This window comes from Oncorhynchus gorbuscha, linkage group LG26 (genome assembly GCF_021184085.1).
Source record: "Oncorhynchus gorbuscha isolate QuinsamMale2020 ecotype Even-year linkage group LG26, OgorEven_v1.0, whole genome shotgun sequence".
NCBI classification, from domain to species: domain Eukaryota; kingdom Metazoa; phylum Chordata; class Actinopteri; order Salmoniformes; family Salmonidae; genus Oncorhynchus; species Oncorhynchus gorbuscha.
Window position 1 is genome coordinate 26,883,552 of NC_060198.1, and position 144,179 is coordinate 27,027,730.

The 144,179-nt window shown below is 44.8% G+C and overlaps 5 protein-coding genes, 1 long non-coding RNA gene and 1 pseudogene across 8 annotated transcripts in view; 2 read left to right on the forward strand and 5 right to left on the reverse strand.

The window, feature by feature from the left end:
• Window positions 1-12,249: 12,249 nt before the first annotated feature.
• Window positions 12,250-53,198, reverse strand: LOC124016094 (C-type mannose receptor 2-like). Of its 2 annotated transcripts, XM_046331619.1 has the most exons (30): window positions 52,968-53,198; window positions 45,341-45,775; window positions 40,757-40,930; window positions 40,465-40,629; window positions 40,040-40,153; window positions 38,380-38,523; window positions 37,678-37,869; window positions 36,692-36,846; window positions 36,293-36,397; window positions 35,351-35,353; window positions 34,165-34,280; window positions 33,888-34,036; window positions 33,330-33,550; window positions 31,867-32,012; window positions 29,738-29,834; window positions 29,355-29,484; window positions 23,067-23,099; window positions 22,785-22,951; window positions 22,258-22,426; window positions 22,014-22,156; window positions 21,653-21,767; window positions 21,069-21,235; window positions 20,744-20,852; window positions 20,307-20,545; window positions 19,921-20,086; window positions 19,628-19,777; window positions 14,160-14,279; window positions 13,680-13,859; window positions 13,488-13,511; window positions 12,250-13,313 (listed from the first exon to the last, which is right to left on the reverse strand). In XM_046331619.1, the coding sequence occupies exons 1-30, from the start codon at window positions 53,083-53,085 to the stop codon at window positions 13,093-13,095; spliced, it is 4,467 nt and encodes a 1,488-aa protein (XP_046187575.1). In that variant the 5' UTR covers window positions 53,086-53,198; the 3' UTR covers window positions 12,250-13,092. The 2 variants fall into 2 exon arrangements, with proteins under 2 accessions (XP_046187575.1, XP_046187576.1); XM_046331620.1 differs by lacking the exon at window positions 35,351-35,353.
• Window positions 53,199-56,473: 3,275 nt separating this feature from the next.
• Window positions 56,474-71,531, reverse strand: LOC124015494 (serine/threonine-protein kinase tousled-like 2). The gene is made up of 21 exons (XM_046330722.1): window positions 70,912-71,531; window positions 69,710-69,792; window positions 67,729-67,800; window positions 67,548-67,617; window positions 67,381-67,424; window positions 67,189-67,290; window positions 66,916-67,017; window positions 66,632-66,724; window positions 66,314-66,424; window positions 66,045-66,181; window positions 65,757-65,909; window positions 65,597-65,663; window positions 65,390-65,487; window positions 65,225-65,306; window positions 64,870-64,961; window positions 64,663-64,752; window positions 64,200-64,369; window positions 58,244-58,382; window positions 58,030-58,141; window positions 57,791-57,898; window positions 56,474-57,598 (listed from the first exon to the last, which is right to left on the reverse strand). Exons 2-21 carry the CDS (start codon window positions 69,788-69,790, stop codon window positions 57,425-57,427), a joined length of 2,097 nt encoding a protein of 698 aa, XP_046186678.1. The 5' UTR covers window positions 69,791-69,792; window positions 70,912-71,531; the 3' UTR covers window positions 56,474-57,424.
• Window positions 71,532-71,679: 148 nt separating this feature from the next.
• Window positions 71,680-79,611, reverse strand: LOC124015495 (tRNA N(3)-methylcytidine methyltransferase METTL2-like). Of its 2 annotated transcripts, none has more exons than XM_046330725.1 (9): window positions 79,418-79,611; window positions 78,814-78,902; window positions 75,441-75,715; window positions 73,543-73,592; window positions 73,282-73,342; window positions 73,060-73,199; window positions 72,838-72,944; window positions 72,576-72,641; window positions 71,680-72,224 (listed from the first exon to the last, which is right to left on the reverse strand). In XM_046330725.1, exons 1-9 carry the CDS (start codon window positions 79,570-79,572, stop codon window positions 72,061-72,063), a joined length of 1,107 nt encoding a protein of 368 aa, XP_046186681.1. In that variant the 5' UTR covers window positions 79,573-79,611; the 3' UTR covers window positions 71,680-72,060. The 2 variants fall into 2 exon arrangements, with proteins under 2 accessions (XP_046186681.1, XP_046186679.1); XM_046330723.1 differs by having other exon boundaries at window positions 73,282-73,399.
• A 1,880-nt stretch (window positions 79,612-81,491) lies between these two features.
• On the reverse strand, window positions 81,492-101,568 carry LOC124016009 (annotated as a pseudogene).
• A 118-nt stretch (window positions 101,569-101,686) lies between these two features.
• Window positions 101,687-131,895, reverse strand: LOC124016129. Its single transcript, XR_006835313.1, has 3 exons — window positions 131,174-131,895; window positions 124,366-124,512; window positions 101,687-103,138 (listed from the first exon to the last, which is right to left on the reverse strand). It is a non-coding gene; the product is annotated as an uncharacterized LOC124016129 (long non-coding RNA).
• LOC124016128 (reprimo-like protein) lies at window positions 107,898-109,322 on the forward strand. Its single transcript, XM_046331658.1, has one exon. It carries the CDS (start codon window positions 108,286-108,288, stop codon window positions 108,616-108,618), a length of 333 nt encoding a protein of 110 aa, XP_046187614.1. The 5' UTR covers window positions 107,898-108,285; the 3' UTR covers window positions 108,619-109,322.
• An 11,605-nt stretch (window positions 131,896-143,500) lies between the features above and the next one.
• LOC124016126 (proline-rich protein 29-like) overlaps window positions 143,501-144,179 on the forward strand; it is a 4,105-nt gene continuing 3,426 nt past the window's right edge. The window contains exon 1 of the mRNA XM_046331655.1: window positions 143,501-143,750. Coding sequence (XP_046187611.1) covers window positions 143,670-143,750 — 81 coding nt within the window. The 5' untranslated portion in view covers window positions 143,501-143,669. The remainder of the gene's footprint in view (window positions 143,751-144,179) is intronic.

Sequence of the window (144,179 nt, forward strand, 5' to 3'; positions counted from 1 at the left end):
GGCTTATTTATTTTGCTTAATTAAAGATACCTACTGCTGCATTGGCCTATAGGCTATGTATCTCTGATAAGCTATGTGCTTATTTCTTTAGCCGCCAATGGACCACAGTGTATAAATGTGTCCATATGACAGAGGCTGTTGCTCTTGCTTGAGTTGAACTTCAACTTAAAGATTTTTATAATTGTATGATTAACCATGTGACAATGATTTTGAGAAACGAAACGTTTTTTTACTCAAATGTAACTGTTCCACAAAAATGCACATATAATAATCTGTCACTCAGATCGGTAGAAATGGTAGGCTAAATTACAAGCTTAGCCAAACTTGAAACTCACGAGCAACAATGGTCTACTATAAGATCCATGACAAAAAAAATGTGTGAACACGCAAGCACATGCACACATAGAAGGTCCCGTGAAATAACGTCTGTCATGTATTGTATTGTCATGTCTTGTCCCTGTGCTTTCTCTTCTCTTCGTTTCCCCCTGCTGGTCTTATTAGGTTTATTTCTCTCTCTGTTTCTGCTTCTGTCCTTGTCGGATTCTTGTTTGCCGTTGGCTGTACCCTTGTTCCGTTCTGTTGTATTCTGCCTCGTCTTCAGATACTGCGTGTGAGCAGGTGTCTCTATCCTCTACGGGCCGCGCCTACCCGAAGGGACCTGCAGTCTGTTGCCGCAAGCCCTGCAACTCTCCCCAACTAAGAGGATTTATGTTTTCCCTGTTTGGACATTTCCTGTTAAGGATGGAGGATTATGTTTTCTCTGTTTGGACTTTAATAAACTCAGTTTCTGTTAAGTCGCTTTTGGGTCCTCACTCACCAGCATAACAGAAGAATCCGACCAAGAATGGACCCAGCGACTACGGATCCTCTCTACTCTGCCGTCGAGTTCCAGGGAGCGATGCTAGGCAGACACAAACAGGAATTGTCTGCTGCTCGACATGCCGTTGAGACCCTGGCCACCCAAGTCTCCGGCCTCTCGGAGGAGATTCACAATCTCCGCCTCGGTCCACCGGTTACCTCCTGGGCTTCCGGGTCTCTGGAGCCCAGAATTAATAACCCACCGTGTTACTCTGGGGAGCCCACTGAATGTCGCTCGTTCCTTACCCAGTGTGATATTGTGTTCTCTCTCCAGCCCCACACGTACTCCAGGGGTATTGCTCGTATCGCCTACGTCATATCTCTCCTTACTGGACGGGCTCGAGAGTGGGGCACGGCAATCTGGGAGGCAAGGGCTGAGTGTACTAACCAGTATCAGAACTTTAAGGAGGAGATGATACGGGTTTTTGACGTAAGGCTCTCGAAGATTATTTGCCTGTAGCTCTCGACACCGGTACCGTGGTCCCTTCCTCCTCTCCCGCCGAAGCGGGGTTCTTTTTTTGTTAAGGAAGAGGACGGGACCCTGCGCCCCTGCGTGGATTATCGAGGGCTGAATGACATAACGGTTAAGAATCGTTATCCGCTTCCCCTTATGTCTTCAGTTTTCGAGATTCTGCAGGGAGCCAGGTTCTTTACTAAGTTGGACGTTCGTAACGCTTACCATCTCGTGCGCATCTGGAAGGGGGACGAGTGGAAAACGGCGTTTAACACTCCGTTAGGGCATTTTGAATACCGGGTTCTGCCGTTCGGTCTCGCTAATGCTCCAGCTGTCTTTCAGGCATTAGTGAATGATTTACTGAGTGACATGCTGAACATCTTTGTTTTTGTTTACCTTGACGAGATCCTGATTCTTTCACCGTCACTCCAGATTCATGTTCAGCACGTTCGACGTGTCCTCCAGCGCCTTTTAGAGAATTGTCTTTATGCGAAGGCTGAGAAGTGCGCTTTTCATGTCTCCTCCGTCACATTTCTCGGTTCTGTTATTTCCGCTGAAGGCATTCAGATGGATCCCGCTAGGGTCCATGCTGTCAGCGATTGGCCCGTCCCTAAGTCACGTGTCGAACTGCAGCGCTTTCACGGTTTCGCGAATTTCTATCGGCGTTTCATTCGTAATTTCGGTCAAGTGGCAGCCCCTCTCACAGCCCTTACTTCTGTCAAGACGTGCTTTAAGTGGTCCGTTTCCGCCCAGGGAGCTTTTGATCTTCTCAAGAAGCGTTTTACATCCGCTCCTATCCTTGTTACTCCTGACGTCACTAAACAATTCATTGTCGAGGTTGACGCGTCAGAGGTGGGCGTGGGAGCCATTCTGTCCCAGCGCTCCCATTCTGACGATAAGGTCCATCCTTGCGCGTATTTTTCTCATCCCCTGTCGCCGTCGGAACGTAACTATGATGTGGGAAACCGCGAACTGCTCGCCATCCGCTTAGCCCTAGGCGAATGGCGACAGTGGTTGGAGGGGGCGACCGTTCCTTTTGTCGTTTGGACTGACCATAAGAACCTTGAGTACATCCGTTCTGCCAAACGACTCAATGCGCGTCAGGCTCGTTGGGCGTTGTTTTTTGCTCGTTTCGAGTTCGTTATTTCTTATCGTCCGGGCACTAAGAACACCAAGCCTGATGCTTTATCCCGTCTCTTCAGTTCTTCTGTAGCCTCTACCGACCCCGAGGGGATTCTCCCTGAGGGGCGTGTTGTCGGGTTGACTGTCTGGGGAATTGAGAGACAGGTAAAGCAAGCACTCACTCACACTCCGTCACCGCGCGCTTGTCCTAGGAACCTTCTTTTCGTTCCCGTTTCTACTCGTCTGGCCGTTCTTCAGTGGGCTTACTCTGCCAAGTTAGCTGGCCACCCCGGCGTTCGGGGTACGCTTGCTTCTATTCGCCAGCGTTTTTGGTGGCCTACTCAGGAGCGTGACACGCGCCGTTTCGTGGCTGCTTGTTCAGACTGCGCGCAGACTAAGTCCGGTAACTCTCTTCCTGCTTCTGCTCCTGGCCTTGCTGGGTCTCAGTCTGTCCCCTGCCACCGCATCTTTCCTGCCCTTGCTGTGTCTCAGTCTGTCCCCAGCCACCGCATCTCTCCTGGTCCTGCTCCTGCACTTGCTGTGTCTCAGTCTGTCCACAGCCACCGCCTCTCTCCTGTTCCTGGTCTTAGCCTTGCTGTGTCTCAGTCTGTCCATAGTTGTTACTCTCCTGGCCTGTTTGGTCCTGATTGCTCAAACTCTTACAGTTCTCTACCCGTGTCTCATTTTTATAATAGTAATTGCACTAGATTCCCTCTTCATCGTTTCCCGTTACGGTCCTGAGAAGAGGAGTTGGGTTCCATCTCGGGACGTGCTGGACCGTTCGCTGATCGATGATTTCCTCCGTTGCCGCCAGGTTTCCTCCTCGAGTGCGCCAGGAGGCGCTCGGTGAGTGGGGGGGTACTGTCATGTATTGTATTGTCATGTCTTGTCCCTGTGCTTTCTCTTCTCTTCGTTTCCCCCTGCTGGTCTTATTAGGTTTATTTCTCTCTCTGTTTCTGCTTCTGTCCTTGTCGGATTCTTGTTTGCCGTTGGCTGTACCCTTGTTCCGTTCTGTTGTATTCTGCCTCGTCTTCAGATACTGCGTGTGAGCAGGTGTCTCTATCCTCTACGGGCCGCGCCTACCCGAAGGGACCTGCAGTCTGTTGCCGCAAGCCCTGCAACTCTCCCCAACTAAGAGGATTTATGTTTTCCCTGTTTGAACATTTCCTGTTAAGGATTGAGGATTATGTTTTCTCTGTTTGGACTTTAATAAACTCAGTTTCTGTTAAGTCGCTTTTGGGTCCTCACTCACCAGCATAACAACGTCCCCACCTCTGTATATTAAAGGCCCGTCCAACTGATTCGTTCTGTCGCCGGCCCTGCCTCAGACTCTAACCGAGCCTCATCTGTCCTGAATGGACGAGGCATCAGGACCACTCTCTCCACAAACTGCGGTGGGGCCGGCTTCTCAAAACATTCAACCACGGTCTATGTAAAAAGCAGTGAGTCTGAGGCTTCTCAAAACATTCAACCACGGTCTATGTAAAAAGCAGTGAGTCTGAGGCTTCTCAAAACATTCAACCACGGTCTATGTAAAAAGCAGTGAGTCGGAGGCAAATAAAAACATTCAACCACGGTCTATGTAAAAAGCAGTGAATCTGAGGCTTCTCAAAACATTCAACCACGGTCTATGTAAAAAGCAGTGAGTCTGAGGCTTCTCAAAACATTCAACCACGGTCTATGTAAAAAGCAGTGAGTCTGAGGCTTCTCAAAACATTCAACCACGGTCTATGTAAAAAGCAGTGAGTCTGAGGCAAATAAAAACATTCAAAAGGTTTCTCCGTTTGACCTGTCAGGGATATGACGTCATAAGGATTCATATGGAGTCTATGACTAGGGTGGTTGGAGTCTTTGACCATTTTTAGGGTCTTCCGCTGACACTGCCTGGTATAAAGGTCCTGGTTGGCAGGAAGCTTGGCCCCAGTAATGTACTGGGCCGTATGCACTACCCTCTGGGCCGAGCAGTTGCCATACCGGGCAATGATGCAACCAGTCAGGATGCTTTCGATGGTTCAGCTGTAAAACCTTTTGAGGATCTGAGTACCCATGCCAAATCTTTTCAGTCTCCTGAGGGGGAATAGGTTTTGTTGTGCCCTCTTAATGACTGTCTTGGTGTGCTTGGAGCATGTTAGTTTGTTGGTGATGTGGACACCAAGGATCTTGAAGCTCTCAACCTGCTCCACTATAGCTCTGTTGATGAGAATGGCGGAGTGCTCCTTCCTCTTTTTCCTGTAGTCCACAATCATCTCCTTTGTCTTGATCAAGTTTAGGGAGAGCTTGTTGTCCTGGCACCACATGGTCAGGTCTCTGACCTCCTCCCTATAGGTTGTCTCGTCGTTGTCGGTGATCAGGCCTACCACTGTTATGTAATTGGCAAACTTAATGATGGTGTTGGAGTCGTGCCTGGCCATGCAGTCATGAGTGAACAGGGAGTACAGGAGGGGACCGAGCACGCACCCCTGAGGGGCCCCCGTGTTGAGGATCAGTGTGGCGGATGTGTTACCTACCCTTACCACCTGGGGGCGGCCCATCAGGAACTCAAGGATCCAGTTGCAGAGGGAGGTGTTTAGTCCCAGGGTCCTTAGCATAGTGATGAGCTTTGAGGGCACGATGGTGTTGAACACTGAGCTGTAGTCAATGAATAGCATTCTCACATAGGTGTTACTTTTGTCCAAGTGGGAAAGGGCAGTGTTGAGTGCAATAGAGAATGCATCATCTGTGGATCTGTTGGTGCGGTATGTATATTGGAGTGGGTCTAGGGTTTCTGGGATGATGGTGTTGATGTGAGCCATGATCAGCTTTTCAAAGCATTTCATGGCTACAGACGTGAGTGCTACGGGTCGGTATGTCATTTAGGCAGGTTGCCTTAGAGTTCTTGGGCACAGGCACTGTGTTGGTCTGCTTGAAACATGTTGGTATTACAGACTCAGACAGGGAGGGTTGAAAAGGTCAGTGAAGACACTTGCCAGTTGATCAGCGCATGCTCGGAGTACACGTCCTGGTAATCTGTCTGGCCCTGTGAATGTTGACCTGTTTAAAGGTCTTACTCACATCGGCTGCGGAGAGCGTGATCACACAGTCGTCCGGTCAGCTGATGCACTCATGCATGTTCCAGTGCTACTTGCCTCGAAGCAAGCATAGAAGTAATTTAGCCCGTCTGGTAGGCTTGTGTCACTGGGCAGCTCTCGGCTGTGCTTCCCTTTGTAGTCTGCAATGGTTTGCAAGCCCTACCACATCCGACGAGTGTCGGAGCCAATGTAGTACGATTCCATCTTAGTCCTGTATTGGCGCTTTCCCTGTTTGATGGTTCATTGGAGGGCATAGCAGGATTTCTTATAAGCTTCCGGTCTTTGAAAGCTCTACCCTTTAACTGCGAATGTTGCCTGTAAATCCATGGCTTCTGGTTGGGGTATGTACGTACAGTCACTGTGGGAACGACGTCATCGATGCACTTATTGATAACGCCAGTGACTGATGTGGTGTACTCCTCAATGCCATCGGAAGAATCCCGGAACATATTAGTCTGTGTATAGGCTTTGTATAGGCTAGTCTGTGCTAGCCTATACAAAGGGGGATTCATATACAAATATATATAAATATACTAAATATGAACAAATGTACAAATAAATAATACGGTAATATATAAAAATGCTATTTTCTACATCATGTCTCTTACATCAACACCACTAACAGCGTAAAATATTTAGGCAGGTGAGTTTTGACAGGCAGTCTAAGTGAGATAATGACAAAGACATTTAGTTCTCTCCCTGCAAGAGAAACAATCTCCTCTGTTTGATTTGGGATGAGCGATTCCCTCCGTACTCAGACAGAGAGGTCTCTCGCTTGATTAGGGCACAAACAATCTGCCTAAATACCAATATTAATCCAAGTGTTCTGCCTAATCACTACACCCCTGGTCCATTGGTCCATGGAACAAACCCTGGAGAGACACCTAGGTTAAATCATTTGCCAAACAGTGTACCCCTGGCCAGTGGATAGAGCCGTCGGGCCTCATGTCCACTTGGCTGGCACACCTGGTCTGACAGACTGATTGTCTGTCTTAAAAAGCTCCAGTTGAACTCGTTACAATGGCTTACAGCACATTAGTTATCAAGTATCAAGGTAAGACCCAAGTGTATGAAGTAACAATGTTTATTGTAACAGAGAAAGGCGAACGACAGGTCAAGGCAGGTAGGGGTCAATAATCCAGAGTAGGAGCAAAGGTACAGGACGGCAGACAGGCTCAGGCTCAGGGTCAGGGTCAGGGACAGCCAAAGTGTCAGTCGAGTGGGTACAGTGTCGGGACTGGCAAGGGTTAAAAACCAGGAGGACGAGAAAAGAGAGCCTGGGAAAAGACAGGTGCCGACAGGACAAACACTGGTAAGCTTGGCAAACAAGACAAACTGGCACAACTAGACAGGAAACACAGGTATAAATACCCAGAGGATAAGTGGGCAAGATGGGCGACACCTGGAGGGAGGTGGAGACAAGCACAAGGACAGGCGAAACAGATCAGGGCTAGACATTAGTGCTCCAGCTACAGCTAGGGGGGCAGCCACAATGCCTCGCTGCCAGATCAGCCGCAACAGGCAGGCCACACATAGACAAGCTATTGGTGCCTGCCAAGCCAGGCAAAAGGAGTCCCTAACAGAGCAAAGGTAGAGGTCATTGGTCCATTCTCCTCCAATGAGGTGTGGCAGATCAGGATCACAGCCTGAACTGAGAGTCTGAACAGACTGGATGGAGACACATCCGCAGACATTCAAGCACACAGAAACATGCGCATACAGTAGATATGTATGGGGTGGAGAGAGAGAGAGAGAGAGAGAGAGAGAGAGAGAGAGAGAGAGAGAGAGAGAGAGAGAGAGAGAGAGAGAGAGAGAGAGAGAGAGAGAGAGAGAGAGAGAGAGAGAGAGAGAGAGAGAAAGAAAGACAAAGACAGAGAGAGGGGGAAAGACAAAGACAAAGACAAAGACAAAGACAAAGAGAGAATATGAAGCATCAGACCAGGAAAGTGAGGAACTCATTTGGAAACAGTCAAGCTGTTACGGTGAGCAAGTCCTGCCCTCTGGTGGGGGTTCTTCAACATCACCACTATTTATCTTACCATTTCAATCATGATATGTCAACCGTAAACATCTTGTCCCCCCACAATAATGTGCAAATAATGGTGTAACTAAAGTACCAACAACTTATGAAATAATTCTATCGACAGTCATTTAGCCAACATATATTTTATTCATTTCATATAAAAACAAATATTTAAAAAATCAAAACAGGTGCTTACTTGAACCTTTCTTCACAGGGACTCAAATTTTAAAAGCCCACCACAGTCACAGTCAGTCCCAGACAAGGCAGAACATCAGGGCCAGACTCATACATCGTCACATTGTAGGCAACTCCAACTTGTAGGCAGCTCAAATGTAGGGGTGCTACAGCAACCCTCCACTAGGAGGCAGCGTGAACCGATGACATTTCACTTCCCTCATCTCCATTCCTCTCTCCCTGACCCTTTCTTTCCTCATACGTGCCTGTGCCTGCCTGTCAGTCTCTTTCTCTCCCTCCATTCTCCCCCCCCCCCATTTCTCCCTTTCTCTCACCCTTCTCTTTCGGCCCTGAGCCCTTTTGCTCTGATTGGTTCCAGACCTGCCACTGAGTTCTTCTTGTCGACTCAACATTCCACAGTTGGAGATGACAACACACACACACGATCCCCCCCCTCCTCCTTCCATCTTCCCTCCCCCCTCCTCCGTCTCCTTCCATCTCCCCCCCTCCGTCTCCTTCCATCTTCCCTCCCCCTCCTCCTCCTCCTCCGTCTCCCTTCCATCTTCCCTCCCCCTCCTCCGTCTCCTTCCATCCCCCCCCTCCTCCTCCGTCTCCTTCCATCTTCCCTCCCCCCTCCTCCTCCGTCTCCTTCCATCTTCCCTCCCCCTCCTCCTCCGTCTCCTTCCATCTCCCCCCCCTCCTCCTCCTCCTCCGTCTCCTTCCATCTTCCCCCTCCTCCTCCGTCTCCTTCCATCTCCCCCCCCTCCTCCACCGTCTCCTTCCATCTCCTCCGTCCCCCCCTCCTCCTCCGTCTCCTTCCATCTCCTTCCATCCTCCTCCTCCTCCTCCTTCCATCTTCCCTCCCCCCATCTCTCCTCAGCCCCATTTGTCTGGTTTACAGAGCAGAAAAGAGCTGGATTCGAAGCGTGGCTCACTGGCCCACCGAGAGTTTCTATCTCAAACGTCTCCAAAGAATTCCACGGATCAGGAGGACAGAAATCCGGTCATGAGAAGGAGGGAACTGTAGGAAGAGGAATGTTATGTGGGGGGAGAAAACATCTGTTTTTGCCTCCTATTCAAATGGGAACCCAGAAGTTGGGGTTTGGGTTGATTCCCTGCATTGAATCTAGTTGTGCTTTGTTAGAAACCTTACTTTCCTCCCCCCAATAATGTACTACACAAGGTTAAGACACGACAAGGGGAAATAAGATGGATGAGTTGATCTTTCTATTTCTAAATATTTTAAGTATGAGGTGGATCCTTTCCCTTTTCAAACTAGTTCTTTGGTTTTCCTAGCTGTATTTTGCATTGATATAGAGGGTACCCCTTAAGTAAGGTTCTCTAGTACCTTGTGGAACATACCACATACAAATGACAACAAGTTTGTCACAACATCCAGAACTGTAATACTGCATATACAGTACCAATCAAAAGTTTGGACACACCTACTCATTCAAGGGTATTGTTTTTTTGTTTTTTTAAACTATTTTCTACATTGTAGAATAATAGTCAAGACATCAAAACGGTGAAATTACACATATAGAATCATGTAGTAACCAAAACGTGTCCTGTTGGTCAACACACCTCCGTGCTGTGTAAGGTCTATTTGACCAAGGAGAGTGATGGGGTGCTGCATAAAATGATCTGGCCTCCACAATCACCCGACCTCAACCCAATTGAGATGGGATGAGTTGGACCGCAGAGTGAAGGAAAAACAGCCAACAGGTGATCAGCATATGTGGGTACTCCTTCAAGACTGTTGGAAATGCATTCCACGTGAAGCTGGTTGAGAGAATGCCAAGAGTGTGCACATATTATTATTTATTTTTTAAACATTTTTTTGGTTACTACATGATTCCATGTATGTTATTTCATAGTTTTGATGTCTTCACTATTATTCTACAATGTAGAAAAAAGTAAAAAATAAAGAAAAACCCTGGAATGAGTAGGTGTGTACAAACTTTTGACTGGTATCGTACATGTTGGCTCATGTCAGATGTGTCACTTTCAAGTGAATGACCTACAGGTGACCTAAGTTCCATGACATGACCAAAAGTTTGTGGACACCTGTTCATCAAACATCTTGTTCCAAAATCGTGGGCATCAATATGGAGTTGGTCCACCCTTTGCTGTTATAACAGCCTCCACTCTTCTGGGAAGGCTGTACACTATATGTTGGGACTTCCATTCAGCCACAAGAGCATTATTGAGGTCGAGCACTGATGTTGGGCGATTAAGCCTGGCTAGCAGTCGGCGTTCCAAATCTTCCCAAAGTTGTTCGATGGGGTTGAGGTGAGGACCTCGCTTTGTGCACAATGGCATTGTCATGCTGAAACAGGAAAGGGCCTTCCCCAAGCTGTTGTCACAAAGTTGGAAGCACAGAATCATCTAGAATGTAATTTAATACATTAAGCATTTAAGAATTAAGATTCCCCTTCACTGGAACCAAGGGGCCTAGCCAGAACCATGAAAAACTGCCACAGACCATTAGTCCTTCTCCACCAAACTTTACTGTTGGCACTATGCATCCGGGTAGGTAGCATTTTGCTGGTGTCCACCAAAGCCCAGATTTGTCCATCGGACTGTCAGATGGTGAATCGTGATTCAGAGAATGCATTTCCACTGCTCCAGAGTCCAATGCCGGAGAGCTTTACACCACTAAAGCCTATGCTTGGCATTGTGCATGGTGACCTTAGGCTTGTGTGTGGCTGCCTGGCCATGGAAACCCATTTCATGGAGCTCCTGACAAACAGTTATTGTGCTGATGTTGCTTACAGTTACAGTTTGGTACTCAGTAGTGAGTGTTGCAACAGACCATTTCTACACCCTACGCGCTTCAGTACTCTGCGGTCCCATTCTGTGAGCTTGTGTGGCCTACCACTTCGCGGCTGAGCCGTTGTTGCTCCTAAACGTTTCCACTTCCCAATAACAGCACTTACAGTTGACCGGGGCAGCTCTGGCAGGGCAGAAATTTGACGAACGGTGGCATCAAAGTCACTGAGATCTTCAGAAACGCCATTCTACTGCTAATGTTTGACTATGGAGATGGCATGGCTGTGTGCTTGATTTCATACACCGGTCAGCAACGGGTGTGGCTGAAATAGCCAAATCCAATCATTTGAATGGGTGTCCACATACTTTGTATATATAGGGTATGTTTTCCATGGCTGCAGGTCAGTGTGTAATCGTACCACCAACAAAACACAGACATTAACATGGGAAATCTAACCCTCCGTACCAGTCATGAGACTAACACAGACGTTCACATACTTTACACCATGTTACCCATCCAAAAGTCAAAGGAAGGAAATAACACAAAAACAACTGAAAAGTACCTTAGTAATAATGCATAAACAAAGGAGTGAATGTACTGTCCTTTGCTTAAAGTAACTGTCTAGAGGCCTCCTGAGTGGCACAGTGGTCTAAGGCACTGCATTGCAGTGCTTGAGGTGCCACGACAGGCCCAGGTCCAACACCAGCCTGTGTCGCAACTGTCCATGTCCGGGAGTTCCATAAGGCGGCGCACAATTGGCCCAACGTTGTCCGGGGAGGGTTTGGCCGGGGGGCTTTATTTGAGTCATTGTGCTCTTGTGGCAGGCTGGGTGCCTGCATACTGTAATTAGTTAGAGAGTGCAGCTGGCGGGGGGGGGGTTGAGAAGTGTGGTTTGGCAGGTCATCTTTTGGAGGATGCATGACTTGACCGTCGCTCCTCCTGAGACCGTTGGGGAGTTGCAGCGATGAGACAAGATCAACAAAAACAAAAGTAACTGTCTAGTGAAAATCTCACTTTTTTTCCTCTGTTAACCCATAACCAAGTAATGTTGTTGACTTATCCTATACTCGTATTTGTGGTCAAAGCAGGAATTGGAGAAAAAAAATACTTCAAAAGCCCCACCTCAAACCTGTATCTCAAACAGACTGTTTAAAAAACGCTTGCTACTTCCTCATAGAAGATGATTTCATCCTCCTAAGGAGGATGTGCTGGCGGTCAGCGGTCTACTCGCATTAATATTTTTAATGACCGATATACTCCCACACCATTCTGTTGTTGGGGTACGCCCACACCATTCTGTTGTTGGGGTACGCCCACACCATTCTGTTGTTGGGGTACGCCCACACCATTCTGTTGTTGGGGTACGCCCACACCATTCTGTTGTTGGGGTACGCCCACACCATTCTGTTGTTGGGGTACGCCCACACCATTCTGTTGTTGGGGTACGCCCACACCATTCTGTTGTTGGGGTACGCCAACACCATTCTGTTGTTGGGGTACGACCACACCATTCTGTTGTTGGGGTACGCCCACACCATTCTGTTGTTGGGGTACGCCCACACCATTCTGTTGTTGGGGTACGCCCACACCATTGCAACACAGAAAAGCTGCTTTTTAACATTTTTAAGGAAAACTATTTCACTCATATTGTAATTAATTAATTATAGGTCCTATTTCATAGAAATCTGGAAACACTGGACAGTTACTTTAAGTAATAAATGTTGGCTCTTCTCGTGATGGTGGTAGAAAGTGCTAAAACAAACCCTCTAAAACCCTCTAGAATGTTACATACTGAAATATAATGACCCCATCACACTGTACCAAGACAACGAAAGACGGTATCAGTCTGTATCAACGTCAAATTTCTCTCTCTCTCCTACTGTATGTGCAGTTGTGGTGAACAGGCCAGGGACTCGTTAAAATCACTCTAAAATCACCACTCTAAAAATCACTGTCCTCTTCTCTTCCACACTGAAGTAAGTATTGCTTTCCAACCAGCCTTTGCTGACGTGTCAGTCAGAACAGAAGGAGGGGGGGGGGGGTCGGGCAACAACAAAAGCTTCACGAAAACAACCAGAATTAGAGGGAGGATTCGCTACAGATTCACTACAGCTGCACTGGACAAAAAAAACCCACACACAAACAAACCAAAAGGAAATATACAAAACAAACCTGAAGTTAACCTCAGGTAAATACTGTCATGGTCTCGATGGAAATTGTGTTGATATTTGGATGATAAGGGAAGAACTGGTGCAAAGCCTTAGTCTTTGGCTTTTGGCATCTGCCTTTTTGACTTAGGGACCAAAAACAGGAAGTGTTTGAAATGAAATGTGAAACTGACATCAGAAACATTATTGCTATACTACTAAGAAAAGCAGTTCATATTGTAATTTGCATATTATTAACCCCTTTGGAGAATGACTGTTTAAATGGAATTTGATTGGCATCTGCTGCGCTCGACACAGCACAGACCGTCAGCATCTTCAGCATCTTTTCAAACAGAACAGGGACATAAAATGTAGAAGCAGAATGCGTATCAGTCAGACAGTGGGTCAGTCAGTATTAGGTACTCCCAGGTGTCTCTTGTCCTGGGGGGAGGGGCCAGGCCTGGTTGGCTGTGCTACTCCGGCTGCTCGTTGAGCTCCATGTCAGACACCAGGATGTTCTTCTCGGCCTGTTCGGAGGGGTTGGAGTTGGTGCGGCTGTAGCGCGCCCCCTCGTAGGATCCACGGGAGCCTGCCTGGCGCCGGCGGTACAGGTAGATCACGCCTGCGATGAGGATCACCAACGCCAGGCCCGTCACCATGATCACAATCAGAGTGGGCAGGTGGTCCTCTTCAGCTGAGACAGACAGGGAGGGAGGGGGAGAAGGAGAGAAGGAGAGAAAGAGAGAGCGGGAGAGAAAGAGGGACTGTTTTTTTGTGTGTTTTTTTTACAGATTAGCATTACAGATTTAAACAAATCTAACATTTGATGACTTGAACAATCAACATGGGATATTCTATCCCTACTTACAGACTACCGCCAAAGCCTCAGCACCTGCAACGGAAAAGGTAACATTTGAGTTGTGTTGTCAGCTCAGAGATTGCTGTTTGCAGATATAAATGAAGCACAGTAGGTGGTCATACATCTTTGCTATCACTGTGTACACGTATGGCGTTGTCCATAGTGTTATTTGTCTGCGCTACAGGGTGAGGCCTTCCTTACTGCGTGGCCGTTTGCAGATGACTCCGTGTGTGTGGTTCTTGCAGGAGCCTGGTTTCCAAAGGCCTGTGTTGCTCTGGATCCAGAAGCAGGCGTTGGGAAACAGCGTGCTCAAGTTGGTGCCCTGCACCTCCCAGTTAGTGAACTTCACCTCCGCACTCTCAGACCACATCAGACTGCCCCCTGCAGGACAACACCAGGAACAACACACACACACACACAAACACACACGCTTGTCTGAAGAATATCTTGAAATATCCCTGGAGAACCCTATCACTGCTAATTTAGACTTATTGACGTGTACAAATCATGTATGTAATATATGAATGAGTATATGGATAGCATATGTCACTCTGATAAATGACTCTTCTTACAGTACACATTCGATTATATGACCTTGCAGTATATGATATTTACATGTTTTTAACAGTTGGAACCATCTGTGCATACTTTTCACTGTGTACATGCTGAGGAGCTCCTTACCTTTGGAGTTAAAGGTCATACCCAGCCAGGCTCCGTGGGCCTGCTCCTGGTAGCCCTGGATGTGCTCCCACACAAAGCCATTCTCTGTTTCATCCAGGACCGACAGCAGCTGGCCACCCACTGGAGGGGAGAGAGGGGGGTAGAGAGAGAGAGAGAGAGAGAGAGAGAGAGAGAGAGAGAGAGAGAGAGAGATAGAGCGAGAAGATCAGATAACCATATTGAGATAATTAAATGCGGTCAGGGAGGAGTTGACAGACAGAGGGAGGTGTGAAACAAGGAAAGAGAGGGATGATAAGGAAAATGAAAGTGGGAAATCATGAGATAATAAATCGAGTGCATTTCAATAATAGCTCAATGAATCACTGCTAATTTAGACGTATTGACGTGTTTGGTCATTGACGTCAGTGCTGAGCGCTGAAAGCTCTCTCCATGACTACAGCGATTGAGTGGAAAGAGCTGTAATGTACTCTGTGATCTTTTAGTGTCACAATGTGCATGTAAAGTGTCACATATAGAGACTGTTTGTAGTTATTATGGATCCCCATCAGCTATATATAGAGATGGTATTTGTATTTATTATGGATCCCCATTAGCTATATATAGAGACGGTATTTGTATTTATTATGGATCCCCGTTAGCGGCTGCCAAGGAAACAGCTACTCTTCCTGGGGTCCGGAAAAATTAAGGCAGTTATACAATTTAAAAAACATTACAATACATTCATAACAGATTTCACAACACACTAAGTGTGTGCCCTCAGGCCCCTACAACACTACCACATATCTACAACACAAAATCCATGTGTATGTGTGTGTATAGTGCGCATGTTATCATCTGAGTGTATGCATGTGTCTGTGCCTATGTTTGTGTTGCTTCACAGTCCCCACTGTTTCATAAGGTGTATTTTGTATCTGTTTTTAAAATCTGATTCTACTGCTTGCATCAGTTACCTGATGTGGAATAGAGTTCCATGTAGTCATGGCTCTATGAAGTACTGTGCACCTCCCATAGTCTGTTCTGTGAAGAGTGTGAAGAGACCTCTGGTGGTATGTCTTATGGGGTGTGCATGTGTGTCTCAGGGCTCCCGCCGAGTGACGCAGCGGTCCAAGGCACTGCATCTCATTGCGAGAGGCGTCACTACAGACCTTGGTTCGATTCCAGGCTCTATCACAACCGGCCGTGATTGGGAGTCCCATAGGGCGGCACACAATTGGCCCAGCGTCATCCAGGTTAGGGTTTGGCCTGGGTAGGCTGTCATTGTAAATAAGAATTTGTCTAGTTGCCTAGTTAAATAAAGATGAAATCAAATAAAAGGTCTGAGCTGTGTGCTAGTCGTTTAAACAGTCAACTCTGGACTCTAGGTCACCAGGCTGCTCGTTAGGGCGCACACCTGTCACCAGCGTTACGCGCATAATGACACTCACCTGGACTCCATCACCTCCTTGATCACCTGCCCTTTATATGTCCCTCCCTTTGGTTTCTTCCCCAGTCGTCATTGTTGATGTTTCATGTCGGTGCGCTGTTTGTGTTTCTTGTTTTGTTAATTAAATGTATCCACTCCCTGAACTTGCTTCCTGACTCTCAGAATACATTGTTACAGAATGACGACTCAACAAAGGAGTGTTTTGTTTTTGTGTTGGAGGTGATGTCGGTTCCGGGTATTGGAGCCGGAGCTACCTGCCTCAGCCGGTTCGATAGCCTCCCCTGCCTAAGCTGGGTGAACAGGTTCCTGTACCTCAACCGAGGCAACCGGGAGGTCTCAACCGGTTTGTCAGGTTTCTGCGCTGAGCCGGAGGCTACCGGTCCGATCCGGATCCCCGGGATCATCCCTTCCGTTGGCATCCTGCGGTCGGAGCCGAACGCGCCGGGGCGGGGGTACTGTTACGTATGCTCTCTCTCCAACGCTCTAGGTCGTCATGCTCCCGTGCCTCAGCCAGATCGTCAGGTTCCCGCGCCTTAGCAGAGGTGACCGTTCCGCTCCTGATCCCCGGGATTGTCATCTTGGTCGGCGTCCTGCGGCTGGCGCCGCGCATCGGGGAGTGGGTCCTGTCACGTGTGCTCCCCCTCTGGCCTCTAGGTCACCAGGCTGCTCGTTAGGGTGCACACCTGTCACCAGCATTACGAGCAAAATGACACTCACCTGGACTCCATCACCTCCTTGATCACCTGCCCTTTATATGTCACTCCCTTTGGTTTCTTCCCCAGTCGTCATTGTTGCTGTTTCATGTCGGTGCGCTGTTTGTGTTTCTTGTTTTGTTAATTAAATGTATTCACTCCCTGAACTTGCTTCCTGACTCTCCGCACATATCGTTACGTTTCAACATGTCAATACCTCTCTCAAATGCAAGTAGTGATGAAGTCAATCTCTCCTCCACTTTGCGCCAGGAGAGATTGACATGCATATCCAAGGACCAGTTGTGCTGCCCTGTTCTGAGCCAATTGCAATTTTCCTAAGTCCCTCTTTGCGGCACCTGACCACATGACTGAACAGTAGTCAACGTGCGACAAAACTAGAGTCTGTAGGACCTGCCTTGTTGATAGTGCTGTTAAGGTAGAGCAACGGTTTATTATTGACAGACTTCTCCAAATCTTTGCTACTGTTGTAAAAAATGTGTTTTGACCATGACAGTTTACAACGCAGGGTTACTCCAAGCAGCTTAGTTACCTCAACTTGCAATTTCCACATTATTTATTACAAGTTTTAGTTGAGGTTTAGGGTTTAGTGAATGATCTGTCCCAAATACAGTGCTTATAGTTAAATATTTAGGACTAACTTATTAATTCCCACCCATTCTGAAACTAATTGCAGCTCTTAAGTATTGCAGTCATTTCAGCCGCTGTAGTAGCTGACGTGTATAGTGTTGAGTCATCCGTATACAAACACACACACTGGCTTTACTTAAAACCAGTGGCATGTTATTAGTAAAGATTGAAAAAAGGGGCCTAGACAGCTGCCCTGGGGAATTCCTGATTCTACTTGGATTATGTGGGAGAGGCTTCCATTAAATAACACCCCTGTGTTCTGTTAAACAGGTAACTCTTTATCCACATTATAGCAGGGGATGTAAAGCCATAACACATACATTTTTCCAGCAGCAGACTATGATCTATCATGTCAAAAGTCGCACTGTGTTAGCGCTGTGCTTGTTGAATGTCCTTCCCTATAAGTGTGCTGAAAGTCTGTTGTCAGTTTGTTTACTGTAAAGTAGCATTGTATCTTGTCAAACACAATTTTTCCATGAGTTTACTAAGGGTTGGTAACAGGCTGATTGGTCGGCTATTTGAGCCAGTAAAGGGGGCTTTGCTATTCTTAGGTAGCGGAATGACTTTTGCTTCCCTCCAGGCCTGAGGGAACACACTTTCTAGTAGGCTTAAATTGAAGATATGGCAAATGGGAGTGGCAATATCATCCGCTATTATCCTCAGTAATTTTCCATCCAAGTTGTCAGACCCTGGCGGTGTGTCATTGTTGATAGACAACAATCATTTTTTCACCTCTTCCCCACACTCACTTTACAGAATTCAAAATTACCATTCTTGTCTTTCATAATTTGGTCAGATATACTTGGATGTGTAGTGTCAGCATTTGTTGCTGGCATGTCATGCCTAAGTTTGCTAATCTTGCCAATTTAAAAAATCATTAAAGTAGTTGGCAATATCAGTCCGTTTTGTGAGGAATGAGCCATCTGATTCAATAAATGATGGAGCTGAGTTTGCCCTTTTCCCAAAATTTCATTGAAGGTGCTCCAAAGCAATTTACTATAATTCGTTATGTAATTTATCTTTGTTTCATAGTGTAGTTTCTTCTTTTTATTCAGTTTAGTCACATGATTTCTCAATTTGCAGTACGTTTGCCAATCGGTTGTGCAGCCAGACTTATTTGCCATTCATTTAGCCTCATCCCTCTTCAACCATACATTTTTTCAAATCCTCATCGATCCACGGGGATTTAACAGTTTTTACAGTCGTTTTCTTAATGGGTGCATGCTTATTAGTAACTGGGATAAGCAATTTCATAAATGTATCAAGTGCAACGTCTGTTTGCTCCTCATTACACACCATGGACCAACAAATATTCTTTACATCAACAACACAAGAATCACTACAAAAGTTATTGTATGACCTCTTATACACTACATTAGGCCCGGCCTTTGGAACTTTGGTTTTCCTAGATATGGCTACTATATTGTGATCACTACATCCAATGGATTTGAATACTACTTTCAAACACATTTCTCCAGCATTAGTAAAGATGTGATCAATAAATGTTGATGATTTCATTCTACCCTGGTAGGTTGACTGATAACCTGAACCTGGTTACAGTTTGAAGCTTTTTCTTGAGTGGGTAGTCAAGAAGCCAGTCAATATTTAAATCACCCAGAAAATATACCTCTGTTGATATCACATACATTATCAAGCATTTCAGCCGTTATCCAGATACTGACTGTTGGCACTTAGTGGTGTATAGCAGCTTCCCACAAGAATGGTCTTTAGGTGAGGCAGATGAACCTGTACCTATATTACTTCAACAGTATTCAACATTATGTCCTCTCTAATCTTTACAGGAATGTGGCTCTGAAAATAAGCAGCAACCCAGAGCAGAGACAGAAGGTTGCAGGGGTCAACTTCAAAATCGTAGGGGAAGGAGTAGGAGTAGACACAGCGGCTGCAGACAAAAGTACCCCCAGTAACCAAGGTGCAGGAAGTTCAGAATCCAGGGCAGATAAACTACTTGTTGTTTTTAATACGCTCCGGGCCTCTCGTTGGGAGTGTAGACTGTTTTACGGGAGGCCGCTGTCTTTGGTTCCACGGCTCGAGACATGCGACCATCGTTGAATGCCATGCTCCTCTTGCTGTGCTCCTTCGACTCCGCTATCAGAAGGGGGAGGGGAGGCAGGAGATTGCTCCCCTGGTGAAGAACTCCTGGCAACACCGGCCAGTCGGATAACGACAAACGACAAGGCGGAGATGCATCCAACAAGGCCGAACGCCGTCCAGCCACCGGCAAGGTAAACATTCCGTTTTCTCTAGTTTTTTACGTAGGCTGGCGACCTGGATAATCAAGGAAGCCATCTCAAGCCTATAATCCTCAGCAGCTCCTACAGGGCTGGCACCGTTCATTCACTTCTCCGGACAAAAGGGCCCCATTGGAAAACTCATCTGGGACTAACTCTGTTAGCTTGATGGCTAGCAGCTTTCAAGCAGACTTTAACCTGTCAGTTAAGCGGGATTTCAAGACAAGAAATAGTGGTCCTTGCTGCTAAAGTCGAAACCACGGAATCCACTGTTGTGCGTCCAAAATGGCATCCTATTCTCTATAGGGCTCTGATCAAAAGTAGTGTACTACATACGGAAAAGGGTGCCATTTGGGACACACTCAATCTGCATGTATAGAGACTAAGGAGTGTCTGGCTGACTAAGGGCGTATCTGGACTGTGTGATTGACAGTTGACAGAGTGTCTCCTTACCCTTCCTGCAGGAGGAGTGGGCGTCGGTCTGCAGCCGGAGGCTCTGCAGGTTGAAGGAGTAGCAGTGGTTCCTGAAAGGCACCCAGGCCCAGTCACCCAGAGAGTGAGGGCACTGTCCTGGGAAACTCCACTTGTGCACCAAAGCCTCTTCTGCTGTGTGTGTGGAGGGAGGGAGAGGAGAGAGAGAGAGAGAGAGAGAGAGAGGAGGAGGACAGGGCTTACACACTATATACACACATGTTCATATATTGTATTAGGGCACACAACACAAACATGCACACACACACACACACCTGTATTAATCTGACAGATGACAGCATCCAGTTTAGCGTCACAGGGGGTCATAGTCCACTGCCCCACCGTGGTCATGTGACCACATCCAGACAGTGTATTAGGCTCCCCATCCCGCCAGGCAGTGTAAATCAGGTCCTCCTCACCCAACCAGCTGAAGTGCCGTCCCTGAGTGTGGAACAGAGGAGGAGTTAATCCTAAATCTTACCTCATTGGTCAATCTAGTTAAATCAATTTTTAAAGATCTGATTATATCAATGTAATATTGATTTGTAGTGATACAATTATATCACCCTACATGTTACCATGTTGTTGTATCAAAACAAACCAATTAAGGATCTCGTAGATGTGCATTACTCCTTCCAGCTTGTCATGACCAGGGCCTCACCCCATAGTTGTAAAGGCCTATCCATGCTGGGAGGTGTAGGCTGTTCATCAGCAGGGTGAGGTAAGCCTGTTGGTAGGGGTCTCTCACTGAAGCCAACGTCCCGTTCAGAGACTCGCACACATGCAGCGCTCCCATCCAGTCCAGACGCTTCTTCACTATGCGGTACGACACCCCACCCAGGTCCAGGGCTCCGGACAGGGAGGAGGGCAGGAGGGCAGCGCCAGGGGGCAGAGCTGGGTCTAAGGAGACAAAGTTAAATCAGTATATAAAGGAAACACAACTGTTTAATATATCAGGTATGTTTTTCAGTAGGTACAGTACTATGTAATAGATTCACACAGGAATGCTTGTCTGTTACACAATTCACTGGTTAGTTATGTTATGCACTGTTGAATTGCGAGTGGCTGTGCCGTTTGGAGTTGTGACATGTCCTGTACCTTGTTTCTTCTGGCAGATGTAGCCATGTTTCTCCATCTCACAGGCCCGGGATGCCCACATGCCCGTATTTTTAGCTGGGTTCCCATGGATCATCACCACACAGTTCCCCTGTCAGGTGACAATGGCGAACATTGGACATGACAAAGACTGAACCCACGGACCAAATATGCGTCCCAAATGGCACCATATTACATATATAGTGAACTACTTTTGACTAGTACCCTGGTTCTGAAGTAGTGCACTATGTGGGGAATAGGGTGCCATTTGGGATGCCACCAAAGACTGGATTAATACAGAAAAAGATTAGACCAGGGTGGTATGTACCGGACTCTTGTTGTGGAGTGGTCCACTGTTGTCCAGGGGTTCTCCAGAGGCCCAGTTGGTGTAGCTGAGGAGTCCAGGACGAGCCCACTGGAAGTGGCCTTTAGAGTCAGACGTGAGCCCCACCCACAGGTCAAAACTCACGTTGGACAGCAGAGTGGTGACAAAGGCTGTGGGAGACAGCATGCATGATGTTATTCAGTGCTTCCCAAACTTTTTCAATCATGCCCCTCTTTCATCATTGGGGACCTGGGACAAGTTACAAAAAGCTCTCTAAGGTCTGCAATGACTGACATGACAAGAGCAAAACTGCTGATGCACTCCCCAATTTCGAAACTTTCAAGAGTAAGTTGAAAGCCCGACTGAGTTCCTCAAAAAGTATGTTTTCGTGTATGTTCATCTCCCCCTACCTCTCCGCCCCCCCTCTGCCGACAGCCCGACAGTTTGGGAACCACTGATGTTAATGGATGGTGTATTTGTGTGTTTGCCCTTGTGTGGGTATGTGAAACCGTGCGTGTGTTTGTTTGCTCGTGTGTGCGTGCGTGTGTGAGTGCGTGAGTGCGTGTGTCAGTTGAGTATAAAACTACCTTGCTCCACGTGATTGGGCACCACAGCCAAGGCTCCTCCCTGTGACTCACACATGAGCCTGGCTCCTGACCATGTGGCCCTCCGGCTCTCCTCATGACCAAACACCTTATAACACTACACACACACACAGGAAGGTCAGGGGTCAGGTCAGGAAGGACCATCATGCTCTCACACGTAACATAACCCAGGAGAAACCAGTACCTCGGGTGAGAGGTCTGTTTGAGATCTAGCGTGAGATCTGATAACAACTGAGAGGCTAAAACGGAAGAGCAAATCAACACATAACACCGTGATGTCACATTCATATAACTGTCACATCTTTATCAGCACAGTAGAAACTACATAACCCAGGAGCCCTACCTTGTGTAGGAAGGGGCCCCAGCCATCAGGGCAGCCCGCGGGGGGCAGGGGGGTGGAGGGTGTGGGTGGGATAGTGCCTGTGACATTCACTCTCTTACAGATGTAGGGCAAGTCTGAGTGGCATTTCTGATCTGCCCACTCCGCTGTAGAACGTTTTAGAATTAAATATTAAATATTGTTGCAAAAAAAACACACAAAATATGCTATTTACGGGACGAACATTACAGCATCCCACAACCCTCACCTTTGCTGACTGACATGTGGACACACTTGCGGTCGCGGCTGAGTGGGTGTGGCCTACTGAGAGCCCAGGACACATAGTTGAGCACAGAGTGGTCTGACCAGTGGAAACGGCCATCGTTCTCATACGTATGAAGCCCCACCCACCAGTGGTCCCCCTCTACCTTGGTCATCTGCAGGTGAGAAAACACACGTGACCTCTAGCCACACACACTTGACCTCCAGTGACATGCAACGATGTACAGTACAGCAAAGGCTATTGGCTTGGATAAAACAACACGTGGTGGCTGGTACCTTTTGTAGAGTTATGAAAGTGCCCACGTGGATGTTTAATTTCTGTCACGTTCTTCATGAACATGAAGTAGCTATAAAAGGGTTATAACTTTTTTATTTACAAAGGTTTATAAAGGTTATGTAGCGCACCTTCTGCACTATGTCAACCAGGAAGGCCTCCTTTCTCAGCAGTGGATGTGTTACTTTATGAAGGGTGATAAAGTTGTAGTAATGTTCATAAAAGCTTGTGTGTGGTACCTTGTGCAGTGTGTTGGCAAGGAAAACCTCCTCTGCAGAAGAGTGGATGGAAGCCAGAGAAGCACCGAACCAGGAGCAGATCCTCTGGGCTTGGTCCCACGTAGACCGGTGGTCAAAGAACTTATACTCTGCCTCCTGGAAGCCCACCCACTCACTGGCAGTGGGGGCTGGGGTGATGAAGAGAAATAGGAGAAAGAAAAGAGAAGTTGGTGCTAGTGGGTTATGACGGAAGACTATAAAAAATAACAGAGACAATGAGAGGAGTGTGGTTTTTAAACTGACCTTCAGTGGGGTTTGGATCCTTATCAACTTTTCCTGAAAACACAAAACAAAAAGTGGTCTGAATTCATCATTCAGAACAAATGCATAACACTAGTGCTGAGTGATTCATGTTTTTTGAGGTCGTTTCGGTTTCGGGTAGATTATTAATAAATAATTACTGTTTTCGATTTCAGTTTCGGTCATTTTTTAACAGATTAAATGCATTATGAAATAATGAATGACATGTCAAATATTTTTGAGTGTTTTAATGGAAATTCCAAAACTATAAATTGTGGAACATTCAATTGCCAAAACGTTGAAAATATTCCATTGTCTTGTCAGGTCCACATTGGGTAGACATCAATAGAAAAGTAGGAAATGACTATGAAATAATATAATATTTCAGGTGTGTACGGTGCATTCAGAAAGTATTCAGACCCCTTCACTTTATCCACATTTTGTTACGTTACAGCCTTATTCTAAAATAGATCAAATACATGTGTTTCCTCATCAATCTACACACAATAGCCCATAATGACGAAACGAAACAGGTTTTAAGAAATACAGAAATACCTTATTTACACAAGTATTCAGACTCTTTGCTATGAGACTCGAAATTGAGCTCAGGTGCATCCTGTTTCCATTGATCATCCTTGAGATGTTTCTACAACTTGATTGGAGTCCACCTGTGGTAAATTCAATTGATTGGACATGATTTGTAAAGGCACACACCTGTCTATATAAGGTCCCACAGTTGACAGTGCATGTCAGAGCAAAAACCAAGCCATGAGGTCGAAGGAATTGTCCATATTTTGGCCTTATTTTGGACCGAGGGTGAAACCTCTCGCTTTGCCTCTTCTTCTCTGATCCTGTCTTTGTCCGAGTCAGAAAAAACTGGCGCAGTGGATTATGTTCATTGTAGTTAATTACCACGTTTTTTTTGTGTTGAACTAGGTTGAATATGTGACTCTGTGATGGAAATGTTATACTTGTGCTATTGTCTCTACCAATTCCTATGTTGCATGTTTGCGCTTTTCTGTAAACTAATGCCTGTGTTCATGCGAGTGACTGACTGAACGAATCCTCACTATCAATCGCTGCAATTAGGCTGTACGACCAGACCTTTGTTTTGAGAATGAAAGATATCTTAGTTTCAAGGTCTCAGCTTAGCGAGAAGAAGCGTTGTGAGGTGTTGGTATGTCACATGTTATGAACCAGTATTGGTCGGTCGAATGAATGAAACAAAACGGTAATGAGGAATGAATTATGCTAAATCATGCAAATATAACTTGTCTGTGTAAAGCCATTATATAAGACAACTGCTGGGACTGCCCCAGCAGAGCTTCTGACAGACATTCACTATGGTGCATTAGGTTTGTTGGAACCTCTCCAGCACAGTGTCAATAAACAACGAATCTTTTCAAATTGACTTTGAGTGTCCCTGTGTAAGAATTTCCACAACATCTCATTTCAGGAAACGAGGCGAATGATGCGCGTCAGACATTTGAACGTAAACATACATTTCCATATCAAAAGGCGTTTCTTTTAGCAGAAATGCCTTCTGGAACATGTGAACCTTTATGTGCCTTAATAAGAAACTTGTTTCCTATCTGTAAATACGAATACAATTGTTAATTTACGAGCCTATTTGTTTTAGACACGGAAAAGACAGGAATCTTCCGGCTAGCCACAATTGACTGAGATAATGGATGGGCTGGACATGCCGAGATTTCGGATTGGTCTGCCATGTAGCAGGCTTTTGTCTATAGTCGTGGCCAAAAGTTCTAAGAATGACACAAGTATTAATTTCCACAAAGTCTGCTGCTTCAGTGTCTTTAGATATTTTTGTCAGATGTTACTATGGAATACTGAAGTATAATTACAAGCATTTTATATGTGTCAAAAGCTTTTATTGACAATTAAATGAAGTTGATGCAAAGAGTCAATATTTGCAGTATTGACCCTTCTTTTTCAAGACCTCTGCAATCCGCCCTGGCATGCTGTCAATTAACTTCTGGGTCACATCCTGACTGATGGCAGCCCATTGTTGCATAATCAATGCTTGGAGTTTGTCAGAATTTGTGGGTTTTTGTTTGTCCACCAGCCTCTTGAGGATTGATCACAAGTTCTCAATGCGATTAAGGTTTAGGGAGTTTCCTCGCCATTGACCCAAAATATTGATGTTTTGTTCCCCGAGACACTTAGTTATCACTTTTGCCTTATGGCAAGGTGCTCCATCATGCTGGAAAAGGCATTGTTCGTCACCAAACTGTTCCTGGGTGGTTGGGAGAAGTTGCTCTCGGAGGATGTGTTGGTACCATTCTTTATTCATGGCTGTGTTCTTAGGAAAAAATTGTGAGTGAGCCCACTCTCTTGGCTGAGAAGCAACCACACACATGAATGGTCTCAGGATGCTTTACTGTTGGCATGACACAGGACTGATGGTAGCGCTCACCTTGTCTTCTCCGGACAAGCTTTTTTTCCGGATGCCCCAAACAATCGGAAAGGGGATTCATCAGAGAAAATGACTTTACCCCAGTCCTCAGCAGTCCAATCCCTGTACCTTTTTGCAGAATATCAGTGTGTCCCTGATGTTTTTCCTGGAGAGAAGTGGCTTCTTTGCTGCCCTACTTGACACCAGGACATCCTCCAAAAGTCTTCGCCTCATTGTGCATGCAGATGCACTCACACCTGCCTGCTGTCATTCCTGAGCAAGCTCTGTACTGGTGGTGCCCCGATCCTGCAGCTGAATAAACTTTAGGAGACTGTCCTGGCGCTTGCTGGACTTTCTTGGACACCCTGAAGCCTTCTTCACAATAATTGAACTGCTCTCCTTGAAGTTCTTGATGATCCGATAAATGGTTGATTTAGGTGAAATCTTACTGGCAGCAATATCCTTGCCTGTGAAGCCCTTTTTGTGCAAAGCAATGATGATGGCACGTGTTTGCTTGCACGTAACCATGGTTGACAGAGGAAGAACAATGATTCCAAGCACTACCCTCCATTTGAAGCTTCCAGTCTGTTATTTGAACTCAATCAGCATGACAGAGGGATCTACAGCCTTGTCCTCGTCAACTCTCACACCTGTGTTAATGAGAGAATCACTGGCATGATGTCAGCTGGTCCTTTTGTGGCAGGGCTGAAATGCAGTGGAAATGTTTTTGGGGGATTCAGTTCAGTTGCATGGCAAATAGGGACTTTGCAATTAATTGCAATTCATCCAATCACTCTTCATAACATTCTGGAGTATATGCAAATTGCCATCATACAAACTGAGGCAGCAGACTTTGTGAAAATGTATATTTGTGTCATTCTCAACTTTTGGCCATGGCTGTATATTATGAGCTGCTCAGTATATGTAGATAATCCTTTTTAACGCAGCTTTTTTGAAAGATATCACGAAAAACTGCAAAAGTGTTGCCAATGCTCGCCACTTTCAAGATGAAGCGAGTTTTGAAATCAGTGGAATGTCCGGTGGAAGCAGAGTATGATAGCTAAGGAGATGGAGAAAATTCTGCCTTTCAAATATGCGGAGGGAGTCAAAAAGGGATACAGAAGGCTGTTGTATAAAACACCTGTCTCTGGATTACTTCTTCAAACTAAGGACAACCATGGCATCTGTAACAGGGAGGGAGAAGCGTTCATCCATGTATACAGATAAGAGAGTCTAGCTTGCTACATTTTCAGATATTATATGTTTCTCTAATTTTGTCATAAAGTTGTTTTCATTGCAAGTTGAAGCGCACTGTTAGCTAGCTAACTAACATTAGCTGGATGGCTCACTAGCTAACACTACGTGTATGATCTGTGTAGTAATATTATTTGTATCTCAGAGCCATTTGCATGGCTAGTTATACAGCCTAATGTGAACTAGCTAGCTATCTTTAAACCTAGTTGTTTAGCGTTCGCTACCTGCAGATTCATGCATGGTAGTAACATTATGAGTTGGGATTATGGTTCTTTATTTAGCTAGCTAGCTACATGTCTACTCAACTATACAAGTAACCATTTCACTGTACTGTTTACACTTTCTGTATCCTGTGCATGTAACAAATAAACTTTTATACAGTGTGTGTTTACCAGAGACGGTACTGTGAGAACAACATGACCTGCACCAATGTCAAATTAGTATATAATCTTAGGCCAACAAGACAGTGTCAAAGTTCTAAAATTCTCAGGTAGAATGTCCTGCTTTTATTTGTGACCATAAGCTATTTTCTGTCATTAGCTCACCATTAACTTGTAAATAATGATCTTGTTTTTAGTTATTTTCCTGTAATAATGAATACAAATTAACTAACGTTGTCAGCTATATGATATGGTCATTATTTGAACTGGTTAGCTAGCTAACTTAACATTATCTAGCTAGCTAACAACCTAGAAACAAACCAACACATTGTTTAGAAAGTTGCTTTTAGTTGCCTGGTTTGCTAGATTGACATATACTAAATTCCTTTTTAAGCAGATGGGTTTAATGGTGTTAAAATAGACAATCTATGCTATTTTAGACCAGCAGGCTGCTCATTTTTGTGTTCAATAGAATATTAATGATGACACTGCAACAACTGTCTACAGACATGTCGATAGAAGTAGTATAAACCAGCCGTTAGTCTTGAAATCTTTGGTTGTTTAGTGCACTACCGTACTCACTCTGTTTAGCACATGGCCTCACATGTGAATCCTGAAAGAGATGGATGGGGCTAAGGCTTAAGAGGGTGTGAACAATGCTGAATGTGTGTAGATAAAGAAGAGCTCTCCAGTAGGTGTACCAAAACATTCAAGGAACATTTTCTCAAAAGTGGTGTTACAAGGATATCAACTTCCAAAGCAGAATTACTTTTCTATTGTTCCTCAACTGTAGCCAGTGCTTAATTTGAGCCGGATTCTTCTGGAACAGGATCCGGGACCTCGCTTTTTGGACTATTTTGATCCCGAACCAATTTGTCCTTATACGGTAAAAAATTGCAATGTAAAAATTTGAAAAAAAAGCAATCAAAGTTAATTCTCCTGCCCCCACAAAAGAACGTGGTGCAACATTGTAACCTACTCTATGTGTGAGACGAACGGGTGGTGGCTGTGTGAGAAGCATGCCTGTATCTCTTACTCTCTTACTCTCTTACTTTCTTATTTGTCAGTGAACAAGCAGCATGCAGATAAAACAGACAAATATGAGGGAAAACAGAGGTTGGAAAGCAAATGGCTCCTGCTGAAAAGAGAAGACTTATGTTGCAGGCTACCAACATATTTGATGAACTTCCAAATATTGTCTTACAAAGTAAAACAAGCGAGAGAGAGGCTTTTGACCTAGGTTGTTTTTATTGATCTCAGATTCACATTTGTGCTTTATTAAAAATATTCTGCCAACATCTCCAGTCACTTAGAATTGCATGAAATGTGTTTATAAAAGGCCACATTCTTCCCGGACCCTAGGATACAAAAATGTTCCCCAATGTGTGCATCTTGTGTAAGTGCCTCTACTCTACTGCTCTATGTCACCACGCAAATGCAATGATATGCATGCGATGCTTTACTATAAAGGTACCGCAGAACCTCAGAACGTCTCAACCCCTCTCTCGTGCTCCCTTTTTCTTCCAGAACCTCAGAACGTCTCAACCCCCCTCTCGTGCTCCCTTTTTCTTCCAGAACCTCAGAACGTCTCAACCTCCCTCTCGTGCTCCCTTTTTCTTCCAGAACCTCAGAACGTCTCAACCCCCCTCTCGTGCTCCCTTTTTCTTCCAGAACCTCAGAACGTCTCAACCCCCCTCTCGTGCTCCCTTTTTCTTCCAGAACCTCCCGAGTTACAAATTAAGCACTGACTGTAGTGTTAGACATCAAATGTTCTAGCTCCGAGTCTCTTACTTTTATCCAATGTATTAAAAAAAACACCATTGCAAATGTTGCGACATAAGACCGAATCGAGCCGGTCGGTCACATATTTGCTTAATGAAAACTACAACTCCCTTCAACATCCCACATAGTAAATGACTGGATTTCTCTCCTGAAGTATTTGATTTCTCTCCAGAGAAACGGCGCATTAGGCTCACCCCCCCCCCCCCCAAAACAAACAAAATGGTATTCAAGTAATTGAACCGACGTCGGACAATTAGTTGTTTAATAACCGATATAAACATTTTGGGGGGTTATTCGCTCAGCACTACATAACACAGACTTGAATGTTCAAAATGAAAGCTTTCAGGCAACAACAAGGGCCCCTTGTGTCAGCGTGTCTCTATAGTGTCTGTCTACAGCAGTAGCACTCCTTTGTGACTGTATCAGTGTCTATGTGTGGTTCCGTTGTCTTGCTGTTACCTTTGGGGATCTTGCAGATCCAGTCCAGTTCAGCGTCACAGCGCATGGCCAGCCAGGTCATGGTGCCCAGATCTGCTGCTGCACACTGACGGACGTTGTAGTAGTAACGCCCAAAGTTCTGGTACGTATACTGACATGCAGAGGAAGATGGGTTAGAGGACGTTACAAAATTAGATTGAAAAGTAGGTAGCTATATCTCTAAGCTTTGAGGTACACGTATATGGTGCAAGAGGCTGTATGATGTTGCAGCTGGGCTGTAGCTATCGGTAAATCAAGGTCGCTGGGTCAATAATAGATAGTGCTGTGGTTTGGCTGCTCGAATTAGGTCCATGCTGTGATGTAATGCTGTGGCTGGATGACGGGACGGTGATGCTGTGACTCACGGCCAGTCCATCGCTCCACTTCCAGCTACCGTTGTCCATGGGGTTCCTGCGGTTCAGGCCGATCCAGAACCAGCGCTGCTCATGGTCCTCTGACTCCCTGTGGACCATCATCATCATCAACATCATCAGCAGCAGCAGCAGCAGAGTCGTCGGCATCATCATTATTGTCATTGGGATCATCAGGAGCAGCAGCATCATCATTACTATCATCATCACCATCATCAGCATCATAGTCTTCACCATTATATATATATACAGTGGGGCAAAAAAGTATTAAGCCAGCCACCAATTGTGCAAGTTCTCCCACTTAAAAAGATTAGAGAGGCCTGTAATTTTCATCATAGGTACACTTCAACTATGACAGACAAAATGAGGGAAAAAATCCAGAAAATCACATTGTAGGATTTTTAATGAATTTATTTGCAAATTATGGTGGAAAATAAGTATTTGGTCTATAACAAAAGTTTATCTCAATACTTTGTGATATACCCTTTGTTGGCAATGACAGAGGTCAAATGTTTTCTGTAAGTCTTCACAAGGTTTTCACACACTGTTGCTGGTATTTTGGCCCATTCCTCCATGCAGATCTCCTCTAGAGCAGTGATGTTTTGGGGCTGTTGCTGGGCAACACAGACTGTCAACTCCCTCCAAAGATTTTCTATGGGGTTGAGATCTGGAGACTGGCTAGGCCACTCCAGGACCTTGAAATGCTTCTTACGAAGCCACTCCTTCGTTGCCCGGGCGGTGTGTTTGGGATCATTGTCATGCTGAAAGACCCAGCCATGTTTAATCTTCAATGCCCTTGCTGATGGAAGGAGGTTTTCACTCAAACTCTCACGATACATGGCCCCATTTATTCTTTCCTTTACACGGATCAGTCGTCCTGGTCCCTTTGCAGAAAAACAGCCCCAAAGCATGATGTTTCCACCCCCATGCTTCACAGTAGGCATTCTTTGTCCTCCAAACACGACGAGTTGAGTTTTTACCAAAAAGTTAGATTTTGGTTTCATCTGACCATATGACATTCTCCCAATCTTCTTCTGGATCATCCAAATGCTCTCTAGCAAACTTCAGACGGGCCTGGACATGTACTGGCTTAAGCAGGGGGACATGTCTGGGACTGCAGGATTTTAGTTCCTGGCGGCGTAGTGTGTTACTGATGGTAGGCTTTGTTACTTTGATCCCAGCTCTCTGCAGGTCATTCACTAGATCCCCTCGTGTGGTTCTGGGATTTTTGCTGACCATTTTTGTGATCATTTTGACCCCACGGGGTGAGATCTTGCGTGGAGCCCCAGATCAAGGGAGATTATCAGTGGTCTTGTATGTTTTCCATTTCCTAATAATTGCTACCACAGTTGATTTCTTCAAACCAAGCTGCTTACCTATTGCAGATTCAGTCTTCCCAGCCTGGTGCAGGTCTACAGTTTTGTTTCTGGTGTCCTTTGACAGCTCTTTGGTCTTGGCCATAATGGAGTTTGGAGTGTGACTGTTTGAGGTTGTGGACAGGTGTCTTTTATACTGATAACAAGTTCAAACAGGTGCCATTAATACAGGTAATGAGTGGAGGACAGAGGAGCCTCTTAAAGAAGAAGTTACATGTCTGTGAGAGCCAGAAAATTCATAAAAAATCCTATAATGTGATTTTCTGGATTTTCTTTTCTCATTTTGTCTGTCATAGATGAAGTGTACCTGTGATGAAAATTACAGGCCTCTCTCATCTTTTTAAGTGGGAGAACTTGCACAATTGGTGGCTGACTAAATACTTTTTTGCCCCACTGTATAATCTGTCACTGTGCCCTTGAGCCAGGTACTTATTGCTCCAGGGGTGCTGTACAATGGTGACCCTGCCCGTGACCCACTCCCTGCGGGTATCTCAGGGGAGTTGGGATATGCAAAAAACACATTTCCATTACACACTGTGTGTAACAGGACAAATATAAGCACTCCCCAAAAAATCGTATTATATTTATTATTATCATCCTCATCATTACATCCACATTCCCTCTTTAAATTACAAACCCATCCCCTTTTCAAATAAGAACAACATTCTCCCTCCATCAAGTCTAGGCCCTGTAATAGAGAACCTTTCATTACAACCCATGCATGATCAAGGTGGAGTGTCCACCCACCCAAAGGCTTCGTGTAGTATCTGCAGTATGAAGTGCTCCTCCTCTGGGCCACTGACACTCAGCAGGTTGGCTCCATGGTGTCTCTGACAGGCTAGGTGGGCCTGCAGCCAGCTCAGCTTCTGGTCCATCTGGGCTGAGTCAAACACCTGGGATACACACACATGCAGGCAGGCACGCGCATACACACACACACACACGCAGGCAGGCAGGCAGGCAGGCAGGCAGGCAGGCAGGCAGGCAGGCAGGCAGGCAGGCAGGCAGGCAGGCAGGCAGGCAGGCAGGCAGGCAGGCAGGCAGGCAGGCACGCGCACGCGCAGGCAGGCAGGCAGGCAGGCAGGCAGGCAGGCAGGCAGGCAGGCAGGCAGGCAGGCAGGCAGGCAGGCAGGCAGGCAGGCAGGCAGGCACGCACACGCACAGGCAGGCACACACACACACACACACACACACACACACACACACACACACACACACACACAGAGGCGTTAGAGGCAAATAAATGGTATCTATATTGACTAAACTAATACATATCCTTAAAATATACACTACCGTTCAAAAGTTTGGGGTCACTTAGAAATGTCCTTGTTTTTGAAAGAAAACCACGTTTTTTTGTCCATTAAAATAACATCAAATTGATCAGAAATACAGTGTAGACATGGTTAATGTTGTAAAGGACTTTTAGCTGGAAACGGCTGATACTTTATGGAATATCTACATAAGCATAAAGAGGCCCATTATCAGTAACCATCACTCCTGTGTTCCAATGGCACGTTGTGTTAGCTAATCCAAGTTTAGCATTTTAAAAGGCTAATTGATAATGAGAAAACCCTTTTGCAATCATGTTAGCACAGTTGAAAAGTGTTGTTCTAATTAAAGAAGCAATAAAACTGGCCTTCTTTAGACTAGTTCCGTATCTGGAGGATCAGCATTTGTGGGTTCGATTACAGGCTCAAAATGGCCAGAAACAAATAACTTTCTTCTGAAACTCGTCAGTCTATTATTGTTCTAAGAAATGAAGGCTATTCCATGCGAGAAATTGCCAAGAAACTGAAGATCTCGTACAATGCTGTGCACTAATCCCTTCACAGAACAGCACAAACTGGCCCTAACCAGAATAGAAAGAGTGGGAGGCCCCGGTGCACAACAGAGCAAAAGGACAAATACCTTAAAGTGTCTAGTTTGAGGAACAAATGCCTCACAAGTCCTCAAATGGCAGCTTCATTAAATAGTACCCGCAGAACACCAGTCTCAACGTCAACAGTGAAGAGGCAACTCCGGGATGCTGGCCTTCTAGGCAGAGTTGTAAAGAAAAAAACCTTATCTTAGACTGACCAATAAAAAGAAAAGATTAAGATGGGCAAAAGAACACAGACACTGGACAAAGGAACTCTGCCTAGAAGGCCAGCATCCTGGAGTCGCCTCTTCACTGTGTAGTAATATCAAGCAGTGGTAAAGGTGTAGGATACCTTGTAGCAGTGGTGCAGCTTGCCGTTTGTCTTCCACCCGTTGGGGCAGGATCCAGTGAGGCTGGGGGTGGGGAGCGGGGTGGGGGGCTCAGGGCTGAGGGACGTGTCCTGGTTCAGTCTACAGATGAACTTGGCCCGGGCCGACGCACAGTCCTTCACCTCCCATAGGCCTGTGGCGTAGCCCGTCTCCATGGTTACACAGCCCCCTTTGATGTTTCCTCCTGACAGAGGAGAGGGGGGAGAGAGTGGTCCATGTTACGTAGTTGCATGAGTCTGGGTCTGGGAGTAACTGACTGACTGGCACACCAGTGGGGATGGTAGAGATCGTGGCAAAAAGATGGTCTTGAAAACGGCAAACAAATCACCTGATTAAGTCATTGGCAATTTATCCACAATGAATACTCAAGAGATAAGTGTTTATACCGTATCTAGTTTTGACTTTGCTCTGGGCATATGGCATACAGCACAAGACAGGTGCCCTGAAGACTAGTACAAGACCAACATGTCCGTCATGATGGCTCTGTGGACAGATAGAGAGACAGAGGTCCATGTCCCCACCTGGCTGGTCTCTGTTCCAGTTGGTATAGGCCACTTCATCCCCGCTGAGCCAGCGGAATTTCCCGGGGCTTTTCTGGTCAAGCAGGGCTATCCAGAATGAATCCCCAGAACGGCCAAACACCAGACTGTTGACAAATGCCTGCTCAAACCTACAACAACGCACATGGAAAAGGATCGGGGGTCAGGGGTTACCCTAGGTGTGTGTGTTTGTGTCTGTGCGTGCTTGCTTGCATACGTGCATGAGTGTATGTACAGGTACGCATGTGTGTGTGCGTACCTATTGGTGATGGTGATGAGGGTTGCTCCGCTGCCAGCGCAGGCCTTCCTGCCCTCCTCGAAGGTCACCTGCTCCTCTCCCACCCAGTAGCAGGCCGGACTGTGCCATCTCCAGCCCTGGCGAGAGAGAGAGAGAGAGAGAGAGAGAGAGAGAGAGAGAGAGAGAGAGAGAGAGAGAGAGAGAGAGAGAGAGAGAGAGGTGAAAGGTTGAGGAGGTGTAGAAATTACAACTATCCAAAGAGATATATATACGTCCAGAGACTTGCATGAAAACACAACCAGATGAGATGGTAACGTATAAGCATAAAGTACTATAAACCACACACGGCTAACAAGGAGAGGGCAATTATTTTTCCCCTACTTATAAAACCGGGACAGGACAGAACAAGTCCAGGCTCAGAGCTACGCTCTCTCTCCACCGCTCTCTCTCTCTCGCTCTCTCTCCAACACACAAAAAGGTCACAAGGGTTTGAGTGTGTAGTCGTGTAAATGTGTGTGTTGAAGTGAGTGTGTATGTGAGAGAGGGAGAGAGGGAAGTGGAGAGAGTCACTTTGTGTGATTCAGTCCAACTTCAGGCTTTTGCACAACTGCACTTGGCAGGGAGGGAGAAACCTCAGACTTCCAGCTGGTGAGCAGCCCTCCTCTATACGAGAATCATACTGGAGAGGCAGATGCGCATGTTATCTATTTCTCTCTCTCTCCTGTCACATGACCCACAATGCAACACTCTCTGGGGCTCTGGAGTGTTACAGTTCCCTGAGCCAACGAGCTATGGATCATATAGACCCTATTGTTCCGACAGAACCGCAGAACCATTAAGTCAGTATCTTGGTTTTCTCACACTTTCTCTTCAGATGTTGAGTTAACTCAACAACAAAAAAGCAAGCATTAAATCATACAAAATCACACAATGCAGTCAACTCCACCGAGAAGTTGGCCAAGCAGGAGCCAAGCTAACAGCAGTAACTCATTTGCCATGAGGCATTAGCTGGGCTATCCATCATGTCTGGTGAGGGAGGGAGAGAGTACATAAACACTAAATTACTGAAGCATCAGGATCAAACAGCAATACCTCTGCCCGAGTAAACGTTTTTAACCCTTTAAACGGGAGGAGAGGGTTGAAATATAGCAGGAGAGGAGAGCACACAACCACGGGGGAAACTAGTCAAAGATAAGAAGAGAATTACAGTCTGTGAAATTGCAGAGAGAGACAGAGAGACACAGAGACAGAGACAGAGACAGAGACAGAGACAGAGACAGAGAGAGAGAGAGAGAGAGAGAGAGAGAGAGAGAGAGAGAGAGAGAGAGAGAGAGAGAGAGATGGGTTTACCAGATGTGAGACCTGTGGATATAGTTCATTTGTGTGTGGGTATTTTTTGTGAATGTGAACACATTTGTGGGGTTGTCTGGGGGTTGTCTGGCTGATCTCCCTGGCCCCCGAGGGAGTGATTCAGAGCAAATACAGACTGGGGCGGGAGGGGAGGTGGCGTGTGGTCAGAGGGCAGAGGGGCGGAAGGTGGAGGGGGCGGAGGGGTGCACAGGGAAGGGGAGAAGAGTGTGAGGGGGTGCACTCAAATATGTACCATCTGCATTCAGAGTGCCAGTGCTGACTGTCTGCATCTGGAGATAGAACAGTGTGACGCTGCTAGAACTGTGAATAGAGCGTTTCTAGGCAGACAGAGAGAGAGAGATAAAGATAAAGGGAAGCAGAGTAAGGATGGCGGGGAGCGACAGATCAGACAGAATAAGAAAGATACAATAGATACAGGAGGGGAATAACAGATGGAATTGTTTGCCTTCAGCAAGCACACTAATGAGTGGGGGAGTAAGAGGAAGGAGTGAGAGAAAGAGAGAGAGAGAGAGAGAGAGAGAGAGAGAGAGAGAGAGAGAGAGAGAGAGAGAGAGAGAGAGAGAGAGAGAGAGAGAGAGAGAGAGAGAGAGAGAGAGAGAGAGAGAGAGAGAGAGAGAGAGAGAGAGAGAGAGAAAAGAGAGTGAGAGAGAGAGAAGGTGTGAGAGAGAAAGAAAGTAGAGAGAGAGGGGGGAAGGAAAAACAGAGGAGAGGGAAAGGGAGAGGGAAAAACAGAACGTAGAGAGAGGGAAATAAAAAAAGGGACTACAGTAAATCTTACTGGTTTGCACCCGTGGTCCTGTGCCTGTCCGTCAGTCTTCTGGGCTGCTTTCTTACAGATGGACGGCAGGGTCTGGTTACAGGGACTGTCATTCCAGCGGCCTTCCTGCACACACACACACACACACACACACACACACACACACACACACACACACACACACACACACACACACACACACACACACACACACACACACACACACACACACACACACACACACACACACACACACACACACACACACACACACACACACACACACACAGAGAAAGAGAGAGGGCACAGCTGCAGAGTATAAACAATAGTTTTCTGTCGGCCTTGTTGGCAGTGAGAACACAATGCTGTGAGATGACGAAGGATCCAGGCTTTAGGCGTCAAAGGCCAAGGGTCACTCACGGGTCCCCAGATGGTGACACAGTCCTCGGGGGTGTTTTGGAAGTTGTTGGGCTCAAAGGGATGCCAGTAAGTGAAGATGACGGGCGTGTGGTCTGTCCACTGGAAGTCCATCTGCATAGCCGTGTCATGGAGACCAATCCACAGCTCCTCCACATCTGACACACAGAGATATGATGATAACTATCACAGAGCAGGGAGGAGGAGACACTATGGCAAGCACATTAGGACAGAAACAAGATGGGAGAAGCAGTGAGTGGATTGGAGTATTAGACAGTCTGCAACAAATATGCTCCTAAGGGGTTCTTCGGCTGTCCCCATAGGAGAATCCTTTTTGGTTCTAGGTACAACCCTTATGGGTTCCATGTAGAGCCCTCCGTGGAAAGGGTTCTACTTTGAACCCAAAAGGGTTCTACTTGGAAATAAAAAGGTTCTTTCTACCTGGAACCAAAAAGGGTTCCTCAAAGGGTTTTTCCAATGAGTGCAGCAGATAGCACCTTTTTTTCTAAGAGTGTAGGCAGGGTGGAACTACAGTATGCCAACCCCTGTCCTCATAGTGTGGTAGTGAAAAAGTTGTAAATAACTTATTATATACAGTACCAGTCAAACACTTGAACACACCTACTCATTCAAGGGTTTTTCTTTATTTCTACTTTGTAGAATAATAATGAAGATATCAAAACTATGAAATAACACATATGGAATCATGAATCATGTAGTGACCAAACACTTTCCAAACTTTTGACTGGTACTCTATATTTTTATTTCATTTAATTGTTGTTGTTTCAGGTAAACAACGTAAACAAATTGTACATGGGTGCTATATATAAACACGAACAAGAACCAAGATCAACTGTCTCCCGTGAGAGAAACTGTCGACACCGAAGTTGAAGCTCCCTTTCGAGACATGTACATTGTTGTGCTGTCTGTGTAGCTGCCTGTCTTCGGGTTGAGGCACCTTTCCGTGACATGCTGCACTATCTGTGTACCTCGCTTGATGTTGTTGATGATGAACTCTAGTTCAGGCAGGGTGTGGAGGCTGACCAGGTTGGCCTCCATTTTCTGACAGGTTTTCTGAGCAGCGTCCCAGTCCATCTTCTCTGACGTCAGTCTGTAGCAGCCTGCCTGGAACGCCTGCCAGCCCACATCACACTCGTACTTCTCATCATCCGCCCACGAGTCTGCAGCCCACAGAGCAGAGATAGAGATCAAACAGAAGGGAAATATACCCTATATTAACTATTTGTTAATACAGTAGCGAGCATATAACCCGATGGTAACACAAATCTATGATTTTTTTCTATGACTCACATACAGGGGATGTAACTATCCATGAAACAACAAGCTACAGCTCTTTATCTTAATTTGAGCCGGTTTGCCACAGCGGGAAAATAAGCCTGCAGCAACAGGAAATGTGAATTCTTATGTGGATTGTAACAAATTCACATTTTGTAGGGGTTGATATATTTTACATAAAGGAAAATCAGGTCTGAATTTTGAAAGTGGAAATGACAAACATTCGAAAACTTTCTAAAAACTCAAATATACGAAAAATGTGCCATTCCTGTTTTGCAGGAGAATTCTCAGCAACAGAAGAGTGATCAAATGAAGCTCCTACAGCTGTCAAAGCTTTAGCGGGGAGGATTTGATAAGGAGGTCTAGAGCCTCGACCGGTGACTAGGCAGACGTACCGGTGGTGAAGGGGTCCAGGGTGGCATTGGGTCTCTTCTTACAGACGTAGGGAAGGGCTACAGAGCAGTCTCTGTTCTGCCAGCGGCCGGACGACTCTGTCCTGATCGCCGCACAGTTCTCCTCATCCACATGGCTCGGCTGGTCTGGGATTGAAATACAACACATATTGTGAGATAGAAAGAAGGGAACGTTAGATGTTATCTGTGTAGTCTGTGGTGTTGGTGTTGTAAACAGATGGCAGAGGTTGGGTTGGGTTAAACGGATGGTTGAGGATGGGTTAAACAGATGGTTGAGGATGGTTGAAGTTGGATTAAACAGGATGGTTGAGGTAGGGTTGGGTTAAACAGATGGTTGAGGATGGTTGGGGTTGGGTTAAACAGATGGTTGAGGATGGTTGAGGTTGGGTTAAACAGATGGTTGAGGATGGTTGAGGTTGGGTTAAAAAGATGGTTGAGGATGGTTTAGGTTGGGTTAAACAGATGGTTGAGGTTGGGTTAAACAGATGGTTGAGGATGGTTGAGGTTGGGTTAAACAGATGGTTGAGGATGGTTGAGGTTGGGTTGGGTTAAAAAGATGGTTGAGGATGGGTTAAACAGATGGTTGAGGATGGTTGAAGTTGGTTAAACGGGATGGTTGAGGTAGGGTTGGGTTAAACAGATGGTTGAGGATGGTTGAGGTTGGGTTGGGTTAAAAAGATGGTTGAGGATGGTTGAGGTTGGGTTAAACAGATGGTTGAGGATGGTTGAGGTTGGCTTGGGTTAAAAAGATGGTTGAGGATGGGTTAAACAGATGGTTGAGGATAGTTGAAGTTGGGTTAAACAGGATGGTTGAGGTAGGGTTGGGTTAAACAGATGGTTGAGGATGGTTGAGGTTGGGTTAAACAGATGGTTGAGGATGGTTGAGGTTGGGTTAAAAAGATGGTTGAGGATGGTTTAGGTTGGGTTAAACAGATGGTTGAGGATGGTTGAGGTTGAGTTGAGTTAAAAAGATGGTTGAGGTTGGGTTGGATTAAACAGATGGTTGAGGATGGTTGAGGTTGGGTTGGGTTAAACAGATGGTTGAGGATGGTTGGCTTAAAAAGATGGTTGAGGATGGTTGAGGTTGGGTTAAACAGATGGTTGAGGTTGGTTGAGGTTGGGTTAAACAGATGGTTGAGGATGGTTGAGGTTGAGTTGAGATAAACAGATGGTTGAGGTTGGGTTGGGTTAAACAGATGGTTGAGGATGGTTGAGGTTGGGTTAAACAGATGGTTGAGGATGGTTGAGGTTGGGTTAAAAAGATGGTTGAGGATGGTTTAGGTTGGGTTAAACAGATGGTTGAGGATGGTTGAGGTTGAGTTGAGTTAAAAAGATGGTTGAGGTTGGGTTGGATTAAACAGATGGTTGAGGATGGTTGAGGTTGGGTTGGGTTAAACAGATGGTTGAGGATGGTTGGCTTAAAAAGATGGTTGAGGATGGTTGAGGTTGGGTTAAACAGATGGTTGAGGTTGGTTGAGGTTGGGTTAAACAGATGGTTGAGGATGGTTGAGGTTGAGTTGAGATAAACAGATGGTTGAGGTTGGGTTGGGTTAAACAGATGGTTGAGGATGGTTGAGGTTGGGTTAAACAGATGGTTGAGGATGGTTGAGGTTGGGTTGGGTTAAAGGCAGTGTTCTCTCACCATTCTCCCAGTTGAGGTATTTGAGCGGGGAGGAGTCAGCCCACTGCCAGCCTCCGCTGATGTCCAGGTCATTCAGACCGATCCACAGAGCAGCACTGTAACCAGTCAGCAAACCTACAGCAGCAGGGAGAGACTTCTCTTAAAAACCTAAGATGTCCTCATATAAACCCGAGACAAGAACACACTCTACCTCTTTAAAACTATTGGAGAAGAGGTAAGTTGGGGAGAGATGGTAACACTTGATTTTAAGGTATCCTTTTAAATGTCTTATAAATGCTTAATACATAGTTGTTTACCAATAATGTTTATTACCAGTTCATAACACACCTATAAACACATTTCCATCAAACCGAGAATACGGGGGAAAAGCACTCCCGTGTTGTAGCACAGAGGACTGCATTTTAGACTCTCCTCTGGCCTCCTACCGTTGATGTAGGTCTGCTCATGCAGCTTGGTGATACTGAGCAGGTCAGCCCTCTGCTGTTGGCAGCTGATGCGAGCCTCGCTCCATGACAGGGTGGCCTGGAAGTTGAACTGGTAGCAGCTGTCTGTCAGGGGGTCTGTGTCCCAGAACGTCTCACAGTCATTGCCTGGCAGGGGGGAGAGAGAGAGAGAGAGAGAGGGGGGGGAGGGGGGAGAAACAGAGATCATTGCAAGGGGAAAAAGTCATAAAGAAACAGCGTCTGTGGTGTGTGTGTGGGGGGGGGGGGGACTCACTCTTAACAGGACAGAAGCCCCAGCGTTCGTCCTTAGCATAGTCGAATGTGGTGGCACACCACAGGTGACCGTCCTCTCTGCCAATACTGGTGCAGTTGTGGAACCACTGGCCATCGTACATGAAGGGCAGGTAGCAGGGGCGACCGTGAGAGTTCCCCTGGATAGTATAGATCTCTGCAAAGGCACAGAATGGAAAGACTTCACATCCCAGGAAGCACTGAAGCTCCACTCTCTGTCCCATATTGATTTGTGTGGACCGTTTTACTGAGTAAACAAATATGTGTACTCAAAGACGTGCAATAAAACATGAGAAATAAATACTAGATATATTACAGGAAATGAAAACACACGCCAAAGTGCGATTTTGGTCCAAAAGTTATGGGAAAGCTCATCAGATGTAAACAATAAACCAAAATAGACCAGATAAATGGAAAAACAATCAAACAATTTTCAACTGAAAAATAGATAACTGAGGACAAAGCTTTTGAAAACTCAATACACTGTCTCAAACTAAAAAAAGTATGCCAGAAAAAGTAATTTTCACTAGCAATTGACAAGGGTAGAATGGATACTCCTTCCAAAAAACCTTCTCTAAAATAATAAAATAATTAGTTTAATTTATAAGCAGCTGTTTTAGTTATTTTTCCAGTCTATTATGAGACTGCCATGTATAAACTAAACTTGTATTTTGAGAGGTGAATGAACATTACTTTGAATGAAACCTGATCTCCACAGTTTGACAAAAAGCCCAGGGGTTGCCACGGTAGCCTCTGCATTCCACTGGATGGCGGGGTATGAAGGAAAGGGCAGCAGGGGGAAAACGCAAATCAACTCTCCAAGACACGGTGGAGAAAGAGAGAGAGAGGGAAGAGAGAGAGCGAGAGAGAGAGAGAGAGAAGAGCGAGGAAAGAGAGAGAGAGAGCGAGAGAGAGGGAGAGAAGAGCGAGGAAAGAGAGAGAGAGAGAGAGAGAGAGAGAGAGAGAGAGAGAGAGAGAGAGAGAGAGAGAGAGAGAGAGAGAGAGAGAGAGAGAATGAGGAAAGAGAGAGCGAGAGAGAGAAGAGTGAGGAAAGAGAGAGAGAGAGAGAGAAGAGTGAGGAAGAGAGAGAGAGAGAGAGAGAGAGAGAGAGAGAGAGAGAGAGAGAGAGAGAGAGAGAGAGAGAGAGAGAGAGAGAGAGAGAGAGAGAAGAGCGAGGAAAGAGAGAGAAAGGGTGAGGGAGAAAGGGAGAAAGAGAGCGGTAGAGAGGGGTAGAGAGAGAGCTGTAACAGAGAAAGACTAGAAGGGTGTTTGCGATGTTACCAAAACACACAGAGAACTAGCCAGGCCCATGGAAAGTAGGGCATATGTGTTAAAAAAAGTGGGAAAGGCCTAGAAAGTTTCCTCCCTCCTTCATTCCCAACTCTCCTCCACCAGAGGCTGGTTTGTGTCAAGCTGCTAGCCTGCTAGCTACACAGCGGGGTGACTAATGTCCGTGGCATTCATTATTCAGCAGCCTGTTGACTTCACAAAAGCAAGTTGTGAGGAATGGCAGTTCAAAGTTACACATGCCCATTTTCCTCGCCACAAAAAAAGGCAAGAAAAGAAGGAGAGGAATGATAGAGAAGAAAAGTAAAGAAGGAGAGGAAAGATAGAGGAGGAAAGTAAAGAAGGAGAGGAAAGATAGAGGAGGAAAGTAAAGAAGGAGAGGAAAGATAGAGGAGGAAAGTAAAGAAGGAGAGGAAAGATAGAGGAGGAAAGTAAAGAAGGAGAGGAAAGATAGAGGAGGAAAGTAAAGAAGGAGAGGAAAGATAGAGGAGGAAAGTAAAGAAGGAGAGGAAAGATAGAGGAGGAAAGTAAAGAAGGAGAGGAAAGATAGAGGAGGAAAGTAAAGAAGGAGAGGAAAGATAGAGGAGGAAAGTAAAGAAGTCGTTTTCTGGACTTAGGTTTTCGGAAATATGGTTTTAATTGCAGTCAGACAGGCTAGAGACAGTATTTCACAGACTAAGGCCAGCAGAAAGGCTGTCAATGCAACTTAAATTATGACATTTGATGTATGAATAATAATAATAATAATAGTAGAAACAATGCTTTGCTTCAAAACCACACTGCTAACCCTTAAGAGGGGGCTTCAACTCCTGAGTCCTACATAAGCACTAACATACCGTAGGCTAAAGCTGGGCGATATGGACAAAAATCCATATTGTGATAAATTGCCTGAATTGATGCGAAGATGATAAATAGAAGGATAGTTTATACTATTAATGTGCAACACGTTTTTTTAACGTTTCCTTTAAACTACTAACTTACTACGAGTCTGACGGTTGTAGCCATCAACTGTCCCATTAACAATCACCCACAGTAACACACTTACTTCATATCAAACTTCACATTCCTCTAGTACAGGCTACGTATCGTAATGAACGATATCAGGAATATGCCCGCGGTAAATGATTGTTATGGTCGGTGTCGATCATTTCCGGTTTAATGTCCCAGCTCTACCGTGGTCTATGCGAGGGCAAGGGCATTCCACTGTTTACGTCTTGAGTTTACGAACACAGGGAGAGAGGGCTTTCCTTAGCTGTCTAGCTGGCGGGCTGCCAGTCAGTCATACAGTCAACAGAGAGGCCCAGGGCAAAAAAAATTGCAGCATGCGTCTGAACAGACACAGCTGTACCCTCCTCAACAGTGCAACACAGCTGACTAACCCTGCCTCAGCATTTCATTTACAACCACTGTTGGGAGAAATAGAGACAAACCATATTCTGACTTGTATTTTCTATTGCAAAATGGCTGACTCCCCTGTTCTACCAGATTCAAACTAATGTCTTGTTGCACCATACCAAAACAAAATCAAGACTGTTATTTTACTTGTCAACCAACAAGTAACCAACACCATCACTTTATATAATTACAGTTGAAGACGGAAGTTTACATACACTTAGGTTGGAGTCATTAAAACTCGTTTTTCCAACCACTTTCAACCACCAAAAAAATGTTTACAGACAGATTATTTCACTTATAATTCACCGAATCACAATTCCAGTGGGTCAGAAGTTAACATACACTAAGTTGACTGTGTCTTTAAACAGCTTGGAAAATTTCAGAAAATGTTGGCATGGCTTTAGAAGCTTCTGATAGGCTAATTGACATCATTTGAGTCAATTTGAGGTCTACCTGTGGATGTATTTCAAGGCCTAACTTCAAACTCTGTGACTCTTTGCTTGACATCATGGGAAAATCAATAGAAATCAGCCAAGACCTCAGAAAGCAATTGCAGACCTCCACAAGTGTGGTTCATCCTTGGGAGCAATTTCCTGATACCTGGTACCTGAAGGTACCACGTTCATCTGTACAAATAATAGTAAGCAAGTATAAACACCATGGGACCACGCAGCCATCATATCGCTCAGGAAGGAGACGCGTTCTGTCTCCTAGAGATGAACGTACTTTGGTGCAAAAAGTGCATATCAATTCCAGAACAACAGCAAAGGACCTTGTGAAGATGCTGGAGGAAACAGGTACAAACGTATCTATATCCACAGTAGAAAGAGTCCTATATCGAAATAACCTAAAAGGACGCTCAGCAAGGAAGAAGCAACTGCTCCAAAACTGCTATAAAAAAAGTCAGACTACAGTTTGCAACTGCAAATGGGGACAAAAATCGTATTTTTTGGAGAAATGTCCTCTGGTCTGATGAAACAAAAATAGAACCATAATGACCATCGTTATGTTTGGAGGAAAAGGGGGAGGCTTGCAAGCCGAAGAACACCATCCCAACCGTGAAGCACGGGAGTGGCAACATCATGTTGTGGGGTTGCTTTGCTGCAGGAAGGACTGGTGCACTTCATAAAATAGATGGCTTTATGAGGGAGGAAAATTATGTGGTTATATTGAAGAAACATCTCAAAACATCAGACAGGAAGTTAAAGCTTGGTCGCAAATGGGTCTTCCAAATGGACAATGAACCCAAGCATACTTCCAAAGTTGTGGAGATATGTCTTAAGGACAACAAAGTCAAGGTATTGGAGTGGCCATCACAAAGCCCTGACCTCAATCCTATAGAAAATGTGTTGGCAGAACTGAAAAAGTGTGTGCGAGCAAGAAGGCCTACAAACCTGACTCAGTTACACCAGCTCTGTCAGGAGGAATGAGCCAAAATTCACCCAACTTATTGTGAGAAGCTTGTGGAAGGCTACCCGAAACATTTGACCCAAGTTAAACCATTTAAAGGAAATGCTACCAAATACTAATTGAGTGTATGTAAACTTCTGACCAACTGGGAATGTGATGAAAGAAATAAAAGCTGAAATAAATAATTATCTCTACTATTATTCTGACATTTCACATTCTTAAAATAAAGTGGTGATCCTAACTGACCTAAGACAGGGAAGTTTTACTAGGATTAAATGTCAGGAATTGTGAAAAACTGAGTTTAAAAGTATTTATTTGGCTAAGGTGTATGTAAACTTCCGACTTCAACTGTACATGTCAGTCATTTCCTTACACTTGAATTTATCAGACAAAGATTACCAAAATAGCCTCATCAAACCCTTTGTAATCCACTGGAATGACTTTGTAAACCAGAAGCAGAAGCTCTTCTACTTACCACGATAGGCCCTAGAACAAAGGTCCTGATCGTCCCCAAAGAGCCTCCACTTGAGCCCCTCCCGTGGGGGCTTGACATCCGAGGCCACCACTGAGGAGTTAGCGGAGGGGTTGACAGGGTGCGAGGGTGACGGCATGTACAGGTTGAGGTTCTCCAACACATGGACACAGTACCAGGTCCATCGGACCCCTGGAGGCTCTCTGTCACAGGGGTAGACGCCCAGTGGTGAGGCGTCCTCCCTGGAGCTGTAGTTGCCTGTTGTCAGGCCCAGGCACAGAGAGGAGCCTAGGTTGAAGAGCCGGCCCCTGGTCACCCACTTCCACTTCTGGGCGTCATCCTCGCAGGACTCGGACAGCGACAGGGAGTGACCCTGCACCCCTAGACAGCCCTGAGCCCCCTCATGGAAGAACACAAACACATCACCATTCACAGGCTCTGTGGAGAGAGAGATAGAGAGACAGAGACACACACATAGAGAGATACAAAGAGAGAGAGAGAGAGAGAGAGAGAGAGAGAGAGAGAGAGAGAGAGAGAGAGAGAGAGAGAGAGAGAGAGAGAGAGAGAGAGAGAGAGAGACAGACACACACAGAGAGAGAGAGAGAGACACACACACATAGAGAGATACAAGAGAGAGAGAGAGAGAGAGAGAGAGAGAGAGAGAGAGAGAGAGAGAGAGAGAGAGAGAGAGAGGAGACAGTCAATAACACTGTTCAGAAATGATTCCATCTTTAGCTGCTAATGTGGAGAGAGCCGGAACACGATCAATATCACTGTTAATGGATGTCCTGCTTTGTTAGAGCAAGCATATTTCAGCTGGTCGTGGTGCTGTCGAAAGGCTAGCTTCCTCACAACGATACCTAGCCCACTGTCATGTCTCCTCTCACATCTATGACGAAGCAGACAAAAAAGTTGGAGAAAGAAATTATTTAATTTGCGTATTTAAAAGACCATAGGAGGCTCTAAAACCTGTATCAACTTAAGCAGACATTGACCCAGGTTGTGTCTAGACATGTGTTAATTGGACGGGCCTGCTGCTTTGAAAATGTAGTTGCACGTGTTTTTTCACGCTTCTATTAACGTTGGTAATGTCTATGTATTTGTTATTTCCTGTCAGACTCTCGGACATTTGCCCCATTTCAGACATGTGACCTGGAATGGCCTTTCTCCTCACGGGGAGTCTGTGGTCTGAATGTCATGTGAGGGAAGGTTGGCTGAAGAACGAAATGAGGACTGGGCGGTTTGGGGGTTTTGGGGGACTTGAAGATGTTTCTGTTGTCAATATCAGATGATATTACATGTCATTACTTCACTTAATTATGTCAGTAATTTACCCAGACCGAGTGATCCTACAGTTAACTCTCAAAAAAGTTACAATGAAATGTCATGAACTGTACCTTGGCTTATTTCATCCTCATGTAGTAATGTATATGTCAATGTGCCATGCGCATTGGGTCTCCACTGGAGGCTCTGTGTAAGACCAGAGTAAGTATACTGTATACACTCCAAGCCTGTATGAACTGAAAAGAGGTGGAGGTAGAGAGAAAGTGAGATATTTAACTCTGAGCTAGCTAGACGATACTGGCTGGACTCCAGCCTCTATGACTGGAATGTCGGGAAGAAAACCCAACAGCCGTCCAAAAAACCCAGTGTGGTTTTCTCTCATTCCCACTTCTTCTCCAATATTTTCTTTTTATTCTCCTGCGAGGGGGTAGTACGGGGATTGGGAGGTTAAGGCCAGGTGATTCAAAAGTGTGCGCACTGGTGGAAGAGAGCGAGAGACGGGGCGAGAGATGGAAAGGGAGAGAAAGACCGGAGGAAAGAGAGGAGGGGGAGAGCAGCTGTGATGTTAAGCGAACACAAAGAGCAAGGAGAGAAAAGGAATGACCCCAAAACAAACAGAATCTTCTCCTTAGTGAATCTGGGTCCAGAGAAGAGAAACAGAGAGAGAGAGAGAGCGTCAAGCATTCCTCCTTCACGGGGCCCTCCGAGGGGCCAGGAAGTAGGGAAGGTAGGACAGATCACTGGGCGTTGGGCTGGACATAGGGAAAGGGGGATACCTAAGTCAGTCGCACAGCTGGAGGCATTCGACTGAAATGTGTCTTCCGCATTTAACCCCTTCTGAATCAGATGGTTCTGGTATGGGGGCACTTCAGTCCACACACAGAACAGGGGTCCTGGCCTGTAGCACAAAAACATCCTCAAGTCATCTAATCACTGTAGCTCTCTCACAGAACTAGCAACACCGCCCTTGCAGCACTACCAACACTAAAACGACGGAGAAGCTCCACAAAAAGAGTCCCTACAAAATTTGTTATAAAAGCAGACCTTCAATCAGTGTGTAGCACTGGTTTTTCTCAAGACTCACACAACCTCTGTTGCGACGTTGTTGAGAAATAATAGTCAGCTTGTGGCCTTGGTCGGCTTCCAGACGCTGCGAACGCTGTAGTTACAAAACACAATGGCTGCGTGGTTCCACGGAGCTGTGAGAGCCTCCACTGGCAGTGCTTTGTACAGTGTAATCAGATACAATTACCAGCTGGAGCCGACTGCTGCAGACGTCTCCTTGTAGCAACCTGTTGTTAGTCCTGTTTGCTGTCCACTAATTGTGACGCAGTAAAGAGTCAGAAGTCAAAAAGACCTTTTCTCACCTGGTAATGGGGCACCTCTGGAAACATCTTTACTCGGCACTCTTAGAAGAAAAGTGTTCCAAAATGTTTTATTTAGTTATTTAACCTTTATTTAACTAGGCAAGTCAATTAAGAACAAATTCCTATTTACAATGACGTCCTACACCGGCCAAACCCTAACGATGCTGGGCCAATTGCGTGCGGCCGCCATATGGGACTCCCAATCTCGGCCGGTTGTGATACAGCCTGGAATCGAATATGGGTCTGTAGTGATGCCTCTAGCACTGAGATGCAGTGCCATTACACCGCTGCGCCACTCAGGAGCCCAGTTCTGCAGTTGTCGCCATTTGAAGAACCCTTTTTGGTTCCAGGTAGAACTATTTTGGGGTCCATGTAAAAACCCTCTGTGGAAAAGGTTCTACCTGGAACCAAAAGGGGTTCTTCAAAGGGTTCTCCTATTGGGACAGCTGAAGAACCCTTTTGGGTTCTAAATAGCACCTTCGGCATTGAAGTAAAAAAACGAGGGGCAGATTCCAACAGACAAAAAGCAACTGAATGTCTTAACATTGACAAGTCTGCCTTTCCATGAGTTTATAATGTCAGACTCCTATTATTAACGTAACACAATCCATAACAGTCTGGAATGAAAAAACGTTCCATGGACTCATTTCTCTCCAGGGAACTCATTGTCTGTCATTTCCATTAAACGGCATGTGTTCAATAACCTTGCTACAGTTATTCAAGCATTCTCTACAGTTCTCCAACAGCAAAGACAATCTGAGTCCTGTTAACGCCATACCGTATGGACCCTGTAGAGCAGACCGCTCAGCAAAGACAATCTGAGTCCTGTTAACGCCATACCGTATGGACCCTGTAGAGCAGACCGCTCAGCAAAGACAATCTGAGTCCTGTTAACGTCATACCGTATGGACCCTGTAGAGCAGACCGCTCAGCAAAGACAATCTGAGTCCTGTTAACGCCATACCGTATGGACCCTGTAGAGCAGACCGCTCAGCAAAGACAATCTGAGTCCTGTTAACGCCATACCGTATGGACCCTGTAGAGCAGACCGCTCAGCAAAGACAATCTGAGTCCTGTTAACGCCATACCGCATGGACCCTGTAGAGCAGACCGCTCAGCAAAGACAATCTGAGTCCTGTTAACGCCATACCGTATGGACCCTGTAGAGCAGACCGCTCAGCAAAGACAATCTGAGTCCTGTTAACGCCATACCGTATGGACCCTGTAGAGCAGACCGCTCAGCAAAGACAATCTGAGTCCTGTTAACGCCATACCGTATGGACCCTGTAGAGCAGACCGCTCAGCAAAGACAATCTGAGTCCTGTTAACGCCATACCGTATGGACCCTGTAGAGCAGACCGCTCAGCAAAGACAATCTGAGTCCTGTTAACGCCATACCGTATGGACCCTGTAGAGCAGACCGCTCAGCAAAGACAATCTGAGTCCTGTTAACGCCATACCGTATGGACCCTGTAGAGCAGACCGCTCAGCAAAGACAATCTGAGTCCTGTTAACGCCATACCGTATGGACCCTGTAGAGCAGACCGCTCAGCAAAGACAATCTGAGTCCTGTTAACGCCATACCGCATGGACCCTGTAGAGCAGACCGCTCAGCAAAGACAATCTGAGTCCTGTTAACGCCATACCGTATGGACCCTGTAGAGCAGACCGCTCAGCAAAGACAATCTGAGTCCTGTTAACGCCATACCGTATGGACCCTGTAGAGCAGACCGCTCAGCAAAGACAATCTGAGTCCTGTTAACGCCATACCGTATGGACCCTGTAGAGCAGACCGCTCAGCAAAGTCGCTGTCTTTGATGCCTCTCAACTCAATGATCTTTCTTAGCTTTTGGTCCATGCCAAAACATTTAGCAGTGCTCCCAGCTACCTCGGGTCTGAAAATCCAAACTTTCTATTTGTTATTTTAATTGGCTCTACTCTGCCATGACAGGCAATCCACCCCAGCTGTGAGCAGATTACAGGATCAACTTCGCCCTTCCCAAATTTGTCAAAACACTGTACAGAACAATGAATTCATTTTGGACATCTACAGCACTGACTTAAGCCGGATGCTCTGAGGCAAGCCGCGCTGCTTCCAGTGGTGTGTGATGTCCCTGACAGGGCTTACATAACGATGGTTGTGGCCACGTTAACGCTTGGCTTAGCAACACTCACGACGGTGTGGTAAGAGGAGTTTTTAGGAGACATACATTTTATTAAAAGCCGCCTGATGTCATTTTGTCTTCTGTCGTGATGAGAATAAGAGCCACATCAACAGGAATGTCGGTTTTCTGTTGCTACCAAGGCAGTGAAACTGGGACTCCCTGTTAGGGGATGACCAATTTCCCACAGGCCATGACTAGTACCCAACAAGCTGGGTGCTGATGTTACTGATGTTGTGAAGTAGAAGCTCTTAACTTCTCAAAGTGCTCAAAGTTGGGCCCTGCAGCTGTGTTTTGAAGTGCTGATTCAACCTCAGACGGCTCTGCCAAGTAAAGGACAAACTTTGAATGTAATTCCAGAAGCGGAATTGAAAGTGTTTGATGTGAATACAGTAAAGCACAGATCAACAGCTTCACTGAATCTTGGTGAAAGTTAAACCTTGGGGAAATACAACCAGAACAACACCCATCTAGCCTGATGCCTCCTCTCCCTCTCTCCCACTCCCTGCCCCGTCACCCTACTTAGACCCACGCCAGTTTCCTGCTGCAAAAGAGAGAGGCTTAAACCTGCAGCCAAGAACAACGGAACACAAGGAGCCAAGACCAGAGAGATTGATGTTCCCAGAACCACCTTCTTCTCCTCCAACTCTGGCTGGTGTGTTGATGAGGTCTCTCTGGGTGTGGGGGTGTGAGCAGGGCACTGGAGCTGGAGGACAGAGGTCCAATAGAGGCTGAGGTACACGAAACTGAGGTGAGACGTACTGTAGAGATGGAGGCACTGGGACTGGGAACCATATTGGAATATACATTTGAGATAACAAACATTTTACTCCCATAGATGTTGAAGCAAAGTTGGAGTAAAAGTGTGGGTGGATGTTATTGGATAAGAACAACAACGATGATAGATTCTGGTATCAGGTTAAAGACCCCCAGGTCTAGATGAGGGTCTGGTGGTGGGACCAAAGGATTGTCCCTTGAACCTTTTTCTTATTTTGACAGATGTTTGAGATGAAAGGGGACGCTTGTTTACCGGGTAAGCTTTATAAAACAGAACATCTCCTTGTTCACTAAAAACAGCAACCAACAAATTGAGAGGACATTCCAGCCTGTTAGTATGTTTGTTTTTATTTATTTTATGACAGTCCAGGCCATCCTCTGACACTACTGGAAGCGGTGGCAGGCCCCCACCCAGGAAACATCTCAGTGGGAGGGGAGGAGAAGCAGCAGTGAGTGGGTGGGATTTGTTAGGGGCTGATCAGCCCTTTAGTGGGTGGTTGGGGGGGATTTGTTAGGGGATGATCAGCCCTTTAGTGGGTGGTTGGGGGATTTGTTAGGGGATGATCAGCCCTTTAGTGGGTGGTTGGGGGATTTGTTAGGGGATGATCAGCCCTTTAGTGGGTGGTTGGGGGGGATTTGTTAGGGGATGATCAGCCCTTTAGTGGGTGGTTGGGGGGGATTTGTTAGGGGATGATCAGGCTGTTGGCTTCCTGCTTTCTGTACAGCTCGAGTCCAAAGACACAGAGGTGGGACCTGAAATTCCTCCATGATCCTAAAGGTAAGACCGAGCCCCAGGATAGAGGGATTGTTCTGAGACCTGTACACTCAGGTAGACCTCAGGTTGTGAATAAGTGTCTAAAAGACAGAATAAATAGAAATGGTGGAAAACAAGAACGAAAGCATGTGAATGAGAGATCTGCCTTGCCTCTGCAGTCGGCAAACAAACCCAGTAACATCTGCACTGCAGGTGTAACAGTTAGACACAACAGTATATCTGGCCCTACATGACATTGTGTTGAGATGACGCAACTGTGCTTTCCTCAGAGAAATCACACAGAAAACAAAAACAATGACTATAATTTACATTTACATAATAACACAGCAATAACAGAACCCGGTGAATTACAGTGTATGGTCGTGTTATTTATGTCATCACCTTGAATCATTATACTCAGCTTTGTTGACACTGTTTCCCCTGCCTTGTACTAAGTGAACTAATTCTGACCCCATAACACACAATGTATATTCCGGTGTAGACCCCCATATCAAAGAACTGAATAGATCTTGTTGAAAGCTCAATTCCCTCTGGATTTGTGATATAGGGTCGGCCAAGTATGTTTAAGTTCTGTTTCCACTTGGGAGGAATTGAGAATTTCAGTTTTTAGTTAGGCCCACCTCGAAAAGTTGTCGACACTGTCGAGTTGGTTACTGGGACTACTTTGTCTTCATTTCAGAGTGGCAGTGTGGTATTTCTAGAATGAACTGTTATAGCCTAGTGTTATCAGTCTTCATTAATGTAATATAGTTTTTTTTTAAAACCTAGATTTAATCTCTACTAATCGACCCATAGCAGTCAGTGTTCAAAAGCGAGAGGTCACTGTCGTGGCAATAGGCCTACACGGTAGTGGGAAAGAATAAAAAGGGGACCGAGAAGAGATGGACATAATTGTATAACAGGATGTAAGGGTCACATCTGTCTGCGGGGCAGTCCCATACCAGTTTACAGAGGAAGGACACGGAGGTGTAGGACATGTATGGCATTTTAAGTTTCCAAAGACCCCCCCCCCCCGCCACACACACACACACACAGACACACACACATCTGGTTCCACTTAGAATTCGGACTTTCTTGGCATTCCTATGCATCAGTGAATTTCAGATTTAAAAAGTACCAGTAAAATCCCACCAGGTCTCCTACCCCAAAACAAAACAAAACCTAAATAAGCTTTAGGTGGATATTCAAACGTGCCATAACAAAGAGAGTCTGCGACTCTTGAATGAAAAGCCGAGAAGCATTCGACAGCAACATATTGTTCTTACCTGAAACGCTGCGGTTTAGTTCCAGACTAAAGATGAATAAATATAAAGTGCATTTGTAAAAGTGAAGGCATTTTTTCCATGTTCTCCTCGAATCCTTGTTTCGGTCGCAGCGTGGCATGCCCGCTATTGCTCAGCAAATTGTAAATCGGAGCAATTTTTTGAAAGCTTTCCTTTCGGGACGGATGGGTAGAGTGGTGGTGAGTATGATGGGGTGCAGAAGAGAGGAGGAGTAGAGTGGGCTCTGTGTCTTTTTAGTGCGTCGTTAAAAGTGAAGTTAGCAGACGCGTTGTGTCAGCGTCACCATACTCTAGCCCGCCTCACATGCATACACAGTTGTGCACAAACTAGACACATTGTGTTGCAGATATGCGACATTGTATCTCAGAATCTCAGACATGCAACATTGTTACCTTGCATCTTCTTGAGCTCTGCCCCGCTGTTACATTGTAACAACATCCCTGCTTGTGATACGCTACATGCTGCGAATATGTAGCCTAGCTACCCTAGGCCCATTTGTTTCATTCAAAATAAGGTATTGGCATTACAAATATAATATATATATATATGTGTACACCTATATACACTCGATTTAGCTTATTTAAAACTACAGTAAAGATTGAACACAGAAATGTTTTATTTGACTAGATTCTGGCTCATAGAATCATTCCCCAAATCAGCCCTGGGGTGACAGTTAAGCACACAGATCATCCAAGTGAAATTGCAACAGGAAACACTTTTTACAAAGCTAACTCATAAATATGTTTTTTTAAATACTAAAGTGATGGCTTCTTGGCCTCCACCGTTGTGAAGAAAGTATTCTGGATGATTTGATTATCACAGTATTGCTGTCCCTTCCTCGTGAATCAATTAAGATGCCATGGTGCACATAGTCTTTATTCACCCCTGGAATTATTCCGTGTTGGGGATTGGTAGTGATGGATGTGGGGGAGAGTGGAAACAATCCCATGTCAATCTGTTGGGAAATGCAAGAATGATGCATCAATCAGAACAATCTTACATTGTTGGACAATGTTTGAGTGTGTGCACAATCTGCACACGTAGCCTAACAGTTCAAAGCTGGTGTTACTGATGTGTTGGCTTCATCCTCTCTCTTGTGAACAGAGACATTGTTGGACCATTAGCAGTATGTATGGCTCAGGGCCCTATCTGTCTCCCTCTTCACTGATCGTTATTGATCTGTGGCTTTGGCAGTGCACTGCACACAACCACATACAGTGTATAGAAAGAGAGATGTTGAGATCAGACCACGGACCCCCTGCAGTACCTGGGGGTCCGTGGACCTAACTTTGAGAAGCCCTGGGGAGCAGACGGGTTGGTTGTTTAGCAACAAAACACACAAAAAATGGGGCAAAACATACAGTGTTGGTTTAGATTGTTGACATGTAAACTATATTTAGTCTCAAAATGTTTATTGAAAACAAATACATTTGCACAAGAAGCACTTGTTTCTCAAATACATCATTACAGTTGTTGGTTAGCTAGCGAATTTGAGCCATATTAGCATCGACATGAGTCAAAACACCTCAAAACAGTATCAACGAGATGAAACTAGCCACCGACGATTCCCCACATGATTGTTAGCTATTTTAATCATACCACCACATGGCCTTCTTCCTCATCGATGTGCCCACATTCTCCTGACGTTGTCAGCCAACCCGTCTCTCCAGGTCATTCAGACTTTTCCATCAGGTTTGGTTTCCCCCACTTCGTTATATTAATTTAATATTTTTGTCATTTAGCAGACGCTCTTATCCAGAGCGACTTACAGGAGCAATTAGGATTAAGTGCCTTGCTCAAGGGCACGTCGACAGATCTCACTTACAGTTGAAGTCAGATGTTTACATACACTTAGGTTGGAGTCATTAAAACTCATTTTTCAACCACTCCACAAATTTCTTGTTAACAAATTATAGTTTTGGCAAGTCGGTTAGGACATCTACTTTGTGCATGACACAAGTAATTTTCCCAACAATTAGTTACAGATTATTTCACTTATAATTCACTGTATCACAATTCCAGTGGGTCAGAAGTTTACATACACTAATTTGACTGCACAGCCGTCATACCGCTCAGTCTCCTAGAGATGAATGTACTTTGGTGCGAAAATTGCAAATCAATCCCAGAACAACATGAATGTCCTTTACCTTGTGAAGATGCTGGAGGAAACAGGTACAAAAGTATCTATGTCCACAGTAAAACAAGTCCTATATCGACATAACCTGAAAGGCCGCTCAGCAAAGAAGAAGCCACTGCTCCAAAACCTCCATAAAAAAAGTCCGACTACGGTTTGCAACTGCACATGGGGACAAATATCATACTGTTTGGAGAAATGTCCTCTGGTCTGATGAAACAAAAATAGAACTGTTTGGCCATAATGACCATTATGTTTGGAGGAAAAGGAAGAGGCTTGCAAGCTGAAGAACACCATCCCAACCGTGAAGCACGGGGGCAGCAGCATCAGATTGTGGGTGCACTTTACAAAATAGATGGCATCATGAGGGAGGAAAACTATGAGGATATATTGAAGCAACATCAAGACAACAGTCAGGAAGTTAAAGCTTGGTCGCAAATGGGTCTTCCAAATGGACAATGACCCCAAGCATACTTCCAATGTTGTGGAAAAATGGTTAAGGACAACAAAGTCAAGGTATTGGAGTGGCCATCACAAAGCCCTGACCTCAATCCCATAGAAAATGCATGGGCAGAACTGAAAAAGCGTGTGCAAGCAAGGAGGCCTACAAACCTGACTCAGTTACACCAGCTCTGTCAGGAGGAATTGACCAAAATTCACCCAACTTATTGTGGGAAGCTTGTGGAAGGCTACCTGTTTAACTTGGGTAAAACATTTCAATTTAAAAAGGTCAATGCTACCAACTACTAATTGAGTGTATGTAAACTTCTGACCCCCTGGGAACGTGATGAAAGAAATAAAAGCTGAAATAAATCACTCTATTATTCTGACATTTCACATTCTTAAAATAAAGTGGTGATTCTAACTGACATAAGACGGAATTATTACTAGCATTAAATGTCAGGAATTGTGAGAAACTGAGTTTAAATATATTTGGCTAAGGTGTATGTAAACTTCCAACTTCAACTGTAGTCAGCTCTGCGATTCGAACCAGTGACCTTTCGGTTACTGGCCCAAAGCTCTTAACCGCTGGACTACCTGCCTACCTTTGAAAGATATTCTTGATTATTTTAGTTCTTCCTCGATAGACCTTCTCCAGCTGTTCCTGGGTCTTCCCGGTTTCCTTTTCCCCCTGGAAATTCCAGGTTACAGATAATAAATATTACACAAGCGTGCTTTTGTGTTGTTGATGTAGAGAAATGAGCTTGCCGAGCCTTCTGAGAGTAAACAACCCAACCAGAACCAACCCCCCACCCCCACACACTCAGATCGCACAGTTTAACCAATAGTATTTAATGGGTTATGCAATTCTCTGCTAAGGCCCAATCTCCTCCCAACAGTACAGTACAATGAGTAAACCAGTCCCTTGCATTTTATTGGCAAAAAATTCAATAAAACAGACCTAAATAAATATGTGTTTTCATGAAAGGGCAATTACTAAAAAGAGAACAGGGCAAAAATCAAAATAAAACAAATTTGAAAACCACCAATTGCTTTTTTTCCCTTCGAATTGGGAAAATGTAAAAGTAACGATTCTTAAAAAAGGGACCATTCATTCGTTTTCCACGTCATATATCATGTAACACAACTAGAACCAATATAAAAAATTGCAGCGGAACAGTGCCACCATCTGGAAGTCTTAAGCTTTGGTCACAGGATTTAAAACACACGGAGGGGGGGGGTATGCCTCCCTTCAAAAACTACCTGGACCCTGGAGAGTGGCTTAAATTAATTAACTCCATAGGTCTTGTACAGGTCCAGTCTAAAGGCAGGCTAGACTGGTACTGTCAGTAAGGGGAGGGGGTTGGATGACAACCAAAGCATTTATCAAAGGAGAACCCAGAGCATCTGGGACAACTCCGAGGCATGGTGTGTATGAGATGGAAAACGGTCCCATTTCTCAAAACTAATGCAGCCCGATTCCATTCTTTTCATTTTAAAATGGTTGAATTTTCCCATTTCTCATCAGCTCAGTGCCATGCCCCCCTCCTCACTGTGGGGGGACCCTAGGGCTTTGACCCCCAGAACAACACCGCCCCTCAGGGGAGGGAGAGACAGGGAAGCTGGGTGGGTGAACATGGGAGATGGAGGGCTCCAAGTTGCAGTTGGAACACTGATTACCCCACCCCTCCACCTCACCCATGATTACTCACGCTCCCCCTGCCTGCACCCCAGAGGTTTCCCTGGGGTGCTGAGCCAGGACATAGCAGGATGGTAAGTGGTGAGGGGACTGAATCAGGCAGCCACCCCCACCTCCACCTTCCACTCAGGTCAGTCAGTTCGTAGTGAGATAGATAGTGAGGGCTCAGTTTGAGGCGCTGCTGTTGGAGGAGCTGGAGGTGGAAGGTATAGCCGTGCCAGAGGCCCCGGAAGTGGCCACAGACTTGCGGATGTGAGGCATGAGGAAGGGGTCACTGGCTAGCTGGTGCACATCGATACGGTCTTCCTTCCGGTAGACCAGACAGCGCCTTATAAAGGCCTGGAGAGAGATAAGGAGTGGACATTTAGAGACGTTGTGACAGGGGAAGAGTTTGTGTACAGAGCAGAAAGGGATGAATGTGTAAAGTGAAAGAGGGCTGGAGAAACAACACCAGGTGAGGATGATTTTAAGGAATGGACTAACAAATGACAGAAAGGTGGGGGAAGGACAGACCGAAAAAACAAGCAGTACCTTAGCTTCTGGGGTGACTACTGGTTTGGGGGGAAACTGCACCTCTGTTGCCTTCAGTATGGTGTTCTCCTGCAGGATGTCCTGTTGAGACTGGTTATGGCCAAAGGGCTGGAAGGGAAGACAAAGAAAGAAAAAAGGCTAAAGTTAGCAACACAAAACATCCTCATCTCTTAAATGGAATATAAAGAGTATGAAAACAATTCCGAGAATAGTTAGTAGCGCGTGCGTGCTTGCATTACCTTGCGTCCATACAGAGCCTGGTAGAAGATGACTCCCACTGACCACACGTCCACCTTGTTGGAGATTTTAGGAGGCTCTTTACCCACCACAAAACATTCTGGGGGAAGGTACCTGCAAGGGAAGATCATTTATTAGAGAAAAACTCTTTCCACAATAACAAATCATCCAAAACAAGAATGTCATTCTATTGCTGTAGTTTGTGCGAAGCCTCACCAGTAGGTCCCTGCACCCTGCGAGGTCAGCTCCATCCCGTCCACTGAATTGTAGCTGTCGTCGTCCATGATCTTGGACAGGCCGAAGTCGGTGATCTTGATCTCCCCACAGGCTGTGCCATTCACCAGGAGGATGTTGCCTGAGGGAAAGACAAGTCAAGTGAATCTACTTCCGGGTTGGAGCGAGCGGTCGCATCCACATTTCGGTCCGCAGGTAGTATAACTTTTCATTACATTTCATTATAGTACAACGGTTTGATTTGTCTAATCTTAGCAATTTCTTCTTAGCTAGCTACATAGCCATCTTTGTATCAAAGATAATTGCGTAATTATCGTATTTCGTCATCCTAACGTAGTCTACACTGCTATCTGCCCGGCAGCTAGCCAGCTAGCTAACCTCCACAGTCTACCGAATAGCAGCACTGTAGAAACTATTACACTCAACTGAACGACTTGATTAGTGTAGTGTTAGCTAGCTACATAGTTGTCTTTGCTGTCTTCGTATCCAAGATAATTGTGTAGTTTAGAGTGTGTAGTCTCAGAGTGATTATCTTAATTTACCAAGGTTAGCTAGCCAGCTATTTGTCGTCCTTAACGTAGGAGACACTGCTAGCTAGCCAACGTATACCGAATAGAACTTCCGCACTCAACAACCCGGTCGTATTCCGCTTCGCTCCACAGGTAGTATCACATTGTCATTTCATTTCATTACATTACAGTACATTACATTACAGTACAACGGTTTGATTTGTTTGATCGTAGCTAGCTACATAGCAGTCTTTGTATCAAAGATAATTGTGTAGTCTAGAGCGATTTTCTAGGTTAGCTAGCCAGCTATTGTCGTTCTTTTAACGCAACGTAATCAACACTGCTAGCTAGCCAGCTAGCCCCCGAATAGCAGCACTGTAGAAACTATTACACTCAACGGAACGACTTGATTAGTGTAGTGTCAACAACGCAGCCACTGCCAGCTAGCCTACTTCAGCAGTACTGTATCATTTTAATCATTTTAGTCAATAAGATTCTTGCTACGTAAGCTTAACTTTCTGAACATTCGAGACGTGTAGTCCACTTGTCATTCCAATCTCCTTTGCATTAGCGTAGCCTCTTCTGTAGCCTGTCAACTATGTGTCTGTCTATCCCTGTTCTCTCCTCTCTGCACAGACCATACAAACGCTCCACACCGCGTGGCCGCTGCCACCCTAATCTGGTGGTCCCAGCGCGCACGACCCACGTGGAGTTCCAGGTCTCCGGTAGCCTCTGGAACTGCCGATCTGCGGCCAACAAGGCAGAGTTCATCTCAGCCTATGCCTCCCTCCAGTCCCTCGACTTCTTGGCACTGACGGAAACATGGATCACCACAGACAACACTGCTACTCCTACTGCTCTCTCTTCGTCCGCCCACGTGTTCTCGCACACCCCGAGAGCTCCTGGTCAGCGGGGTGGTGGCACCGGGATCCTCATCTCTCCCAAGTGGTCATTCTCTCTTTCTCCCCTTACCCATCTGTCTATCGCCTCCTTTGAATTCCATGCTGTGACAGTTACCAGCCCTTTCAAGCTTAACATCCTTATCATTTATCGCCCTCCAGGTTCCCTCAGAGAGTTCATCAATGAGCTTGATGCCTTGATAAGCTCCTTTCCTGAGGACGGCTCACCTCTCACAGTTCTGGGCGACTTTAACCTCCCCACGTCTACCTTTGACTCATTCCTCTCTGCCTCCTTCTTTCCACTCCTCTCCTCTTTTGACCTCACCCTCTCACCTTCCCCCCCTACTCACAAGGCAGGCAATACGCTCGACCTCATCTTTACTAGATGCTGTTCTTCCACTAACCTCATTGCACCTCCCATCCAAGTCTCCGACCACCGCCCTACCCTGTGCTCTGACCTCTTTCTCCCCTCTCTCTCCAGATGAAATCTCGCGTCTTGTGACGGCCGGCCACCCAACAACCTGCCCGCTTGACCCTATCCCCTCCTCTCTTCTCCAGACCATTTCCGGAGACCTTCTCCCTTACCTCACCTCGCTCATCAACTCATCCCTGACCGCTGGCTACGTCCCTTCCGTCTTCAAGAGAGCGAGAGTTGCACCCCTTCTGAAAAAACCTACACTCGATCCCTCCTATGTCAACAACTACAGACCAGTATCCCTTCTTTCTTTTCTCTCCAAAACTCTTGAACGTGCCGTCCTTGGCCAGCTCTCCCGCTATCTCTCTCAGAATGACCTTCTTGATCCAAATCAGTCAGGTTTCAAGACTAGTCATTCAACTGAGACTGCTCTTCTCTGTATCATGGAGGCGCTCCGCACTGCTAAAGCTAACTCTCTCTCCTCTGCTCTCATCCTTCTAGACCTATCGGCTGCCTTCGATACTGTGAACCATCAGATCCTCCTCTCCACCCTCTCCGAGTTGGGCATCTCCGGCGCGGCCCACGCTTGGATTGCGTCCTACCTGACAGGTCGCTCCTACCAGGTGGCGTGGCGAGAATCTGTCTCCTCACCACGCGCTCTCACCACTGGTGTCCCCCAGGGCTCTGTTCTAGGCCCTCTCCTATTCTCGCTATACACCAAGTCACTTGGCTCTGTCATAACCTCACATGGTCTCTCCTATCATTGCTATGCAGACGACACACAATTAATCTTCTCCTTTCCCCCTTCTGATGACCAGGTGGCGAATTGCATCTCTGCATGTCTGGCAGACATATCAGTGTGGATGACGGATCACCACCTCAAGCTGAACCTGGCAAGACGGAGCTGCTCTTCCTCCCGGGGAAGGACTGCCCGTTCCATGATCTCGCCATCACGGTTGACAACTCCATTGTGTCCTCCTCCCAGAGCGCTAAGAACCTTGGCGTGATCCTGGACAACACCCTGTCGTTCTCAACTAACATCAAGGCGGTGGCCCGTTCCTGTAGGTTCATGCTCTACAACATCCGCAGAGTACGACCCTGCCTCACACAGGAAGCGGCGCAGGTCCTAATCCAGGCACTTGTCATCTCCCGTCTGGATTACTGCAACTCGCTGTTGGCTGGGCTCCCTGCCTGTGCCATTAAACCCCTACAACTCATCCAGAACGCCGCAGCCCGTCTGGTGTTCAACCTTCCCAAGTTCTCTCACGTCACCCCGCTCCTCCGCTCTCTCCACTGGCTTCCAGTTGAAGCTCGCATCCGCTACAAGACCATGGTGCTTGCCTACGGAGCTGTGAGGGGAACGGCACCTCAGTACCTCCAGGCTCTGATCAGGCCCTACACCCAAACAAGGGCACTGCATTCATCCACCTCTGGCCTGCTCGCCTCCCTACCACTGAGGAAGTACAGTTCCCGCTCAGTCCAGTCAAAACTGTTCGCTGCTCTGGCCCCCCAATGGTGGAACAAACTCCCTCACGACGCCAGGACAGCGGAGTCAATCACCACCTTCCGGAGACACCTGAAACCCCACCTCTTTAAGGAATACCTAGGATAGGATAAAGTAATCCTTCTCACCCCCCCCCTTAAATTTTTTTTAGATGCACTATTGTAAAGTGGCTGCCCCACTGGATGTCATAAGGTGAATGCACCAATTTGTAAGTCGCTCTGGATAAGAGCGTCTGCTAAATGACTTAAATGTAAATGTAATCAAGACAAAAAAAGGTCATAATGAACATTCCTCAGTAATATGTGGTCAAGGCTGGTTTATAAATTGGTCTAACGACGTGTCTGTAGACAATTCGAATATGACAAGTTTCGCTGGGCCAAACAACATTTAATTTATACTCCGGTGGAATGTCTATAGAGACAGTTACTGAGACTTTCAGTTTCCTTGTTGCAGACCGATTTTTAAAAGTTTTGTCATGGTTACCTGACTGCGACAGCAACGAGACAAGTTTAAAAAAATATCCAGTAGAGTGCCCTGCATTTAATACGTCACACCCGCAACAGCTATTTTCTGTAATTAGCTTGCCTTTACCTTGTTGTGAGTTTACTTTCCTGTAATAATTAATAAAAATATACTAAAAAAGGTAGCCTAGTGGTTAGAGCGTTGAGCCAGTAACCAAAAGGTTGCTGGATTGAATCCCTGAGCTGACAAGGTAAAAACCTGTCGTTCTGCCCCTGAGCAAGGCAGTTAACCCACAGTTCCCCAAATGCCGAAGATTTGGATGTCGATTAAGGCAGCCCCCCCACACCTCTCTGATTCAGAGGGGTTGGGTTAAATGTGGAAGACACATTTCAGTTGAATGTTATTCAGTTGTACAACTAACTAGGTATCCCCCTTTCCCTAAAAAGATGTCAGCTATGCTCATTATTTGAACTGCCTACCTTCTAACATGCTAGAAACTAACCAAAACATTGTTTCTAAAGTTGCTTTTAGTTGTCTGGCTTGCTAGATTAACATATATCGAATTAACGGATGGGTTAATCGGTGTTAAAATACACCAGTTATGCTATTTGGACCACCAGGCTGCATATATAATAACAACAACAAGTTTGATGTCGGGCAACGATATATTATTATTATTATTATTCTACACTGTAGAATAATAGTGAAGACATCACAACTATGAAAGAACACATATGGAATCATGTATTAACCAAAAAACAAATCAAAAACACATTTTATATTTGAGATTCTTCAAATTAGCCACCCTTTGCCTTGATGACAGCTGGGCACACTCTTGGCATTCTCTCAACCAGCTTCATGAGGTAGTCACCTGGAATGCATTTTAATTAACAGGTGTGCCTTATTAAAAAGGTAATTTGTGGAATTTCTTTCCTTCTTAATGCGTTTGAGCCAATCAGTTGTGTTGTGACAAGGTAGAGGTGGTATACAGCAGATAGCTCTATTTGGTAAAAGACCAAGTCCATTTATGGCTAAAACAGCTCAAATAAGCAAAGAGAAACAACAGTCCATCATTACATGAAGGTCAGTCAATCCGGAACATTTCAAGAACTTGAACGTTTCTTCAAGTGCAGTCGCAAAAAGCATCAAGCGCTATGATGAAACTGGCTCTCATGAGGACCACCACAGGAAAGGAAGAACCAGAGTTACCTCTGCTACAGACACATCTCAACATCAACTGTTGACAGGCCTTCGTGGTCAAATTGCTGCAAAGAAACCACTACTAAAGGACATCAATAAGAAGAGACTTTCTTGGGACAAGAAACATGTGCAATGGACATTAGACTGGTGGAAATCTGTCCTTTTGGTCTGATGCCAAATTTTAGATCTTTGGTTCTGACCGCGTTGTTTTGGTGAGACGCAGAGTAGGTGGATGGATGATCTCCGCATGTGTTGTTCCCACCATGAAGCATGGAGTAGGTGGTGTGATGGTGTGATGTTTTTTTGCTGGTGACACTGTCTGCGATTTATTTATAATTCAAGGCACACAGCCTTCTGCAGCGATACGCCATCCCATCTGGTTTGCGCTTAGTGGTACTAGCATCTGTTTTTCAACAGGACAATGACCTAATACACCTCGAGGCTGTATTGGCTATTTGACCAATAAGATGAGTGATGGAGTGCTGCATCAGATGACCTGACCTCCACAATCACCTGACCTCAACCCAATTGAGATGGTTTGGGATGAGTTGGACCACAGAGTGAAGGAAAAGCAGCCAACAAGTGCTCAGCATATGTGGGAACTTATTCAAGACTGTTGGAAAAGCATTCCAGATTAAGCTGGTTGAGAGAATGCCAGGAAAGTGCAAAGCTGTAATCGAGGCAAATCGTGGCTACTTTGAAGAATTTGCTTAACACATTTTTGGTTACAACATGATTCCATATGTGTAATTTCATTGTTTTGATGTCGTCACTATTATTCTACAATGTAGAAAATAGTACAAATAAAGAAAAACCCTGGAATGAGTAGGTGTGTACAAACTTTTGACTGGTACTCTAAGTGATGGCATCAGTGTTGACCTGGTACTAATATTGCAGTGTAACTGCTGCCATGCTAGTGTCCATGCGATCCGTTGCTGTGTGTACCTACCAGGTTTAAGGTCGTAGTGGATGATGGGTGGGCGGATCTCGTTGAGGTACTTGAGGGCGTTGACCATCTGCATGATGATGGAGCGGCCCTCCTTCTCCGACATCAGCTTGTGCTGCTTCAGGTAGAAGTCCAGGTCATTCCCTTCACAGTACTCTAAAACCGTACAGAACCTGGAACACAACGAGAGAGAGAGGATGTGGTACTGTTCAGCGCTAGAAACGCACAGAACCTAGAACAATGACAGTGCAATCGGCTGTGTGGTACTGTCTTAGTTTAGAACCGTACAGAGCCTGTTCCACAACGAGAGACAAGGGAACCGACTGTGAGGTACTGTTTGAAAACAGTCGGACACAGAGTCGAAAGGAAAAAAATAACACCGGAACACACCCCCCGAAATCTCAAGTTCTATTCCAAAGATGTGTTGGATATGTTCTGCTGCTGTTTTGGGGGGGGGGCGACTTACGAGTCTGTGTCGAGTGAAAAGTAGTCGTAGAGTTTGACTATCCGTGGATGGTCCAGCTCCTTGTGGATTCTATACTCTCGACATGCGTGTCTGAAACAGAGAACACATTAAAAACTCCAATGTTAAAACCAAAGTGCTTTTGTTACCTGTATCACTCTGAAAAACAAAAAAAAGGTGGCAGTCTATGATAAGAAAAAGGGGACTCACTTGTGGTAGTTCTCTTTCTTCTCATCCCTCCAGTTCTTGTTCAACTGGTGGATTTTGACTGCGACGTATCTCTGCTCCGTTAGGTCAAAGGCCTTCAAAATGTGAGAGACGTGACATCAATTACAAATAAATCTTTCGATCACATCCATTAATTCTTTTTCATATCTGAGCAAAACCTGGCACCAATATGAAACCTTGGCACAGACTTTTTTTTAAATGGATTCAGGTGAACATCAAAAGTTCATCATTATGAGAAATCCTTTAGACCATGTAGTCGCTGTACTTAGTTCAATGAGTATACAACTATGCATTTGACCATGATGACAAAAAGGTCAGTTCCAATGAGTGCCCTCACCTTGTAAACTTCACTGAAGCCACCTCGGCCTAGTAAGTAGAGCAGTAGGTACCGGTCATTTAGCGTAGGGTGGTCTTTGAACCTGTTGCGGAAATCAGACATATTTCGATTAAAAGTCAAAACAGAGAGAACACAAATAAGAGAACAATGGTAGAGAGCACGGACGTGGAGTTATCCTCGTTGTGGATCCTCTTGAGCTCGCGGATGTGCAGGTTCCGTACTCGCTCCAACCTCTCCAACTCGGCCTGGATCTCTGCCTCTTCCTGCAATACATGGCAAGCTTATTAGCAACTTTTACAGGAACCAACAGACTAACAGTACACAAACTATATACACAAAATATATAAACATTGCAGGTAAACAGCACACCACCTTCTTGAGATGGCCCAGTCTTAGTTTGAAAATCTCCTCTTGCTCGTGATACTCGGCCTGTGATAACCTGGAAGAAGAAGAAACTCACCATCACAAACAGAATCAAACCTGGGAATATGTATGCATTTATACAGAGAGGGGAAGAGGCGGGGTAACGTACGCGTCGCTCTCGGCTCCGTTGGCCTTGCTCTTGCGTTTGTTCTGCTCCAGGCTAAGGGGCAGGGTTTGGGCCATTGAGGGCGGTTTCCTCTTGGCCAGGGCCTTCCTCTGTCTCTCTATGTCCTCTCGCTGGGAGTTGATCCTCTCCTGTTGCCTAGAGACGAGACACAGACAGACAGGTGACGGGGAGGGTCCGTGCTGGTATGAGAGAAAGATTAAAAACAACAACAGAGGAGGGTAGAGAGGAGCATGAGATGTAGAGTGAGGGAGGCTTTTGAGTGACCCTTACTTGATAAGGTTCTGAAAGGCATATCCGTCGGTCCACTGTTCTGTGAATGAGGCACCATGTCGGACGGTGGTGAAGTGACCCAGACGAAGACGGTCCTGCATGCTCTTGTCGCGACATGCCATCTTCTCCTGCTTCGACTGGGGGGGGGGGGGGGGGGAAGAGACACACATGTTATAGATGGGGAAAGCTCGTCCTTGGTCAAGAAAATAGACATGGGTGACGGTATTCTAGACTCCCAAGCCTGTTGTAGGGACAGAGGGAGAACTCACTTTCTCAATCAGCAGCTTCTTGCTCATGGTCACGCATTTGTTCAAGCGTTCTTTGTACCTCTCCAGCATCCTCTGCTGCTCATCCAACTGCCTTCGAAGGTCACAGTTCGCCTGAAACAGAACGGGTCAAAATCCCTTTAATTAATAGTCCTTTTAAATGAAACAAAGCTGTTTTAAAATGTCAGTTAGTAGTTTCTGAAGAGATCCGTTTCCATGTCTGGAGCATCATGCCGTCTCATGACGAGGCCCACAACATGCTATTCCATTAGAAGACAGAATGGGAAAACAAGGGCGTGTTGATGGCAGATGTGTTCCCACCCGCAGTAAGTCATCTATCCTCCCCTCCTTCTTCTCCAGGTCAGAGTTCTTGTTGTTCTCCATAGCAGTTAGCTTCTCTACCGTCAGGTCAGACTGCAGGAGGAGAACCAGAGGACGAGAAAGAGAGACGAAGTCGAACATTCATTAGAGACAAGGAGACGTGTCATAAGAGTTACTACAGACATCACCAGTGCTCTGTGTGTGTGTGTGTGTGTGTGTGTGGTGTGGTGTGGTGTGGTGTGGTGTGGTGTGTGTGTGTACAGATGGTGTAAGGTAACAGCTACCTGTGTGGCTTTGTGGTTCATGTAGAGGGAGACAGGCTTTAGGGAACAGGATGAGTGCTCTGTGTTGGCTGAACCCATAGAGGACGGGCTGCCCTGCTGCATCTGGGATACAAAGACATCCACACATACCACTAACATCATGTCATGGACCACAGTAACATTATGCTTTGCATTCAGGTCAGTTTGAAGGACACGATGGGTTCATTAGGAATTGGGGGGGGGGGGTGAAAAGGGAGGCGGAAAAAGAAAGGAGAAGTGAGGGAGCATGCTCACCGTGCCTGGGGGGTTGGAGAGGGAGTGATGTTGTGGGGAGGAGCGGACAACTGGAGGAAGACTCCTGGCAGGACTAGTACCAGGACCGCTACCACCCGCAAACTGACAGATTTAATGGAAAAGTCAGAAGAAGAGCGAAGGAATTCAAAGCTATGGAGGAGTCTTCCCAAAAAGTCCATCTTGAACACTCACCTCAAAATAATCACTAATTTTCTGTCCTCTTCCTCCTCCTTTCCCTGGAAAAGAGAAAAAAAAAGGCTGAAAATCTGTGGGCCGTTGATATATTCTGACAACAAAATGGCAACGGACGACTGAGGTCAATGAGAGAGATCACGGAGGAAGGGAGACCGACATCTCACCTTGGCTGCCATCGTACGGCTCTGCTTTCCTCTTCCTCGTTCTCTGGTCGTTGGGCTTTTTCTCTGGGGTCTGGAAAACGAGTAGGAGAAACACATTGTACTTTAAGACAGTGGAAGATGCATGAAATATCATATAACAAGAGTGAAAAGATTTATGGCGCCACTGCTGTGGGACTCTGACCTCCAGCTCTTTGTCACTGAGAGAGCCCACGCTGCACAGGCTCTGATTGGACGACTCATTGTGGCCTGAACCCTGTTCAAAAACAAACAAACCCACACAATTACACGTCAGACAAAGAGTGGAAGGATATGCCAAGGGCTGGGAGGGACTAAACTTAATTCACAGTAAAACAAACCAGGTGTGTGGAAGTGAGGGATGACTGACTGTTTCTGACTGTTTCTCCCCATGTCTACTCTAGGGTGAACAGATAAGGTGAGTGATTGTTTTTGAGAGAAAGAGAGAGCAGAAGAGAGTCGGAGAGGAATAGGGTTGAGCTAGCTAATATCATCACCATTCGTCTCAACACTGTGTACCTACCCTATCAATTCTAAATGTCTGTTGCCTAGGTGATGCCTGTCACTCAAATGACTCACTTTTGAATTCACCAGACTCTGCCATATCAGAGAAATATACTTAGTCATTCTGGACACATAATGCTGCTCCCTCTAACTAAATTGAACCTGAAATTGCTGAACATCAGACATAACTACTGCAGGTGGGAGTAGGTCTCTCAATCTTTTTCTCCCTCACACTCTCGCCTTTCATTATTTCATCCTCATTCTCTCCAGCCTTGTTCAAACAATTTTAAAATCCTACTACTCAGATAGGGTATTGGAGGGCTTTCAGTGTTTCCCTTGTATTCACTTAGCAGTAGCGCTTCGAAATGAAATACATTTTAAGGATGGACAGAGTGTAGAAAATATAAATGGACCTATATATTGTTATATAATCTTTGAGAACTAGAAATTCCCAAAATAAAAACTAGCTAAACGACTTATTTAATACTATTTTTGGAATGGCTGGATTACTGACGTGGCATGCAGGGTACATGCCAAGGGGCCCCGATTGGGGTCCCCAGAGGTTATGTTCTAATGTTTAAGCATAAGAACACAGAAATGCTTAGAATTGCAGGGAATTTGCTTTCGCACTGCAGAATTCTTTCAGCTCCATGGAAAAATGTATAGAATTGCAGGAAATTAGCTGAAAAACAGCACAAACCAGCACAGCTCTGCCGCCAATTCTGGACAGATTTAAGCCGCGCCCACAACTCTTATAAGGCAGCTCAGGATGACTGATAGGGAGCAAAGCTACAGGGCTGTTCAAGGTCGAGAGACACAAGTTGAGCTGCCCCCACCACATCCTGGGGCTTTCAGACCTATAACACCAGAGCAGGCTATACGTCTCATCTCTCTCTAGGCTAATACTTCCTTTCTCTCTCTCCCCCCTGTCTTTCCACACACTGCAACTCTGTCAGACAGAACCTGGTCAGACGGGTTGGGCCGTGGCGTGACGCTTTAGCGGGAGCCGCCATTTTCTCTGCGACAGCACCATGCTCTGGGCTCAGTTCTGCCTACGGCTGGCATAGAGCCCAGTCCTGGCTCTCATTCACACTCTGGGCTCCGAATCACTTCCCACAAAGGCAGCTCTCTAAGATGGAGTCTACCTCAGCGCCACCAGGCATGACCTCTAATCAAAAGCCAGAGCGCTACTGCCATAACATCTGGTCAGGGTTTCTACGCGTATGAGAGTGACAGGCATTCCTGCCCTTCCCTACTTCCCCCTCCTGCCCGTTCCCTGTCTTGGCAGCCCTCCGCACTTGCATATGCAGCCGCCACATCATGAGCCAGTAGGAGAGGATACCATACCACACCAGCCAACAAACACAGACACACAGCTCTACATTCTCAAGAGAGAGAGAGACGGAGGGGGCTCTCCTGTCCCTGACCAAGCTCAACCAGAAATAGAGAATCAAACAAAGAAAGGGAGAAACAAAGAGAAGGGGTGAGAGAGAGACAAAGACAGACAGATATGGTCCTGAAATAAAAGTTCACTACTGAGATCCTGTTGTCAGTCCTACATTAGTAAAAAGGGTGGAGCGGGAAGGAGCAAGACCCTATATAGGACTCTTTCATCTCCAATGATATAGTGTAGTAACACAGACCTTAGCCACGCCGACCCCAGTGAAGCGAGCCTCCAGCAGCTCCTGGCGTCGCGGGTCCAGGCTGTGCAGTTCCTCCATCATGGCTGCAGGGACAATGAGCAAGAAACACATAATTTGATATCAGATCTGTTTACTTTCCATAGCACAGACAAACATCATACAGAGTAAGAATACAAGGGGCTGGAAATCCTCTGACAACAGCTTGAAGATTTAGTGACACAACCAGTTCAGGGTTGCCTATAGATGAATGTGTTGATGCATGCAACTATAAATTCGTGGAAACTGACTCACGGATATACTCAGACACACCTGTTTTTTTTTATCAAGTCACCACCACTGATTCCAACGCAGAACTTGATCAACAACAAGAGATGAAGCAAAGACTAAACAGGCAAGAGCTGAGCATACTCCTGTGCTGACAAGGGACATTTCAGCAAATATGGTTTCAAAACTGTGATTACAGTATCGTGATAAGATTAGTGAATCTGATGGAGTCATTTTGCCACATAGCTTCGTTGCCTAGCTAGTTAGCTGACAGTTTTGGCAAGAAGGGTCAGGCCAGCGACAAAACCAACTTGTTAATAGTATATCAAATCAACTCGATAACTAACTAGCTAGCTGATCAAAGAGTACGGGCAAGCTTGCTATCATCCACTTGCAGGTGACAAAATACTAACAATGAGAGTAACATGATAGATAGACATTGCCATGACTCATGATCATGTGTTCATTACATTAGTTAACATGTGTCAATAATTCAGGTTCCCCCCTTGGCTAGTCTATGGGAATGGCTGCCTTGTTGGTAATGACATTCCAAACATGTTTTTGTTGCTAAACGCTTGTTGGCTAGCTAGTTAACTACAGTAGCCAGCTAACGTCCGACGTTAGCCACCTGGTGCAGCTAACTATTAACTAGCAAGTTGGTCACTTCGTTGGCAAACATGTCTGATAGGTAACTAAAAAACAGCATTTGATATTTCCAAATGATAACTACTTGCAAAATTGTCAATTAAAAAAAGGGAATAGATAACTAACGTTACTAGGCTAAGGGTGATGGATAGCGATATGGCAAATGTCCGACTAACATGGAAGGTTAGCTAGCTAGCGTTAGCTACATGAAAACTGCTGTTTTTCAGGAATATTATGTCCCAACCCAAAGTTATGTGAGAAATAAAACATTAATACAACTCGACCAATGTTACCTGTTGTAATTATATTTTCCACGGGCCCAATCTTTATATGTCCACGATTCTTGTATCCCTACCTCGACACTGTCAAACGAGGCCTCATCCAAATCCCCGTTCTTCGGTGTTGATTTGTTACCCGTTAGGAGACGAGCGTCTGCTTGGCCCCCCAATAACGACAGATAGTTCCCTTCTCCGCCTAGAAGTCCCGGGGTATCCCGAACCAGCCTTTCCGCACTCCCTACACCGGTATCCCCAGGTTCACATTCCTTTCATCAAGGGCCGTACCATGCCTCTTTCGGGGTATTTTATCCCGAACAATGACCATCACTTGCCCTTTTCATCGCGAATATGCTCCAACAATGTGGCTATTTTGTGTTATAATGTTGTCCTCCGATCTGATATGTTCAGTCTAATTCTGTACTCAATCAGAACAAAGTTGGTGTCTAGCTTCACCTTCCTCGCCCTAGCAAACAATCTGTTACGGAATTTGTGTTATTCCGATCATTTCAGTTTAATCTGGATTGGTTCGGTCTCTTTTTTTTGGTAATATAAACAATAATCGGTAAATCTCCTTTATTCTCGTGATATTGTTCAAATTTGGCTTTCCACCTTCACCCCAACCACGCCTTCCCCCAAAACCGACTGTAGGCCAATTGAAATTGATTTACAAACTAGCTATATGCAATCTAAAACTGGCCATAACTTTTCAGGGAGACAGAAACGCAATCATCTTTTGAAATGTGAAGTGAAGGCAATTATCTGAAAGGAATCATGTGACAATGATGGGTTTACACATAGTTTTTTAATCATCTTGAAAGTGTTTATGTAAAAAATTGTTTTTAACTCATACATCACAATTAATCTTAAAACAATGAAAAATGGCAAACAGTCTGTTGAATGTAAACATTAGAACATTGGGTTTCCAGACCTTTTTCCAGGTTTCATTAGCTCATCATCCTTTTCTATATGCCGTTTCTGAGCCAGGGCTGTGAAGACAAATGGCTGAGGGAACCCAATAGCAAAACATGTCTAGTGCATTGCACACACATCACCCCTCAATCCATCTCCAACTCTATCCATCCCTCCCAGGGGTTGCAGTCCCACATCTACCTCAGACACTAGTTCAATGATAAGCCACACAGTGTTCTCTCTGCTGTTCCTGGCTCACTCCTGTGTCTCTGGTGGTTGGGTATGAGGCTTGCGGTACTTGCATTGGATCCAGACACGGTACATGGTCAGCTGCTTGCCTCTGTTCACCTGCAGCCGCCGGTCCACCATGTTCTGGACCTTCTCCAGACCCGCTTCACTGAAGTAGTCATGTAGCTCATCTGGAGAGAGATGTCACGGAGATATTATACACAAAAAACAACAACAAAGGGTTTAGTGTCTGAGGTAGATGTGGGACTGCAGCCCCTGGGAGGGAGGGATAGAATTGGGATACCTCCATGAGACCATTGTAATGATGGACAATATGGAGATGGATTGAGGGGTGATGTGTGTGTAAAGCTTTAGTCATGTTTTGCTATTGGGTTCCCTCAGCCATTTGTCTGCACAGCTCTGGGTTCACCCAGGTGCTTAGATACAAATATATACTTTAAAAATTAAAAATAAACAGACTTGCAAATGACCACTGTTAAAAAGCAGTAAATACTAGCCTTTTGATTGGATTTATTTATTACCTTGAGTGAAGAAATAGACTCGTGTTCCATCACCACGGACATAAAAGTTATCTGACAAGCACCTTCCTGAAAAAAGGAACATTCAATAATTCAATATTTTCCCCAAAACATGTACATATTGCTAATCACAATTTACAAGCATTACGATACACACAAGCATTACGCTACACCCGCAATAACATCTGCTAAATATGTGTATGTGACCAATATAATCTGATTCGATTCCACACAGTACCACGCATGAGTGCCTATGGTAACTAACCTTTCTTGAAGCGTAGCTGTGCCATGTCATAGCGCCCATAGTCCCTGAGCAGCAGCACTCCTCCAGGCTTCAGCAGCCGAGCCAGTCTGCTGATGGAGGCCTGCATCCTGACAGAGAATTTTTGGGGGATTTGATTTCACTTAAATTTTCCCTATCACACACACGCACCCACACTTGCTTGTTGCCACACTCAAACACACACGTCACACAGGGGCGTCTTACTTGTCCGGATGCAGGGCTGAGAGCACGAAGATGAGCACTATAACATCCAGGCTGGCGTCTGGGAAAGGGTAAATAGCGCCCTCATCACCCAGGTCATGAACAAAGGCATAGCAGCGCCCGGGGTCATACTCTGAATTAGCCTGGTGGTGAAAGGGACAAGATGAATGAATCCATTTATCAGCCAACTAATGACACCGTCTATCAAGCATTTCTCCATCTCACCTTGACCAGCTCTACAGCGGTGCTGGAGAAATCACAGCAGTAGACAAAGAGTCCAGGGTCACTGTCCCACACAAAGAAGACAGGGTCATGGAACATGGAGGTGCGAACAGGGTTGCATCTAATACATATTGAGATCTGAATTAGCAGATATAAAGCATGTGAACACGAAGAGGGTAGTAGCTAGTATAAAACGTCAAACTGATCAGGCTGCATACTGCATAATGGGACTGCTCAATACACGTGGTCCCAACCACCACTCACTTGTTGGTCTTCAGAATGGGAAAGACAGTGTTTCCAACACCACAGCCAACCTATTGAATCAAACAAGGACATAGGTTAGCCTACTTTATGCCTGAGGGCCACATATACAGTGCCTTGCGAAAGTATTCAGCCCCCTTGAACTTTGCGACCTTTTGCCACGTTTCAGGCTTCAAACATAAATATATACAACTGTATTTTTTTGTGAAGAATCAACAACAAGTGGGACACAATCATGAAGTGGAACGACATTTATTGGATATTTCAAACTTTTTTACCAAATCAAAAACTGAAAAATTGGGCGTGCAAAATTATTCAGCCCCCTTAAGTTAATAATTTGTAGCGCCACCTTTTGCTGCGATTACAGCTGTAAGTATCTTGGGGTGTCTATCAGTTTTGCACATCGAGAGACTGACATTTTTTCCCATTCCTCCTTGCAAAACAGCTCGAGCTCAGTGAGGTTGGATGGAGAGCATTTGTGAACAGCAGTTTTCAGTTCTTTCCACAGATTCTCGATTGGATTCAGGTCTGGACTTTGACTTGGCCATTCTAACACCTGGATATGTTTATTTTTGAACCATTCCATTGTAGATTTTGCTTTATGTTTTGGATCATTGTCTTGTTGGAAGACATATCTCCGTCCCAGTCTCAGGTCTTTTGCAGACTCCATCAGGTTTTCTTCCAGAATGGTCCTGTATTTGGCTCCATCCATCTTCCCATCAATTTTAACCATCTTCCCTGTCCCTGCTGAAGAAAAGCAGGCCCAAACCATGATGCTGCCACCACCATGTTTGACAGTGGGGATGGTGTTTTCAGGGTGATGAGCTGTGTTGCTTTTACGCCAAACATAACGTTTTGCATTGTTGCCAAAAAGTTCAATTTTGGTTTCATTTGACCAGAGCACCTTCTTCCACATGTTTGGTGTGTCTCCCAGGTGGCTTGTGGCAAACTTTAAACTACACTTTTTATGGATATCTTTAAGAAATGGCTTTCTTCTTGCCACTCTTCCATAAAGGCCAGATTTGTGCAATATACAACTGATTGTTGTCCTATGGACAGAGTCTCCCACCTCAGCTGTAGATCTCGGCAGTTCATCCAGAGTGATCATGGGCCTCTTGGCTGCATCTCTGATCAGTCTTCTCCTTGTATGAGCTGAAAGTTTAGAGGGACGGCCAGGTCTTGGTAGATTTGCAGTGGTCTGATACTCCTTCCATTTCAATATTATCGCTTGCACAGTGCTCCTTGGGATGTTTAAAGCTTGGGAAATCTTTTTGTATCCAAATCCGGCTGTAAACTTCTTCACAATAGTATCTCGGACCTGCCTGGTGTGTTCCTTTTTTCTTCATGATGCTCTCTGCGCTTTTAACCGACCTCTGAGACTATCACAGTGCACGTGCATTTATATGGAGACTTGATTACACACAGGTGGATTGTATTTATCATCATTAGTAATTTAGGTCAACATTGGATCATTCAGAGATCCTCACTGAACTTCTGGAGAGAGTTTGCTGCACTGAAAGTAAAGGGGCTGAATAATTTTGCACGCCCAATTTTTCAGTTTTTGATTTGTTAAAAAAGTTTGAAATATCCAATAAATGTCGTTCCACCTCATGATTGTGTCCCACTTGTTGTTGATTCTTCACTAAACAATACAGTTTTATATCTTTATGTTTGAAGCCTGAAATGTGGCAAAAGGTCGCAAAGTTCAAGGGGGGGCGAATACTTTCGCAAGGCACTGTACTTAGCTGGAACCATATCTGTTTGTGCTCTTGCCAACTCTATTGCTCATTCTCAGGGCAAACATGTCTGACATTACAATGAGTGACAATGAGTTGGCATAACACAGACTGGCACTCAAGCTAACATATACTGCAGTCATACTATGATACAATATTCCTCACCTCCAGTATGCGATACATGGCACTGGATCCAGGGTAGTCACCATCTACATGGGCCAGGGGGGTGACTTCACTGCTTTGGCCCTGGCTCTGTTCGAGACCATGTGGTTCACTCTTCTCAGCTCTATCGTCCCCAATACAGGAGTCCCGGTTGAGGCGACACTGTGGGGCCAGCTCAGGGAACTCTGTGAAGAGCCAGTGGCGGTCTTTGAAGAAGCGATTCTCATGGATGGTGTAGAATTCATTCCAGTACTCGTTCGCCCGGCAGTCAAAGTCCTCTGTTGAAATGAGTGGAAGAGATGCAAATTGACTACTACATATACTATATCTTGTTCTGGTACTAACACTACATGACAAAAAGTATGTGGACACCTGCTTGTTGAAAATCTCGTTCCAAAACCATCGGCATTTAATATGGAGTTGGTTCCCAGCTTTGCTGCTATAACAGCCTCTACTCTTCTGGGGAGGCTTTCCACTAGATGTTGGAACATTGCTGCGTGGACTTGCTTCCATTCAGCCACAAGAGCAATAGTGAGGTCGGGCAATTAGGCCTGGCTGGCAGTCAGCCAGCATTCCAATTCATCCCACAGGTGTACGATAGGGTTGAGGTCAGGGCTCTGTGCAGGCCAGTCAAGTTCTTCCACACCGATGTTGACAAACCATTTCTGTATGGACCTCACTTTGTGCAAGGGGCATTGTCATGCTGAAACAGGAAAGGGCCTTCCCCAAACTGTTGCCACACATTTGGAAGCACAGAATCATCTAGAATGTAATTGTATGCTGTAGCATTTATGATTTTCCTTCACTAGAATTAAGGCGCCTAGCCTGAACCATGAGAAACAGCTCCAGACCATTATTCCTCTTCCACCAAACTTTACAGTTGGCACTATGCTTTCGGGAAGGTAGCAGTCTTCTGGCATCCGCCAAACCCAGATTAGTCCGTCGGAATGCCAGAAGGTGAAGCATGATTCTTCACTCCAGCGAATGCATTTCCACTGCTCCAGAGTCCAATGACAGGGAGCTTTCCAACACTCCAGCCAACGCTTGGCATTGCACAGTGATCTGTGCGGTTTCTAGGCCATGGAAACCCATTTCATGAAGCTCCTGACAAACAGTTATTGTGCCGAAGTTGCTTCCAGAGGCAGCTTGGAACTCGGTAGTGAGTGTTGCAACCGAGGAGAGGTTATACATTTATTTCTTCTCCACAATTTTGTGATATCCAATTGGTAGTCCGTCTTGTCCCATCGTTGCAACTCCCGTACGGACTCGGGAGAGGTGAAGGTCAAAAGCTGTGCGTCCTCCCCGAAACACGACCCCGCCAAGCCGCACTGCTTCTTGACACACTGCTTGATTAACCCGGAAGCCAGCCACACCAATGTGTCGGAGGAAACACCGTAGAGTTGGTGACCGAAGTCAGCATGCATGCACCTGGCCCGCCACAAGCAGCCGCATGAGCACGATGGGACAAGGACATCCCAACCGGCCAAACGCTCCTCTAACCCGGACGACACTTCAGTACTGTGAGCTTGTGTGGTCTATCACTTTGCGGCTGAGCTGTTGTTGCTCCTAGACGTTTCCACTTCACAATAAAAGCACTTACAGTTGAACAGGACAGCTCTAGCAGGGCAGGAATTTGACGAACTGACTTGTTGGAAAGGTGCCACATTGAAAGTCACTGAGCTCTTTAGTATGGCCATTCTACTGCCAATGTTTGTCTATGGAGATTGCATGGCTGTGTGCTCGATTTTATACACCTGTCAGCAACGGATGTGGCTGAAATAGCCAAATCCACTCATTTGAAGGGGTGTCCACATACACTATATATACAAAAGTATGTGTCTAGCAGACCTATGTATGGTTCTTTGTTTTATCACTTATCAGCGTCTAGCGCTGAAATAATTGATACCATACTCTCAGTTGGTGAAACTGTTCCCACAATTGGGAAACACCCACCCCTCAACACCACCCACCTGCTCTCAAGGATTAACGGAGTGCAATGAACCAACCTGAACTAAAATTTGGGCTTACACGAGACATTCTCCTTTAAGCAGCCATTCAGCAGCTTTTTAAGCTTAAAGGGATACTTCAGGATCTACTTTCCCAGAGTCAGATGCACTCTTGGATACCATTTCTATGTCTCTGAGTGCAGTTTGAAGGAAGTTGATAACTAGCGTTTGCGCAATGACTAGAATTCTTTGGTAGCCGCTAGCATGCTAGTAGATACCATAGACTTCCAGTCATGGTGCTTACGCCAGATAGAGAGAGTTTTGCGAGCCAATGCTAACTTCATTAACAATGGATGCAGAGACATAAAAATGGTATTCATTAGTTAATTTGACTCTGGGGAAGTAGATAAAGAGATGTCATTGCCAAAATCCCAAAGTATCCCTTCTAATGTCAATATACATTTGGCACTTACCAAAGAAAGGAGTTTCACTGAGCAGCTATCGTCATTACTGCCCTACCCAGAAATTGTCTAAATAAAAAGTGACAAACAACTGAAAAAACACCTTATATGGAAATAACCTTGTTTTTGAGCAAGTGCTCATGTGCCAAATCCACCTCATTACTGCCACCAGAGATGTGTATATGATGCTCATGTCTCCGCCCTAACAATGGGAGTTGTTGTCCCAAAGCCGGGAAAATAGTAGACAAGCTTAGGTCCAAAATAAGCCCATAGAAATGTATTGGGCTTATATTTGGACTGATTTTGGCGAGAGTGAAAGCTCTCGCTTCGCCTCTTCCCCTCTGATGCCACGCACAGATTGGCTGATCCAGCAGCAGGAAAGGGAATTGATTTTATCACCTACAACAGTGTATGAACCTCATAATCTGTTGTTTCACCCATGCTACACGGAATGCAATAATAGATTAAGTAGACAATATAGGGTACGTCTTTAGTGATTGCATATTTCAAGGCTTTCTTTAGTGTATTTGAATTATGTTACTAATATTGCAGAAGGTGCAGAAGAGGTAGATTTAGATTATTTCCAGAAAAGGCATTGGCCATGTTCGAGAGCATTAAAACTGCAATGTATCATGGGTAAATTGTGACTGACTGACTGATCTTCAAATAATAATGGGTCGTCACTTATGTCATTTGTGCATCAGTCAGTCGAGACATTATATACAGATCTCTGATGGCAGCAATGAGGTAGATTTCTTTTCAGACGCATGTCAATTTTATTTAGACCTTTTTCGGAAGTACATACTGTCTGGGATGGCAGCAATGATGATAGTTGCTCAGTGAAACTCCTGTCTTTGGTAAGTTCCACATGTATTTTGACATTATTAAGCTTGAAATGCTGGTGAATGGATGCTTCTCGGCTTAAAGGGGGACATCTCCTGGAAGCCCAGATTCAGGTTCAGAACCAACCTTGCTTCTCTTGAGGGAGGGGCTGACTGTTTTCCTGGACCTTCTTCTTGGCAGCTGCCTCTTGCTCCTCTGTCCACTCCACATTGTCCCTGAAAGTGAATGGGACACCAACACTACTAGAAACCAAGAGGAAGACATGCTACCCCATGCCTAGTTCTGTTATGTCCATATGTTAGCCCAATAATAGACTAATGAAGCCTAAAGTTACTCCTTACAGTCTAAGTACCTTACATTTTCTGTTGAAAAGCAAATTTACAAAAAGGTGATAGAAGATGTAGATAGTTAATCTGTTTTGCCAAACAGGCGCTGTAACATGGAAATATGGCCGTGTGGTAACCCTGGCCCTATATACAAATATGTGTATCAATTTAACCTTGTTCTGATTTCTCGCTGATATGAAATGTAAGGTCTTTGTGCTTCCAAAGCCGTACCGCAAGCGATGCGTGTTTATGTTCAGACCAAGCCGTGGGGCTCTAAACAAAATACACATGTACAAAAGACAACTTCATCCAATGACTCGTGTAATGTAATGGAACTGAGAGACATGATCAAGGGCTATTCATGTGTGTACTACCACCAGTAGTTTGCATGCTCAAATACGAACCATGCGTTGTGTTGAAAAACTTGACGTGGGTCTGTCAGGAAACGGGTTCCGAACTGAGGCCTTTTCACTTCTCCAGATGTGGATTCTGGTAATATTTGTTCCGTTTCAGTGATGTTTTGCTCCACGATCCCTCCCACAGTAACGGGCGCTGCCATGTTGAATTGACGCACCGGAAGGAATGTCCAGAGAAGTTGAAGCAAAGACTACATTGTCAACGAGATATCCCACTATAGTCCGTAAATCAGCATTGCCTGTGGAGTACTCTATTACACCAGTTGAGCGCGCCATAGACCTACATTTGGCATTATGATCGAGAACGTGGCTGCTGGTGAGAACCCCACATGGCGATGTATGGAGGTAGGATGAAAGATGATGGCGGGCAAGGAAAAAAGTGCAACGTATGAATAAATATGGAGTACACCTTCTGGAAGATCTGGCGATGGAGAATATGGTGGATAAGGCAAAAGGGGGATTATGTTTAGAGGGAGTAATGAATTGAGATTTGCGCAGAACTTTTAGAAGAGCTAGAGTAGGAAGGTGAGGGTGAATTCATTGTGGTGGCAGGTGCAGTGATGACCACCGAGAAGAAGCTGAGTGTAGTTGCAACTGAGTAGAGGGCAGCGGTGTGGTGAGGGAGGTTGGTGCCAAGTGCAAAAAGAGGGATACGTCCTATAGTAGCTCAGAGGTGGAACCTGGCGAGTTTATGGGTGTTGTACCTGCGGTGAGGATCGCCGAGCATCCCGAGGATAAAAAGGATGATTCTGTCCCAGTGGGACGGAGATTTGTGGAGGGGAATCGATCCTTGCATTTTGGCTAATCCATATGTGGTGTCAGGTTGGATGGAGAAGAGGTTGGGGACTGTTGAAAGTAACTCTGAGTGTAATAGTGATGATTTATTGTGTTTCTTCGGTCCAGAGGGAGTTAGGGACAAGAAATGTGACTTGCTTCGCTCTCTTGAACAGGGTGGAGTTGAAAGGAGTGATAACAGGGATGGCATTGTGTTGAGGAGGATCAGTTGAAACGGAAGATTTGCGGTGTCTGTGACACCCGCCGTTTGGTGCGACGCAGACCCGGTGGAGAGCGTGGGGAAATGGAGAAGACATTGTCTGTCCTGCTGAGTAGAGTCTTTGCCCGACACGGTCAAGTTAGGAAGTGTAAGGTATCCCGGGAGAGATTTTGTTCCTGAAAATACTACACTGTTTTAGGTGTCAAGCATATGAGTATGTTGCAGCAGTATGTAGGAGGGGAGATTCCTAGATGTGAGAAGTGTGCAGGAGGGCATGAGATGAAGGAATGTGGTTTTACAGGTGGTGTTGAGCGGTATAGTGTTCTGTTCTCCCAGACCGTTGGACATGAGCAGGATTAGACAGGGTTAAAAAGTGGAATGGGGTAGTGTGTTTTTTTTTGAGAGAGAGCGAGGACTAATAGTTGGCAGGGTAATTTTCCTTTTCCCCAATTTTGTATTACTGTATCAAAAAATGTAATGTTAGTAGGCCGTGAATGGCCTCACGCACCAGTACAGTAGGTGGTGGTTTATGCCCATAAAAATTGGATGCGCTCCGCCAACCAAATCCTTTCGAAGAGAAATAAGACTTCGCACCTGCCCCTCTGGAAATCATTGGGATGTTCCTCTACTCAGCTAACATGTGGAATTGTTTTAAGATGGTCATACCAAGGATAATTTAGCTATCTGATGTAGAATTTAAGGACCCCTTTTAGGTATCATAAATACATATCATAAAATGATTTGAGGAAACATTGAATTTGGCCTGCTATTGTTATTGGCCCATTGAAACGCATTGAATAACAGATTCATACCTGTAAAAAAAATCTAAACAAAGTTAGTTTTTAAATGTCTGTGCTGCCTGCAGACAAGTATTGTGTGGCTTGTGGGAATCCTAGATTCCATTTTAGTCGAGACACATTATCTTCACACATTTGAAATGCTTTTTACTAGCAGCTGCAACTCAATAATTAGCTATGCCTATTGCCACAAGCACTGCCCAAATTGCTGGCTTCCCAAATAGCCATAGGCCTACGCACGTGTGATTTGAAACAATAAAGCTCTCTGGTAAAGTTTTTGGAATGATTTTATTTAGACAGGGGTAGTTATATACTTTTGGCAAAACACCAATGTACTTTAGGGGTTAGCCAGCATCTTAGCAGTGCACTGTACACCTGCCAATTCAACTTTTTAATTCGCAAGTGTCTGAAACCGGAGATCTGTATATAATTACGAGATGCTCATGTTACGGGTGGGTGAAGCGGCAACCGAGCGCTTGAGCAACAGCTACAAAGGCAGCAGAGTGGAAATCCTGCACATGCGCAGAAATCTCCGTATCTTTATCCATGGCAAATCGTGTTTGTACTGGTTTGCACAATGTGTTATTGATACTCATTCAATTACAAACATGATGTTATATATAAAAGCAAAACGCAAAAGCAGATAATTTAAAAAAAAAATGTTTCTTAGCAGAGTGAAATTGCTATAAAAAAAAGACAGAAAAATAGATGAGTGATTTCACTTTTTTTAAATCAACATAGTAAAACCAATAATCTAACCAAAATGCCACTCATTCCCAAAACACATTAAATGTAACATCGACATATTTTAACATACAGCATACATTTGGCATCAGCACCATTAACTAAAACATAATTCACTCATAATATCCCATGTGGCTGTTTATTACAGGTATTGGCTTTGACCTTTTTGTAATACAGTGTGAATACCTGAGTTTAGTGTCATAACGCAAGTAAACCATGGCAGTAGAAGCAAGCAGTTAGGTTCCATAATAACATACTACAACCAGTTCGTTTGTGAAAGAGGCCTGTGGGAAACTGTGCTGCGGTGTGTGCTGCGGTGTGTGCTGTGGTGTGTGCTGTGGTGTGCGCTGTGGTGTGTGCTGTGGTGTATGCAGTGGTGTGTGCTGTGGTGTGTGCAGTGCAATTTCAAGAAACAACAACAGAGCATAACAGTCTTTGTCTTTAAAGTTCGGTTTGGGGTCTCTGAACTATACCTGGCCTTATTCTGGGAATGACGTCACACTTTGTGGGTGAAATAGGGGTCCTGGAGGCCCTGCCATAATTTGGACGGATATCGAAATGTTGGATAAGGCAGTTTTAATGCTTTGGTTTTCACATGATATATAGAATACCATCACTACAGTGTAATATCAACAAACGTATTTCACTGACAGTAGAGTCAGCACACTTTATCACGACGGTGGAGAGGGTCCGCCTCACCAACCCCCTCTGTGTCACTACATTGCATCTCTCTAATAAACCCCTGAGTTTTGCTGATTGTGATTGGTCAAGAGTCCCTCAAGTGTTCCCACGGTAGGTCACATTGGTGAAAGTGGTGGTGGCTCCTTTGTACAAGGGGTTGTTAGCCTGGAAAATAGAAACAAATAGAGGACGTGTCATCTTGACATGGATAAATATTCTTGCCATTCATATTTTCTCCATCAGATGGCAGCTTTGTCTTAAAAGCATAGTCGGACTCACCGTATCCCACTTGGCCTTAGCCCTCTCCTCCTCAAACTTGGCAAACTCTCGGCGGTCGTGGATGGTGACCAGCAGCTTCCAGATGAGCAGGCCAGCCAGACCCAGAAACAAGATGGCCCCCGCCACCGCCATGAGAACCACCAGGATATCAGGCCCTTTAGGACAGTCTGAAAGAGAGAGAAGAAAACAGGAGGAGAGAGAAGAGAGAGAGGATATTTGTGTCGGCAATATGATATTTGTGTAGGGGACTAGCATTAATGCACCTCACTCTTGCTTTGGGGTTGTCTTTGTTCCTCTTGGGTGCGTGTCAGAGGGGAGAAGACTACCAGGAGTGGCAGGGCTGAGTGCTATTATCAGCTTTAGAGAACCATTCTGCCCTCTCTGTACCTGCTCTACTCTCTCATGGTGCCTCCCAGCCACAAAGACAAAGACTGACATGGCACCCAGGAACACACTATTCTTATCTAGGGAGAAAAATCGACTCCTCCTACAGCTCCCGGCTTTAGTCCTATGCACACATAGTAATGCACATGATTTCTACACACACAATTATTCTCTAGATAACTAAAGGGATTCACTCTCATCCAGACCCTGCCAAACGCATATCATATGCTGTACATACGAGCACAGAACTCCGACCCATTCACACACGGATGGACACACTCACCAGGCTCCATGACATACAGGATGGACTTTCCGCTGGCATCCTCGTAGTACTGGAAGCGCTCTACACAGTCATTCTCATCCTTATAGGTGCAGTTCACAGCATTCTTCTCATAGAAGACTGGGATGAAAGAGAGTTAGATCCAAGTGGAGGATAAGGAGAGATAGAGAGAGAGAGAGATGAGGAGCCGGAGGTTAATTATATTTATTTCGCAGCACAGAGTGAAATCCATGGACACATAACATTATATATACAGACAAACAAATACAATATAAACAGCAGTGTCCACAGGAATTAGACCTCTAAACGAGAGATGAATAAACCAGTCTGTACCAAAACAGCACAGTCGTACCGCATATTGAGAGAGCTAACAGTAGCTGGGATGAAGGAGAGTTTTGATCTATTAGTTTTAAACCTTTGGAGCCTGTATCTGCGCTCTAAGGGAAGCACACAAAAATGTATCAAACGGGGGATGCTAGGAGTCTCAGAATGGATGGCTCCTTGCGTGTGATTCATGTATGTTGCTGGCGAGAAAGGTCAGTTACTGTAAGTTCATACCAATGATCCTGCTGCCTGGTTTCACAATGTTACTCAGCCTGTTCTGGTTCTTTAGGTTTAGATTACCGAATCAGCAGATCATACTGAATGTTAAAATGGAATTCAATGAATGATCTCTAGAGAATGGTCATCAGCGTCATATCCACCCTGAAACTGCAGAGTTTCCTCAGGGAGAACAAGCTCTGATACTGTAGATAAATTGGGGCCTCAATGTGGGTTTGTTGACACCCAGTTTATATAACATGTTGTGAACTACTTAAAGGAACAATTAGGGTTAAGTGCTTTGCTCAAGGGCACATTGACAAATATCTCACGTAGTCGGCTCAGTGATTCAAACCAGCAACCTTCCAAGTACTGGCCCAGCCCACCAGTCTACCTGCCACTCACATCATAGGAATATGTGAAAAACATGTGAATACATCAAAAACTCTAACACACACACTGTGAATAATGCAATCTGTTGCTTGGAGAGCATGTTGAACTCACAACAAGGGAACATTGTGTAATAGTTCTTACCTAGTTCTTCCACCTTCTGAATTTCATCCCTGCAGATTCGGGCACAGCTTTTCTCCTCAAAGAGACGGCCTCTCTTGAAGTGCTTACATTCAACACATTCCCTGCAGATACAACACACTGTTAACTCATCATCATCATCATCATCACCAACTTCATCATAATCATCCTCCTTATCCTCCTCTTCCTTATTGCATCACCATTTCCTCATCACCCCTATCACATGCACTCATACAGTATCTGTGTGTAGGCAGTTATACTGCCCCCTGTATTTACTCACTTCTTGATGCTGCAGGCATCAGGGCAGGTTGGACACCTCTCACAAGTGGCCCCGTAGGCCCCTGGCTGGGTGCACTCACAGGCCCCACACACACATTGGCCCCGGCCGCTGCACAGCAGGCCCATACTGGACATGCAGGTGTCTGTCCGGGTTGTGCAGTTACAGTTCTCCCCCATCCAGTCAGAGCCACACTTGCAGAAGCCACAGTCACATTTCCCATGGCCTGGCAGAGACACAGAGAGTGAGGATGGGCTGTTTTTTATGGACATTTTATGTCTAACTTAGAGACCATAATAATGTATCAAATTATCAGTACTGGACAAACTCATGAGTGCAATTACAACCCTGGCCTGGACTGTTTTGAATTTCTAAGCACTGTGTATGTGAGTGGTTGTGCATGTGTTTTTGCCAGATTGTATCTATACTTAACTAAAATAGAAACCCAACATGTACAGTGTTGGTCCCACGTTTCATGAGCTGAAATAAAAGATCCCAGAAATGTTCCATATGCACAAAAAGCTTATTTCTCTCAAATGTTGTGCACAAATGTGTTAACATCCCTGTAAGTGAGCATTTCTCTTTTGCCAAGATAATCCATCCACCTGACAGGTGTGGCATATCAAGAAGCTGATTAAACAGCATGATTACACAGGTGCACCTTGTGCTGGGGACAATAAAAGGTCACTCTAAAATTTGCAGGTTTTCACTCAACACAAACACTATCACAGATGTCTCAAGTTTTGAGGGAGTGTACAATTGGCATGCTGACTACAGGAATGTCTACCATAAGCCGTCTCCAATGTTGTTTTGGAGAATTTGGCAGTACGTCCAGCCACAGACTACGTGTATGGCGTTGTGTGGGTGTTGTAACTTTAATGGAGTTAAAGAGTTAATGTTTACAGTTAATTAACTAAGCTGGATCTAAAGATATTTTCTTTAGAGTTATTTACATATGGAATTGTATTAGAATTTGTGTGTTGGAGATTGAAAGAACTACGTACATATTTCTGTTGTATTGGTTAGTATTGGATTACGCTATTGACGGCAAGTTCCAGAATGCCTTGTGACAGGAAGTAGAGAGAGAACGCGCCAGTTATGTGTCAAGTGAAAAGTGATTATCCTGACTTTCGCTAGCAACTTTCTTTTATTGTTTTGTAGAATCTGAAGTTGTTAAATGTAACGTGAACAAGTAGTATTTCTAAAAGAAGCTTTCATTTCAAACCCGACGTCCCGAGTCATTACTTTGAAGAGAGTTATTCTACAGTGGGTGAGCGGTGTCAACATTGTGAAAAGAGTGCCCAATGGTGGTGATGGAAGTATGGCATGGGCAGGCATAAACTACGGACAATGAACACAATTGCATTTTATCAATGTCAATTTTAATGCACAGAAATAACGTGACGAGATCCTGACGCCCATAGTTTTTAAGGTGTCTGTGACCAACAGATGCACATCTGTATTCTCAGTCATGTGAAATCCATAGATGAGGTTCTAATGAATTCATTTCAATTGACTGATTTCCTCATATGAACTGTAACTCAGTCAAATCTTTGAAATTGTTGCATGTTGTGTTTCCATTTTTGTTCAGTGTAATTGTCAGCAATTCTGCATGTGTTTGTCTCTGTATTCATGAGTGTATTGAGAGCATGGGCAGGCAGGCACATGTGTGATGAGTCCATATTGAGTAATAATTCCCAGAACATTAAGTCATCAAATCATGACCAGACAGTGCAGACAATGGCAGGATAAGCGCCCTTCTTAATGAAGCAAACTGGTAATCCATCCCACTCATCCCCTCCCAACACTGGGACAATCCCTGGGATGTGATGACCACTCCCTGGAGCCTCCACAATATCTGTCAGACCAGCCAGCAAAATTGAGAAATTATTGTTTGATTGCCCTCAGACAGACAATACCGGCTGAAGGTTAATGCAACAGGGCTGGGCAATCAATGACAAAGAGCAGAGACAAACTGAGTCACTGTCTCAGAGCTCAGCTGGGTTAGAGTGACCGCTGGAAACTGAACAGATGTCTGTAAACTGTGAAAACAGGCCCTCCGAGACATGGGCATCGTTGTTTTCAGGTGAAACCACCTCCGTCAGCTAAATTCCCCAGTTCCCACGCCCTATCTGACTCTGTCATCACTGTGAGATAAGTGAGTGTGTGTGTGTTTGTAATGAACGAGGCAGCTATAGGTATAAAAAGTCACTTTACGGTCTTGCAGGCACATAAGCTGTGTGAGTTGAGCTGGTTAACGTTTTACAGTATGTATCCCACAAACAGAGCACGAACCCAACTGAATGGGACACATTCAACACATAGTAAAGAAAGTCCCGGTTTTCCTCTCTTAAAAACGTTATTGCGTTTGGCTAATGCTCCTTACACTCTACCTCATCCGTACAGTGAGTTCATGCTTGTGCCTTGTTCTCTCTACTGTACTTGTTGTAGGGTCGAGTCAGAGACATGGGAAGGAGTTTCTAGGCATACATCCCAAATGGCACCCTATTCCCTACACAGTGCACTACTTTTGACATGAGCCCTATGGGCCCTGGTCAGAAGTAGTGCACTATACAGGGAATAGGGTGCCATTTGGCATGCATATCTAAATAATCTGCCTCGGTCTGAGATGGCACTCTAATCCTCCAATTTATCAAGTCGTAAACATGAACTACAGAGACACATAAACATGGAGTCCAGGAGGGAGGACAGAGCGAATGAGAGCGAAGCGGTGGAGGAAGTCAGAGACATAAAGAAAGAGAGAGAGAGAGAGAGAGAGAGAGAGAGGGAGAGAAAAAGAGCACGAGAGAGCGAGAGGGGGTACTGTAAACACACCGATGAGAGAATAATACACATGTAAAAAAGAGAGAGGAGATGAGTGGGAGTATTTGTGATGGAGGTTAACTTTAACAGAGGGAGAACGAGATGATAGAAAGAGAGAGGGCAGGGTGCCAGAGGAATGCTAACTTTCCTGTTCTCTCTTGCCTGTTTGTGTGCCCTGGGGATGTGCTTGCTGACTCCTGCTCCACAGCCCCAGCCCCAACCCCAACCCCAGCTCCAACCCCAACCCCAGCTCCAGCTCCAGCCCCAACCCCAGCCCCAACCCCAGCCCCAACCCCAAACCCCAGCCCCAGCCCCAGCCCCAACCCCAACCCCAGCCCCAGCCCCAACCCCAGCTCCAGCCCCAATCCCAGCCCCAACCCCAGCCCCAGCTCCAGCCCCAATCCCAGCCCCAACCCCAGCCCAACCCCAGCTCCAGCTCCAGCTCCAGCCCCAATCCCAGCCCCAATCCCAGCCCCAACCCCAGCCCCAGCCCCAACCCCCCCAGCCCCAATCCCAGCCCCAACCCCAGCCCCAGCCCCAACCCCAGCCCCAGCCCCAGCCCCAGCCCCAACCCCAGCCCCAGCTCCAGCTCCAGCCCCAATCCCAGTCCCAATCCCAGCCCCAGCCCCAACCCCAGCCCCAACCCCAATCCCAGCCCCAGCCCCAATCCCAGCCCCAGCCCCAGCCCCAGCCCCAGCCCCAACCCCAGCCCCAGCCCCAACCCCAGCCCCAGCTCCAGCCCCAATCCTAGCCCCAACCCCAGCCTCAGCCCCAACCCCAGCCCCAACCCCAACCCCAATCCCAGCCCCAACCCCAGCCCCAGCCCCAACCCCAGCCCCAACCCCAGCCCCAACCCCAGCCCCAGCTCCAGCCCCAGCTCCAGAGCAGAGGGAAAAATACACGCCCTCCGGAGGATGTGGGAGGGCCTGGGTTTGGGAGGACGGGATGGGGGAGACTCAAATTGAGCTGGGCCCAGGGACTCTTATACTATATTGTTTGTCACACAGCAATGACATAATGCCAACAAGACTCCAGAGACACAGGCTGACTAAATTGAGTCTCCTTCACTGTGCTCAACTCACTAAATATGGAGTTCTGGACTGTTGCATTTCTATGCCAACCATAGACAAGAGTACATCTCAATGACTAAGACCACAATCCCACAAATAACATATTTTCCACTGACGAAACCATAGATAATGCTGAGTTAAGACAGTAATTACTGTTTTAACCAAATATAACCCACTCCCAAGTCCTGACTAAGCACCATACATAACATTTCACACACAGCATACATTTCACTCAAAAAAGCCAACTTAACCAATTGCTTAATCAGCATTATTTTGTGAATTGAAGGAAAATAAATGTAGCTAACGTGTGAAGGTTTGTTCATTCAACAAACTTTGCTCACATTGAGCTGAATGTCTATGAACTTGTTGAGATGAATTAGAAGTTCATGTTTTCCTTTGGAGTAAAATTACAAATATGTTTGCTAAAACCACACCCATCGTTATTATATTTCCCAGCATGCTCTAATTGCAGGTTGCTTTTCAGAATAGTTTGTTTCAATATCTATGTTTTTGCATGTACAATGATTGGTTGATTAATCTTATGCTACACAAACATAAAAAAAAACATTAATTTTTCAAAACGAATCCAATCTGTTTGTAGTTGAACTTTTTGTACCCGTTACTGAGATGGCTGTCCCAGTTGATTAGATTTAGGTAGTCTCAATAATCAATATTTTCTACCCCTGTCAGTCATTCTCAATGCAGGTTGTGGGTGATTGAAAGTTCCAATTGTTGGATATCCTCACTCTAGATGGATTCCAATAGAAATGACACATCGTAATGTGACTTGCAGGCTTGATGTGGCCTGTACACCAGGGGTTTCAGATGACTGCGTTAGGGTGTAACTAGGCCCCCAAAGAAAGGCCTGATGATATATGTAATATACTGTCATGAAGAGTTTCATTTCACACTGGGGAAATATGCAGATAAAGTAGAATAGAATGTATGTTGGTTCAGCTATATGCCCAAATATTGAGCAAACTCACAATCCTTTTGCAGCTGGTTGCCTTAGATACGTTGAATTATTTTAAATGATTCCGGTGCACATTACCCCTCTTGTTCAGCCCACGGGCCCTTTTTATAGTGCCTTCCCAAAGGGCTAGACTGCTTAGGTTAAGAGATGTTGTCTCACATGACTCAGACCCCCCCTGCCTTCCCGTCTAAATCCCTGTGGAGGCATGCTATGGCTGGGTGAGGGGCGAGAGGGGTGAGGAAAAGTCTGGACAATGTGAAAACAAACATGTGAGGCGGTTGACCATGGGAACATCCTCATTCCTAGGTCGAAAAGACTCAGGGCTACGCTGGGAACTAATGGCAACCATCTATTTGACAACAAAGGTCTTATGGAGGGAATCAAACAGTGCATTTTCAGTCAAATTACGATACTAGACTACATAGCTCTTTCCCTAAAAGAGTAACAGACATAACCTCTCTACAGGTATCCAGTGCCTCTCATTCTTTCAGAGATTACAACAGTGATTGGCCAATCTGACTTTAACCTCTGTTACCATAAGCAAAGACCCGGTTGTCTAATAAAGCTTAGTCTATCCCCAAGGGAACGGCTGTGGTTAAAACACAGAGTTATAGCTACAGCCAACACATACAGTACCAGTCAAAAGTTTGGAGACACCTACTCATTCAAGGGTCTTTCTTTATTTTTTGCTATTTTCTACATTGTAGAATAAGACATGAAATAAGACATGAATAAGACATGAAATAACATATGGAATCATGTAGTAACCAAAGAAAGTGTTAAACAAATCAAAATATATTTTATAATTGTGAGATTCTTCAATGTAGCCACCGTTTGCCTGGATGACAGCTTTGCACACTTTTGGTATTCCCTCAACCAGCTTCACCTGGAATGCTTTTCTAACCATCTTGAAGGAGTTCCCACATATGCTGAGCAGTTGTTGGCTGCTTTTCCATCACTCTGCAGTCCAACTGATCCCGAACCATCTCAATTGGGTTGAAGTCGGGTGATTGTGTAGGCCAGGTCACCTGATGCAGCACTCCATCACTCTCCTTCTTGGTCAAATAGCCCTTACACAGCCTGGAGGTGTGTTGGGTCATTGTCCTGTTGAAAAACAAATGATAGTCCCACTAAGCGCAAACCAGATGGGATGGCGTATAGCTGCAGAATGCTGTGGTAGCCATGCTGGTTAATTTTGCCTTGAATCCTAAATAAATCAGACAGTGTCACCAGCAAAGCACCATCACACCTCCTCCATGCTTCACGGTGGGAACCACACATGCAGAGATCATCAGTTCACCTACTCTGCGTCTCACAAAGACATGGTGGTTGGTACCAAAAATCTCACATTTGGACTCATCAGACCAAAGGACAGATTTCCACCGGTCTAATGTCCATTGCTCGTGTTTCTTTGCCCAAGCAATTCTCTTCTTCTTATTGGTGTCCTTTAGTAGTGTATCTTTGCAGCAATTCGACCATGAAGGCCTGATTCATGCAGTCTCCTCTGAACAGTTGATGTTGAGATGTGCCTGTTACTTGAGCTGCAATCTGAGATGCAGTTAACTACAATGGACTTATTCTCTGCAGCAGAGGTATACTCTGGATCTTCCTTTCCTGTGGCAGTATTCATGAGAGCCAGTTTCATAATATCACTTAATGGTTTTTGCGACTGCACTTGAAGAAACTTTAAACTTTCTTGAAATGTTCCAGATTGACTGACCTTCATGTCTTAAAGTAATGATGGACTGTCGTTTCTCTTATTTGAGCTGTTCTTGCCATAATACGGACTTGGTCTTTTACCAAATAGGGCTATCTTCTGTATACCAACCCTACCTTGTCACAACATAACTGATTGGCTCAAACTCATTAAGAAGGAAAGAAATTCCACAAATTAACTTTTAATACGGCACACCTGTTTAATTTAAATTCATCCCAGGTGACTACCTCATGAAGCTGGTTGAGAGAATTCCAAGAGTGTGCTAAGCTGTCATGAAGACAAAGGGTCTCTACTTTGAAGAATCTCAAATTCTTCAAATTATTTTTGGGGGTTACTACATGATTCCATGTGTGATATTTCATAGCTTTGATGTCTTCACTAGTATTCTACAATGTTGAAAATAGTTTTTAAAAAAAATCCTGGAATGAGTAGGTGTGTCCAAACTCTTGAATGTCACTGTATATAAACGCAGCAACGGCACCATGACTCATCTGCTACGCAGCAACATTCAATTATCCAATGACAGGACTTATTACAATGCTTCTACTTTGATTTTGCAACGGGTGTGCTTGTCCAGGCATGCAGTAGGGAGAGGTGATCAGCGATGACACCTCATACTTCATTCCCAAGAGTGGTTAGAAGATTGATAGAATCAGTGAGTGCTGTGAGCTCGTTTACTATGCTAAAATGATCATGGGAGAAGACGTGGTTTTGATTTGAATAATCTGAATAACTTCTCGTGAGTAAGTATATTGTAAACATGTTCCGTTTCCTTCGAATGTTTTCACCTTCATAATACAATCTAAGCGTAAGACCAGACGAGGTATATCCATTGGAGCTACAGTACAGTTAAGCATAGTGGATTTGAGCAAATGTTAAAGGTCAAAGACATTGACCAATGGTGAAGCACTGCATTCTCTGTTTATTTCTACATAACATTGTGTAGTCTTGGTCTATTTCAAAGCCAACAACGTTCAGTATATGGCATATAATAAGAATGTGGGGTAACACCTTATTTTACAGCATGGTTTAAGCCGGTATTTATCTACTATTTACAGTGGCAGAAAAGTATGTGAACCCTTTGGAATTACCTGGATTTCTGCACAAATTGGTCACAACAATAGATAAACATAGGGTGCTTAAACTGATAACACACAAATTATTGTATTTTTCTTGTCTATATTGAATACATAATTTAATCATTCACAGTGTAGATTGGAAAAAATATGCGAACCCCTAGGCTAATGACTTCTCCAAAAGCTCATTGGAGTCAGGAGTCGGCTAACCTGGAGTCCAATCAATGAGACGAGATTGGAGATGTTGGTTAGAGCTGCCCTGCCCTATAAAAACACTCACAAAATTTGAGTTTGCTATTAACAAGAAGAATTGCCTGATGTGAACCATGCCTCGAACAAAATAGATCTCAGAAGACCTAAGATTAAGAATTGTTGACTGCATAAAGCTGTAAAGTATCTCTAAAATCCTTGATGTTCATCAGTCCACAGTAAGACAAGTTGTCTATAAATGGAGAAAGTTCAGCACCGTTGCTACTCTCCCTAGGAGTGGCCATTCTGCAAAGATGACTGCAAGAGCACAGCGCAAAATGCTCAATGAGGTTAAGAAGAATCCTAGAGTGTCAGCTAAAGACTTACAGAAATCTCTGGAACATGCTAACATCTCTGTTGACGAGTCTACGATACGTAAAACACTAAACAAGAATAGTGTACATTATTGAAGGACACCACGGAAGAAGCCACTGCTGGCCAAAAAAAAAACATTCATGCACGTCTGAAGTTTGCAAAAGTGCACCTGGATGTTCCACAGCACTACTGGCAAAATATTCTGTGGACAGATTAAACTACAGTTGAGTTGTTTGGAAGGAACACACAACACTATGTGTGGCAAAAAAATGGCACATTACACCAACACCCAACTGTAAAGTATGGTGGAGGGAGCATCATGGTTTGGGGCTGCTTTGCTGCCTCAGCGCATGGACAGCTTGTTATCATCAACGGAAAAATGAATTCGCAAGTTTATCAAGACATTTTGCAGGAGAATGTTAGGCTATCTGTCTGGCAATTGAAGCTCAACAAAAGTTGGGTGACGCAACAGGACAATGACCCAAAACACAGAAGTAAATCAACAGTAGAATGGCTTCAACAGAAGAAAATACGCCTTCTGGAGTGGCCCAGTACTGACCTCAACCCGATTGAGATACTGTGGCATAACCCAAGAGAGTAGGTCACATCAGACATCCCAAGAATATTGCTGAACTGAAACAGTTTTGTAAAGAGGAACGGTCCAAAATTCATCCTGACCGTTGTGCAGGTCTGATCCACAACCACAGAAAAAGTTTGGTTGAGGTTATTTCTGCCAACGGAGGGACAACCAGTTATTAAATCCAAGGGTTCACATTCTTTTTCCAACCTGCACTGTGAATGTTTACACGGTGTGTTCAATAAAGGCATGAAAATGTATAATTGTTTGTGTGTTATTAGTTTAATCAGACTGTGTTTGTCTATTGTTGTGACCTAGATGAAGATCTGATCAAATTGTATGACCGATTTATGCAGAAATCCAGGTATTTCCAAAGGGTTCACATAGTTAATGCCATATACCGTGACAAGAACAACGAAGAAACTGTGGTAACAATGGATCAACTACGATTTAAAGCCAAGATAATCATCGACTGGGTTAAATTAACCGTAAAAGAGAAAGTACTGGATAAGGGTCAACTGAGGCATTGTGGACATGTTCTATGGAAATCCCCTCTATCCTGCTAAAACCATAAGTCTGCCAAAAAACCTAACCCTAAAGCAAACACAGACAAGGAATGTAACAAAAACAACGTGTGTTGATGAGTTAATCTTCAAAACTCAGCAGAAAGGAACATGTAGTAAAATAAACCAACTCGGGGCCTCCCGAGTGGTGCAGGGGTCTAAGGCACTACATCGCAGTGCTAGCGGTGCCACTTGAGATTCTGGTTTGAGTCTAAGCTCTCTCGCAGCCGACCGGGAGACCCATGAAGCGGTGCACAATTGGCCCAGTGCCATCAGTGCCATAGAGGAGGTTTTGGCCGGCCAGGATGTCCTTGTCCCATCACGCTCTAGCGACTCCTGTGACAGGCCGGGCGCATGCACGCTGACACGGTCGCCAGGTGTACGATGTTTCCTCCGACACATTGGTGCGGCTGGCTTCCGGGTTAAGCGGGCATTGTGTCAAGAAGCAGTGCGGCTTGACTGGGTCGTGTTTCGGAGGATGCATGGCTCTCGACCTTCGCCTCTCCCAAGTCCGTATGGGAGTTGCAGCGATAGGACAAGACTGTATAACTACCAATTGGATACCACGAAATTGGGGAGAAAAAGGGGTAAAAAAAAAACACAAAAAGAAACCAACATTGCTGTCTCCTTGACAGACACCACAGTGGTCTATCCACTCACCTGAGCAGATCTCTCCTTTGAAGCGCAGGCAGTTGAAGTCGTCACATTCGCAGTACTTGCCCCACACCTTTCCAAAGCCACTAGTGTGGCAGGAGCATTGGCCACACACACAGTTGCCCCTCCCACTGCAGATGGGGTCATCAGGTTTGGGGCTGCAGTTGCCCTGGTCTGAGGGCCTGTACTCTCCGTCGGCACACTCACAGCGGTCTCCCAAGCGCCCCCGGGTGACACTGGCACACACCACACTCGTAGGTCCCATTTCCCTGGTTACAGAGAGGGCTCTCGGGCTGGGCTGTGGCCTCACAGTCACACCCGCAGGCGAAGTGGACCGTAACCTCCAGGGCGTCCTTGAAGCCCACAGGTTTAATGGTGAAGGTACGGTTCTTCTCCTTAGGGCAGCCGCGTAACCTTGCCTCCACACTGAACGACACCTGGGGGGGGGGGGGGGGTGTGTGTGTGATACAGCAGGTTGCATTTGAACTGAACAGTAAGAACAGAGCATTATTCCTATACCTAAGATCTGACACTAGGCCAGCATTTATCATCCAGATGGGGAGTGGTACAGGTACTGACTGTGTCTCCGATCTTAAGTCCGGAGCAGGACTTGAGTCCCTGGATGAGCTCTCCGTTGAGGCAGGTGGCATTGAAGGACAGAGCCAGCTCCTCTGGAACACCCAGCAACTCCAATTCCACCTTGGAACGGATCCTCTACTCCAAAGGTCAGGGGTCAATGGGCAGAGGTCAGAAAGAACTCAATCAGAAACATAAACGATTCAGAAAACCTCTACTCTTAGTCTCTGTGGAAATGGATACAGTGTGTATATACAGTGTTCTATCTGTCACGCATGGGCTCGTGGGAAGTCAAATAGACTGTTTGAGAATTTAAGGGGGGCTGAACTCACTCCTTTTAGCCTCGCTTTCCACGTCCTCATTAAGAAATGCTAGAAGCAATGAGAGTTTGAAGTGGGAGCCTTATGTTCGCTAATGTTGTGTGTTCCTCTTGAAATATCTCAAACAGCCAATGTACGTGACGGATGGTTTAGCAACACATGACGCAGCATGACCAGCTCAAGGCCTTTCCTGCTTTCTAGAGTATCTGTATTTTTTACGACTGTTGTGTTGGTGATGTTTGCTCCTGTCCTTTCAACATAACATTGGCTACGAGGTGCTGCATGCCAATGGGTAGTTCTGTTGTCTGTAAATGGCCGGGCTGTAGGCTGATTCTGCTGCTACGATTGGATAGAGCGCACTCAGCGCGGCTGTTTCTCAGTGCATGACAATTCTCTCCTCGGTGTTACCAACTCGTGTTAATGGTAAAGTGGGCATGACTGGGCGTGATTGAAATCAAAACCCAACTCTCATATATACGGCTGTCTCTTACCTCGTAAGCATCCAGGATGAGTTGGATCACATTCCCGGAGTCATCCGACAGCGTTCCAACCGTGGTGCCAGGAATCAGCTGGCTGTAGTTCTGAGGAAAGAGGTTCCGAGGGGGCATAATCGGCATTGTACCATGACCCTACACCTAGTAACCCCGGTAACCCTGGTACCAGTCAGGTGTACTCACCTGGTAGAGTGGCATCACATTGTTGGTCACAGCGAAAATGAGGTTGATGTTGTTCTCAGACATCTTCTCTGTGATCAGAGCCAGAGAGGGGTAGTCCTGAAGGAGGAGACCGTCGTTATCATTACGTTTCTCTTGTGATAACAGACGAATAGAACTCCAACACAAACTCCCTGACACACACCACTCACCAGGGTTGACGACTTGTCATAGTTGTTGTCTCTGTCGATGTGACACTGTCCATCATTGGGCTGCACTAGACCAGCCAGCCGGCCGTCCAGGGCTATGTGTGTCGTAGCATCGGTAGTGAACACCAACAGGTGGGAGGCATCCCCACGCCAACCTATCGTGTCCTAGTGACAGAGGGAGGGAGAGAGAGGGGAAGAAGAGGAGAGAAGAGAAACGGTATGTATTCAAGTTTGTGTGCTGTTTTCTAAACCAGAGTGTGTGTGTGTGTGTGTGTGTGTGTGTGTGTGTGTGTGTGTGTGTGTGTGTGTGTGTGTGTGTGTGTGTGTGTGTGTGTGTGTGTGTGTGTGTGTGTGTGTGTGTGTGTGTGTGTGTGTGTGTGTGTGTGTGTGTGTGTGTGTGTGTGTGTGTGTGTGTGTGTGTGTGTGTGTGTGTGTTACATACACTGATGTTGGAGTCATTAAAACTCGTTTTCAACCACTCCACACATTTCTTGTTAACAAACTATAGTTTTGGCAAGTCGGTTAGGACATCTACTTTGTGCTTGATACAAGTCATTTTTCCAACAATTGTTTACAGACAGATTATTTCACTTATAATTGACTGAATTCCAGTGGGTCAGAAGTTTACATACACTAAGTTGACTGTGCCATTAAACAGCTTGGAAAATTCCATAAAATGTTGTCATGGCTTTAGAAGCTTCTGATGGGCTAATTGACATAATTTAAGTCAATTGGAGGTGTACCTGTTGATGTATTTCAAGGCCTACCTTCAAACTCGGTACCTCTTTGCTTGACATCATGGGAAAATTAAAAGAAATCAGCCAAGACCTCATAAAGAAAATTGTAGACCTCCACAAGTGTGCTTCAGCAAGGAAGAAGCCACTGCTCCAAAAACGCCATAAAAAAGACAGACTATGGTTTGAAACTGCACATGGGGACAAAGAGCATACTTTTTGGAGAAATGTCCTCTGGTCTAATGCACAAAAAAGGAACTGTTTGGCCATAATGACCATCGTTATGTTTGAAGGAAAAAGGGGGAGGCTTGCAAGCCGAAGAACACCATCCCAACCGTGAAGCACGGGGGTGGCAGCATCATGTTGTGGGAGTGCTTTGCAGCAGGAGGGATTGGTGCACTTCACAAAATAGATGGCGTCATGAGGGAGGAAAATCCGTCAGGAAGTGAAAGCTTGGTCGCAAATGGGTCTTCCAAATGGACAATGACCCCAAGCATACTTCCAAAGTTGTGAAAAGTGGCTTAAGGACAACAAAGCCAAGGTACTGGAGTGGCCATCGCAAAGCCCTGACCTCAATCCTATAGAAAATTTGTGGGCAGAACTGAAAAAGCGTGTGCAAGCAAGGAGGCCTACAAACCCGACTCAGTTACACCAGCTCTGTCAGGAGGAATGGTCCAACTTATTGTGGGAAGCTTGTGGATGGCTACCTGAAATTTTTGACCCAGGTTTAACCATTTAAAGGCAATGCTACCAAATACCAATTGAGTGTATGTTAACTTCTGACCCACTGGGAATGTGATGAAAGAAATAAAAGCTGAACTAAATCATTCTCTCTACTATTATTCTGACATTTCACATTCTTAAAATAAAGTGGTGATCCTAACTGACCTAAGACAGGGAATCATTTTTACTATGATCAAATGTCAGGAATTGTGAAAAACAGAGTTTAAATGGTGTATGTAAACTTCCGACTTCAACTGTATCACCTTGCACACTACTGCCTGTATGACCGCGTCGAAGCCTCCCTCTGGAGAGTCTCTGTTACGAGACACCTGCTGCTTCGCCACCTCCTCTGTGAAGCGCTCCACCTGCTTGGTCAGAGACAGCACGTGCTTGTAGCCAAACTGAGGCAGGCACCACGTCTGGATCCTACACATCACACCCCATGCCATGCCGAAAAAAGGAAATTGACAAAAAAGGTGGCGAGAGACAGAGAAAGAAAGATAAATACATTGCTGTTAGACACAATTTGACAGCTATTAACAAAGACACATCCTGAGGAAGTTTGAGCTTCAACACAGAATATCAACCTTTTTCAGAACCAAAATCTTCCACTCTGAACAATCTCCTCCTCCTCTCCCTCCTCCTCCACCTCTCTGTCCCCTCCACCCCCCACTCACCCATAGCAAGGGTTACTGATTGCTTCCTCAGGGTAGGTGTACATATATGGGGACAGGGGCTTGTCCACAAAGGCCCCAAAGCCCATACGCAGGTTGCTGGTGGTGCGGCCCATGGCTGCAGCCAGCTGGTTGCCCAGGGAGCGCAGGCGGGCCAAGTCGTCCTTCATGGAGTAGGAGAGGTCCATCAGATAGTACAGGTCAACTGGGTAGTCCTCCACCTGCTTCACTGTCACTGTGAAACGCCTGGCATCATCTGAGAGAGAGAGAGAGAGAGAGAGAGAGAGAGAGAGAGAGAGAGAGAGAGAGAGAGAGAGAGAGAGAGAGAGAGAGAGAGAGAGAGAGAGAGAGAGAGAGAGAGAGAGAGAGAGAGAGAGAGAGAGAGAGAGAGAGAGAGAGAGAGAGAGAGAGAGAGAGAGAGAGAGAGAGAGAGAGAGAGAGAGAGAGAGAGGATAAAAAGGAGGTGTTTTAATTTGTGAGAGAGGAGAGGCGAAAGATGTACTTCAATGTACTTTAGATGAGTTGTGAAGCCAGTGTATATGGGTGTTTGTATGTAAGCCTATGCTGTGTTAGTGTACCTGGTCTCAGAGTGAGGCTGAGTTTCTGGGGTCTGATCTGGGTGACGTCGTCAGCAGCCCCCGATGCCTTGTCACTGAGGGGCGTGTTTTCTTGCACACTGATGGTACTGAAGGGGAACTCTAGCCCCCCCTTCGTACACCCCCCATCCAACAGGTTCTGCTTCAGGTCACAACGGGACACACTGGAGCCCCCTTGGCCAAACTCCTGACCCCAGGAAGACAACACACACACTGGTGAGAGTAACAATTCCCAATGAGACAACCAGTAAAGGGACAGTGATCCATTTTTTAAAAAGTGCATCTAAATGCAATTACAATGGAAGGTGGGTTCAGTAGATGAATACAGTTTTTGGACAGTGACACATTTTTTGTTGTTTTGACTCTGTACTCCAGACCTTTGGATTTGAAATGATGCAATGACTATGGTATCAAAGTGCAGCATGTCACCTTTAAGTTGAGGTTATTTTCATCCATATAGGGTGAAACATTTAGAAATTACAGCACTTTTTGTACATAGTCTCCCAGGGGTATACTTACTTCCTTAAAGCACCAAGCACAGCTAGGGTGGATAGCCAAACACTGTCTGCAGGTGCTCACCCCTCGAGATGTGCAGATGTTTGAGCCTGAAGTGCACGCCAACATAAACATGAGTGAATCGGTAGGAGGTCCAGTAGTGGGAATCAAAGAAGCTATATATGGACACTTGAATAGGAATAATATAGTATGCTATGTGCTGTATGGACACTTTTAGATTGATTCTTTATTAGCTTTTGAGTGTTTCTGACAATGTTATTCTACTTGCTGTTTTGCCCAGTAATTGTGTCTCGTGACGTTTCTCCACACTGACTCTGCATTTAAACGACACTTCTTCAACTTTTCTCACTACTTCAGTAGTTAGTTGGGCCACAGACGGTCCCGTATCTCTACCACACACTCTCATTTCTCTCTCTCCTGGTTCCTCCTCCTCTGCTTCCTCTCTGCCCCAGGCTCTACTTCTCTCCTCTTCTGTTACGCCATACTGCTTGCTACTCAAGCCTGTGCTGTCACGCAATTCGATGCTAGTGAAAGAGGCAGGAATTTCCACCACTGTACGACGCTACAATGTGTCATGTTGACGCCGCTCAATAAGTCTCTGATGTTAAACATTACGTCTTGCAACAGTTGGTTATTAAAACCTGATTGCAGTCATATCATATTTTTTTCAATGAGATGTATACGCGTTGTCTGTTCGATGTGTTGAGGTTTAATTATGTGTTAGATATCCTTTTCTATTATTATTATTATTATTATTATTATTATTATTATTATTAGGCTATTCGCTATTGTGCATGTTGAAGTGATCGCGTGTCTATATAGCACTGTTTTATAAGAACAGGAGGCCAAAACAAATACTTTGTGAAAGTGTTATCTTATGATGCAAAGGTGTGGCCTGTACAAATATGAGCGCACTCTGGCACAACGTCTCGCGAATTAGCGATCCCTTCTAAGGAATCAACATGCCCAATGTTCCATTCCGGTAGCGCAATACAGTGCCATACAGTTTATTGTTTTAGCAAATAAAATCGTTAAAAAAACTATCGTTTGGTGAGTTTTCCTGGAACTTAAGACGTATTACTTATTAAAAACATAGGGTAAAACAAAAATATGATTGAAATTCTAGCCGGCGTTCTAGAATAGAAAATGTATTTTAGGATGGCAGAGGAAAACTTATTACATACAAATTATTAAATGAAAAAGAAAATACTTACCAAGAACTTCAGAAGAAGCTAATAATAAACCAGAAAATATCCATAGACGGTGTAAAAAAGTTCCCATGTTGGAGAGACGGGTTAGGACTGACTGCTCGACTTTCTCTGCCTGTTCCACCTCCTGTATTAGTAGCCTGATCTCAAACCAGTGGATCACCAATTAGAATGCTTTTCCTCATACTTGCAAAATGCAATGCTGATTATGATTCAGAGAGGCTCTAACATACACGTTTAGGCTACTGTATAGAAACGTAACTGTACGACATAATATATAGACGAGAGTGTGGATATGCATTATATTAAAGAATATTCTTCACGTGTCAGTGGCATAGATATGTCTGTCACTATAATGGTAGCAAGCATCTGTGTGATTCAAGACATTCAAATTGCCTGCTAATCTTTTGAAGTCTAGTCGACAATACCCCCCCCCCCCAAAAAAAAACTGAAATAAATGAATGAATACATTTATATATCAACTAAATAAATGTATGAAATGAAAATAAGACTCATTAAATAAAAGATGTATAGGAATACAAAACATATTGTCAAAAACAATACACTGTTATAACAATGCAGAGAAAGGTGTGTGTAAACGTTGTCGTTTGCATCTTTGTTTAATTTTCAGATAAGGCTTCACAGGGCTTTAAGCATATTTTGCTTGTTGTGTATGTGGGCATGTAGGCTGGACTATTTACATCCATTCTCTGCCATCTCTTCCTTAGAGAAGGATTCAGTAGTCCTGTTTGATCCATTCTACCTTTATCTGAACCTGACCTGTTTCGTGGCCCTCCCAGGCTTGTCCATTGTGGAGTGATGGAGCAGGAGAGAAATGGTGTACCTCTAAAAGTGCAGGAAGGGGATAACAACGAGGGAAGGGGGGCAGACAATGTCCCTGTCTCTCTCTCTCTCTGCCTCTAACCTTGTCCATTTATTGAATCACTGTCCCTCTCCCTCTATACTGTTATTCTCTCTGTCTCGCTGGTTGCTAAGCTACTGCCACCAGCCAGTGTTCTGGAATTGCGGCGAGGTGGGGGGATAGAAAAAGAGAAATAGATAAGCTGTAATACCCAGGAAGGCAGGCGGTGTGCTTGCATTAGGCTCTGATTGCTCCTGGCTGTGGGTGGGGGATAATGCTCCATGGCTCACATTGTACTGGTAAAGAGCTAAAGAGGGGGTCAGATGGCACCCAATTAAGACAGTGAGCTGGACCATTGGGGGGGGTGGGCAGGAGATTGGTCTTGACCTCTGCCTCCGCTCCATAGAGCACATTGTCAAGCTTTTCACTGAGTCTGAGAATGCAATCACTCTGCCAATATCAGTGTTTGGATAACCAACCATCACCACATCACCCCTTTCCTTTTCACTGGGTCTGATATAATGAAGACCACCTCATTATGTAAGAGGGGGTCCACCTGGGATTTGTTGCAACCCAGGTAGTCTATATCTCATTGGGGTTTACCTTACGAGATGTGGCTTAGCTCTTCTCATGGCGGACATGTTGTTTGTGTTGTGACACTGTGCCTCCTGACCTGCTGGCCCCCTGCCTCTCTGGCTCGGAGAGCACTGCTCCTCTCCTCAACAGGTGTCCCTCGGTAAAGAGCAACTCAAACGAGAACGTATAGGGAAAGAAAGACCCTTAACTGGCATTTAACGGAGGGGAGAAAGGGATAGAGGGATAAAGAGAGGGTGAGCATTTTTCTTCCACGGGCTCTTTTTAAAAGCACATCCACTCTTTGGCACAATGGGGTTGTTTCATAGCCTGCTGTGTAACACAGAAAGCCGGAGACAAAGAGAGAGGGGGAGGGAGAGTGGAGAATAATATATGGTGGAAGGGAGAGAGGTGGCGAGAGAAAGAGGGGGCGAAAGAAGGAGAGGAATCCAGTTTGAAAGTTTAATGAGTGATGTGTAGATCTGCCAACATGTTTAGGCCAGGAGATTCTTCAATGAGGGAAGTGTGGGAGACGTTTTCCCTGGAGATAGGAGGCAGAAAAAGCAAGTTAATTAAATTAAGGCAATGCAATTCAAATTCACTGCCCTCAAACACACAAACAGATACGCTCACTCAAACAAATGGGTGCACAAACACACACACACACACACACACACACACACACACACACACACACACACACACACACACACACACACACACACACACACACACACACACACACACACACACACACACACACACACACACACACACACACACACACACACAGGACAACGTTACAACAAATTAAGGCAATGAAGCCATTATCTCGCTGAAACAACTTGAATGACTAATGGATGCAGCCTGTTAAGGGGTTGTTGAGTGGAGCGGTCAGAAACACTCTGCTGCTGTGTACCTGGAGTCTCTGTCAGGGGGAACTAATGACTACATTTAGCTCTATGTGATTAACTGTCCCACAGGTGACAGTGCCCACAACCCCAGACATGGCCTCTCTCTCTCTCTCTCTCTCTCTCTCTCTCTCTCTCTCTCTCTCTCTCTCTCTCTCTCTCTCTCTCTCTCTCTCTCTCTCTCTCTCTCTCTCTCTCTCTCTCTCTCTCTCTCTTTTTCGGATTCTCTCTTCTATACTCCCTAACCTTCTCTCTGTTTATGTGTGTTTCCTGCTGGTTAATCCCCTCACTCTCTCATTGAATCTTGACCTCCACTCACTAACATGCACGTCGCACACACACACTTTGTTCATCTAATGAAGCCCTGGCTGTAGGTAATCTATTAGACTAATTGAACTTGATCAACATCCTAAGAAGTATGCCCCCAGCTGCACCTCTGGAGAAGGGATGTGGAGATGAAGGGGTTGGGGTGGGGGATGGAGGGTGTGGGCTTCTACTCTGCTGTGTTCAGATGCTGCCATGCCGTGTGTGAAGGCCTCTAAAGACATGGGTGGAGGTGGAAGGGGGAGGAGGGAGGTAAGGGCTAAACCCCTGCGTGTTGCTAGGGGATGTCTTTACTTAGTTTGTGTTGCTAGGCTGCCAATTCCCCTGTGCTAAGTGGAAGCGTTTTGCCTTCTCCTTCGTCCAGGCACCCCATCTCTCTCTCTCTCCCTCTCATCTTCCCTCCCTCCTCTTCTCAACCAAAATAACTTTACCAGCCATCTATCACTATGCTCACAGGTCTACTGTTGCTAAGGAACAAGTCTTTGGACACACATACATGTCTATATGTACTTTCCATATCTATTTATATCTTTATACACAGGTCTACATGCTGTGTGTCATGATATGAAATAATAATGAGCTCATGCCACCTGTGACCTGTGTTGAGTTCTGTATTGCATCTAGTGTCACTAATGATGTCAGTAATTGACCAAAAAGAACGTGCTGCTTCTCCGAAACTATAACGTCTGTATTCCACAATATAAGCCTCAGTTTTACCAACAGGTTGTATGCAGCAAAAATGAAAGACAAAATATAATTCATTGACTTCAAAGTCTGCTGAAACATTGTGAACGAGTCTTTTGTCAAAAAGCAGCTTCTTATCAAAATGTTCCAAAGTAACAGACTTTTCATTCAAGAACTTTCTCTTCACTTTTGATTCAGGAATGAAACTCCCTGGCTGTACTTTGTACTGTAACCATATTTAACTTTGCGTGGGCTGCAGTTTAATGTTTCATAAATAGATGACTGTGTGCTTTATCGTTAATGGGGAGGCAGGCTGTATTTACAAAGGAATCAACATTTAAATCCATGTCTGTTTCTATAATTACAATACACTATTAAATGAACGAACAGAATGACATCTACACAGCATTAGATGATAGCGCCAACTGTTGTCATTTACAAGTCCCTGATCGAAATGAGAAAAGCTAATAGGATTATTCCAGCTTGGTGGACACCAAAACACTTAGTTTGATCTCCAGTTATTATACAGTGATAAATCAACTGTAATTGACCCCCTAGAAGTGTAATTAAATATTTGTGTAAAGAGCTAATCGTTGTTTGTACACACGCTTGTCAGTTCACAGCCTAAAGCCGCTTATAACCAGACATATCGTGAGCATCCTCATTTGGCTTTCAAAGGCTTTGTTGAGCAGATAAACAGAATATTAGGTCTGGGGGCTTTAATATTCTCTCACATTATCTGAGGGAGTATTTTTTTGAAAGCATCATCATAGCCTACACCTGCTCACCCATAACGTCGGTGCCATTGCTTCTTCATATTATAGCCTACTCTACAATGCCCAGGGACAGGACAAGCATAAATGACAGTAAGGTTATTATAATACTCCTGTTCAAATATAAAGAAATACTGAACTGTGGAGGTTCCATGTGAATAATAGTAGTGGTCTGGTCTATGATGAGAAATACTGTTTACTACTCAGAATGATATCACTTCTGTTCCAAGTCAATGTTCTCTACACTCAAAGTCATTGTGGAGGCCAGAGATAAGGACCTATGAGAATACAGTTCCCCTTTTGGCCATTAAAGAGGGCTTGATGGTACTAAAGATAACAGGTGGTAATGGAAGCAGGAGAATAATATTACTGTAGCAGGTGATCATCATGAGAGGAAGAATATGAGCAGTTACAATTAGCCTCTTAATAACTTATTATGGCTGCAGGGGCAGTATTGAGTAGCTTGGATGAAAAGGTGCCTATTGTAAACGGCCAGCTCCTCAGTCTCAGTTGCTAATATATGCATATTAGTATTAGTATTGGATAGAAAACACTCTAAAGTTTCCAAAACTGTCCAAATATTGTCTGTGAGTATAACAGAACTGATATTGCAGGCGAAACCCCGAGGAAAATCAAACCAGGAAGTGGCTTCTATTTTGAAAACTCCATGTTCCATAGCCTCCCTTTGCTCCATTTAAAGGGATATCAACCACATTACTTTTCCTATCGCTTCCTCAAGGTGTCAACAGTCTTCAGACATAGTTTCAGGCTTTTATTTTGAAAAATTAGCCAGAAAGATGACATCGCCTCAAGTGGTCGCATGAGTTTTGCTCGAGCAACAGAGTTTGGACAGCCATTGCTTTTCCCTCTCCTACTGATAAAGACATTTGCAGTTGATATATTATCGATTATATATTTTGAAAACAACCTGAGGATTGATTATAAAAAACGTTTGACATGTTTCTGTGGACATTACGGAAAGTATTTGGAATTTGTCTGCGTTGTCATGACCGCTCTTTCCTGTGGATTTCTGAACATAACGTGCAAGACAAACTGAGGTATTTTGGATATAAAAATAATCTTTACGGAACAGAAGGAACATTTATTGTGTAACTGGGAGTCTCATGAGTGAAAACATCCGAAGATCATCAAAGGTAAACAATTCATTTGATTGCTTATCTGATTTTCGTGACCAAGCAACTTGCTAAGTGTACATAATGTTTTGTCCAGCGATCGATAAACTTACACAAACGCTTGGATTGCTTTCGCTGTAAAGCATATTTTCAAAATCTGACACTACAGGTGGATTAACAATAGGCTAAACTGTGTTTTCCTATATTGCACTTGTGATTTCATGAATATAAATGTTTTTTGTAATATTCATTGAATGTGGCGCAATGCAATTCAGCAGTTGTTGATGACAATTATCCCGTTAACGGGATTGCAGCCATAACATTAAGGCTCCTTGTGAGGTCCTCTATCTTGACACGAGCTCAACACCGAAAGCCAAATTGGGAAGGGAAAAAGTCCTTACAAACCACTGAAGATATGCATAATGTGAGCCTTGGATACGCTTTCAGTAACTAGAATATGTATAGCCAATCATATAGCCTATCACTAGGGCACATATACGGTTTTCAATACAAATGGCAAGGTTGATAAGGTTGACTCCATAGGAGGCAAAGGCAATAAGCTCTTATACCCAATCTTCAATCTGCATGTAGATGATGGTGATTATGGTTGCTTTCAATTTGTCAGAGCATCTAAACCTGGGCATCTCGTTGACAGGTATAGGTTGACAGGTATAGGTTGACAGGTATAGGCTACAGTATGAATAGTACAGTGCCGTATAGTGCTGCAGAGATCTTAATTTTCATCAGGGGTTTGGCTGAAATAGCTTGACTGTTGACTTGAGAGAGAAACTGATATTTGAATAAGGCATGTTAATAAAACCGAGAGAGGCTTCTACCCAGCAAGTTAATCTCAGCGAAAATAGCACTGGCGTCTACACACACGGGGAAAGTATGGAGAGAGGAGGAGTGGAAATAGACTTCTCTGCTGAAAAGTTTGCCCAGATTGATCAACTTGATTACATTTCTCCATCTCTCAATTCAAGTTGAGAGATGGAGAAATGTGTCTCTCTATGACTGTGCTCAAGGTTGTACTGTCACGGTGGCATTTGGAGGATGAATGCAGAACTGAACTGTACAGTACCTCGGGTTCTTTTCAGAACCCTCCTTTGTTGTTATGCCTCCCGTTTTATTATGCAGTGGATATGAGAATGTTGTGTTGTAGAGATTGATACATGCATCTACCGTAATTAAGGTTACAAAGCATTGCCACGTTCTACATCCATCAGAAATCATCTAATGGGAGTTCTTAATTAAGTGGTGGTGACAGACCATAACCATTCCTTATGCCTTTGATTACATATTGTAATAATAACACTCCATATAACTGCCTGTCACTGACAGTCGAAGAGGGTTGCATAAATCGTTCAATTGTCTACTCTCCGCATCCGCCCGCCCACCTCCCCTCATGGAGAGCGGAACTCATCATCTCTTTAAAATGCACGAGAGACTTGGCACGAAAGCGCACTCAAGCGGGCACATGTGCGCATGCAGGGCAGTCTTACGTACAGATTTATACCTCCTTCGAGATGTCCAAGGGGACCCGCTAGAGAGGTTCGAGCTACGTAGAAGTTGTGTTCAGTTTATTACTTTGACTCGCAAGTATGATGCTGAATAAGGCATCTGGTTAGGGTTGGGGTAGTTTCTCTCCGCTGACACGCACCGACATATCAGCTTTTGGCCGTGCTGCTATTATCGAATTTAAAACAAGGTTATACATTTCTCATTTGTTTTTACTTTGGTTTGTTTTCCCAGTCACATGACGCAAATTGAAACTGTGAGCCAGGTTTTAGCCGTGAGTGTGTGTCTGTGGAACCGCGTGCGCCCATATCTGCCAAGCGCTGTCAGATTGACATCCACGGAGACATGAACAGCTCCTTCTTCGACCAAGCCCAGGGCGTACTATTCAACAGGAGCCAAGTCCTCGCTGGTACTCTGGCGAACTGCTGCAACGCGACCGACGTGGCAACCAGTGACGGCGGCTCGCTGGCGCTACCTCCGGACGAGCGGAAACTCTTCATCAGTCGCGTCGTACAGATCGCCGTCCTGTGCGTACTGTCGCTCACGGTCATGTTTGGTATCTTTTTCCTGGGCTGCAACCTCATGATCAAATCAGAGAGTATGATTAACTTTATGGTGAAGGATCGGAGACCTTCCAAAGACGTAGAGGCGCCGGGGATGATAGGACTGGGTCCGTAGCAGCGCGCCACGGACCCATAGCCTCACCACGCTGTCTTTTGGGCGGCACGCTGATATGCAATGCGTTTGATTTCCTTACGAAACATGTTTGCCAATAAAGACTGCAATTGCAGTCAAGCGCGGACAATTCCTCACATCAAAAGTTCCAGGAGGACAAGGAATGCATCGTTGTTTACGCATAGGCTGTTGGATATGGTGTCGTTTTTGACTGTCAACTTGAACAAAGTAATGGTCTCTTGTGATATAAGTGTTTACACGTTGTTACCTCAAATTCTATTTGCAAAAGTAGATATTTCATAATTGTTCAAGTAACAAAACTAACTCGTCAGCAACTTTACGCATGCAGATGTTACGTTTTTTTCTCTTTCCAGTTCTGACAGTAGTCTGTGGATGTTTTGGATGTGGGAATTCTCTGAAAATGCATTTTTCTTGGTCCCGTTTCTTAGTAGCATGTCAGGCAAACACTCAAGGTGCTGGGATCTTGCATGTTTAACAAACTCCATCACTGCTTCAGATAGTGTTTTCTTGTTCAGTTCCTGCATGCACGCGGCTTGGCCTGTAGCCTACTGTACAAGGTGGTATTTGGACCTACTGTTTTTCACTTTTTGAAAGCACCTGATGCTGCATGATTTTTGTACCACGATGAAACTTGAATGAAAAGTGCAGCATGCTACGAATAAACGTGCCGTTGTCGTATCTCTTCATTGATATCCAATGTACATAATGTACCTAGACTACCTGTTGCAGTAGATTCGATTTATTCATGTATGGCATAGACCTATCTCACAAAGCAGCATAAATATGCAGTATAAATTAAACAAATTAATTACATTTAAATGTGATCGAGGATCTTGTGCATGTTATACTGTACTGTGATACCAATAACAGTAATAATAATATAAGATAGTAATAACAGCGATTATAATAATACGGATAATGTTATTAGTCTATTATAATTATAATAATCTATTACAAGGATGCATATTAATGGTTTATAGACAAGTCTAAACTATTCACCATTTGCACAGTTACGCACGTAAATAACTGTGTAAAATCGAATATTGTTGGCTATAAGACTAGTCCGTTTTAATGCACAGGTGAACAAGTACTCAAGACTATTAAATGTTGTGCACTCATGCCTTGACTTTTATCAAAATGAATTGGTGAATTTCTTGTCTGACGATAAAGTGGAGATACTCCACGGAGGGTATGATCCAGAGGCCATCTCGCTACAAAATCCATGCAGTCAAATAAAGTCATGGTTGCGTAGAGACATATCCCACTGGGCAGAAACTGGTTTAATCGACGTTGTTTCAATGTCATTTGTAAATGTATTGTGACGTGGATCTAACGTAAACATGTTTTGAGGATGGAATTTCAACCGAAGGATTATGTCATAATTGTAAACCATTTTCAACAAAGACAAACCTTGTATAAAATATGTTGAATTTGTACATTTAAAACAATGTCAGATCTTCAATGTTATATCCACTATTAAAAAAAAACTAAACAATAGTCTGGGCTCCTACTGGTCGCCCATCCAATAAGTTCATACTGGTCTCCCATCCAGAGTTTTACCCAAGATCTGCTAGTTTTGATATTTATCACTGACTACTACCAACCAATGTGCTATCACGAGAAGGATTATTGATATCTAAATAACTAAATATATTCACTGTTGTTATCAAAGTCAGTCCAAAGAGTAGGTTTAAACAGAACAAATACAATGTAACCATACTTTATAAGTCATATATCATCAATATTATACTATTTATTCCTAGATAGCATTTGCAAGTCATCAACAGCTGTTGTTTCAATTCAACCCGCGGTTCAACTACAAATAGACCATTCATACAGTATAGACTTACGGATTCAAGCTTTGGTTGGTTTCAAATGTAATCTTCAAGCTAATCATTAATATGTTGGATTCACATCTCCAACTCAACCAAAAATCAAAGTTAAAGCATAGCACTAAATCAAATCAAACTTTATTTAAAGCGCATTCAAAGTTTGACCAGATTAAATGTAGTCTTATGCATTAACTTTGATTTAGTGCCATGCATTAACTTTGATTTAGTGCCATGCATTAACTTTGATTTAGTGCCATGCATTAACTTTGATTATTGGTTAAGATGGAGATGTGTTTCCAACATATACAGTATTCATGTGTAGACAAACTGGATATTGAATTGTGTTTGGTTGTCATCGCAACCAGATATCAACGTTTGAAGGAGAGGTATCTTCAGCTTGGATAGTTCCATCTGTGCCACTGATTTACGCACTGTCCAGGCGCCGAATTTATGACGAGTTGTAGTGAGTAGAAATTAAGAGCGGGCTGGCACGGTTATAAACTTCGCTTGATGTACGGGTTGGTTTCTCAGCTCAACACCGCAGCGAAACCTTTTGTCGGTTTTGGGTCGAATTCAGGCATAACAGCGACCTCTCACAGAAGTCTTCCACCTGCGAATCCGAGACCCCGATTGTGCTTCCGTGGTGGTAGCGAAGCAACCATTATTTGCATGCAATTAACATGTGTTAATATGCATTGTCATGTCTTCTGAAAGTGGAAGAACTGCTCTGGTGCGCCACATGAAACAGAGGCGTGCTTCACCCGCACTGCGCCGAAAGAGTGGCAGAGGCTGCTGAACTATTATCAGAAGTCCGACGAGGCGCACTTATAATCGTTTAAGGCGGCACTCGATCCCCGCTCTTCCAGTGAGAAAGGGACGTTTTAGAGTGGTGTTTGAACTAGGGCTAAGTCTGGCATTAATTCCACTTTGTCTACAAATTAATAATTGATATGTTGGATAATGAATGGATCTTATATAACGGTTTGATTTGATTTAGTCCTATTCCTTAACTTGTATTTTTGGTTGAAATGGTGACATGAATCCAACATATCAATTATACATTTTTAGACAAACTGGAATTAAATCCAGACTAAGTCTGTGGCCCAAAATATACATCTCCTGCTTTTATACCTAGGTGTCTGGCTAGACTGTAAACTCTCCTTCCAGACTCATATTAAACATCTCCAATCCAAAATCAAATCTAGAATCGACTTTCTATTTCGCAACAAAGCCTCCTTCACTCACACCGCCAAACTTACCCTAGTAAAACTGACTATCCTACCGATCCTCGACTTCGGCGATGTCATCTACAAAATAGCTTCCAACACTCTACTCAGCAAACTGGATGCAGTCTATCACAGTGCCATCCGTTTTGTTACCAAATCACCTTATACCACCCACCACTGCGACCTGTATGCTCTAGTCGGCTGGCCCTCGCTACATATTCATCGCCAGACCCACTGGCTTCAGGTCATCTATAAGTTTATGCTAGGTAAAGTTCCGCCTTATCTCAGTTCACTGGTCACGATAGCAACACCCACCCGTAGCACATGTTCCTGCAGGTATATCTCACTGATCATCCCCAAAGCCAACACCTCATTTGACCACCTTTCCTTCCAGTTCTCTGCTGCCAGTGACTGGAACGAATTGCAAAAATCGCTGAAGTTGGATACTTTAAACATGAACTATCTGAGCAGCTAACCGATCACTGCAGCTGTACATAGTCCATCTGTTAATAGCCCACCCAATCTACCTACCTCATCCCTATACTGTTTTTCTTTTATTTACTTTTCTGCTCTTTTGCACACCAGTATCTCTACTTGCACATCATCATCTGCTCATTTATCACTCCAGTGTTAATCTGCTAAATTGTAATTATTCGCTTCTATGGCCTATTTATTGCCTACCTCCTCATGCCTTTTGCACACACTGTATATAGACTTTCTTTTCTCTACTGTGTCATTGACTTGTTTGTGTTATTGGCTTGTTTATTGTTTACTCCAAGTGTAACTCTGTGTTGTTGTCTGTGTCACACTGCTTTGCTTTATCCTGGCCAGGTCGCAGTTGCAAATGAGAACTTGTTCTCAACTAGCCTACCTGGTTAAATAAAGGTGAAATAAAATGTAAAAAAAGATTGAAAGTAAAGTGATAACACATTTAGATGACAACTAAACCAAAAATCTGATATTATTTTTCCATTGTAATTTGGTCGTGCTTTTAGATGGTTCAAAGCATAGTGCTAACACATCCGAAATTCAACAAATCGCCGGCTGTCTTTTTGAGTGGGTGAATTAAGGTTGACATCCCATTGATTGATATCTAGACAAAATATTACCCACATTTCCACCAAATGTTACCCAAATTTCACATTGAAATGATGTGGTGTGCCCAGTGGGACAGTAACCTATATGGTTCAGACTTCAAAGTCAGACTGAGGTATGCCTGCAAGTCTGGTCAAATACTCTTAGCACTCAGCAAGGTGCTACATCTTCTCTCAATGCAGGCTCCTGTCCATGAGACTCTTTGGTTGCCACACACACACACACACACACACACACACACACACACACACACGGTATGGGTGGCTCATGAACCTCCAAAGTTATGAGGAATACTGGGTTGTGAACAGCTAACATTGTGAACAACTAACATTGTAAACAGCTATCATTGTGAACAGCTAACCATGTACTCCCAGTCCAAGGCCTACAATCTAAACTGAATAAGAGCTTGTAAACCTAATAATAAAACACGTCACACGGTCTACCTTGAGATGTGAGCACAGCCTCAGCTAAAACCCATAGGACTGGACTGACATCGTATTGGGTTCACAGGTTCTGACCAGTTCTCTCTAGTCAAACCCTGCAATTGACTGACCGCACCAGTTGACCGCAATTAGGAACCCTTTCACCCCTCCTCACACCCCTGGGACATCTATCCACTGGACCCTAAGGGCTTTGGTCCAGGCACACCGTCTGTCCTCAAGACATCCACATTAATCTCTTTCCCTCAGGATCTAAACAATGCTCTGAGAGAGAGAGAGAGAGAGAGAGAGAGAGAGAGAGAGAGAGAGAGAGAGAGAGAGAGAGAGAGAGAGAGAGAGAGAGAGAGAGAGAGAGAGAGAGAGAGAGAGAGAGAGAGAGAGAGAGAGAGAGTTTGTCAAAGCACCTTCAGACAGCTATCCTTCACATTCTCTTTCTCTCCCTTCCTCTCTCTATCTCGACCTGCTGTCACGTCTCTTAAAGCAGACCTCACTCTGTTCAACCCCATCACCAAAACCCTTCCTTATTTTTGCTCCATCATACTTTTCACCATTTTCCCCGTCTTCCTTGAAGTTTCTTTGCATTTCAAGGTAATCATACCGAGTAGAGTCTACGTCAAAATCTATCCCCCATATTCCTTTCTTTGCCTCTCTCTCTCTCTCTCTCTCTCTCTCTCTCTCTCTCTCTCTCTCATATCCCTATCTCTCACCCTATCCTATCTCTGCTCTCCTCTCTGCTTTCCCCTACCCCCGCTACTTCTCTCACTCTCTCTCCCTCTCTGACTCCCTACACAGAAGCAACAAATGTTCTCATTATTATTTTATCACTTGTCAGGGGAGCTGAGTCTCTAAGAGGTGGATGAACACACACACACACACACACACACACACACACACACACACACACACACACACACACACACACACACACACACACACACACACACACACACACACACACACACACACACACACACACACACACACACACACACACACACACACACACACACACACACACACACACTAGCTCCTTGTCCACTCACTGAGGCATCCACATACCCTCAGGCTGAAGTCCATTTAATCAAAAGAAGTGAAAGAAAACAACACATCACAACGTTCTGAGAATGTGGACCCATTGACATGGAGACCACAAAACCCTTAGATTTAGATTTGAAGCCCATGAAACTTGAAGCCCTTTGCTGTAGATATGACCATTCTTTGATCACTGGCTAATCTCTGGTTATAAGGCACATTAACGATTATGAATCTAGATATTTCTGCATGGCCATTCTGGAGAACAAACACACTGTAGTGTTCTGAGATACAGTCATGATCTGTAGGTGAATGCTGATTGAGAGAGAACAACGTGCTGCTCTATATTTAGAAGAAAAGACAGTTCACTTCTTAACTAAATTACATGAGACCCCAGACTGCCTGGGTGAGGGAGGGAGGGCAGGAGGGCAGGAGGGAGGAGGGGATGAGAGGGTGAGAGTCCAGCACACTGTTGTGTCAGAGGAAAAACAACATCTATCATGAACCACTAGTTATAGCAGGGAAGATGACAATAACAGGAAAACACTCTTAGATGTGAAAAAAAGGAAAATGCTTAGCTACAACACTCACTGATGGATCATGGAAACAATGGGACCTAATTGGAACTGTCATATCTGAAGTCCCTTAATGAAGACTGAAGATTAAAAGGAATGACATGCCTAATTATGCTAATTCCACTTTTGGAAGGATTGATTGATTGTGTGACAAAGATAAATTAAAATGCAAATGATATGGCGAGGACTGGTGTGGGAGAGTTTGGGGATGATTGTTTCAAAACGGTGGATGGGGAAGATTGAGAGGCATCCAGATCATTGGATCCCTATGCTGTGTGAACACACAGTAAGTACACTGTATTGTTGCAGGGGCTGTTTCTCATGCAGTCATTCAGTGCTAGACTGACGGACGTTAACCCTTCCCCTTTGTGGAGAAAGTGGACCTTTATTACTCTGGTACACTGCTCTGAGCGCTCCATAGAGCTATATTAGCTTGTCAGGCAACGTCAGGGGTGACCTTTAACAACAGAAACCATCAGTGGATATAATGAACGCTACACCAGGACTGGAAACATGACAGAAATAATGGTGATTAAGTCACGGTTGGTATTTAACACTTAGTGGAATAATGCATTAAATTATTCACCAGCATAGAAACTTTGTCTGGAATGAAACTTTCACATACAGTGCCTTGCGAAAGTATTCGGCCCCCTTGAACTTTGCGACCTTTTTCCACATTTCAGGCTTCAAACATAAAAATATAAAATGTTATTTTTTTTGTGAAGAATCAACAACAAGTGGGACACAATCATGAAGTGGAACTTTTTTAACAAATCAAAAACTAAAAAATTGGGCGTGCAAAATTATTCAGCCCCCTTAAGTTAATACTTTGTAGCGCCACCTTTTGCTGCGATTACAGCTGTAAGTCGCTTGGGGTATGTCTCTATCAGTTTTGCACATCGAGAGACTGAAATTTTTCCCATTCCTCCTTGCAAAACAGCTCGAGCTCAGTGAGGTTGGATGGAGAGCATTTGTGAACAGCAGTTTTCAGTTCTTTCCACAGATTCTCGATTGGATTCAGGTCTGGACTTTGACTTGGCCATTCTAACACCTGGATATGTTTATTTTTGAACCATTCCATTGTAGATTTTGCTTTATGTTTTGGATCATTGTCTTGTTGGAAGACAAATCCCCGTCCCAGTCTCAGGTCTTTTGCAGAATCCATCAGGTTTTCTTCCAGAATGGTCCTGTATTTGGCTCCATCCATCTTCCCATCAATTTTAACCATCTTCCCTGTCCCTGCTGAAGAAAAGCAGGCCCAAACTATGATGCTGCCACCACCATGTTTGACAGTGGAGATGGTGTTTTCAGGGTGATGAGCTGTGTTGCTTTTACGCCAAACATAACGTTTTGCATTGTTGCCAAAAAGTTCAATTTTGGTTTCATCTGACCAGAGCACCTTCTTCCACATGTTTGGTGTGTCTCCCAGGTGGCTTGTGGCAAACTTTAAACGACACTTTTTATGGATATCTTTAAGAAATGGCTTTCTTCTTGCCACTCTTCCATAAAGGCCAGATTTGTGCAATATACGACTGATTGTTGTCCTATGGACAGAGTCTCCCACCTCAGCTGTAGATCTCTGCAGTTCATCCAGAGTGATCATGGACCTCTTGGCTGCATCTCTGATCAGTCTTCTCCTTGTATGAGCTGAAAGTTTAGAGGGACGGCCAGGTCTTGGTAGATTTGCAGTGGTCTGATACTCCTTCCATTTCAATATTATCGCTTGCACAGTGCTCCTTGGGATGTTTAAAGCTTGGGAAATCTTTTTGTATCCAAATCCGGCTTTAAACTTCTTCACAACAGTATCTCGGACCTGCTTGGTGTGTTCCTTGTTCTTCATGATGCTCTCTGCACTTTTAACGGACCTCTGAGACTATCACACTGCAGGTGCATTTATATGGAGACTTGATTACACACAGGTGGACTGTATTTATCATCATTAGTCATTTAGGTCAACATTGGATCATTCAGAGATCCTCACTGAACTTCTGGAGAGAGTTTGCTGCACTGAAAGTAAAGGGGCTGAATAATTTTGCACGCCCACTTTTTCAGTTTTTGATTTGTTAAAAAAGTTTGAAATATCCAATAAATGTCGTTCCACTTCATGATTGTGTCCCACTTGTTGTTGAATCTTCACAAACAAATACAGTTTTATATCTTTATGTTTGAAGCCTGAAATGTGGCAAAAGGTCGCAAAGTTCAAGGGGGCCGAATACTTTCGCAAGGCACTGTATTACATTGGTTTCTAGTGCTGCCGAATATGTTCTGTCTGGGAATGATTGAGTATTTGAGAAATTGTCAGGGAGAGATGAGTCCAACCTTTTACAAAAAACAAGTAACTATTCTCCTTGTATCTTAGGGGAGAGCAATCCCACAATAGACACAATTTCTGTGCCGGCACCAGGCTTACTAGAATTTAAGTGGCCTTTCTCAACCCAATTCAAGTCATTTCTAATGGGACGTGCTGTAGAGAATGGAGACAGAGAGAATGGAGGCATAGCAGTGACACTAGACAATAGCGACACAGAAAAGGGGTTTTACTATTCCATCTCTCCCCCCTGCATCCTCCTTTCTGATACTTCTCAGATAGATGGAGATGCATTCCTATTCAGCCATTTTCTGAGGCTGGTAGCTAGGATTTCACATTTTGGGGAATATTCAGGGGTGGAAACTTTGTGGGAATTAACGGGAATATATGGGAATTAATGGAAATATATGCCGATTTAATATTAATACCATTTAAATGTTGATATTTACTATATCATGTGGAGACAGAAACATAAACCTTTTACCTTTTAACATAGGTAGACATAATTGCAAATGATTAAATCCTTCCAATAGTAAGAATTTATTAAATGAGTTGACTCTTCACATGGGATGATTTCACTGAACAACAAAAGAAAGGGAATATTGAATGATCCATAATGATCCATCACATCTCCCAAAAACTTTTTCAATATACATCTGTAAAATGATAGTCTAGAAACTAAAGCTTTGGTTGTCTTCCTGTCAGACTTCCACGTCTTCTCCCTGGACCTCCTCAATGTCCACCTCTTGAACATCAGACTCTAAGGCCTCATCTTCACTGTCACTTTCCAACCTTGTTGAGGATGGCTCGTTGTCAGGCTCAAAAAGCCAAAGATTTGCCAGGATGGCCACCAATTCTTCAACCCTTGTATTGGTCAGCCTGTTGCGTGCATTGGTGTGTGTGTTCCCAAACAAGCACCAGTTGCCCTCTGAGGCGACTGATGTTGGTGGGATTTGGAGGATGATGGGGACAACAGGGGAAAGAGCCTCAGATCCACAAAGTCCCTTCCACCAGGTGGTTGATGAGATATGTTAGCACATTTGCCATATTGCATCTCCATCCCAAAGCCCTTCCTTGGAAGTGTACTTCACCAGACTGCCAAGAACCTTGCCCTCATCCAGGCCAAGGTGGCGAGACAAGGTAATGATGACACCATAGGCTTTGTTGATCTCTGCACCAGACAGGATGCTCTTGCCAGCATACTTGAAGTCCATCGTACGCTGCGGAGTGAATGGGCTTCAGGCAGAAGTCTTCACGCTTTTTGATGTACAGTTGAAGTCGGAAGTTTACATACACCTTAGCCAAATACATTTTCACAATTCTTGACATTTAATCCTAGTAAAAATTCCCTGTCTTAGGTCAGTTAGGATCACCACTTTATTTTAAGAATGTGAAATGTCAAAATAATAGTAGAAGGAATGATTTATTTCAGCTTTTATTCCTGTCATCACATTCCCAGTGGGTCAGAAGTTTACATACACTCAATTAGTATTGGTAGCATTGCCTTCAAATTGTTTAACTTCTTTGGGACTGGGGAGCAGTATTGAGTAGCTTGGATGAATAAGGTGCCCAGAGTAAATTGTCTGCTACTCAGGGCCAGTTGCTAATATATGCATATTAGTAGTACATTTGGATAGAAAACACTCTGCCGTTTCTAAAACTGTTTTAATGATGTCTGTGAGTATAACAGAACTCACATGGCAGGCAAAAACCTGAGAAAAAATCCAACCAGGAAGTGGCAAATCTGAGGTTTGTAGTTTTTCAACTCATTGTCTATCAAATACACAGTGTCTATGGGGTTATATTGCACTTCCTGAGGCTTCCACGAGATGTCAACAGTCTTTAGAACCTTGTTTGAGGCTTCTACTGTGAGGTGGGGGCAAATGAGAGGGGATTGAGTCAGGGCTCTGGCAGAGTGCCATGAGCTGACCACGCACGTTCATGTGAGAGTTACCTTGCGTTCCATTGCAATTCTACAGACAAAGGAATTATCCGGTTGGAACATTATTGAAGATTTATGATAAAAACATCCCTCAGATTGATTCTATACTTCGTATGACATGTTTCTACGAACTGTAATATAACTTTCGTCTGAACTTTCGCTTGGACTTGCACGTCGTGAGTTTGGATTATGTACTAAAAGCGTGAACAAAAAGGAGGTATTTGGACATAAATGATGGACTTAATCAAACAAATCAATTTATTGTGGAACTGGGATTTCTGGGAGTGCATTCTGATGAAGATCATCAAAGGTAAGTGAATATTTATAATGCTATTTCTGACTTCTGTTGACTGCACAACATGGCGGATATCTGTTTGGCTTTTTTGTTGTCTGAGTGCTGTACTCAGATTATTACATGGTGTGCTTTTTCGGTAAAGCTTTTTTTTATCTGACAGTGGTTGCATTAAGGAGAAGTTTATCAAAAGTTCCATGTATAACACTTGTATCTTTTGCAATGTTTATTATGAGTATTTCTGTAAATTGTTGTGGCTCTCTGCAAAATCTCTGGATGTTTTGGAACTACTGAACATAACACTACAATGTAAACTCAGATTTCTGGGTATACATATGAACTTTATCTGAAAAAACATACATGTATTGTGTAACATGTCCTATGAGTGTCATCTGATGAAGATCGTCAAAGGTTAGTGATTAATTTTATCTCTATTTCTACTTTTCGTGACTCCTCTCTTTGGGTGGAAAAATGGTTGTGTTTTTCTGTGACTAGGTGCTTACCTAACATAAATGTTTGGTGTGCTTTCGCCGTAAAGCCTATTTAAAATCAGACACTGTGGCTAGATTAACGAGAAATGTATCTTTAAAATGGTGTAAAATACTTGTATGCTTGAGGAATTTCAATTATGAGATTTCTGTTGTTTTGAATTTGGCGCCCTGCACTTTCACTGGCTGTTGTTGAGGTGGGACGCTACCGTCCCGAATATCCAAGAGAGGTTAACTTTTTTTTGGCCCATTCCTCCTGACAGAGCTGGTGTTACGGTGTCCAGTTTGTAGGCCTCTTTGCTTGCACACGCTTTGTCAGTTCTGCCCACAAATCTTCTGTAGGATTGAGATCAGGGCTTTGTGATGGCCACTCCAATACATTGACTTTGTTGTCCTTAAGACATTTTTCCACAACTTTGGAAGTATGCGTGGGGTCATTGTCCATTTGGAAGACATTTGTGACTAAGCTTTAACTTCCTGACGGATGTATTGAGATGTTGCCTCAATATATCCACATAATTTTCCTTCTCATGATGCCATCTATTTTGTGAGGTGCACTAGTCCCTCCTGCAGCAAAGCACCCCCACAACATGATGCTGCCACTCCCGCGCTTCATGGTGTTCTCCGGCTTGCAAGCCTCCCCCTTTTCCTCCAAACATAACGGTGGTCATTATGGCCAAACAGTTCTATTTTTGTTTCATCAGACTAGAGGACATTTCTCCAAAAAGTACGATCTTTGTCTCCATGTGCAGTTGCAAACTGTAGTCTGGCTTTTTTTATGGCGGTTTTAGAGCAGAAGCTTCTTCCTTGCTGAGCGACCTTTCAGGTTATGCCGATATAGGACTCGTTTTACTGTGGATATAGATACATTTTGTATCCGTTTCCTCCAGCATCTTCACAAGGTCCCGTGTGGTTGTTCTGGGATTGATTTGCACTTTCACACCAAAGTACATTCATCTCTAAGAGACAGAACGCGTCTCCTTCCTGAGCGGTATGACGTCCCCTGCATTGTCCCATGGTGTTTATACTTTGGTACTATTGTTTGTACAGATGAACATGGTACCTTCAGGCGTTTGGAAATTGTTCCCAAAGATGAACCAGACTTGTGGAGGTCTACAATTGTTTTTCTGAGTTCTTCGCTGATTCCTTTTGATTTTCCCATGATGTCAACCAAAGAGGCACCAAGTTTGAAGGTAGGCCTCAAAATACATCCACAGGTACACCTCCAATTGACTCAAATTATGTCAATTAGCCTATCAGCAGCTTCTAAAGCCATAACATCACTTTCTGGAATTTTCCAAGCTGTTTAAAGGCACAGTCAACTTATTTTATGTAAACTTCTGACCCACTGGAATTGTGATACAGTGAACTATAAGTGAAATAATCTGTCTGTAAACAATTGTTGGAATAATTACTTGTGTCAAGCACAAAGTAGATGCCCTAACCGACTTGCCAAAACCATAGTTTGTTAACAAGGAATTTGTGGAGTGGTTGAAAAACTAGTTTTAATGACACCAATCTAAATGTATGTAAACTTCTGACTTCAACTGTATTTCAGAACTGCAGTTTCCTCTGGTTGGAGCAAGTGGGCAGGGCAGTATGCAAGCATAGTCTAAACATCAGACAGGATGGCATTGTTTCCCTCAATCCGTGAAATGGCTACTGCTATAGGTTTCAGGAGTTTCAGGCTGCTTACCACTCTCTCCCAAAATGCACTACAGTTCAAACGTTTGGGGTCACTTATAAATGTCCTTGTTTTTGAAAATAATGCAATTTTTTTTGTCCATTAAAATAACATCAAAATTATCAGAAATACAATGAAGACATTGTTAATGTTGTTAATGACTATTGTAGCTGGAAATGGCAGATTTTTAAAAATGGAATATCTACATGTGTTCCAATGATACGTTGTGTTAGCTAATCCAAGTTTATCATTTTAAAAGGCTAGTTGATCATTACAAAACCCTTTTGCAATTATGTTAGCACAGCTGAAAACTGTTGTTATGATTAAAGAAGCAATACAACTTGGCCTTCTTTAGACTAGTTGAGTATCTGGAGCATCAGCATTTGTGGGTTCGATTACAGGCTGAAAATGGCCAGAAACAAAACTTTCTTCTGAAACTCGTCAGTCTAATCTTGTTCTGAGAAAAGAAGGCTATCCGATGCGAGAAATTGCCAAGAAACTGAAGATCGCGTACAATGCTGTGAAACTACTACTACTTCACAGAACAGCACAAACTGGCTCTAACCAGAATAGAAAGAGCAGTGGGAGGCCCCGGTGCACAACTGAGCCAGTGGACAAGTACATTACAGTGTCTAGTTTCAGAAACAGACGCCTCACAAGTCCTCAACTGGCAGCTTCATTAAATAGTACCTGCAAAACACCAGTCTCAACATCAACAGTGAAGAGACTACTCCGGGATGCTGGCCTTCTAGGCCAAGCACAAGGACAGGTGAAACAGATCAGGGTGTGACATTTACAACATTATCAATGTCTACACTGTACTTCGAATCAATTTTATGTTATTTTAATGGACAAAAAAATGTGCTTTTCTTTAAAAATGTGATATGGCCATTTCTTGGAGAGACTCCAGGAGACTGTCAAACATGATAACAACACCACCCAAACAGGTGTTGCTGGGCAGCTTCAATGTGGTGCTCTTATTCTTCTCACTTTGCTTGGTGAGGTAGATTGCTGCTATAACTTGATGAACCTTCACATACCTAACCATTTCCTTGGCAGTCTTGTAGAGTGTATCCATTGTTTTCAGTGCCATTATGTCTTTGAGGAGCAGATTCAATGCATGAGCAGCACAGCCAATGGGTGTGATGTGAGGACTCCTCCACTTTAGACCAAGTAGCCTTCATGTTCGCAGCATTGTCTGTCACCAGTGCAAATACCTGCTGTGGTCCAAGGTTATTGATGACTGCCTTCAGCTCATCTGCAATGTGGAGACCGGTGTATCTGTTGAGCCTTGTGCCTGTGCTCTTGTAGAATACTGGTTGAGTGGTGGAGATGATGAAGTTAATTATTCCTTGCCCATGAACATTCGACCACCCATCAGAGATGATTGGAATGCAGTCTACTTTCTCTATGATTTCCTTGACCTTCACTTGAACTCTGCTGAACTCTGCATCCAGAAAATGAGTAGATTAAGCATGTCTGGTTGGATGGGTGTATGCTGGGTGAAAAACATTCAGAAATCTCTTCTAATACACATTGCCTGTGAGTATCAGATGTGAACCATTTCGAGCAAGACATTCATCAGCATTTCTCTGACTACTTTCCTCCATTGAGTCAAAGAAACGTCTGATTCCAGGAGGACCATGAGCTGTTGCTATCAATGATGTGTCTCAAACATCATTTTCACCTTGAATAGAAGTAGAGGGACTTTTGTCAGAGGTTGCACGTTGTGAGCGCTGAGGGAACTTTATGTACTTGGCCAGATGATTCTGCATCTTTGTTGCATTCTTCACATATGATTTGGCACAATACTGGCAAATGCACAGCTTTCCTTCTACATTCGCTGCAGTGAAATGTCTCCACACATCAGATAGTGCCCGTGACAGTATCCTGTAAAGATGTAGATTTTTTTAATACAATTCCATGTACAGATAAATAGTTCAGCAGTTAGATTAAACAACTCCTTTGTAAGATAAATGTTTTTAAATGAAACATGTCTGGAAACAGGTGAATTAACACACCTCAGTTAGCAGGCTCAAGCAAGCTAAAACCCACATGGTAGGAGAAACTAACTATCAGAAATTGTAAACAAGTTAGAAATGATTTTAAAACACTTTGTTGTAGGCTACTATTTACTAGTTAACAAAAAAATCCTGATTGTCGTATACAATATATTCACCCCACCCAGAATTTAAATCAAAACTTACCAGACAGCATGTAGTCCTTGGCTCAGACAGTGTAGTAGTGTGGGCTCAATAGCATCTCATTAGTGTGCAAGATCTTGAGAATCAGCTGCACATGTGATGGAAGAATGCACTGTACATGCAGAGCAATTCCATTCAATTGGGGATAGTCTAACCAAAATATGCCACAGGACCTATAACTGCCTTATGTGTATCCCATAAAAAAAGGTTCACTGTTATTAGCGACATTTTTAACATTTTATTTAAGAAACTTCTCCAAATTCCAGGGATTAACTTCCCAAGGAAAATTTCCCGGAAAGTTTCTGACCCTTTGCAACCCTAGTGTTAGCCATATTGTAAGGCTGGTAGCCATTTTGATGCCGGTCTTCTTCTCGAGAAACACCCACAAGCATAATGCATATTCAGCCAATAAAACAGTCAATAAACAAACACAGGTACTCTTCCACTGTGTCACATTTTCACAAACATAAATATTCTTACTATAGTACAGTAAGAGGGGAAGGATTGGCCTGTTGAATGCAAGTCAATGGTGATGGTAGTTAATTGTATGTGCATTATAATGGCATGCTGTCAAATATGAACCTTCAGCTCCGGGGTGAAATGTTATTTACCTGCACAGTCCTGAAGCTCCTTAGCTGTCAGCATGTCCTGATGTTCTCCTCTTTCCCCCTCCTCACCATCCTCCTTCCTGCTTCTTTCTTCCTCAGCTTTCCATCTGCTGTTCTTCTCTCCATCAGCCAGCCCCGACCCTGAATTCACTTCACACAAATGTGGAAGACATATCTTTTAGCAGCATGCACCAGGTGTACCAGGTAACAACTGATGAGACAGGCGCTTTTGGTGGATTTGAAGAGACTTCAAACTGCAGGATGTGAAAGGAATTATTATGGAAATTCATCCAGCTAACTCAGCCTTCAGTTTGCCATTCGTCTCCACTGTTACACCTGAACCAATATGGAATGCAGGTATTCTAAAATACAGATTCTTATGAAGCAATTGACGATACTGACGCTTGCAGTGAAGTTCAACATCATTATAAAAAATGGAATAATGGGCTGACTATGTCTATGACTCCCTCTCGTATATTGACGTTCAGACCTCTTGACTTCATTTACCAAACCTGTAGGATTCTGAATTGAATAGATCTAATGACACTTTAACCATATGAACGTTTGGGACTGAGCATTATATTACTGCGTTGCTCGTTGTCTGCAGAGGCAGCCCTTTGGCACTGTGGCCAAATCAAATTCCCATGAAGAGGAATGGACCATCAGAGACTATATTGACCCATCTTTTATCTCTGTTTCTGTATTTAGTTGAGGAGCATGTCCAGGTCAGCCCTATGCTGCAGGATAGAAATAAACAGATGCACAATCACACTAACAAGCTAAAAGGGTTATAGCGCGAGTGTCTAACATACGGTGCGCGGGCCGGAGGGGGTCCAATCTGGCCCGCGGGTGGTTAGAGTTACTTAAAATGACTAAAACTGTGTGTAACTTATAACGGACCTACATGTACACAGTTTATTGCCTGTGTCTAGCATGCTAATAACCACCGGAATTTTACATTTACATTTAAGTCATTTAGCAGACGCTCTTATCCAGAGCGACTTACAAATTGGTGCATTCACCTTATGACATCCAGTGGAACAGCCACTTTACAATAGTGCATCTAAATATTTTAAGGGGGGGGGGGGTGAGAAGGATTACTTTATCCTATCCTAAGTATTCCTTAAAGAGGTGGGGTTTCAGGTGTCTCCGGAAGGTGGTGATTGACTCCGCTGTCCTGGCGTCGTGAGGGAGTTTGTTCCACCATTGGGGAGCCAGAGCAGCGAACAGTTTTGACTGGGCTGAGCGGGAACTGTACTTCCTCAGTGGTAGGGAGACGAGCAGGCCAGAGGTGGATGAACGCAGTGCCCTTATTTGGGTGTAGGGCCTGATCAGAGCCTGGAGGTACTGAGGTGCCGTTCCCCTCACAGCTCCGTAGGCAAGCACCATGGTCTTGTAGCGGATGCGAGCTTCAACTGGAAGCCAGTGGAGAGAGCGGAGGAGCGGGGTGACGTGAGAGAACTTGGGAAGGTTGAACACTAGACGGGCTGCGGCGTTCTGGATGAGTTGTAGGGGTTTAATGGCACAGGCAGGGAGCCCAGCCAACAGCGAGTTGCAGTAATCCAGACGGGAGATGACAAGTGCCTGGATTAGGACCTGCGCCGCTTCCTGTGTGAGGCAGGGTCGTAATCTGCGGATGTTGTAGAGCATGAACCTACAGGAACGGGCCACCGCCTTGATGTTAGTTGAGAACGACAGGGTGTTGTCCAGGATCACGCCAAGGTTCTTACATTTAAGTCATTTAGCAGACGCTCTTATCCAGAGCGACTTACACAATGGAGTTGTCAACCGTGATGGCGAGATCATGGAACGGGCAGTCCTTCCCCGGGAGGAAGAGCAGCTCTGTCTTGCCAAAGTTCAGCTTGAGGTGGTGATCCGTCATCCACACTGATATGTCTGCCAGACATGCAGAGATGCGATTCGCCACCTGGTCATCAGAAGGGGGAAAGGAGAAGATTAATTGTGTGTCGTCTGCATAGCAATGATAGGAGAGACCATGTGAGGTTATGACAGAGCCAAGTGACTTGGTGTATAGCGAGAATAGGAGAGGGCCTAGAACAGAGCCCTGGGGGACACCAGTGGTGAGAGCGCGTGGTGAGGAGACAGATTCTCGCCACGCCACCTGGTAGGAGCGACCTGTCAGGTAGGACGCAATCCAAGCGTGGGTCGCGCCAGAGATGCCCAACTCGGAGAGGGTGGAGAGGAGGATCTGATGGTTCACAGTATCGAAGGCAGCCGATAGGTCTAGAAGGATGAGCGCAGAGGAGAGAGAGTTAGCTTTAGCGGTGCGGAGCGCCTCCGTGATACAGAGAAGAGCAGTCTCAGTTGAATGACTAGTCTTGAAACCTGACTGATTTGGATCAAGAAGGTCATTCTGAGAGAGATAGCGGGAGAGCTGACCAAGGACGGCACGTTCAAGAGTTTTGGAGAGAAAAGAAAGAAGGGATACTGGTCTGTAGTTGTTAACATCGGAGGGATCGAGTGTAGGTTTTTTCAGAAGGGGTGCAACTCTCGCTCTCTTGAAGACGGAAGGGACGTAGCCAGCGGTCAGGGATAAGTTGATGAGCGAGGTGAGGTAAGGGAGAAGATCTCCGGAAATGGTCTGGAGAAGAGAGGAGGGGATAGGGTCGAGCGGGCAGGTTGTTGGGCGGCCGGCCGTCACAAGACGCGAGATTTCATCTGGGAGAGAGGGGAGAAAGAGGTCAGAGCACAGGGTAGGGCAGTGTGAGCAGAACCAGCAGTGTCGTTTGACTTAGCAAACGAGGATCGGATGTCGTCGACCTTCTTTTCAAAATGGTTGACGAAGTCATCTGCAGAGAGGGAGGAGGGGGGGAGGGGGAGGAGGATTCAGGAGGGAGGAGAAGGTGGCAAAGAGCTTCCTAGGGTTAGAGGCAGATGCTTGAAATTTAGAGTGGTAGAAAGTGGTTTTAGCAGCAGAGACAGAGGAGGAAAATGTAGAGAGGAGGGAGCGAAAGGATGCCAGGTCCGCAGGGAGGCGAGTTTTCCTCCATTTCCGCTCGGCTGCCCGGAGCCCTGTTCTGTGAGCTCGCAATGAGTCGTCAAGCCACGGAGCGGGAGGGGAGGACCGAGCCGGCCTGGAAGATAGGGGACATAGAGAGTCAAAGGATGCAGAAAGGGAGGAGAGGAGGGTTGAGGAGGCAGAATCAGGAGATAGGTTGGAGAAGGTTTGAGCAGAGGGAAGAGATGATAGGATGGAAGAGGAGAGAGTAGCGGGGGAGAGAGAGCGAAGGTTGGGACGGCGCGATACCATCCGAGTAGGGGCAGTGTGGGAAGTGTTGGATGAGAGCGAGAGGGAAAAGGATACAAGGTAGTGGTCGGAGACTTGGAGGGGAGTTGCAATGAGGTTAGTGGAAGAACAGCATCTAGTAAAGATGAGGTCGAGCGTATTGCCTGCCTTGTGAGTAGGGGGAAGGTGAGAGGGTGAGGTCAAAAGAGGAGAGGAGTGGAAAGAAGGAGGCAGAGAGGAATGAGTCAAAGGTAGACGTGGGGAGGTTAAAGTCGCCCAGAACTGTGAGAGGTGAGCCGTCCTCAGGAAAGGAGCTTATCAATGCATCAAGCTCATTGATGAACTCTCCGAGGGGACCTGGAGGGCGATAAATGATAAGGATGTTAAGCTTGAAAGGGCTGGTAACTGTGACAGCATGAAATTCAAAGGAGGCGATAGACAGATGGGTAAGGGGAGAAAGAGAGAATGACCACTTGGGAGAGATAAGGATCCCGATGCCACCACCCCGCTGACCAGAAGCTCTCGGGGTGTGCGAGAACACGTGGGCGGACGAAGAGAGAGCAGTAGGAGTAGCAGTGTTATCTGTGGTGATCCATGTTTCTGTCAGTGCCAAGAAGTCGAGGGACTGGAGGGAGGCATAGGCTGAGATGAACTCTGCCTTGTTGGCCGCAGATCGGCAGTTCCAAAGGCTACCGGAGACCTGGAACTCCACGTGGGTCGTGCGCGCTGGGACCACCAGATTAGGGTGGCAGCGGCCACGCGGTGTGGAGCGTTTGTATGGTCTGTGCAGAGAGGAGAGAACAGGGATAGACAGACACATAGTTGACAGGCTACAGAAGAGGCTACGCTAATGCAAGGAGATTGGAATAACAAGTGGACTACACGTCTCGAATGTTCAGAAAGTTAAGCTTACGTAGCAAGAATCTTATTGACTAAAATTATTAAAATGATACAGTACTGCTGAAGTAGGCTAGCTGGCAGTGGCTGCGTTGTTGACTTTGTAGGCTAGCTGGCAGTGGCTGCGTTGTTGACACTACACTAATCAAGTCGTTCCGTTGAGTGTAATAGTTTCTACAGTGCTGCTATTCGGGGGCTAGCTGGCTAGCTAGCAGTGTTGATTACGTTACGTTGCGTTAAAAGAACGACTACGATCAAACAAATCAAACCGTTGTGCTGTAAAGAAATGAAATGAAAAATGTGATACTACCTGTGGAGCGAAGCGGAATGCGACCGGGTTGTTGAGTGCGGAAGTTCTATTCAGTAGACGTTGGCTAGCTGTTGGCTAGCTAGCAGAGTCTCATACGTTAAGGACGACAAATAGCTGGCTAGCTAACCTCGGTAAATTAAGATAATCACTCTAAGACTACACGCTCTAAACTACACAATTATCTTGGATACGAAGACAGCAAAGACAACTATGTAGCTAGCTAACACTACACTAATCAAGTCGTTCAGTTGAGTGTAATAGTTTCTACAGTGCTGCTATTCGGTAGACGGTGGACGTTTGCTAGCTGGCTAGCTGCTGGGCAGATAGCAGTGTAGACTACGTTAGGACGACGAAATACGAAGTTGCAATAGAAGTGCTGACTGTTTCACTTTGTTGTCCTCTTTCTTTTTTTTTGGAATTAAAGCCAGATAGTCAGGGAATATAGGTAGAGGAAGATATTTTGCACATTTTGACGACGAGGAAATAACACATTGTTTTGTGCGGTCCCCAGACCTCATTGAAAACTGAATGCGGCCCCTGGGGCAAAATGAGTTTGACACCCCTGGGTTATAGGGAGAATTTGTGTGTTTACACACGGACTGGCATCTTTCTTTCAGTAAAGTGAATCACAATGGTCTTGGGGGGGTACTTTCCATAAGGTATCCCTCACAGCCATTAGCACCTAAAGCAACTAATGAGCAGTTCTGAGATCAGTAATGACAAAAAAAAAGAATTACTAGACAACATCTCTTTAAGAATCCCTTCAGGATAGGAGTAGCATAAGTACGGGCATGACAGCTCTGCCACATTCACTGCAGACAGAGGCAGGTATTTTTTAGTATTAATAATGGGACTCAATTTCTGTGCCTGCCTGTAAAAAAAACATGAAACAATCAACAATGGGTTCTGGAGAGCTTAGAATTGCCAGGATGACGTCTGAGACAATTGACATGAAAGTGTCTCTCTCTGACCCCTCTATCCCAGGAGGACTCAGGGTATTGTACCATTGATTTCCACTGAAAATCACCTGTAATGAGCTTGCGTTCCCCAACTCCCCAGCGTTCCCCAGCTCCCTCAAAGACCAAATGAAATTGGAGTCTGTTGCTAACTGGGTAATGCAGTATTCAAGAGCGGAGTGTGTGTGCAGAGACGTGATAATTAGAAGCAGTCGGTGGTGGGGAGCACCACACACATGCTACCACGCAGAGTGTGTGTGAATGTGCGTGTGTGTGTGTGTGTGTGTGTGTGTGTGTGTGTCTGTCATTCAACTACTCTCCTTGGGGTACTGACAAGAAAAAAGGAGGACAGACATGTATTCATGGCCTTATCTCCCTCCCTCCGTCCTTCCCTCTCTCTCTCTTTCAAAAGGTATATGTCAAAGAAAGAATAACATTTACTTACTCTCTCTCTCTTTCTCTCTCTCTCCCTCCCCCTCTCTCTTTGTACCCCCCCCCCCCCTCTCTCTCTCTCTTCATCCCTAGTTGGGTGCATTAGTGTTTTAAAGAATTATGAATAGATTTGTGTTGTGTGTGTGTGTGTGTGTGTGTGTGTGTGTGTGTGTGTGTGTGTGTGTGTGTGTGTGTGTGTGTGTGTGTGTGTGTGTGTGTGTGAAACCAAGCAAGTGAGATATACAAAGACTGAGAAGGAGAGATTGAGTGTACGTTCCAATATAGCACTTATCTATTATCTTAAACATATTAATTTTTGTTACACCAACAATCCCCACTGAGCACACATACTGTCATTGCTACCACCATTACCTATGGGTTGCAAGAGCAGGGTAGGGTTGCCATAGGAACCAATAAAGGTAATGGCCATGTTCTTGAGCACGCATGCCGCAAGGGGTGAGGGGGGGGCAATGGAGGGGAGGGGATGCGGGGGGGGTGCAAGTGAGTCAGAATAAGGACCGATGAGGGGTTGAAGTTTAAAAAGCAGAACCTTCTCTAGTCTACCCATTCATAACGGCACCCTCAGCATTACTAGCCACTTGTTCGTAGTGACAACACCAGCACACAAAATGAACTCACTAATAGGATAACATTTACAGTAACATGATAACATTTGCAGCGTTGTCACTCTATTTTCTATAATGTATTCAGTGGAGGTTTGAGTTAATGCTGAGTTAATGTTAATGATGTTATCTGTGATGAGAAGGGGAGCTGAACTCATCTCAGGCATGAGGTTTCATCAAGGGCTTAAAGCATTAATAAATTATCCTTAATGGGACGGAGCTAACCCTTAACCCACACTGTCCATTGTATTTGTGTTTTCATTAAATATTACTGAAGATAATTTAAGTGTGATTCAGATGCAGGCAGCACACAACAGGCATTGGAGATTAATTTAGGATAGCCTACCTGTTAACGCAACGGGCCAAGTGTATATTTACTTAATTGAGCACTCAGGTTGAACTGTATAGAATAGAATTACTACATTTTTCCAGAAGGATCTTCAGTTGTGGCAAGTCGGATAAGACAGCAACATTCACACATGACTACAAATGCTTACTCGCTGCACAAGCAGTGTAGTTGATATGTGGAATGTTTATTCCCAAAACAACAGTGTCGGTCAACGCCACACACACGGGCGCAATAAGACCCAGTCCAAAACAACAGGACGAAACGGTTCGAGAGCAAAATACTTCCACAGAAATCACACACATCAAAACAGAAAACAAGCCCGCACAAAAGCCGGCGGGCCTACCGGGCTTAAATAGCCCAAAACCGAAACAAGAAACAGGTGCAACTAATCAGACAACACTAAATGAAACAGAAAAGGGGATCGGTGGCAGCTAGTAGGCCGGCGACGACGACCGCTGAGCGCCGCCCGAACAGGAAGAGACACCATCTTCGGCGGGATTCGTGACACGAGGATACGTGAACGCTTCCATACGGCCGTTACACCTTAGCTTGTGGAAGGCCACAGCAGCAGTTTTCAACTCTCGACTCGGAAGAAACAGAGCCTATTATTAACTTCTGTGTCCAGTTGCAGGTGGAACTCCAAAAACCAGAGAATATTCAGAAAATTATTAAAAACATTTTTTTTGTATAGTGAGAAAAGCCTCTTGCATGTGTGTAGATCTTTGTTTTGGTTGCACAGTGTGACGTGGTTGCCTCCATGTCGCTTAGAAACGACTAGTTCCTGCAAAGATGTTGGGAAATGCAAAATGTCTGGCTGATAAAATGGCGAGGGGAACTCGGGTGGATGGATTATCTTGGCAAAGAAGGAATGCTCACTAACAGGGATGTAAACAAATTTGTGCACAACATTTGAGAGAAATAAGGTTTTTGTGCTTGTGGAAAATTTCTGGGATCTTTTATTTCGGCTCATGAAACATGGAACCAACACTTTACATGTTATCTTTATATTTTTGTTCAGTGTATAAAAAAGGGGCCAATGTGTGACATAAGGGTCAACATTTCTAAATGGTTTGATATACATTTAAATATGATTGTCTTGTAGCTTCACATGTGAAGTTACAGGAATAAGAGTTTAGATGGGCACAATGAGTCGGTAACTCCTAGCAACAACAAACATCTACAAGTAATTTAAAATGTCACTTGCTTTAATCAAATTCTCTATCATTTATAGCAATGCTGAACCTTCCAGAAGAATGAAAAAGATCAACAACAGCATTTCTATATTTAAAAAAAAGTTTATATAATAATTCAATACAATAATATAATACAATGGGTTCTATCAATAAAATAATTGACAATAATAACAATAACCAATAATGAAATAATTATACTCAATAAACACTTCAAGCTGTGTGTGTGTGTGTGTGTGTGTGTGTGTGTGTGTGTGTGTGTGTGTGTGTGTGTGTGTGTGTGTGTGTGTGTGTGTGTGTGTGTGTGTGTGTGTGTGTGTGTGAAGGCTCGACATCATGTTCTTGCTTCCTCTTCCCTCCACTCCCCCAATGTGCTTTGAGAGGGAGGTGGGGAATGGAGGAAACAAGGGGAGAATCTCAATTGCATTTCCTTCATTCCTCACATCCTCGCCTCCTTCTCAAAACCCATTAGATAAGAAGGTGAGAGGGGAGAGACCTCTGACCTTTTCATCCAATAGTTTTTGAGAAGGAGACGAGGAGAGAGGACACAACAAATCAAGTAAATGCAATTGAGGACAGATGAAGCAAGTATTTGACAGTTATGCCTTTTCTTTACAGTGCCAGACTGACTGAGCTACTCTAATACCAATGGCCTGTCCAGAAACAACCCCTAGCCCCTACAGCCAAGAGTAGGAGAGTAGACACTTGTGGAGATCTGCGAGGGATTGATGGGTGGTAACAGGGTGAGAGCTCCACCTTACCCTCTGATAGGCTTGGTGGAATTTTGGCGGTATTGCTTGAATCTGTCCAATTCTCTCAGCTCTCCACAGTGTCTAGGGGTTGTTTCTGGACACGACCCCACAAACATTCGGGTGTGGGGTGGACCTACAGCACCACACTTGAGGCAATGGTTGGATGTTTAATTCCATTGCTATACACACAGATTTGCCCAGGTGTGAATTGGACACACCCACGGCACACTATCAGGCTGATCAGGCAGGTCTGGGTAGCCAGAGACTTGCTGTAAACAGTGAACTGAAGATCTGCTGCAAACAGTGAAAGGATATATTTACATGTCTACTATTCACACCCTCGCTTCATTCACTGACCAGTGACATTTTTAATTTCAGCATGTAAATCTTGGTGGGGCAAACTCTCAAAATGTTTTTTTCGATGCTTGCCAGCAAAGCCACTACACAACACTAAACAATACATTAATTGCACTATAACGGTGACAAATGGTACCCATACATTGTTAGGGCCTACACAAAGCTGTCCTAACAGCAGAGCTTTCTTTTCAGCACCATGACGTGAATCTTTACCACCGATACGCCAGGTTGTCAGCGGAGCCTTGTCTGGCAGCGAAACAGTTAATTCAGCCTCATTTACTGCCTTTAAAAAAACAGAGCTGATATGGTTGACTTCCTTAAACATATGTGGTTTCTACTGACAATTGAGATGTACAAACTTTGGTACAAGGGAAGCAAGGAACCATGAGTGCAATCCGTATTTTCGATTAAGACATTAATGAGCAAGCTAAGATGGACGTAGTCAATATAACTATTTGTTCAGCACTTTTGAAATGTACAGCGACAGAATTCAGAATATGGGCCGTTCTTACAGTATTCTCCCTGTACACCGAGTCAGAATTGTATGATAAATAAAGGGGGCATATAAACAGAAAACGAAAGCTCTTACAATATTTGATGATGACATTTCTCTAAAACAGGCTATAGGCTACATGTGCACCACCAAGTCAGAACAGTAGGCTAAGTTATGAGGGGGAAAGGGACCAAAATATTAGGGTGAGGCACATGGGCTACTAACAGCTTACTACACAACATACACGTAGTATTACTTTCTTAGCTACAGTATACATATCTCCCTGGCATATTACATTCTTTATGCAGCAGCATACCACACATTTTTGGACTCCCCTTGTTGTGCTGAGCTCACTTGAACAGGACGGTGGCGCAGCGGTCCTTCCTGTCAACAAACTAGGGGCATATGTCGAGTCTAGAAATAGATACTGTTGTAATGGCTATATGCCATCATTTAATAAGATTACCAATGGTTCGTCAAGTAACTAGGATATATCAGTCAGCTAACCATTTACAGTAACAGCAGTTCATTAATAAGTCAATACACACTAAATCTTATGCAGAAAGTGATCTTACCCTATCTTGGCACTGTGGCATGTTATGAGCAGCTATGAAACAATTAATGAATAGACTAATAGATTCATGAATGGCGTTAGAAGGGTGACTTTCTACTTTGAAAGGACAGGAAGTGTTGGCTGTGCACTTGACCAGGTATTCCACATTTAACCCCACCCACATTTTAACATTGAAATACCAAGTCATTCTTTTTGGTTTTATATTTTATAAAAACAAAAACACGAACAATCAATATGTTTATGCTCCCCCACTATTCCATTGCTTGGAAAACAAAGGATCAAAATGTACACAGACCTTAATCTTACCTCAGGAATCTTGATTTAATGTCATCTATGGTGTAAGCAAATTACCTTGACCATTTTACAACATTGACACAAATGTTCTGTCAATCCTCAAGATCAACATTAATTCCTGCACTTTGGCTGTTTTTAAATTGAGTGCAGTATCACACAATCTCTTTATCACTGGATGTCATTCAGACTAAAACGTTAACATGGTCTCAGAGCATTTCGTAATATTCTGTATGTTAATCCGAGGACACTCCATTTAGTATATGTTACGAATTACAATTCGTACTATATGTTATGAATTTGCAAAATGTACAATATGTTATGAATTTGTCCATGATGAGCTTTGAACTTGCAACCTTTGGATTGCTAGACGTTTGCGTTATATGCACACCCATCAACCCCAACGTAACCATACGAAACGTAACATACACTACATGAACTAATCGTTGAAACATCTCATTCCAAAATAATAGGCATTAATATGGAGTTGGTCCACCCTTTTCCTGCTTTAACAGCCTCCACTCTTCTGGTAAGGCTTTCCACTAGATGTTGGAACATTGCTGTGGGGACTTGCTTCCATCCAGCCACAAGAGCATTAGTGAGGTCGGGCACTGATGTTGGGCGATTAGGCCTGGCCCTGCAGTCTGAGTTCTAATTCATCCTAAAGGTGTTTGATGGGGTTGAGGTCAGGGCTCTGTGCAGGCCAGTCAAGTTCTTTCAAACCGATCTCAACAAACCATTTCTGAATGGACCTTGCTTTGTGCACGGGGTCATTGTCATGCTGAAACAAGTAAGGGCCTTCCTCAAACTGTTGCCACAAATTCGGAAGCACAGAATCGTCTAGAGTGTCATATGCTGTGGCGTTAAGATTTCCCTTCACTATAACTAAGGAGTCTAGCCCAAACCATGACAAACAGCCCCAGACCATTATTCCTCCTCCACCAAACTTTAAAGTTGGCACTATGCATTGGGGAAGGTAGCGTTCACCTGGCATCCGCCAAACCCCGATTTGTCTGTTGGACTGACAGATGGTGGAGCGTGATTCATCACTCCAGAGGACGTGTTTCCACTGCTCCAAAGCCCAATAGCGGTGAGCTTTACACTGCTTCAGCCAACGTTTGTTATTGCGCCAAATTGATCTCAGGCTTGTGTTGCGGCTGCTCGGCTACGGAAACCCATTTCATGAAGCTCCCGATAAACAGTTCTTGTGCTCCAGAGGAAGTTTGGAACTTGGCAGTGAGTGTTGCAAACGAGGACAGATGATTTTTACGCGCTACCTGCTTCAGCACTCGCCAGTCCCGTTCTGTGAGCTTGTGTGGCCTAGCACTTAGCGGCTGAGCCATTGTTACGCCTTTACGTTTCCACTTCACAATAACAGGACTTATCGTTAACAGCACTTACAGCACTTGCAGTTACAATTGCATCGATTGTATACACCAGTCAGCAACGGGTTTGACTGAAATAGCAGAATCCACTAATTTGAAGGGATGTCCACATACTTTTGGCCATGTAGTGTATCATACTAATTTGAGTGTCCCGGATTTACATTCACTATGTTTTGTCTAGTCTATGAGACCAGGCTGTAAAAGCACATCAAACAACTATTATGCATAATTATTAAAGAACCTCACTAAATGACAGTATCTATTTTAGTTTTATTAATAATATTAAAGCTACTATTTCTGTTTGAAGCATTAGATTTTGCAATCACATTCATTATTTTGAACATGTGTGCCCATAAAAACTGTTTTCACACCATGAGATAGGGAGATACGAAATGTTAAGCGGTTACAGTGCACTTCTGAGACCTCCTTTTAAAAAGAAGAGTCCGACACCAATATCAATACGATTTTTGCCAAATCTGTAAAGACTCCAAGTATGAGAAAGGGTTTCAACTCATTCATTATATTTAATGTATCTATGTTCCCCCTTTATATCTTAATGTGGTCACTTGGAAGAAAAAAAACATATTATTATTATTAATGACTTTGTAACAGCTCCAAACAGAGAGAGAAATGTTAACTGGTTCCCCAGTTTATAGAAAGACCCATCAGCAGTTTCCTCTGTCAGTCGTTGACAGTCACTCAATTAGCCCATGTCAGCTAACATTTTATAGATTGCTAGGTACGTTTCTAGTCATGTAAACATTGTAGTAATTATGGCCAAATCTCAAGGTAAATGCCCAGCAGTCAATTTAGGAAGTAAACTAAAATCACAATTGAATAATATACCATTTGTAAATGTTTCAACAACTTCTCAATAAACTGAAAAGTAGAAGCTATTTATTTCAAAATTGTTTTCGATTATTTTTATTCAAATCACTTCCTGAATTGACTGCCTTCAATTCGAATTGAGCCCAATCCTGGTGTCCAGCGGCTCTGACCTCCAGGGGCTGTTATGCAGGTGAATGAGGACCCAAAAGCGACTTGGCGAAAACAGAGTTTTTAATCCAGTAAGAAACTTTACAAAACAAAAAGCATAATACTACTCGTAAAGACGAGAACAGACTGGAGACTTGATCGAGAACTGCAGGTTGCCTCGGGAAGGCACTTGAACCTAGCAGACTCAGACACCTGCTCACCACGCAGCATCTGAGGGAAACACGACACGACAGGGCAAAACATAGACACAGCACGGTGAATTATAGATGAGGATCTGACGGGGCAGGAACGGAAAACAAGGAGAGAAATAGGGACTCTAATCAGGGAAAAGGATCGGGAACAGGTGTGGGAAGACTAAATGATTGATTAGGGGAATAGGAACAGCTGGGAGCAGGAACGGAACGATAGAGAGAAGAGAGAGCGAGAGAGTGAGAGAGGGAGGGGAGAGAGAGGGATAGAAAGAGGGAAAGAACCTAATAAGACCAGCAGAGGGAAACGAATAGAAGGGGAAGCACAGGGACAAGACATGATAATTAATGACAAAACATGACAATACCCCCCACTCACCGAGCGCCTCCTGGCGCACTCGAGGAGGAACCCTGGCGGCAACGGAGGAAATCATCAATAAGCGAACGGTCCAGCACGTCCCGAGACGGAACCCAACTCCTCTCCTCAGGACCGTAACCCTCCCAATCCACTAAGTATTGGTGACCCCGTCCCCGAGAACGCATGTCCATGATCTTACGTACCTTGTAAATAGGTGCGCTCTCGACAAGGACGGGAGGGGGAGGGAAGACGAACGGGGGTGCGAAGAAAGGGCTTGACACAGGAGACATGGAAGACAGGATGGACGCGACGAAGATGTCGCGGAAGAAGCAGTCGCACAGCGACAGGATTGACGACCTGGGAGACACGGAACGGACCAATGAACCGCGGAGTCAACTTACGAGAAGCTGTCGTAAGAGGAAGGTTGCGAGTGGAAAGCCACACTCTCTGGCCGCAACAATACCTTGGACTCTTAATCCTGCGTTTATTGGCGGCTCTCACAGTCTGTGCCCTGTAGCGGCAAAGTGCAGACCTCACCCTCCTCCAGGTGCGCTCACAACGTTGGACAAACGCTTGAGCGGAGGGAACGCTGGACTCGGCAAGCTGGGATAAGAACAGAGGAGGCTGGTAACCCAGACTACTCTGAAACGGAGATAACCCGGTAGCAGACGAAGGAAGCGAGTTGTGAGCGTATTCTGCCCAGGGGAGCTGTTCTGCCCAAGACGCAGGGTTTCTGAAAGAAAGGCTGCGTAGTATGCGACCAATCGTCTGATTGGCCCTCTCTGCTTGACCGTTAGACTGGGGATGAAACCCGGAAGAGAGACTGACGGACGCACCAATCAAACGACAGAACTCCCTCCAAAACTGTGACGTGAATTGCGGGCCTCTGTCTGAAACGGCGTCTAACGGGAGGCCATGAATTCTGAACACATTCTCGATAATGATTTGTGCCGTCTCCTTAGCGGAAGGAAGTTTAGCGAGGGGAATGAAATGTGCCGCCTTAGAGAACCTATCGACAACCGTAAGAATCACAGTCTTCCCCGCAGACAAAGGCAGACCGGTAATGAAGTCTAGGGCGATGTGAGACCATGGTCGAGAAGGAATGGGGAGCGGTCTGAGACGACCGGCAGGAGGAGAGTTACCCGACTTAGTCTGCGCGCAGTCCGAACAAGCAGCCACGAAACGGCGCGTGTCACGCTCCTGAGTCGGCCACCAAAAGCGCTGGCGAATAGACGCAAGAGTGCCTCGAACACCGGGATGACCAGCTAACTTGGCAGAGTGAGCCCACTGAAGAACAGCCAGACGAGTGGAAACAGGAACGAAAAGGAGGTTACTAGGACAAGCGCGCGGCGACGCAGTGTGCGTGAGTGCTTGCTTAACCTGTCTTTCAATTCCCCAGACTGTCAACCTGACAACACGCCCATAAGGAAGAATCCCCTCGGGATCAGTAGAAGCCACAGAAGAACTAAACAGACGGGATAAGGCATCAGGCTTGGTGTTCTTGCTACCCGGACGGTAAGAAATCACAAACTCGAAACGAGCGAAAAACAACGCCCAACGAGCTTGACGGGCATTAAGTCGTTTGGCAGAACGGATGTACTCAAGGTTCTTATGGTCTGTCCAAACGACAAAAGGAACGGTCGCCCTCCAACCACTGTCGCCATTCGCCTAGGGCTAAGCGGATGGCGAGCAGTTCACGGTTACCCACATCATAGTTGCGCTCAGATGGCGACAGGCGATGAGAAAAATAAGCGCAAGGATGAACCTTATCGTCAGACTGGAAGCGCTGGGATAGAATGGCTCCCACGCCTACCTCTGAAGCGTCAACCTCGACAATGAATTGTCTAGTGACGTCAGGAGTAACGAGGATAGGAGCGGACGTAAAACGTTCTTTTAGAAGATCAAAAGCTCCCTGGGCGGAACCGGACCACTTAAAACACGTCTTGACAGAAGTAAGAGCTGTGAGAGGGGCAGCAACTTGACCGAAATTACGAATGAAACGCCGATAGAAATTAGCGAAACCTAAAAAACGCTGCAACTCGACACGTGACCTTGGAACGGGCCAATCACTGACAGCTTGGACCTTAGCGGAATCCATCTGAATGCCTTCAGCGGAAATAACGGAACCGAGAAAAGTAACGGAGGAGACATGAAAAGAGCACTTCTCAGCCTTTACGTAGAGACAATTCTCTAAAAGGCGCTGTAGAACACGTCGAACGTGCTGAACATGAATCTCGAGTGACGGTGAAAAAAATCAGGATATCGTCAAGATAGACAAAAACAAAGATGTTCAGCATGTCTCTCAGAACATCATTAACTAATGCCTGAAAAACAGCTGGCGCATTGGCGAGACCAAACGGCAGAACCCGGTACTCAAAATGCCCTAACGGAGTGTTAAACGCCGTTTTCCACTCGTCCCCCTCTCTGATGCGCACGAGATGGTAAGCGTTACGAAGGTCCAACTTAGTAAAGCACCTGGCTCCCTGCAGAATCTCGAAGGCTGATGACATAAGGGAAGCGGATAACGATTCTTAACCGTTATGTCATTCAGCCCTCGATAATCCACGCAGGGGCGCAGAGTACCGTCCTTCTTCTTAACAAAAAGAACCCCGCCCGGCCGGAGAGGAAGAAGGCACTATGGTACCGGCGTCAAGAGACACAGATAAATAATCCTCGAGAGCCTTACGTTCGGGAGCCGACAGAGAGTATAGTCTACCCCGAGGAGGAGTGGTCCCCGGAAGGAGATCAATACTACAATCATACGACCGGTGAGGAGGAAGAGAGTTGGCTCGGGACCGACTGAAGACCGTGCGCAGATCATGATATTCCTCCGGCACTCCTGTCAAATCGCCAGGTTCCTCCTGAGAAGTGGGGACAGAAGAAATGGGAGGGATGGCAGACATTAAGCACTTCACATGACAAGATACGTTCCAGGATAGGATAGAATTACAAGACCAATTAATAGAAGGATTATGACATACTAGCCAGGGATGACCCAAAACAACTGGTGTAAAAGGTGAACGAAAAATCAAAAAAGAAATAGTCTCACTGTGGTTACCAGATACTGTGAGAGTTAAAGGTAGTGTCTCAAATCTGATACTGGGAAGATGACTACCATCTAAGGCAAACATGGGCGTAGGCTTGTCTAACTGTCTGAAAGGAATGTTATGTTTCCGAACCCATGCTTCGTCCATGAAACAACCCTCAGCCCCAGAGTCAATCAAGGCACTGCATGTAGCACCCGAACCGGTCCAGCGTAGATGGACCGACATAGTAGTACAGGATCTAGATGAAGAGACCTGAGTAGTAGCGCTCACCAGTAGCCCTCCGCTTACTGATGGGCTCTGGCCTCTTACTGGACATGAATTAACAAAATGTCCATCAAATCCGCAATAGAGGCACAGGCGGTTGGTGATCCTCCGTTCCCTCTCCTTAGTCGAGATGCGAATCCCTCCCAGCTGCATGGGCTCAGTCTCAGAGCCAGAGGAGGGAGATGGTTGCGATGCGGAGCAGGGAAACACCGTTGATGCGAGCTCTCTTCCACGAGCCTGGTGACGAAGATCTACCCGTCGTTCTATGCGGATGGCGAGAGCAATCAAAGAGTCCACACTGGAAGGAACCTCCCGAGAGAGAATCTCATCTTTGACCACTGTGTGGAGTCCCTCCAGAAAACGAGCGAGCAGCGCCGGCTCGTTCCAGTCACTAGAGGCAGCAAGAGTACGAAACTCTATAGAGTAATCCGTTATGGATCGATCACTTTGGCATAGGGAAGCCAGGGCCCTAGAAGCCTCCCCACCAAAAACTGAACGGTCAAAAACCCGAATCATCTCCTCTTTAAAGTTCTGGTAATTGTTAGAACAATCAGCCCTTGCCTCCCAGATAGCTGTGCCCCACTCTCGGGCCCGGCCAGTAAGGAGTGAAATGACGTAAGCAACCCGAGCTCTCTCACTAGAGTATGTGTTGGGTTGGAGAGAGAACACAATATCACACTGGGTGAGAAAGGAGCGGCACTCCGTGGGCTGCCCGGAGTAGCCAGGTGGGTTATTAACCCTAGGTTCCGGAGGCTCGGCAGGCCAGGAAGTAACAGGTGGCACGAGACGAAGACTCTGGAACTGTCCAGAGAGGTCGGAAACCTGGGCGGCCAGGTTCTCCACGGCATGGCGAGCAGCAGACAATTCCTGCTCGTGTCTGCCGAGCATGGCTCCTTGGATCTTGACGCAGTGTTACGAGCCTCTGTAGTCGCTGGGTCCATTCCTTGGTCGGATCCTTCTGTTATGCAGGTGAATGAGGACCCAAAAGCGACTTGGCGAAAACAGAGTTTTTAATCCAGTAAGAAACTTTACAAAACAAAAAGCATAATACTACTCGTAAAGACGAGAACAGACTGGAGACTTGATCGAGAACTGCAGGTTGCCTCGGGAAGGCACTTGAACCTAGCAGACTCAGACACCTGCTCACCACGCAGCATCTGAGGGAAACACGACACGACAGGGCAAAACATAGACACAGCACGGTGAATTATAGATGAGGATCCGACGGGGCAGGAACGGAAAACAAGGAGAGAAATAGGGACTCTAATCAGGGAAAAGGATCGGGAACAGGTGTGGGAAGACTAAATGATTGATTAGGGGAATAGGAACAGCTGGGAGCAGGAACGGAACGATAGAGAGAAGAGAGAGCGAGAGAGTGAGAGAGGGAGGGGGAGAGAGAGGGATAGAAAGAGGGAAAGAACCTAATAAGACCAGCAGAGGGAAACGAATAGAAGGGGAAGCACAGGGACAAGACATGATAATTAATGACAAAACATGACAGGGGCCCCCGTTGATTATATTAGTCACTTTCACTCAGAATTATACGAATTAGGTTTAAAACTGAAACATTTCATCTCCATCCCATGACAAAATGTGTAGAACTGCAAGAAATGTCTCTATGCCCCATGGCACATTATTTTGGAATTGCAGAACATTCACTTTAAAGCTGCGATTTTTTACTATCCTCTTCCAAGAGTGGGGGCACTCAAATGTTTTGTCCCCGACGTGGTGGGGACAAATAAATCTCACTTAGGGCCCCAAAAATGCTAGAAATGGCCCTGGTGAAAGGGCTTTTTAAAAATAGAGGCGATCATTCCGAGATGGCGCACACATTGATTAATTACACCGTTTGAATTGCTGCGGTGGGAGGCGGATGGGATCCGCGTGGGAGACAGTGACAGCATGTAGGAGAAGGAAAGAAGAGAGAAACACTGAGGAGGAGAACGGAGATAGCGAGAGTCAGAGCGAAAAACTCCGTCAAATGAAAGCTGTAATTAGTGGTCTATGAAGTGAAAGAGAGCTGGCCCAGGTTTATCCCAGGTGTCCGTAACTTAGCCCACTCAATTTAGAGTGAGAGACCTACGTAGCGGCGGCCCACCTGTTCCCTGCCCCTCCCGTCAACATTGATGCATGCGACCATATGGACTTGCCAAGCGTATTGTCTAGGGGCGGGAAATCCCAATTATAGCCTACTTTTGTGAATTCACTCACTTCGCTGCATGGAAGAAGGCTACTTTTGTGCCACAGCTGTCAAAATCAATTCAAGTGTGACCACCTCATTTGCTCTTTTAGAAACGTTTAGAACATGATTATATCATACAGGCCTAAATGCTAAGAAAATAGATGTGATAGAGAGAGTGACTAATTAGTACTAGTTTAAATATCCCACAACAGCATAATCATTACAGTAAGTGACGCACCAGCCTATGTGTGCGCAACAACCTGCGCATATTTCTCGCACTTGTTGTTTGCGCTTCGAAACCTTGGCAACCCAACTGGTGAGTGTATACTCCAAGCCTGGGTTGGATCAAAACAAGGTTTATCTTCAGTCACTGTTTTACAGCTCAATTTTTTGTTTGTACCGACATATGAAACTCAATGGCAGGGACAGATGATACTGACCCACAGTTTCAGCAGTGGAACCAGGACGCACAGAATGTGCAGATGATTCAACAGCCTGTAAGTGTGGCCAACAGGGATTTTTTCCAATAGCAAAAAAAAAAAACAGTTGACCTGTTTACTTGGCATATCATAGAGACTGTAATTCTATGTGATATTTAACACCCACGCTCATTTACAGAGAAAGATGGCTCTCTATATGCCATTGACTTCATTTGCAGCATCATTAAGGGAGGCATCTTTAGCTTCCAACAGCTGTGATTTGAGTTTTGTTGTAATAGCTTGATGAGTCATATCTTCTTGATGCATATCTCCGGCTCACTACCTTGTAATTTTAATTGGATGTTTTATCACGCATTGCTACTGTTAACTATGTTGAGAGAGTGGGCTAATATTGCCTGCCTCTTAACAGTAGTTCATCCATGGCAGTATTAGATATGGGAGATAGATATTCTCCCTGGCTATATGCCTCCAGTCAGCGAGCCTCAT

Coding starts and splice junctions, on each gene's coding strand:
- LOC124016128 (XM_046331658.1), top strand. CDS start 108,286: ATGAACAGCTCCTTCTTCGACCAAGCCCAGGGCGTACTATTCAACAGG.
- LOC124015495 (XM_046330723.1), bottom strand. CDS start 79,572: ATGGCAGCGCCCGTTACTGTGGGAGGGATCGTGGAGCAAAACATCACT. Junction 72,945..73,059: donor TCAGCCCTGCATCCGGACAA/GTAAGACGCCCC, acceptor ATTCTCTGTCAG/GATGCAGGCCTCCATCAGCA. Junction 72,642..72,837: donor ACAGCTACGCTTCAAGAAAG/GTTAGTTACCAT, acceptor TCCTTTTTTCAG/GAAGGTGCTTGTCAGATAAC.
- LOC124015494 (XM_046330722.1), bottom strand. CDS start 69,790: ATGATGGAGGAACTGCACAGCCTGGACCCGCGACGCCAGGAGCTGCTG. Junction 66,725..66,915: donor TGAACCACAAAGCCACACAG/GTAGCTGTTACC, acceptor CTCCTCCTGCAG/TCTGACCTGACGGTAGAGAA. Junction 65,910..66,044: donor GCCTTTCAGAACCTTATCAA/GTAAGGGTCACT, acceptor TCTCGTCTCTAG/GCAACAGGAGAGGATCAACT.
- LOC124016094 (XM_046331619.1), bottom strand. CDS start 53,085: ATGCCACGCTGCGACCGAAACAAGGATTCGAGGAGAACATGGAAAAAA. Junction 40,154..40,464: donor TGAGCAGACCTACATCAACG/GTAGGAGGCCAG, acceptor CTGCTGCTGTAG/GTTTGCTGACTGGTTACAGT. Junction 29,835..31,866: donor ATACTACACGAAGCCTTTGG/GTGGGTGGACAC, acceptor GATGGTCCACAG/GGAGTCAGAGGACCATGAGC.